This window comes from Coffea arabica, chromosome 8c (genome assembly GCF_036785885.1).
Source record: "Coffea arabica cultivar ET-39 chromosome 8c, Coffea Arabica ET-39 HiFi, whole genome shotgun sequence".
Classification (NCBI taxonomy): domain Eukaryota; kingdom Viridiplantae; phylum Streptophyta; class Magnoliopsida; order Gentianales; family Rubiaceae; genus Coffea; species Coffea arabica.
The window spans coordinates 20,645,557-20,789,735 of NC_092325.1; the positions used below are offsets into that span (position 1 = coordinate 20,645,557).

Here is a 144,179-nt window from a genome sequence, read left to right on the forward strand (position 1 = left end):
GTGGGCCGGAGTTTGCCCTAGTTTTAGCCTATAAAAAGGCACCTCTTGTATCAGTCCGCACAGAATATTTTACAACCAGAAATCGTGAGGAATTTTCCTTTCAAGTTCTTAATCGAACTTACTCTTGAATTCTTGAGTTCATTGCTTAGGATTCAAATCTGACTTTATCGATTAGTTTGTTCCCTAATCGTGGTGTCTCTTCATCCATCTTTATTTGCTTAAGGTTGCTGATTGCCTTTGTGTGTCAGAGGTCTTGAGTTCATGAGAACAATCGAGTTCAATTTCCATTGGGAGAAAAGGTCCAACTCTGATAATTACAAGGTTGGGAGGTTCTAGGAGGGTCTTCCCCTAGGGTTGCTCATCAGTTGGTAATCAGAGCATCAGGTTAATTCTCTTTCAATTGAAGTTGTTCATATCTTATTAGTTTGTGTCTTTTGTCAAAAAAAAAAAAAAAAAAACTGTAGCGATTACTGTTCATCGTTACTGTTCCGAAATACTGTTCATCGTTACTGTAGCGTACTGTTCACGTTACTGTTCATCCGAAAAAAAAACTGTTTGGGTATTGTCTTTTTGTGTTTTCTGTCCAACTTTTGTTCTTGAGTCTGTTATACTTTTGTTTGGATTGTTAGGGTTTAAAGACAAAAAAAAAAAAAAAAAAGAGTCACGTACCTTATATTGTTTTTAGTGTCCAAGTTGCTAGAGTATTGCTGGAATTTTTCTTTTGAGTATTGCTGAAATTCTGTTTTGCCTATTTCTTGAGTATTGGTTGTTGTTCTTGCAAACCCTAAACACCACAACGTAATTTGGGGAAGTTCTTGAGCTTCTTGAACAAATTCTTGAAGTTCTTGGACCACCAAGTCTTGTTTTGAAGATTCTTGAACAATAAATCAAGAACTAGGGTCTTCTTGAAATTTGCATAACCTTTCATCCATTTTTCTTGAACTTGTTGGTGTGATCTGAATTTGTGTTCCTTGAAGAGCCGAAAAAAAAAAGAAGAAAAAAAAAACGAAAAAAAAAAAAAAGGAAGAAGAGAAGGAATTGGCTCTCACACAAAGGAAATCAAGTTTCCCAAATCTTGAGTTTCCAATTCTTGATTGGTTTCCAATTCTTGAATAGTCTCCAAATCTTGGTTGATTTCCCAAAATTTGAGTTTCCTAATCTTGATTGGTTTCCAACTCTTGAGTTCCAATCTTGATTGAATTCCAAAGATCCCAAACGACCTAACCAGCCCCAAACACCCCAAATCAGTTTCCAAAACCAAACCTAAACCGCCACAAACACCATTTACCATCCAAATACTGACCAGAAACTCAGCAAAGCAACAGCTCAAAAAAAAAAAAAAAAAAACCAGTTCTAGCTTCAGGTAGAGTTTTTGTTTTCTAGGATTCGTAAAAAAAAAAAAAAAAAAATTCTGCTTTGTGTCTTATTACTTATAGGGTAATTAATTCTGGAAATTTTGAGAGTTGAGTTGTTTTAAGAACTTCGAAAAGGAAAATTGAGAGTGAGTGTGTTTTCTTGAGTGATACACGAGTGCTTTGCAAGGTAGACTAGGATACATTTGTTTTGCAGGTTTGACAACATGTCTCAAGAGGGGAACATGCCTGAGCCGTCTGAGACTGACATGTCACTCAAACTGGTGCTCCAAGCTCTTCAAAAACAAGCGGAGAGACAGGAAGTTGTGATGACACAAATATCCGACAGGCTGGCTGCCATTGAGATGCGAGGTACTGGAGATACATACAATAGGGCTTCGAGTGTTCAGAGTGCTGATCATGATGCGGATGATGAGGGATATCATTCTAACACCTCGATTCGATCAAGGAAAAGCCAAAGAGGAGCAAGGGAAGGTCGAGACCGACCTAGGAGAATCGATGACAATCTTGGGTCCATCAAGACCAAGATGCCTACCTTTCATGGGAAAAATGATCCTGAAACTTACTTGGATTGGGTTAGGCGAGTTGAGCAAGTGTTTGAGGTCCACAACTACTCTGAAGAGAAAAAGGTGAAACTTGCGGCTATTGAATTTGAAGATTATGCATCCATTTGGTGGGAGCAAGTATGTGCCATAAGGAGGAGAAATAGGGAACCATCAATTGACACTTGGGCTGAAATGAAGCAAGTGATGAGGAAACGATTTGTACCCTTCCATTATACCACGGACTTGTACAATCGGCTCCAACGACTCACTCAAGGTTCTAATTCGGTTGATGAGTACCACAAACAAATGGAGGTAGCGATGATAAGGGCCAATGTCCAAGAGGATCCGGAAGCAACCATGGCGAGGTTCCTTAATGGATTAAATCCTGAAATTAGGAAGAAGGTTGAGCTTCAAGACCACTTTGAACTTCAACAAATGGTGTCTTATGCAGAAAAGGTGGAAAAACAAGCCTTACCTCTAAAGAACTCTAGTGGCCGAACCACTACATCCTCTTCCACTCCTTGGAAAAGAAATCAATTGCCAACAACCAATGTTTGGCCAAGGCAAGGTAATAGAGAGAGGGAAAACAAGCGGATGGAACAACCGTCCCATCCGAGTGCAACTTCTTCTAAACCAACCCCGCGGCCAACTCTTCCAGGAGCAAATACATCTACCAACCAGCCAAAGGCATGTTTCAAATGCAAGGGAATTGGCCACCTCATGGCTCAATGCCCTAACCGAAGCATCATGTATATGAATGAAGAGGGAATGTGGCAAAGCGAAGGGGAGGAGGAATATGCGGACATGCCACCGCTTGAAGAAGAGGGGAAGGATGATGACCTGGTTGAAATAGAAGAGGACCCCGTGGCTCGAACTATGGTGACTATGAGAGTGCTAAATGCACAAGCTCAAGAAGATGATCTCCAACGGACCAACATTTTTCATACGAGATGCAAAATTGGAGATGAGGTATGTCTCATGATCATTGATAGTGGCTCTTGTACTAATTGCGTAGCTGCTGACTTTGTTGAGCAAAAACACCTTCCATGGACTTACCATCCTAAACCCTATAGACTATCTTGGTTAAATGATGGGGGGGAAGTCAAGGTGACCAAACAAGCTTTAATTGCTTTTTCTATTGGTCGATACAAGGACCACGTTTTATGTGATATAATTCCTATGCAAGCTAGTCATGTCTTGTTAGGGCGTCCTTGGGAGTATGATAGACAGGCTGATCATATTGGACTTACCAATAAGTATAAGTTCATTATGGACAACCTCAAAATCACTCTTTCACCATTGACACCTACACAAGTGTATGAAGAACAATTGCATTTAAGAAAAGAGAGAGAGAAAAGGCAATCGAAAGAAACAAAGAAAAAGCCGAATGAGAGAGAGAATGAGGGGAAAAAGAAAGTAGAGGCCGAGTTGAGTGAAAAAGGAAATTCGAGTGGAAAAAAACTCAGTGAAGCCGAGAGCTTGAAAGTGAAAAAAAGGAATTTCTATGCAAGTGTGCGTGAGGTAGATATGGCTTTGAATGCACAAAGTCTTCTCATAGTACTTCTGTACAGGGAAGCTGATTATTCTTCTTTTTACACACTAGGCATAACCGATTCTCTTCCTAGTGCAATCTACTCTCTTTTGCAGGAATTCAAGGATGTGTTTCCGGAGGAACTACCGAAAGGATTACCTCCAATTCGAGGTATTGAACATCAAATCGACTTTGTTCCTGGAGCAGTTCTACCAAATCGACCAGCCTATAGAGCAAATCCGGAGGAAACAAAGGAAATCCAAAGGCAAGTCGATTCCCTCCTTGAAAAGGACCAGGTTCGTGAATCTCTTAGTCCTTGTGCGGTTCCAGTCATTTTAGTACCTAAGAAAGAAGGGACTTGGAGAATGTGTACAGATTGTCGTGCAATTAATAAAATTACTGTTAAGTATCGTCATCCCATTCCTAGGTTAGACGATATGTTAGAAGAATTGCATGGGGCAATTATTTTCACTAAAATTGATTTAAGATCTGGGTATCATCAAATAAGGATAAAGGAAGGTGACGAATGGAAAACTGCTTTCAAAACAAAGTATGGTCTTTATGAGTGGCTTGTGATGCCTTTTGGCTTAACAAACGCTCCAAGTACTTTCATGAGATTAATGAACCATGTTTTAAGGCATTTTCTTGGGAAGTTCGTTGTTGTTTATTTTGATGATATACTGATCTTTAGCAAGTCTTTAGAAGAGCATGTTGAGCATTTGCGACTTGTTTTAAGTGCCTTGCGTGAAAATAGGCTATTTGCTAACATGGAAAAATGTGTCTTTTGCACTTCTGAGGTTAACTTTCTTGGTTATATTGTTGGAGTAAATGGCATAAGTGTTGATCCCGCCAAGGTAAAGGCCATCATGGAGTGGCCGACTCCAACCAATGTGTCTCAGGTAAGGTCCTTTCATGGTCTTGCAAGCTTCTATAGGAGATTTGTTAAAGACTTTAGCACTATTGCAGCACCTTTGAATGAGATAGTTAAAAAGAATGTGGGGTTTCAATGGGGAAAAGAGCAAGAAGAGTCGTTTAATAAGCTTAAAAATTTGTTAACTTCAGCACCTATTCTTGCTCTGCCTAATTTTGATTTGATGTTTGAAGTTGAATGTGATGCTAGTGGGATCGGCATAGGGGCTGTTTTACATCAAAATAATAGGCCCTTGGCATATTTCAGTGAGAAATTGAGTGGGGGAGCTCTTAATTACCCTACTTATGATAAAGAATTGTATGCTGTTGTGCGTGCTCTTGAAGTGTGGCAGCACTATCTTATGTCTAAGGAATTTGTGATACATACTGATCATGAATCAATTAAATTCCTTAAGGGGCAGGGTAAGTTGCATAAAAGACATGCAAAATGGATTGCATTTATTGATTCCTTTCCATATATCATTAAGTATAAGAAGGGAAAAGATAATGTCGTTGCGGATGCTTTGTCTAGAAGGTATATTTTGATCACTAACCTGAGCACTAAGTTACTTGGTTTTGAGCACATTAAAGACTTGTATGCACATGATGCTGATTTTTCTAATGTGTTTCAAGCTTGTGAACATGCTGCATTTCAAAAGTTTTATAGGCATGAAGGCTTCTTGTTCAAAGAAAATCGCCTATGTATTCCCAACTGTTCACTTAGGGAATTACTTGTTAGAGAAGCCCATGGCGGAGGGTTGATGGGGCATTTCGGTATTGATAAAACTCTTGACATTTTGCATGAGCATTTCTATTGGCCTAAAATGAGGCGTGACATTGCTAACATTTGTGATAAGTGTTTAAAGTGTAAGCAGGCAAAGTCAAGGAGTAACCCTCATGGATTGTATACTCCTCTACCCGTACCTCATGCTCCTTGGACAGACATATCCATGGATTTTGTGCTTGGTTTACCAAGATCTTCTACAGGTATGGATAGTATCTTTGTTGTAGTGGATAGATTTTCTAAAATGGCTCATTTTATCCCTTGTAGGAAAACAAATGATGCGCGCCATGTTGCTGATTTATTCTTCAAGGATGTGGTTAGATTGCATGGAGTACCGCGTACCATTGTAAGTGATAGAGATGTGAAATTCTTAAGCTATTTCTGGAAATCACTTTGGGGAAAGTTGGGAACTAAGTTGCTGTTTTCTACTTCTAGTCATCCCCAAACGGATGGTCAGACTGAGGTAACCAATCGAACCCTTGGTGCTCTACTTCGAGCCATTGTTCAAAAGAACTTGAAGAAGTGGGAAGAATGTTTGCCTATTGCCGAGTTTGCATATAACCGCACCACTCATTCTACTACCAATCATTCCCCTTTTGAAATTGTTTATGGGTTTCAGCCGCTAACCCCTCTAGATTTATCACCTATTCCTGTTAATGAGTGTTTAAGCGCAGATGGTGTCAAAAAGGCAGAAGCTGTTCGGACCTTGCATGAGAGAGTTCGAGCTCAAATTGAGAAGAAAAATGCGCAATATGCACAACATGCAAATAAGGGGAGAAAACATGTTGTATTCGAACCCGGTGATTGGGTTTGGGTACACATGAGGAAGGAAAGATTTCCAGCATCTCGACGGACCAAGTTACATCCAAGAGGCGACGGACCTTTTCGAGTACTAGAGAGGATCAACAACAATGCATACAAATTGGAACTTCCAAGTGAGTATGGCATAAGCGCATCTTTTAATGTGTCTGACCTATCTCCTTTTGACTTTGATACAGATTTTGAAGATTCGAGGACGAATCCTTTCGAGGAGGGAGGGAATGATACGGATACGGGTGCGCAACCACTTCAACCTTGGGTCAAGGACAACATTGACGGTCCGATGACAAGATCAAGATCCAAGAAGGTGAAGGAAGCTTTACAAGCCTTGATCATTCACCATACAAGCAAGGAGCAAGCTAGGTTTGAAGATTTGATGGACCATGACGTTACTTTGTTCACTTATACGTTTGAAGTGAAGGAATGATCTCATACTTGTTAGTTTAGTTGGTAGTTGTTTTAAGACTGTCTAGTTTAGTAGTTGTTAGGCGTTAAGTATTTTATTACTTATTGGGCCTTATCGGAAAGCCTTAAAGAGCTGACTCTTTAAGCTCTTTATGCGGACCGAATTTCTTTCAGGTTTATGTGGGCCGGAGTTTGCCCTAGTTTTAGCCTATAAAAAGGCACCTCTTGTATCAGTCCGCACAGAATTTTTTTACAACCAGAAATCGTGAGGAATTTTCCTTTCAAGTTCTTAATCGAACTTACTCTTGAATTCTTGAGTTCATTGCTTAGGATTCAAATCTGACTTTATCGATTAGTTTGTTCCCTAATCGTGGTGTCTCTTCATCCATCTTTATTTGCTTAAGGTTGCTGATTGCCTTTGTGTGTCAGAGGTCTTGAGTTCATGAAAACAATCGAGTTCAATTTCCATTGGGAGAAAAGGTCCAACTCTGATAATTACAAGGTTTGGAGGTTCTAGGAGGGTCTTCCCCTAGGGTTGCTCATCATATACTTGCTTTTTGAGTAAGTACTCAGATCGTTTGTTTGTATACGTTGCTTATGTGTTTTAAGATGAATGTAAGGGTGCTTAGGCGAGGGTGTATTTTATCACACTCGACCTAAACCCTAATTTGCATTTGTGCTCCTTTATGAAATGTGTATACATGAATTATTTTGGTGTTGAACCCCTTGAGCTTGTAGTTCGGGGTGACTTTTGTGGGTCCCGATCTTAAGACCTAGATGGACTATTCGAGTCAGCTGGGGCTTGGTCGAAACTAGTCCAACCTAGTTTTGAAGTCACCAAGTTTGTAGGTTGAAGTTGTGAACCAAGTTTGTGAACCGAGCTTGCAAAGCAAGTTCAATTTCGTTTCGTTCGCTCGAGCAAGTTTGTGAGGTGACTGGCCAGTGAGGGTGATAAGGTGTACAGTGGGAGTACAAGTGGAGTTCTATGGACCCTTATATGTGGTCGACGGAGTGTCGGCAGGAGGTCACACATGGCAAACGACTTGGCTTTGGAGCCAACCTGTATCCTTCACTGTGTTGTTACTTTTATACTTGTGATTTGACATCTTTGTGATGTACTTGTTCATTTTAATATGAAATTTATGTTTTTACCCCTGTTTACTTACTAAGCATATACCTTACCCCTTTCCCTTTGTTTTCCTTAACAGGGGCTGACGCGGGAAACTTTTGGCACTATCACTAGAATAGTTAGGCTTGGTTTGTAATTGCCAAACAACTAAGATGTTTCTTTTTTTTTTGTGGTTTGTATAAGGACCCTCCTTAGGGTCCACTTTCTGCTGATTGTTATCATGATGCAATATAGTGGTCTGAATAACTACTTTTGGGGATGTAAATAGAACTCTTTTGGAGTTGGATATATTGTGAATAGTATGCTTTTGGTTTATCAAGTTTTATTGTTTTGAAATTTCAAGTCCTGGCGCGAGCTAGGCAGGCGTCCCGCCGATACCCTAGGGTTCGCCCTTGGGAGAAGCGGGGGCGTCACATAGTAATTTAATTACACTTCAATTCAAGGATACGGGTACCTTACAAAAGCCAATAACCACTGGAGCTTGATCATAACTAGATCCATTGACTCTCCATCAACGTTTGTATTCATAGAATGTAAGTCCATAGAACACCGCTTCCACCAATCTCCGTCCACCAATCAACCTCATACTGGGCCCGCACACCACAAACAGTAGTTTGGCAATACTTGAGTATACCAAGAATCCAAGATTCCAAAGAAACAGGATCAAGTCGAGGATTTTACCACTGGTGGTGCTGGGCAACACAACAAGCAAGCTCAATGGTTATATTTCACCAGGGACCTCCAAACATCAGTCCCCAAGGTTTATCGGCCTTCTCGACCAAGCCCTTGTTGGCTCGATACAACCGACTCACCTAAGAGGTTGGGTTCCCAAATAGTAGCAATAGTTGATGGGATATCACCCAAACAACTCAAACACAGTCATGTATAGAGATATCACATCTCATAATAACAGTTTATAGAGCCTCAATGGAAACAAGGGAGGTCGAGTGTGATAAAGTACACGCTCGCCTCCATTTTTGTCAAAACAGTGTTTGGCTGAAACAGTCGCAAATCAAGTATTTCAAGTATTCAGATATTTCACATATCAGGTAGCAGGTAGTGGAACACTCACCTGTCAAGTAATGCAGTAGTCAAACGTCAAGTATCTCAGTTACGACCACCTTCGTTTCCCAATCCTAGGGCAACGAGTGAAATCGTTAACATATTAGGTTCGTTTCCCATTCAATTGTAGGCCCATTAAGTGACCAAGTGAGTGGTTAAAGTCACTCAATTCATCATGTAAATTAGGCCCAAAATGCAGTAAAAGTTCATGAGAAAACAAGTTTGAAAAGTGCAAGAAAGTCAGGCAAAATAAAAGTCTCATTGAAGCTCAAAATGTTCTTCGCGGGTAAAACAGTCGTGCCCGCGCAGTCTTGGGAAAATGGTCATATCTCACTGTAAGAAGGTCAAAATTAGGTGTCGTCAATGGCGTTGAAAACCAGACTCTAAGGGATTTCCAACGGTACCAACTACACACTCTAGTTCGTCTCCTAGCAGTACCAGTAACTCGGACAGTTTGGTTGTTTTTCCAACCCTGGATCAGCCCTAACCTCAAGCAAAACTACATTAGTTCTTGGTGCTATCTTAATTTATTTTGGTTCAAATTCACCCAAATCAGTCCTCAAATGTTCATATACAGGGCATTACATCACCTAGGGCCATTGGAGTTCAAAATATAATACATCAACGTGAATAAGAATAACCATAGTAGCCTAACCATCAAGAAAACCGAACCAGTCCACTATATAGACCAAACCACTACTTTACTTGCTCAAATTTCATTCAACTCACCCATGAGCTTAACCAATGTCTAGCCATGATTATTAGGCTTGAATAGAGTACACTTGAACCATAAAAATCAAGGGGAAACCCCTTCTTCCAATACCGGTCAGCCAAGGCAAGAAAATCAGTCCACAAGTTTACATGTTCATCTAACTTTCATTCCTTTCATGATTTCCATTTAAACAACACATCAAGTGGTAGATCTAACTCAAAAGAGGTTTCAAACATGTTAATACCTTCTAAACAAACATGAACAAAGGTTAGACATTTCATCAAACACATGGTAGGCATACTAACAAGCATAACTACTACTTGTTTAATTCAAGAGATTAACCCCAAATCTCAACCAAAACAACTTGTATTTCACCATGAAAACTTAAAATAGATGATATAACATCATAACCCCCAAATGAAAGGTCATTTACCTCTCTTACAAGTTGCTTAAGTCACCAAACAATCCACCAAGATGGAAGCTTCAAGCTTGGAACAACCACTAGGAATGAAGGGAAATTTCTCAACTCACTCAAAATCTTTCTCTTTTGATTTTTTTGCTCTTGATTTACTAGGGTTAGAAAGCAAGGAAAATGGAGTTTCTCCCTTCCTCTCTAAGCTTCAAGAAATTCGGCCAACCTAAGGAAAAGAAAGCTCCAAGATGGTTTAAATTATCTATCAAACTTTTGGTCAAACAAGATCCATGGCTAGGGTCTTGCTACTTGTCCCCATTCTTGTCCAATCCTCCCTTAATCTTTGACTAATGATATTTTAAACTTTCCAAATGTACCAATACATATTTAACACCTCTAATCCTTCATGTAAAGTCCCTACCACTAATAAAAGAATACTTGGTAAAATACAAGTGATGAATTATTTAAAACCAACTCAAGAAATTGTTTTAATTCAAATAAAAGGAAATGAAATGTAATGCATGGGAAATGTTATAAAACATAGGAAATATGATGCAAGGGCATCTTATAAGTGGTCTAAGTTTTAGAATAAGGCATGTAGATAAGAAAAATTGTGTTTTAAAGTGAGGGTCAATACAAGGGAATTATTGTAACACATGTAAAGTACAATACTAGGGCATACAATGAGTGGTTTAAATCTTAGGACAAGGCATGTAGTTTAGGAAAATTATATTTTAAAGTAAGGGTTCTCATAGTTTAATCTAGAAAGGTGAAGTTATTCCTTGAACTCCTTAAATTCCAGAAATGAAACTCTTCGCTGCCCTGTTCTGACCGGTTCTGTTTGACCATGAGGGAGGCCGAATTAGGCTTAGCACAAAACATAAACATTGTATATAATGATGTTTTATAGCTGCCTACAAAATTTCAGCTCAATCATACCACTGTAGCTTGTGAAAAGATAAAAATACCCCTGACTGCCATAGGTAGAGCTTCATGGACAGTTTTGACATTTCACCAATCTGACCGCATCTGTTCACCCTGATTCGTACTAAATTAGCATTTTGGCCAAAACACAGAAGTTGTAGTGGTATGTCTTAGCTTTCTAACGGCCCTAAAACTGCCTCAATCGGATTTCGGTAGCCTGAGTTATTGTCATTTATGCATAGTGTGGTTAACTATCCTGATTGTGAGATTCCGGTTTGTAATTTGAAATTTTGATCTGGATACACTACGAACTGAACTGAGTGGTCTTCATCAAAGTTGTATCCCTTTATCTTAGCTTTGAAACGGTATAAATTGTACACCAATTCAATAAGTGTAGCTGCGGTTGTGTCCGATACGCTAAGCGATGTCAAATCTGTCTTTTGTTTTAGGACTTAAACTTCATTTCCGGACATTTCCCTAGATTGATTTTGTACTTGTACGACATTGAGCCTATTGAACAGCTATTGAAATGAGATTATTTTGTGTGTGACTTTGGGACTGATTGAGGAAAAGAATGAAGCCATAAATGGCTGGAAAATAGGTAAATACAAAGGGCGTGCTGCCCAAATTTGCGCTCGAGGGCTAGGTAGAGATACTCGCAATTTGCGTAAGGATTTGAGAACGAATACCACTTGAATCATCTAGGATATCTGTGTCTTCTTTTATCGAGGTATATAAGTTAGAACTTGGCCGACCTTGTACCCTTGAAAAATGAAAGTAATAATCAATAGAAATACGTTTTCCTCGTTCTTTCGACTCCAATGGGAGTTCTAAAGTTTTAACCGCTTTCTTACCGAAACTAAACGAGCGAGCATAAATTTTCCGGGATTTGATAAGTATCTTGAATACTACTTAAACGAGTTGCATTTACTTGATTTTCTTGAAGCAAAACTCCTATGTTTCAAACTCTAGAGAGTTTTACATTCGTCAATGATATTTTATCGTAGATTTGGACTCCAACCAAGGAGTTGGACCTGAATGTGATTTTTGAAAAGCGCTACATTTTGGTGAGTGCTTCCACATATTTGATTGAATTTGACATTTGTGTTTAACACTTGTCCAATGTGATTACATAATACATAAGTGAACTGCTAGGGCAAGAGTGTACTTTATCGCACTTGCCCTAATGTGATTTGTCCTTGTTCATCGATTGCAATTGACTTGCTATACATGCATATGAATTGTATCTTGCCTGGAATTCCAGAAACCCTGTGGCTAGTTAGTCGAGTCGAGCCGGTAAGGGGCTGATCGATTAGACAACGAACCCTGGGTAGTTAGTGATGTCGAGTGGAGTGTTATCTGCTCGACTAATCGGTATATTCGAGTATTACCACCGGTGTTTAGTTGGTGTTTGGACCCGATAAGGGGTTGAATGGTGGACGGATTGGAGTTAAGCGAAGTACTACTGGATTGGTTACTTTACTTGAAAGTTGACGGAGTGTCAACTAATATTTGATCAAGCTCTGGTGAAGCAATGGGAACTTGGCTTCTGAGAGCCATCCGTATCCTTATACTTTGAAATGATTATTGCTTATTGGATTATTGTTTCTTTTGAAAAACAAAAGCACTTTACACTCATTCATTTTGAAATTTGCTACTTGAAGTGTATTGTTCACTTTTATGAACGTGTTATGCTCGTTCTTTTGCTACGTTGATACTTGTATTTTTAAATAATGGTCAACTTGCTATTTGGAACCTCATTGGGCTTTTAGCTCATTCCACTCCATTTGTTTTCCTTACAGGGGTACAAACGAGGCGTGAGACGTGTACAGACTAGCGTAGTCTAGTTGTTTTTGAATTTTGAATTGTACTCGCGCTAGCACCCGACTAAGGTTGATTGTACTTGAATTGTAAACGCTTTGAAGTATTTTGGTGTGTAGAAGCTTTGTATCTGGATTTGAACATCAATGTATATATTAAGTTGAAGGGGCTGTGTTATTTCTTTTATATGGATGTACGTTATTTTTTTTTCTTGAGCTCTGAGTGAGTGAGTCGTGGCGAGAGTTGGGTAGGTGACCCACCGAACCCTAGGGTACGCCCTAGGGGGAGATAGGGCCGTTACATTAAAGCCATAAATGACATCAAACGGTGAGTAGAGTGTGGTGCTATGAACTGTGCGGTTATAAGCAAATTCAACATATGGCAAACAATCTTTCCATGATTTTAGATTCTTTTTGATAATCGCACGCAACAAGGTAGAAAGTGTCCTATTAACTACTTCAGTTTGACCATTTGTTTAAGGGTGACTAGAAGTATAGAACAGGAGTTTAGTTCCTAGTTTACTCCATAAGGATTTCCAGAAATAACTAAGGAACCTGACATTTCTATCACTAACAATAGTGTGTGGCATTCCATGCAGTCTAACGATTTCCCTAAAGAACAAGTCAGCTACGTGCTTAGCATCGTCAGTTTTATGACATGGGATGAAGTATGCCATTTTAGAAAATCGATCAACAATTACGTAGATAGAGTCATAGCCATACCTAGTCCTAGGTAATCCAAGTACAAAGTCCATAGAAAGGTCGACCCATGGCATAGTAAGAATAGACAATGGGGTGTAGAGTCCATAGGGGTTTACCTTTGACAGAAACCAAGAAAGCTCTTCATTTTCTAACTTCAATTTCTACTCAAATCTTGAGTTTTAACCGGTGGATTTACAAACTACTCCGTACAAGTGCTAGCTACAAAGGGTTAAAGGTAATAGTGGAGTTGTTTTTGGAGGGGAAGCTTTAAGTTCCTACCTTTCTTGAGCTCATAAGGTGAGTGTTAAGAAATTCCCTTTTGTTCTAATATTGGTTAATTAGTGGCTTGTAAAAGTTAAAGATGCTATGTTGTGGATGATTTCATGGTTTTAAGTGAAGTTGGTCCAATTTCTGATTTATTGGGATTTTTTCTGATTTTATATAATAATCATGGGTTGGTCTTGGATTGATAGCTCTAAATTGTGTTAAGTGGAGCTTTTGTACGTTAATTGCAGTTGATTGCGGAAAATTTCCGCTTGTGGGTGTGAATTTCGAATCTAGGGTTTTGATTTAGGGTTTTGCTTTGATTGGTTGTAAAGTCCCTAATTGGCTTTGATTGAAGGGTATTGTGGGCCTCATTGAATGTGTTTTATTGTTTATGAGCCGTAAGTGTGATTGTGGTAAATTGCTATGCAAATTGGTTTTTGGATTATAGGGTGAAAATGAAGAATTTAGGGGGAAATGCCGTCCGTTTATTTTCTTGTACTGTGAGTGAATTAAAGTGGTTTTGGAAGTGTGTTTTATGTCAAGTTGGACGTATTTCATTGAGAACTACTTTGGTCCTCTTGAAGGAGGTTAGATGAGCTACATGTTATGTAAACTTTTATACTTTTGTATAATGAAGGTGGTGACCGTTTTAACCGTTTTCAAACGTGATGCATAGCCACAACTATCCAGTTTTCACCATCAACTGATTACTTATTTCTTGCCAAAATAAAGAGGAGTGGTTTAAGGTTTTCTTAGGTATTTTGTCCTCTTTTCACATGATTTTCATCAAGACCTTTGTTATATAATATCTACTTGAATATATATGGATTTTGAGCCACATAAACAATTCAAAAAAATATTTCTTTAGCCTACCTAGTTGGATTCTGATGTGTCTTTGGTCCAAGTGTTTTCCGTTGGGGATTTTCTTAAACCCTTTTGAGTTTAGTTTTGTGTTTGGTTTATGAAACCCTAGTTATTCCCGTCCATAGATCCAAATGCTCTCTTTTCACTTTAAAGTCATTTTTATACGATTTACTCGTAAATAGTCGGGTTTCTGTGATTTCACCTAATTGTTTTGCTAGATGAACTGTAATATTCTCTCTTGCTTAATCTTAGGTTTCATTGGTGACTGAGGGTAATATCCGGACAGATATTTTGGACATTATTTGGCATAACTAGGTGAGTGTTTCTTGTTTGTTATGTTTTCTTAATTATATGGCGTGTATGAATGATTGAAAACATGTTAAATGAGATCAATGATTGCCAAAATGAGTTTTCTAGGCGAGTGTGTACTTTATCGCACTCGACCTAAAGGAATGAAATTTTCAATGATTCAATGATTGAAACGTTACTTGTGCATGAATGTAAACCTTTTTGGCTGAACTGAGCCCTGCCCTTCGTTACCGATCGACTCGAGGCAGAAGCGGACTCGGTCGGGCGATATGGTGACCCTGGGTGAATGTTTGGTATACTCAAGTATTACCTTATTGTTGGGTGGAGCCTAGCTAACGTCCAGGAGGGGGTGAATGAAATGAATGAACGAATGTCAATGCAAATGAGGGGTTTTACTTACAAAAATGCATTTTCAAATGATTGGAGGAATAAGGGAATGAAAGGAGAATGAATGAATGGCTCCCTGTGAGCTCGTATCCTTTTAATAAATGTGTTATTATCTCTTTATATTGTAACTGTTTCTTGAATTATTGATACTCTATGTTTAATGTATTGGATTGATTGTTTGATTATATATTCAAAACATCACTGAGCTTTTAGCTCATCCCTTTAGTTTTGTTTTCCTTAATAGGGGAAGGCGAGTAAGGACGAGAGATCTGTATAGACTAGCCTAGACTAGTTCTTGATTTTTGTAATGGTTCTTGCCCTAGTGCTTGGCACGGGCTGGATGTATGAAGAATTGAGAACCTTTGAATATTCGATGTTTGTACTCCCTTTTGAGATAGAAATGTATATAAGTTTCACTTTAAGTTTTAGATTGTTGTTATACTTATTCCTATGGTTTTATTCCAGTTTTAATTGAGGACTGTAGTGAACGACTGAATCCTGGCGAGAGCTGGGCAGGCGGTCCGCCGAACCCTTTGGTTCGCCTTAGGGGGAGGTGGGGCTGTCACAGTTGACCAACCTCCCGGTTTTGAAAATAAGACATATCCAAATCATGTATTTAAACTTTCAAAAGCTTTGTATGGGTTAAAGCAAACTCGAAGAGTTTGGTATGAATGTTTGTGGTGCCCCCACTTCTCCCTAAGGCGAACCATAGGGTATCCGCGGAATGCCTGCCCAACTCTCGCCAGGACTCAAGACAATCCCTGTTCAAACTTAATGAAATACCAGCCATCACGAAGATATAAGTAAGAAAGGGAGGTCACTCCCATAAATAATATTCAAACTTATATCACGAGTTCCAAAATACAACCAGTATCCAATCCTTACATCAAGTTCACAAAGGTTACATCAAATCCCAAAATATGCAATAATCCAGAGTCTAGCCAAGTACATTGAAAACCCTAACACAAAAGTACATTCAAAAGGGTTTCTCCGAGATTCACTTCCAATTCTTTCCTGTTAAGGAAAACAAAGCTACAGGGTGAGCAAAACGCTCGTGAGACCAAGAACACACATGCAGGCACGTTGTTCAAGTAACAATCCTAATTTAACCGGTAGAGCAATAATATTGCAATAAATAATAATTCGAGCGAGAAAAGTAAACAGAAACAATTCAAGGATATTGTAGCTCTCAGGAGCTAATTTCCACTTGCTTTGCAAATTTCATTCGTATATCATCCCGTGATAACTCTTCGTCAACCGGGTCGATATTACCAATCCGTAGAACCCCACTTATTTCTCATGTCCATCCACCTTATAAACCCTCACCGGGCCCTAACGACGATAAAGCCGCTACTGCACGAGGAGGCCAAGCAAGATCTCTTCAATAGATCAATCTTATCATGTTATTCTCATGGCTCACCGAGGTTCCCGACCAAGCCCATGCCGGCTCGAGTCCCAAGGTCGACCTATGAGTTTGGGCTTCCCCCATGTACATTTGAGAGTCGAGGAGATTCACTCCAACGACGTATGCAGCCATAGCATATTATTTCCTGTTATTCAAGCATTTGATATATCCAAGCATTTCAAGCATGAGTTATTCATTTCAAATGAGAACGAGTACGATAAAGTACACACTCGATTCCATTTTCAAAATCTCAAGTCATGGATAACAAGTAAGCATGTATCAAGTTTACAGGAGTTTAAGTAATCACGCACTTGACACTCACCAAGTAAACAAGAAGGAATGTCACTCAAAGTTCAGGCGTTCACTGTGGGATCCTCTTGAAGGTCCTCGTGCGAGACTGAGCAATTAATAGTGAACTATCATATATAAACCCCGAATTATCATGAATGATTGTACACTTGTACAATCTAAGAAAATCTCATGAAAATGAGATACTCGTAAATCGAGGCTCAAAGGCGGAGTTTTAAAGCACAAGAGAAATCTGGTTTTCATCTATAAATTCAAGTGTAAAACAATCACATGATACTGAAGGGAAAAGGAGAATTCGAAAACTTCATTCCCTTAAGTTTCAAAAATTTCAGTTTAGATATAAGATCTTTGAAAAATCGTATCTCACTCATTACAAGTCCAAAATTGGAAAACTTAGTATCGTTGGAAACTTCTTCTAACGTACTAAAAGTTCCTAGAATACACTTTTCCATGATTCCAAATGGAAGACATTCAAAATTTGGCTCAAAGTTACTATTTTAGGCTATCAAGGCAGTTTCAAGGTTGGTTTTTGGCCAATTTTGGAAATTCGGCAAATTTCACAAAATTTGAACAAGCTTTTCAGATTTGAAACTCAATTAGAGTTGCAATCAAAGTTTAAAACAAACAAGTGGAACAAGAATTGGAGTTCTGAGCACCAAGATATGGTGGCTCAAAGTTGCTGCAAAAGAGACTGTTGGGCCGATTTTCCAGATTTAAATCACTAATTTTGGGACATTGGTTGAACATCGAAACGGACTCAGAATGGCACCGAATTTGGAAGTATTATCCTACCATTTAATGGCTATTCCTCTACCAAATTTAATAGGAAAATTCATTCAGGAAGTTGGTTAACAAAACCATCAAATTTTCCAAATCTCCAAGGCAAAGCTGCCTTGCACCTCTAGTTTTCTTTTCTCAAACCTTTGGCCAAATAAAATGCCTAAAACATATCTCATTTATGATAACCAGGTCTAATAAGGATCCAAGATATATTTGGTAGGTGATTACACCAAGAATTTAAAATAACAAGTCCCAAGTCAATATTGGTTACAAATCTGTCCAAAATGAGGGTTTTCTCCCACAAAATCAGTTTCGAAATCTGGTCATAAATCACTCAATTCAACTCAGAATTGAGTGTGGTTGATGGCGTTGAAAACTAGATTCATAAAGCTATAATTTCCTAGAAGAAATTATTTCCAAAATCTGTCCACTGCTAGCTCATATTTGGGCAACAGTTCGCAGCTCAAAACAGAGCCCCCAGTGTAGATGCGAAACAAGACAGTCATGTTCAAACGATTGGTATGAACTACTCGGGTGAAACCAGGACATACATTTTATACCGTTGGAAAGCTGGGAATGTCAAGTTTTTAGTGCCATAAACGGCACTTGATTTTGACATCGAAGCAAAAGGTTATAGCCAAAACAAAAACACTGCCAGAGCAGTTATGGGAAAATTTCTACTTTTTGTTGATTTCCAAAAACACATCATTTGGCCAACCAAATCATGAAATATTTTGATGAAACTTCGTACACAACCTATATTACTCATATACATCAGAAACAAGTCATTAGAACCTCAAAAATTTGCACTAAAGTGCACGAAATTCACAAGGGGAGAATCGGAAAAATTCTCCCTTTGACCTCCTTTGGGTTTTCATCTTTAACATCACTCATTTCTAGTATAACAAGCACTAAACCAACATTAATAACACCATAGTTCATCAAATCAATCCATCCAACCATAGTGGGAATTCGTAGAGCTCACACACCAAAATCCAACATAAATAAATCTACCCACATGCATGCATGAGCTCATAAGTGCACTACTACTTCCATAAGTCAAGATTTTCAAAGTTGATCATCACTTACTCTAGTTGATGAACCAAGCAGAAATTTCGGTCCTTCTTAGCCCAAGAAAAACCGTGAAACCAGCCCTTTTTCCTAGCTTGATGTGGTCTCCAAGTGATTAGCTAAGTGTGGTTAAATTTTGGTGTGATTTGGTGGAAGATTGATGAAGAAATGAAGAAGAAAATGGAAGAGCTTGGAGTTGTTTTTCTCTTCCTTGTGGCCAGCTAGAATGGAGCATGAGAGAGAGAGGTTTGATAAAAAATGAAGCTTTCAAGAAAAGCTAAAATGTGTGGCCCAAAATTAAGCAAAAGTCAAATCTCCCTCGCGCATGCAAGCGTGCGTTTTGTGCTCGATTTCTCTCGAGTTTGTTTTACTAGTGCAATAAACCTCTAACACACTTGTATTCATACTATTATTATTCACTCTTAATGGTCTAGAAATAATGGTTTTAAGTCCCTCAATTAAATCGCGCGTGTAAAAATGCATACCTCTAATTTTTGCGCGATAAAACGAAATTTTCAAGAAATTCTTATAACGATTGTATCACTAACTAATACTTGAATACTTAAGTATAAAAATACCTATTTTAAGACTAATGTACAAGTTTTCAATTTTCTAAGGTTATTGTTTTCTCGAATCGATTATTGACTCCAATCGCATATTCACTATTTTCACTTAACGAGCTTTCAAAATTAAATTTTGAAACAAGCTACTTTAAAAATATAACTAAACTATAGATCCATATAATTAGATCTAAAAAGGTTAGAAAATAATATTCTGGCAATTGGGCAAATAAATAATTAAATGAACTAGAATTAGGAGTTTGAAATAGATAAATTTTGTGAGTCTTCACACCCTCTCCCCCTTAAGAAAATTTCGTCCTCGAAATTTACCTTGATCTGCGAACAAGTCTAGATACTTTTCTCGAATTATTTCTTCAACTTCTCAGGTCGCTTCCTCCAACCCATGGTTCCTCCAAAGAACTTTTACCAACGGTATCCGTTTATTCCTCAATTCTCTCACCTTCCTATCCAGAAGTTTTACCGGTTTCTCCTCATAGGTCAAGGTCTCATCAATATCAATACATCCGGTCACAAAATATGTGAAGGGTCTGGATGATACTTCTTAAGCATGGACACGTGGAACACGTTGTGAATCCGAGACAGGTTCGATGGCAATTCCAACTTATATGCTACCTTCCCCAAGCGTTGAACAACCTTATAAGGCCCTATAAACGTCGATTGTAACTTTTTTCCTTTCCCAGACATTAAACTTGCTTTCAAAGGTGTAATCTTAAGAAATACGAGATCTCCAACTGCAAACTCTAAATCCTTTCTTCGGTTATCCGCATAGCTCTTTTGACGACTTTGTGCGGTTTGAATCCTCTGGCGTACCAACTTCACCTTTTCATTAGCTTTCTCAATCCAAAGCACTGTAGTCGGGTCTAAAATCTTTCGTTCTCCTACTTCATCCCAACAAATCGGAGATCTACACTTCCGACCTTAAAGTGCTTCATATGGAGCCATTTGAATAGAAGAGTGCAAGCTATTATTATAGGCAAATTCCACCAACGTCAAATACTTACTCCAACTTTCCTCAAAATCCAAAACACAGGTCCTCAATATGTCCTCAAAGGTTTGAATTGTCCTTTCAGATTGCCCATCGGTTTGAGGATGATAAGTGGTACTAAAGTTCAATTTAGTCCCTAACACTTCCTGCATCTTTTGCCAGAACCTCGAAACAAATTTTGGATCTCTATCGGACACTATACTTACAGGTATTCCATGTCACCTGATAATCTCATCCAAGTACAATTTAACTAACTTCTCCAATGAGTATTTTATATTGATCGGTAGAAAATGAGCCGATTTGGTCAGTCTATCCACTATCACCCAAATAGCATCGTGGCTTCTTTGTGTCATTGGTAATCCCGATACAAAATCCATAGTGACATTTTCCCACTTCCACTCAAGTATCAATAAAGGTTGCAAAAGTCCTGATGGTCTCTGATGTTCAGCTTTAACTTGTTGGTAGACTAAACAGGTCTGGACAAATTGAGCAATTTCCTTCTTCATGCTCTTTCACCAATACAAACTCTTCAAGTCTTGGTACATTTTATTCCCTCTCGGGTGTACCGTAAATTTCGATCGGTGTGCCTCTGCTAAAATTTTCTTTTTAAATCCCTCATCTTTTGGCACCACTATTCGATTCCGAAACTTCAAAATACCATTTGTTCCCAAGTTAAAATCCGACTTTTCTCCCTTTTTAACTTTTTTCACCCACTTTTGCACTTCAAAGCCCTTTTCTTGAGATTCCTTGATGTGACAGCCCCACCTTCCCCTAAGGCGAACCAAAGGGGTTAGCGGACTGCCTGCCCAGCTCTCGCCAGGACTAACGGTACGGTTTACGTCAATCTAAAACGTTCCGGAACATACCATTGCGTGCAAACAAGTCAAAACACAAAATAAAATAAAATAAAATAAAAACAAAAAAACAAACCGAAGCCGAAATTTATCTAAACCATAGCCAAGCATATATATACAACGGAAATCAACATTTACAACCATAATGGCATGCCAAAACCATTCATTAAGGAGTACACATTCGATTTGCCTATCAAAAGGAAATGAACCCGTTATACATTAGGGTTTCACTTCAAGAGCTATACAAAAGACATTTACAAGCTCAGTATGGCAATTGACTATCCAGTCCATTTTCAAAAGCAATTATATCCCTGTAAGGAAAACAAATAACACGGAATGAGCCAAAGCCCAGTGGTATACCACCCAATAAGCAATCAAAGTCATATAAGAATGAACCTTCATTTAAAGTGCACAAATAAGCAATGAAGCAAAACGGTAAAAGGATACGGTCGGCTCTCAAGAGCCCATTTCCACGCTTGCAATCTTGAACCAACCTCATTGACTCTCCGTCAATGTTAAAATACCAAACCGTAGACAACTCTTTACTTCCATTCCTTCCACCCAACATACCCCAACCAGGCCCGCACTCCATTTCAGTAGCTTTTGGTAATACTCGAGTTTACCGGAATCAAGGGTCTCATTACCACAAGGTTCCCCAGTACAGTCCCCGTGGCATGATAATTTTCACGACCAAGCCCTCGCTGGCTCGATCCAATTAACTACCATACGGGGTTGAGCTCATAAATGCAGTAAAGCCATTGGATACTCGTCCAACGACATCAAATCAGTTTCCATGAATGGAATGCAGTATCTCATATATCCAGTGCAGTATTTCAGTAAAACAGTCAATAGCCATGAATAAAATCACAAGGGGTGAGGGCGATCAAGTACACCCTCACCTCAATCATTTCCAATAACCAAGTAAGCCTTCAAGGCATCAAATACACATAGCACAAAGCCACATTATAACAAGTAAGTGAGTAGTATACTCACCAAGTAAGAAAATGGTGTTTCATACACCACGGTCACCAAGACGTCGTGAGCTACCGTCACGCCCTAGAATCACGCAACAAATGCAATGAGACTCGATAACGAGTCATATAGCAATGCTAAACACAACCCCAATAGGGTTTCATATGCATAATTAAGCATGATAACAAACCAGAAATTAGAAATAACATTGATCTTGGCCCCGAATAGAAAAACTGTTCTGCCCTTATTTTGCGGTAATGGCGTCAAATTCACTACGGTTATCGGATGGGGGTGTAAGAGCCACCGTTTCGAAGCTATGAAACAGGGCTACAACAATATAGAAGGTCACTCAATCCAGTTCCTAGCTTAACTAGGTCGAAAATGCCAAATACTAACCCAGAATTCCTAAAACAGGTTCGCAAAACACAAAAAACTGTAATCGGTATATCTCAGTCCATACAAGTCCAAATGCCGAAATTCCAAAGGCATAAGTTAGCTAAGTCATCCAACTACATTTCATCAGAAGACACCAACTTCAAAATCCAAACCAATTCCAGTCAAAATGCCCAATTACTATCGCAGTTTTCGCATTCTGATCAAAGCAGAACAGCTACAGTAAAAACGGCATAACTCACTCTACACTCATCCAAATGACCTGAAATTTTACAGGCACCTCAAACACATCAATACCTACAACTTTCATGTTTTGAGAAAAGTCTAATTCGGCCTCTAACCCAGTGATCTAAAACCGGACAGAATTGGGGTTCAAGAACCCTAACTTTTCAAATTTCACACCAAATCCAAAATTGATTGTATTTAACCACATTTCACATCCACTAGAGCCATTTTAGTCCATTGCAAATCATCATACAAGCCCCCAACATCAAGATCATATTAAACCAGAAAAAAATCCCAATAAAATAAAAACTTCACCAAAACTCTTCAAATCAAGAAATAAATCACATTTTCACACACTCATGCCACTTCTAAGCATCATATAACCATCATTAAAGGTAGTAGGGTGTTTCAAGCTTCACTTACCAAGACACAAGAGAGAGGAAGATGTGGAGCACCTTAGTCCTTCAAACAAAGTTCACCAAACAACTTGCTAGCACTAGAAGGAAAGTTTTTATGGAGTGAAATCTTGTTTATGGCCTTGATTGAGATGATTTGCTAGTAGAAACTTGAAGATTGGAGAAGTTTTCCTTCTTGCAAGAGTGAGAGAGAGAGCCGACCAAACAAGAGAGAAAAATGGTGATTTTTTGGTGAATTTTGGATATTTAATCCCTTGGTCAAATAAGTCAAGACAATGAATAGTAATTCTTAAAAGTTCAACCAATAAGAAAATGACACGTGGCACCTTATTAAATGCATTCCTATCCTTCTTTTCTCTCTCACATCAATCACTTCACACACTCTACTTATCCCTTAACGCCCGATAAATTTTACACAGTATCCGAAACTTAACCTTATTGGCCGAATTTTTCCGAACTTTTCGCACTAGTGGGTCCCACGTCCACTATTTATTCTTAATTTTCTAAAATTCACCAATACTAAAAAAAATCATCTTAAAACTATAATTGCTCATAAAATCCTCTCAGAAAATATTTCTAAGCCTGAAAATGCAAAATTACACAATTAAAGGGGAAATAACCCTAGGAAAAATATTAGGTTTTTTTTTTTTTTTTTCGGGCTCTCACACTCTTCCCCCCTTAAAAGAATTTCGTCCTCGAAATTTCTCACCTTAATTCCCGAAAAGGTTTGGGTATTTCTTTCGCATTTCCTCTTCCATCTCCCAAGTAGCTTCCTCCACTCCGTGGTTTCTCCATAGTACTTTCACTAGTGGAATCTTCTTGTTTCTGAGCTCTTTGACTTTTCGATCGAGTACTTGAACCGGTTTCTCTTCATAGGCCAGTGATTCATCTACTTCGATATCCTCCGGTTGTAAAACATGAGATGGGTCAGGATGGTACTTCTTTAGCATCGAGACGTGAAATACATCGTGGATTCGAGAGAGACTAGACGGTAGTTCCAATCGATACGCGACCGCTCCAACCCTCTGAAGGATCTTGTAGGGTCCGACGTACCGCGGTTGAAGCTTCTTTCCTTTCCCCGTTGTAAGACTTCGTAAGGGTGTGATCTTAAGAAATACTTGATCTCCAACTTCAAATTCCAAATCCTTCCTTCGGTTATCCGCGTAGCTCTTTTGGCGACTCTGGGCGGTTTGAAGCCGTTGCTTTATCAACTTGACCTTCTCGTGAGCCTCTTCCATCCATGGAATAGTTGTCAGGTCCAGTGCCTTCTTTTCACCAACTTCGTCCCAGTAAATCGGCGAGCGGCACTTGCGTCCGTAGAGAGCTTCGTACGGAGCCATTTGAATTGACGAATGGAAGCTATTGTTGTACGCGAACTCTACCAAGGTCATGTGCTGACCCCAACTGCCTCCAAAGTCCAGAATGCAAGTTCGTAGCATGTCCTCGAGAGTTTGAATCGTCCGTTCTGACTGGCCATCCGTCTGAGGGTGATAAGTTGTGCTTAAATTGAGTTTCGTCCCCAGGGTTTCTTGGAACTTCTGCCAAAACCGAGATACGAACCGTGGATCCCGATCAGAGACAATGCTCACAGGAACACCGTGTAGTCTTACAACTTCATCCATGTACAGTCGGGTCAATTTGTCCATTGAGTACTTCATATTCACCGGCAAGAAATGGGCCGATTTGGTTAATCGATCAACGATCACCCAAACGGCATCGTGTCCCCTTTGCGTCCTTGGTAAACCTGAAACGAAGTCCATAGTGATGTTTTCCCACTTCCACTCGGGTATCTCCAAGGGTTGTAACAAACCCGATGGTTTTTGATGCTCCGCCTTCACTTGCTGGCAAATGATACATTTCTGCACGTACTGCGCGATTTCCCTCTTCATATTATCCCACCAGTAAGTTCCCTTCAGGTCTTGATACATCTTGCTGCTACCCGGATGGATTGTATACTTAGACCTATGAGCTTCCTCCAGAATTTCTGCTTTCAGTGACTCGTCCTTTGGTACTACAATTCGGTTCCGATACTTCAGAAGACCCTCAGGACTCAAATTGAAGTCCGTTGTTTCTCCCTTTTCCACTTTCTCTCTCCACTTCCGTACCATCAAATCCTCGCCTTGCGCCTCTTTTATACGTTCCACTAGAGTGGAGGTCACCCTTACATTGCTAAATATCACCTTATGACTCCCAAGACAGGGTTTCCACTCACACACGGATTCTAGTAAATCCCACTCCTTAATCATTAGCCCTGCCACTTGCACTTTACGACTCAAGGCATCTGCTACCACATTTGCCTTTCCCGGATGGTAATTGATCGTACAGTCGTAATCTTCCAGGAATTCCATCCATCGCCGTTGTCTCATATTCAGTTCCTTCTGGGAGAAGAGATATCTCAGACTCTTGTGATCCGAATACACTTCGAAGGTCACCCCATATAGGTAATGCCTCCACTTTTTCAGAGCAAATACAACAGCGGCTAATTCCAGGTCGTGAGTCGGGTAGTTCTGCTCGTGAAGCTTCAATTTCCTAGAGGCGAAAGCTATCACATTCCGGTTCTGCATCAAAACACATCCCAATCCCTCTCGCGACGCGTCCGCATATACTGCAAACCCGTCCACTCCATTTGGCAAGACCAATACTGGAGCCATGGTCAATCTTTTCTTTAATTCCTGAAAACTTGTTTCGCATCGGCCGCTCCAGATAAACTGGCCATGCTTCTTCGTCAAGTCAGTTAATGGTCCGGCTAACTTGGAAAAATCTTTAATAAACCTTCGGTAATACCCAACTAGCCCTAGAAAGCTACGAATTTCCGTGGGGGTTTCTGGCCTCTTCCAATTGGTCACAGCTTCAACCTTCGCCGGGTCCACTGCAATACCTTCGTGGGAGATCACGTGCCCTAGAAACGCCACTTTCTCCAACCAAAACTCGCATTTACTGAACTTGGCGTATAGCTGATGTTCCCTCAATGTCTGCAACACCATTCTTAAATGCTCTTCATGCTCCTCGCGTGTCTTAGAGTAGACCAAAATGTCGTCAATAAACACCACGACAAATCGGTCCAGGTAGGGTTTAAAAACCCTATGCATTAAGTCCATGAAGGCGGCGGGAGCATTAGTCAGTCCAAAGGGCATAACGGCGAACTCGTAATGCCCGTATCTCGAGTTGAAAGCAGTTTTCGGAATGTCCTCCTTCCTAATCAACAACTGGTAGTATCCCTGTCGGAGGTCCAATTTCGAGAAGACCACTGCTCCTTGCAGCTGGTCAAATAACTCGTCTATGTGAGGCAGTGGATACTTGTTCTTGATCGTCACGTTGTTCAGCCCCCTATAGTCAATACACATCCTCAAAGTTTCATCCTTTTTCTTCACGAATAGGACCGGAGCTCCCCAAGGAGACTCACTCTCGTGGATGAATCCCCGCTCCAAAAGGTCTTGCAATTGCAACTTAAGCTCTTTAAGTTCTGCAGGCGCCATTCGGTAAGGGGTTTTCGAGATAGGTGCAATTCCAGGTAAAAGATCTATTCGAAATTCTATCTCTCTTTCCGGAGGTAAAGCCACTAACTCATCAGGAAACACATCCGGAAATTCCCTCACTATGGCCACGTCTTCCACTTTTAACTTATCCGTAGGGGTATTAACCAGAAAGGCCAAATATCCTTGCGCCCCTCTACTTATCAGTTTCCTAGCTCGAATGCCCGAAATGAGAGCAGATGAGGCTAACCTACCCCTTATATCCAACCTTAAGGTTGCCTCGCCAGGAATGCGAAATTCTACTATTTTTGTTTTACAATCCAGTTGGACGTTATATTTGGCTAACCAGTCCATTCCCAGAATCACGTCGTACCCCTTAATGGACAAGCTAATCAGGTCTCCTAAAAACCTCCGCTCACCTACCCAAACATCGCAATCTCTATAAACCATACTAGTCACCAAACGTTGGTTCCCCGTAGGTGTACTAACCTCTAAGTCATATGGTAAACTAGCAGGTTTTATATCGATGCCACACATGAAATCAGGGTTAACAAACGAATGAGTGGCACCAGGATCAATTAAAACTTTGGCAAAGCGGTGGAAAATAGGGATCGTACCTTCCACCACCTCGGAAGACTCTGGGATCTGGTGAGCCTCTAAGGAATATACCCTAGCCGGAACTTTTGGTTTGGATCCGTCTCCCTTGGCCGATCCAGTATTGGTTCTCGACGGTAGTTGGCTCCCCTTTCCGTCTTGTTTCAGGACCGGACATGTAGCCAGCTGATGGTCCGCACTTCCACACCGCAGACATTTCCCCAGTTTCCTCCAGCAATTGTCCTCGGTGTGGTTTGTCTTTCCGCAGTGCCCACAGGGACCACGAGGTGCCGAAGCCGAGCCACTCTGGGTGTTTCCCCTTTGCCCTCGCCCAGCTTGGCCGCCCCTGAACGGAGTCCCTCTGCCTGGTCCAGAATGACGACCACCTCCAGTTCCTCGTCCAAACTTGGAGGGAGTGCTTTTCTCACCTTGTCCAGACGTACTCCCAGGAAATCCACGTTTCTTAGCCTGGAAGTTTCGGACCTGAAGCCGTGCACTCTCAACTCGTTGGGCTTTTTCCATAGCCTCGCTAAACGTGGTAATTTGAGCCGCCGCGAGGTCCTTCTGGATCTCAACGTTCAAGCCCTGAATGAAGCGCCTCACTCGTCTTTGCTCAGTCATGATTAATTCAGGCGCAAATTTGGACAGGCGGGTAAACTGGCTCTCATACTCCGCCACAGTCTGAGCCCCTTGCCGGAGCCGGATAAACTCGTCTTCCTTCCTCTCCTGGACTAGAGGAGGGAAAAACTTGGCATTAAACTCTCGTATAAAGTTCACCCATGTCCTCGGTGTCTGCTCTCGCTCCCATTTCTGCCTAATTACGTTCCACCAGGAACGGGCAGCTCCCTCGAGTTGAAACACGGCAAATGTGACCTGCCGTTCGTCCGGGTAGTGTAGGGCCGCGAATATATCCACCATTTTCTCAAGCCATTTCTCAGCCACATCAGGGTCGGGTCCCCCAATAAACTTTGGTGGGGAAAACTTTTGAAAACGCTCAAGAGCTCTATCCTCGCTCTCAACGTGGTTACCAGGATTTCCGGGGTTAGGGTTTGGGTTTTGGCCCTGTTGTTGCACTACCTGTGCAAGTAGGTTGGTCATTTGCTGCATAGCAGCAGCTATTTGAACGTTGGGGTCTATCTGGGGTTCAGGATTTGGTCCAGTAGAAGCTTCCCCCGTTTCCCTAACTGGTGTGGGTTGCCTACCACGCCCACGTCCCCGTCCACTCCGTGTTCCTTCCATAAGGTATACTTGGTCTAGGCAAAAGTACTAAACCAAAGCAATAACAAAGCATATAAGTAACACTTAAGTTTTACACAAAAACACATTTATACAGTCCAAGCATAAACACAATCACACATATATACATGCCAAACACATATATACAAGCAGTCAGTCAGGTACGGCCAAAGCACGTACGTACACAAAAGATCCTCCTGAGGATAGGCCTATCAAAAGAGATTTACACATAGCTAACTCTACATCCAAAACGGTTAGCTAAGGCACTATCCCTATCCCTATATACATTCAAAAACCACCACTATCCAAAAGAGGCCTAATAGTCATGGCCTAGTCAGTCGCCGGGGTCTGGGACCCAGGCGATGGGGTAGACTCCTCCCCAGCCTCGGCCCCAGCGTACGAGGCCTCATCACTAGACTCTTCGAGTCCGTCGTCGCATAGGTTAAGGATCGCCTCAGCACGACCCCTGACCTTACGAGCTCGCTTAACCTCGCGCTCGCGTGCATCCCTCAGCTGATCACATAGATCATCAACTCTTTCCTCGACCTCTTGCACGTCATATTCTAGCTCTTTAATACGCGAGGCTTGCTTCTCATTGGTCGCCCTAACCTGAGTCACCTCAGCTTCCAACGCAGCAACCACAGCTTCAAGCTTAGTATTTTCCTTAGCAAACTCCTCGCGTTCCTTTGCCACCGACAAAACTAGTGTATTTGGGTAGGCAAAGTTGCTACGACACCCACACTGTCGAACGCGGCTGGCCGGGCTCCAACGGACCACGGCCCCCTTCTGCCTAAGTTGATACTTAATCGGCGGCAACGTGCTACGAGGACGATCTCCTGCCGGACGGTCACTCGGGTCACCACTGGCATCCATCCTATAGCAAAGGAATAAACAACATGAATAACCTTAAAAACCATAATCAATAAAACCCTCAAGTCGAGCACTTCTATTACACCCAGGCTAATTCAAACCTAGGCTCTGATACCACCTGTGACAGCCCCACCTTCCCCTAAGGCGAACCAAAGGGGTTAGCGGACTGCCTGCCCAGCTCTCGCCAGGACTAACGGTACGGTTTACGTCAATCTAAAACGTTCCGGAACATCCCATTGCGCGCAAACAAGTCAAAACACAAAATAAAATAAAAACAAAAAAACAAACCGAAGCCGAAATTTATCTAAACCATAGCCAAGCATATATATACAACGGAAATCAACATTTACAACCATAATGGCATGCCAAAACCATTCATTAAGGAGTACACATTCGATTTGCCTATCAAAAGGAAATGAACCCGTTATACATTAGGGTTTCACTTCAAGAGTTATACAAAAGACATTTACAAGCTCAGTATGGTAATTGACTATCCAGTCCATTTTCAAAAGCAATTATATCCCTGTAAGGAAAACAAATAACACGGAATGAGCCAAAGCCCAGTGGTATACCACCCAATAAGCAATCAAAGTCATATAAGAATGAACCTTCATTTAAAGTGCACAAATAAGCAATGAAGCAAAACGGTAAAAGGATACGGTCGGCTCTCAAGAGCCCATTTCCACGCTTGCAATCTTGAACCAACCTCATTGACTCTCCGTCAATGTTAAAATACCAAACCGTAGACAACTCTTTACTTCCATTCCTTCCACCCAACATACCCCAACCGGGCCCGCACTCCATTTCAGTAGCTTTTGGTAATACTCGAGTTTACCGGAATCAAGGGTCTCATTACCACAAGGTTCCCCAGTACAGTCCCCGTGGCATGATAATTTTCACGACCAAGCCCTCGCTGGCTCGATCCAATTAACTACCATACGGGGTTGAGCTCATAAATGCAGTAAAGCCATTGGATACTCGTCCAACGACATCAAATCAGTTTCCATGAATGGAATGCAGTATCTCATATATCCAGTGCAGTATTTCAGTAAAACAGTCAATAGCCATGAATAAAATCACAAGGGGTGAGGGCGATCAAGTACACCCTCACCTCAATCATTTCCAATAACCAAGTAAGCCTTCAAGGCATCAAATACACATAGCACAAAGCCACATTATAACAAGTAAGTGAGTAGTATACTCACCAAGTAAGAAAATGGTGTTTCATACACCACGGTCACCAAGACGTCGTGAGCTACCGTCACGCCCTAGAATCACGCAACAAATGCAATGAGACTCGATAACGAGTCATATAGCAATGCTAAACACAACCCCAATAGGGTTTCATATGCATAATTAAGCATGATAACAAACCAGAAATTAGAAATAACATTGATCTTGGCCCCGAATAGAAAAACTGTTCTGCCCTTATTTTGCGGTAATGGCGTCAAATTCACTACGGTTATCGGATGGGGGTGTAAGAGCCACCGTTTCGAAGCTATGAAACAGGGCTACAACAATGTAGAAGGTCACTCAATCCAGTTCCTAGCTTAACTAGGTCGAAATTGCCAAATACTAACCCAGAATTCCTAAAACAGGTTCGCAAAACACAAAAAACTGTAATCGGTATATCTCAGTCCATACAAGTCCAAATGCCGAAATTCCAAAGGCATAAGTTAGCTAAGTCATCCAACTACATTTCATCATAAGACACCAACTTCAAAATCCAAACCAATTCCAGTCAAAATGTCCAATTACTATCGCAGTTTTCGCATTCTGATCAAAGCAGAACAGCTACAGTAAAAACGGCATAACTCACTCTACACTCATCCAAATGACCTGAAATTTTACAGGCACCTCAAACACATCAATACCTACAACTGTCATGTTTTGAGCAAAGTCTAATTCGGCCTCTAACCCAGTGATCTAAAACCGGACAGAATTGGGGTTCAAGAACCCTAACTTTTCAAATTTCACACCAAATCCAAAATTAATTGTATTTAACCACATTTCACATCCACTAGAGCCATTTTAGTCCATTGCAAATCATCATACAAGCCCCCAACATCAAGATCATATTAAACCAGAAAAAAATCCCAATAAAATAAAAACTTCACCAAAACTCTTCAAATCAAGAAATAAATCACATTTTCACACACTCATGCCACTTCTAAGCATCATATAACCATCATTAAAGGTAGTAGGGTGTTTCAAGCTTCACTTACCAAGACACAAGAGAGAGGAAGATGTGGAGCACCTTAGTCCTTCAAACAAAGTTCACCAAACAACTTGCTAGCACTAGAAGGAAAGTTTTTATGGAGTGAAATCTTGTTTATGGCCTTGATTGAGATGATTTGCTAGTAGAAACTTGAAGATTGGAGAAGTTTTCCTTCTTGCAAGAGTGAGAGAGAGAGCCGGCCAAACAAGAGAGAAAAATGGTGATTTTTTGGTGAATTTTGGATATTTAATCCCTTGGTCAAATAAGTCAAGACAATGAATAGTAATTCTTAAAAGTTCAACTAATAAGAAAATGACACGTGGCACCTTATTAAATGCATTCCTATCCTTCTTTTCTCTCTCACATCAATCACTTCACACACTCTACTTATCCCTTAACACCCGATAAATTTTACACAGTATCCGAAACTTAACCTTATTGGCCGAATTTTTCCGAACTTTTCGCACTAGTGGGTCCCACGTCCACTATTTATTCTTAATTTTCTAAAATTCACCAATACTAAAAAAAATCATCTTAAAACTATAATTGCTCATAAAATCCTCTCAGAAAATATTTCTAAGCCTGAAAATGCAAAATTACGCAATTAAAGGTGAAATAACCCTAGGAAAAATATTAGGTTTTTTTTTTTTTTTCGGGCTCTCACACTTGATACGTTCCAACAGAGCGGAATTCACTACAATATTCTCCAAAATTACTTTTCTTGGCTCAGTTCTAGGATTTCAATAACTAATTTCTTTTAACAAGTATAATTCCTTAATAATCAATCTGGCCACCTGTACTTGACGACTCAAAATATTGGCCACTACATTGGCCTTCCCTGGATGGTACTTTATCGTACAATCATAGTCCTCCAAAAATTCCATCCATGTACGTTGCCTCAAATTCAGCTCTTTTTGAGAAAACAAACACTTAAGACTTTTGTGATCAGTAAAAACTTCAAATGTCACTCCAGACAAGTAATGTCTCCATTTCTTTAAAGCAAGCACTACCACCGCTAACTCTAAATCATGAATCGGGTAATTTCCTTCATGCAGTTTCAATTTCCTAGAGGCATATGCTATCACCTTGTCATTTTGCATTAAAACACATCCCAATCCTTCCTTGGAAGCATCTGTATAGACCACAAAGCTGTCTTTTCCATTTGGTAGAGCTGGTACAGGCGCTCGCATCAAGCGTCTCTTTAATTCTTGTCAACTCTCCTCACATTTGGAACTCCAAATAAACTTCCCACTTTTCTTGGTCAACTCAGTCATGGGTCCAGCAATTCTAGAAAAATCCTGGATAAATCTCCGGTAATACCCTGCTAGTCTTATGAAACTTTGAACTTCAATAGGGTTTTCCGGTCGTTTCCACTTTGAAACAGTTTCAACTTTACTTGGATCTACTTTAATCCCATCTTTAGAAATTATGTGTCCCAAAAAATCACTTCTTTTAATCAAAATTCACACTTGCTAAATTTAGCATACAATTGATGTTCTCTCAAAGTCTGCAAAATAATTCTTAAGTGTTTCTCGTGATCTTTCACATTCTTTGAGTACACCAAAATATCATCAATAAACACTACCACAAATTGGTCCAAATAAGGCTTAAAGACCCTATGCATCAAATCCATAAAAGCAGCAAGTGCATTTGTTAATCCAAACGGCATTACAGCAAACTCAAAATGCTCATACCTCGAGTTAAAAGCAGTCTTGGGTATATTATTCTCCAAAATCCTCAATTGATAATAACCGTCTCAAATCTAACTTCGAGAATACTACCGCCCCTTGCAATTGATCAAACAATTCATCGATGTGGGGCAACGGGTACCTATGCTTCATAGTAACATCATTCAAGCCTCGGTAGTCTATACACAACATTAAACTCCCATCTTTCTTCTTAACGAATAAGACTGGAGCTCCCCACGGTGAATCACTCTCTTTTATAAAACTCCGTTCCAACAAGTCCTGCAGTTACAATTTCAATTCCTACAATTTGGTTGGAGCCATCCGGTATGATGTCCTAAAGATAGGTGCTACTCCCGGAGTCACATCAATCTTAAAAGTTATGTCCTTTTCCGGAGGTAAAGATTCTAACTCTACAGGAAAAGCATCCGAAAACTCTTTTACTACAGGCATATCATTCAATCCCATTTTATCACTAGAAGTGTTGATTTGAAAAGTCAAATATCCCTGAACTCCCTTACTTAATATTTTTCCTAACTCGGATTCCTGAAATAAGTGCAGATGAGGCTAATCTACTCCTTACATCCAATTTCAAGGTTGCCTCTCCCGGAATGCACAATTCTACTATTTTTTTCTTACAGTTCAACTGGGCATTATAACAGGCTAACCAGTCCATTCCTAGAATCACATCATACCCCTTAATTGTTAAGCCTATCAAATCGGCCATTAATTTACATTCTCTAACCCAGATCTCACAATTTCTCACAATTTACGTCCAAATTGGCAACAAAAGTGACACATGATAGAAGTATTTTGCACATAAGTGGATTTAATGCAATTAATTTTCTTAGCAAACTTATTTGTGCCTTGAAAAGATTTGCTTTCTTTTGTTTGAGAAAACTTTTGTTTTTCATTTTGGAGAAACTCGTTCAAGTCATTAATTCTTTTCTTTAACAAATTTTGTTCCTCCAACATTTTTTCATAATACTTTGTTTTCTCTTCCAACTTCCTTTTCAAATTATTTTTGCAATCAAAAACACTTTTTGATTTTTTTGAATCATCATTTTCCATTCTCAAACATTTGTTTTCTTGAAAAAGTTTGGAGTTTTCTTCCAACAAATCATTTATTTTTGTTTTCAAATCTTTATTTTTAGCATAAGATTCTCTCAAACTTTTATGCTTTTTAATCATAAGAATTTGCACATCATCATCTTCATTATCTTCATCACTAGAAGAGTGATAAGAATTTACCTCATCTTCTCCAAAGGCCATTAATGCCATTTGGGCCAACTCTTCTTTTTCTCTTTTTGAATTGCATTCATCCCATGTAATTTTGCAATCTCCTCTTGAACTTCTCTTGTTGAAGATCTTCTTGAATCTTTTGATGTGAGGAGTTATATCATTGTCCACTTCCATGTTTTCATTACCCATGAAGGATGGGTTATCCCCCACTTGAGATTCTTTAAAAGCTATGCCTCTCTTATACATTCTTGCATTTTCTTCCTCTTGCACTTTGAATTTCAGCTTTAATTCATAAGAGGTTAGAGAATTCACAAGAGATTTAATGGACATAGAATTTAAATCCTTTGCCTCTTCTATAGCATTTATTTTGTTTTCCCATTCTTTTGGCAAGACATTCAAAATCTTTCTATTTTTCTCACCCAAAGAATATTCTTTTCCAAGCAATTTAAGATCTTGAATAATGTCACAAAATCTACTACACATCTTATCAACATTTTCAAGAGGATGCATTTTGAAAAATTCATATTGAGAAACAAGCAAAGATTTCTTTTGTTCTTTAATATCTTGGTTACCTTCATGAAATACACACAATTTATCCCAAATATCTTTAGCTGATTTACAACCTTTAATTCTACTAGATTCATTTACATCTAATGCATTGCACAATATATACATGGTCTTGGCATTCAAAGAAATGTATCTCTTGTCTTTTTCATTCAATTCTTGTCTAGTCTTTAATCTACTCAAATTAGTGGTAGAGTCAACTATTCTAGCTTCATAAGGACCATCTTCTACCACATACCATAATTCAATATAAACGGATTGTAAGAAAATCATCATTCTTTGTTTTCACATGCTAAAATGAGAACCATTAAACATAGGTGGTCTATCAATAGATTGCCCTTCTAAAAAGGAAACTTTTATGGTTGCCATCATCTTTACTCTAAGCGGTTAAGCTTGATCTCTAGGAGACCAAGCTCTGATACCAATTGTAAGCCCCGATGCAACCAAATACAACCAAAATACTCAACCAGACAAGTAGTCAAGTAAATACAATGACAAAGAATATAAGCAATTTTAAAGCACAAAAATAGAGTAACAATAAAGTAAGAGAAATTCAAACCAATCAAACTCCCAAGCTTCTTCCAAACTTGGAGTTGAATCCACCAAATAGCTTCTTCAATTGATGGTAGTGCTAACCAACTTGAACAAGTGAAGGCTCACTCCTTCCTCACCCCAAACATACTTTGGTTGAGCAAAGGAATTTTACTACTCTCCAAGTAAACCCTCAACTAGCTACAATTGAAAGCTTACCCACTCAATTAAGAACTACTTTATACAAGTGAGGCAACCTTTATCAAGGTTTTACCACTCCAAGTGATAGGTTCACCTTCACCAAGGTTTTACTCCTCCTAGAGAGTAACCTTCACTTGAGCAACCTCACAACCCAACTTTCCCAATCCCTTATACAACCAACAAAGAATATTTCTACTCAAAGATCTCACTTGTAAGCTTGTATATAGTGTTGGCAAAAAGTCTGTGTCTTCTTGTGCTTTGGGGTATTTATAGAAGGTGAGAAATGGCTCCAAAAGGCTCTCCAACGGTCAAATATTAAATGCTGTCGAAACTAGCCGTTGGCCTGTCGGACGTCCGAACTATTTGCTCTGCGTCCGAACCACCTATCGGACGTCCGAACCATTTGCTTTGCATCCGAACCCTGCGTCCGATAGAAGTCAGAATGCTCAACTTTAATTCTTTTTGTGTCGGACGGCCGAAGCAATGAATGAGTGTCCGATCCAAGCGTCCGAAGAGTATCGTCGTTTGTCGGACGTCCGATCCTCTATCGAGCGTCCGATCCTCTACGTCCGAACCTTCAAAATTCTTAACTTCTCTTTGATTCAAATCTTTTCGATTCACTTTTAGATCAATGACCTGTTCTAACAAATTTCTCACATAAAAACATTAGTCCAAATCTACATTTTGGTTTGTTAATCATCAAAACCAAGGACTGATCAACCAAGGTCAACAGAACCACTAGAAGGCACTCCCCTAGCTTGAACCGGTCCACTACGACCTCCTCTGGATAAAGCTCCCCTAAAAACTCCAGTAGTCCTTATTCCTCCCATTCCTCTCCTAATTTTGGAAAGCTGTGGACCCTTACTAGTCTGTCCTAAAGTACGACTAGAAAAGTTCCTCTTCCTATTCTGAAAGTCCTTAACTTGCATTCTCGCACTTTCAACCATTTGCGCTTTCTCTAAAGCCTCAGTAAATGTAGAGATTTGGGCTGCAACCAAGCCCTCCTGGATTTCCACATTAAGCTCTTGTACAAATCGCCTTATCTTTTTCCGCTCATTGGTCACCAATTCAGGGGCATACTTAGACAGCTTAGTAAATTTCCCTTCATACTCTGCTACACTAAAGGTCCCTTGTTTCAACTTGATAAATTCATCCTCCCTCTTTTCTTGGATCAAAGGTGGAAGAAATTTTTCATTAAACTCCCTCGTAAAATTCTCCCAAGTCCAAGGGGTTTGAACTGTGAGAACCCTGAAAATGCTTATATAAATAACATTTCGTATGTCAATTTCATTCCTTTTATTCTTTAATAAGTCCTAGTACTACTTTTACTTGTTTGCAATTAAGTACGTAAAAACACGTTTATGTGAAAACTTATATAATTTTTCTAAGTTATGAATTCCTTGGTTCCGCTAAACTAAGTTAAGATTTTTAGAGCTAGATTAAATTTTTCGTATTAACATAAAATGTTAGATTTATATATATTGGTCAAACTTGATTTTAATAGTTTAATTAATCAAACAAGAATGTTAAGCATTAAAGGAAGCTTAATACTAATTCGTAATCAATAAATTTTAGATAGAAATAATACAAGTACTCTAACTATATTTAGGACCTAAAATTTCGATAACCAAAGTCTTGCAAGATTAGCGATTCAATTAGGCGTTCAAATCACTTTTGGGGACAAATTTTGGAACTAAGCTAGGACCAAGGACTTAAGTGGCTAATTGGAGAAGTAGTGAAAAGTCTAAATTACCCTCACAGCTTCACAACATCACCCACGGCCATGACCATTTTCTGCAAAGCCAAACAGCTCCCCGGACACCATGATCACAACACCACCCAGCCGGCCAACCACAACTTTCACCACTTCCACACACCACCGCCCAAGCCTGACCAACCGGCACCTTCACCACTGCAATACACCATCCCTGCCGACACTCAACCACCCTCAAAACCGCAACACCATTCCACAATCTCACCTCATAACCTCTGCACACTCCCTACAACAGATAACATCCCACCATTTCCTTGTTATCATCGACCGAGAGGAAGCGAGAGGGCGAGCTACACATCTACCATTTCTGTTCGTGACTCAGAGGAAAGAAAGGGGAGAGCTAGTGGAGGGCGTAGGAGCTGCTGACCATCACCATCTTTGTTAAACCAACAACCACCAGCTGCAACCATATTGTGCTTCGTGTGTGAGAGCCGAGAGGAAGGAAACTTTTCTAACTTTCTGTCCGACAACTTAGCTTGCTGTGAGGTGATTTCTGAACTCCAATGAAACTGGTTAAGAGGTTGATTAAGCTTTGCAGTTGTCGAATGAGCAGGGATTAGCTAGAAAAAAATTTTAATGGACTTAACATCTGGTCACATTTAAGCTACCGTGGATGATCGACTAAGTTCTGGAAATCTTGGCTGAAAGATGTTGTTATTGAAATCGATTTCTAAACTAAAAATGTTAATCAGAGGCTAAGCTATTGCATGTTAATCTTGAGCATCTAAATCCACGTATAATCCAAGGAAAAATCCGGAAAAACTAAGATCAAGGCTGCTGGAATTTTGATTATGCAGACTGCCGAGTAGCCGAACTAGAATTGCAGCTTTAAAATTTTTCCCTGAGGTAATCAGAGCTCATGTATGCGGTTACTTAACACTAAACATGATATTCAAGGTCATGCATGTTAATCTAAGTGTTCGGATGTCGCATTGAGAAGCTTAGGAAAAATTCTGTTTTGAGGAAATTGATTGCTGCCGAGCTGATTTCTGGACTGACTTGTTAACTAATTAACCCAGAAATTGTGCATGTGTGTTTTAAGGGCAAAATAAAAAAAAGGCCTCAACTGAAGATATTGTCAGATAAGGAACTAATGAGATTAGAAAATTCTGTTTTGGTTGTGCATGATTCTGCCGAGAAGAATGGTATGGTAATGCAACTGAAATTCTGTTTGCTTGTGATCACTTGAGCTCTCAAGTGTAAGTAGCCGAGTGAAACTCAATGTTCATGATGTCTAAGACCCTGCATGTTAATTCTATGAAGTTAATTGATGAATTAAAGAACCTAAGAAATTCTGGTTTGATGTCAATCTTCTGCCGAGCATGACTAAGGACTGATTTGTTTAATTAGACTAATTTTGATTGTAACACTTGAAAAGCTGGTGTATTGGAACATGAACTAAAGCAAATTTTGAAGGAAAATATTTTCCAACATGGCTGAATTGGTTGGGACTTTTAGTGAGTTTATTTGTTGGATTTGTGTATTATTTATTTTAGCTTGGTTTGGACAGATTATAAGCTATACGTTTAGTGTTTCTAGCAAGTAAAAGTTGGAGATCTAATGGACATCTTGGATTGAAATTTGCTGGAATTCTCTTGACTATCGAAACAAGAAAAGAAAATCTGAATCTTAGAATTATTTGGGAGTCATGATTGGTTGTGGTTTTCTTCTTGTTTTAGATTGAAATCCTGGTTGAATTGTGATTGAAAGAAATTGTTTGATGTCAAGAGCTAATAATTGAAGAAGCTCTTGGCCACTTGAGTAATTTGTCCAAGAATATTAAATTTTGGTGAATTTGTTCAAGTGGTAGGCTGAAATGTGCTTGGAAGGTCTATGGTTTGTGATTTGGAATTTGTTGTGATACCTTGGACTTCCTTTGCTGAATTTTGTTTGGAATAAAATCTGTTGAGACCTAGGGCTAATGATTGATGAAGCCTTAGCGAGATTTATATTTGAGTTGCGTTTTAGCTATATTGGCAACTTGGAATACAATGTGCATATGAATTGGAATCGTAAAGTCCATTTTAATCTCTTGAATTCAAATACCTTTAAATCAAGCCTTGTAGGTATATTTTGTCTTAATAGCAAGCTGTAAATATATATATATATAGTATGGTACATTAATATTAAAATTTAGATATCGGGACTTTTACACCCTTGCCGACTAGTTAATTCTTTTATTTTGCTTAAACTAGTTTTATTACCTTTAGAGAGTATTTGTATCCAACTCTTAAACTTTAAATTTTCTTAAAACTATTCTTGACCAGCTGTTTTAAAGGAAATTTGGAAAAAAATACTAGATTTAAGTAATTTCAAATAAAAGGCATAGAAAACTTATTCGGCAAGGAAAAACCCGTCTGAACCACTTTGGTTCTAGTTTGCACCCTTGAAATGAAATATCTTTAAAGAAACCACATGAAACACTTTATACCTTACTAGTATTGATATTTAAGAAATTTATTGATTTGTTTCAAGGAAATAAACTAGTTTAATACAAGATAATCTTTTATATGTTTGAAGTCAAGAGTTTGCTTAGTAAAACTTATAGTTCTTAAAACTTGGATTTCTAGGATTTAGCTGTCGCGCCCCATTTTTTGATAAGAAAAATAAATGGTTTGAGAAAGATGTTTTTGATTCAATTTTGATTAGAAAATGATTTTTGTGAGTTGAAAAAGATATGGGTCTAATATGGGACTTGAAGAAAGCGACGATTTGACCCAAAAAATAGTTTTTTTAAAAAGGGTTTTTGAATGAGAAATTGGAGTCGCTACTTGGTAATGATTAAGGTGTACCAAGTCACCTAAAATAAATTTTTTAAAGACAAAGTAGTAAAACCCTTTTAAAAACAACTCCTAGTCCACGTAAGCCAAAGAAAAAGGTTCGGGAGTCACGTTTGACAAAGGGGAAGGCAAGGATAGAATCCAAGGCACCCCTTTGACCTAGCCAAGGCTAGTTGCGCGACTTAACCTTACCTTTCCTAATCTTCTACCCAATGTATGTATTGCACGTTGGATATGACTATATGAATGCAAAACGGAAAGGAAAATGCAATCCTAAATTCTACGATGTCTCTTGTGAGGCTTTTGGTCCCAAACCACATGGATTGTGGCGGCCAACAAAGGAAAACCTCATAGAGGTCGATTAATGCAAATGAGAGTTCAAATTCAAGTGCGCAAGTGTGAAAGTGTATGAAAGATGCAAGAAATGTAAGTGCAAGTGTGCGAATGTATAGAAAGGTGCATGTGTGAAATTGTATAAAATTCAAGTGTTTTTTGTGTGCAAGTGTGTGAAAATAGAATAATAGATATATAAGGTAAAGTGGAATTTCATTTGTGAGGTGAAAATGAGCACGTGATAGGAAAAATGTAGTGAGAAAGTATGGTTTGAGAAATGTGAAAAATGTGGTTAAAAGAGTATGTAGGTGATAAAAATGAAAGTATGACCCTAGGGGAATGCAACAAGTCGGGTACGGGGGTTGACTCCTAACTTTTCGACTTCTATTTTTCCTTTGATTAGAAGGCAAAACTAGCGTGCTAAGGCTATCGAGTAGCCACACTCACTCGTTTTCCTTATCGGAAGGGGACACTCAAGCAAAATGAACCCTATAGCTAGCATGAGATGCAAAACCTAAAGTGAGGGGGAAAGGGATTCGAGGAACATGCCCAATAATAAAACTAAAGAAAGTTGCATGATATGTGGTGAACAAGCAAATGATGCACTAATGAAAAAAAAGAAAGGAAAAAGTCTATTGGGTCTAGCGTTGGACTAGCCCTTTCTGTGAATTCCGACTAGCGTTGGACTAGTGGAAACGTACATTCATCCATCACATTCATTCAGGCTATGAAAAGCGAGTAGACATGCCAAACACTCATAAACATATAGCACATAACACTTAGCATGCTCGACTAGATGCAAAAACCTAATAAAGCAAGTTAACACTTAACACGTAGGCATGCAACCAAGCTAATGAACCTATTACATTCACTAACTAAAACAAAAGGGGAAAGGGAAAATGGACCAAATTGCTTGCCACAGCCCTATCTATTACAAGCCAAGAGGTGTACACATACCCCATTAAAAGAATAACTTAATGAAAATAAAAAGTAAATGACATAAAGAAAAGCTAGGAAAGCAAAGTAGACATGCAATTCACTTAGCACGTTGAGTCACATAGGAGAGACACAAAAAGGGATAAAAGAAATTATACCTCCCCCGTTGGTGATATTAACGAAATGAATAAGACCTAAATGGGGCTAAAGTCACCAAATATCGGGACAACTTGGGCTAAAGTCATCCAAAGCAAAAGATTAATGCACCAATTTAATGATAAAAATGTAAATAAATCAAATGACATCCATCAAACCGTCAAAAAGAAATTTCCTCAATCACCACTTAAGCGTAGTCAAAGGTACTTAAAGATCAAGGAGAAGGCATGACCTATTCAATTTCCAAGTAAAGCATCTACTAAGGACTCAAACATAACCCTTATCCAAACATTCGAGTAAATCGAACATTTAAGAACTTTAAAGGTCCAAAACAAAGCAAGGGTCAAGCAATCAAACACATAAACATGGAATTGAACAATTAGAAGCATTTAAATGCCTAAAATTTCCATATTCATGAAATAAAGCCCCCAACTATTGATTGAATCATCAAAACATCTAAAATCCACACAAAGCCCAAATTATCCCATAAAGTTCTTGAAACCCTTTGATCTCATCCTAAAAAAAACTTGCAAGAGTCTAACCAAAACATACCAGCAGCAATGAAGACTATAGAGTAACAAGATTGATCAAATAAGTCAAGTAATTGGGCCATAGTACATTGCTGCGAGATCCAAGGGACCCAATTGATTAAATTTTCAAAGTTTCTGGGCCTTAGTGGCTTAAGGGGAGACTTGGGGGGTCAAAAATGTAATTTTTCTTTGGCTTTTCATGCATGCATACGTGAATTTCAGTTTCTGCAATGCTTTCCTTTGCTGCAAAATTTGCAGCTTATCAAATTGCTTTCTTTAAACTCCAGATAACCAAATTTAAACAGCAAAAACTACCCTACAGATTCTTCTAACATGAACATCCAAACAAGAAAAAAAAATGGAATCAGATTCTCAAAGTGCAAATCTGGCTTAACACAAAGATTCAATGAAAAAGCTTTGCTGCAATTTCAAACTCCAAACACAAAGTTCAATCCACAGGCTCAATTTTAAGGAGAACTTCACCCACCAAACATCAAAACTCTAGACTAAACAACCGAGTATAGAATCTTAACACCTAAACAAGCAAAACATAAAGGAACCTCACGCAAAAGATGCAAAGAAACTCATGCGTTCTGCAATTTTTCCAGCCGCAGCTTTTCTTTCCATTTCAATCATGCAAACCAGATTTATTCAACACCAATATTCTACCTATCCATCATCCACTAAACATGCAGTTTCATTTACATGATTGAATCAAGAAAGGGAGCTGATCATCAAGGGTGGAATGAAGACCAAAACAGCAAAAGAAGAAAGAGTGCAGCAAGCTTTTTCAATTTGCTTCCTAAGCTTTGAAGTCTCGGCAACCAAGAATAGATTAGAAAATTTCTTAATCAATCTTCCTAGCTTTGAACTAACTAACAACTGCACAACTACCATAATCCAAGCAAACAAAATCATATAAGGAAACTATTTTAATTCATAAAGGAGTTCATGCAAGGCAACAAAGAAACATTCTGCAATTAAAGCTTGCTGCAATTTTCCAGATTTGGTTCACTACTATGGCAGAAAATGCAATTCTCAACAGAGAAAATGTAACTTGCAGCCGACATGTCCAAGATACACTTAGCCAAAAATCCAAATGAAATCATAAACTCCAAAATTCAAACCAGCGAAAAAAAAAACAACAAAAATTTGACCCATGTTGCTGCAACAAACCAAAGGACTTCAACTTGTTGCAGCCAACTTCATGCAAGTTAAGAAGTAAATTTTCTACACTCAAATTTGCTAGCAAAGTCCAGAAATTTCTGTAATTTCCATCCTTCAAACAGGCCAGAAAACGGACGTGAACATGAATTCAGATGGAGATGCAATTATACCCACTACTTCCGCAAGACTCCAGTTAACACAAACCACGCAACAAACACATTCAGCAGATAAAAAAAAATCCATTTTTTCAGCCACCATTTTTCTTTTCATAATCTAACAATGGAATTCAGGACATATGCAGCCTACAAAAACCCAAAAAAAACCATCCACCTCTTCAAAACAAAACAACTTTACACGATCTGTCCTCAAAACTCAGCCATAAATTACACATTTCCCATAAAAATCAAACCAGATTCATAGGTAGAACTTGTATGGAGGACACAATCAAGCGTAAAGATCAAGACTTTCAGCATTCGCACATGATTCAGCAACTTATAAACCAGTCCAAAGTAAAAAAATGTTACCTTTAATCTTTGACCGAAGCTTGATGGATTCCAAAAGATGAAATCTTTGTTTCTCTGGCTTTCTTGCAACTGCACCGCCTGATTCTTTTCCCTTTTTCAGTCGAACCAGAAACCTTTTCTTCCTTCCTTGCTATTCAGATTCTTCCTGGAGCCCTCAGCCGTCAGCTCCCTCTCCCTCTGTTGTTCCTTCCCTTTTCCCTCACCAACAGTCTACCCTTCTTTCTCCCCAGAAACTCTCTCGGCTCTCTCTAGTTTTAGCCGTTCCCTTTCTTTTCCTTAGCCGTCTGACTTTGTGCACCACTACTCTCCTCTCCTCGTATGCTCCTCTCTCGATTTCTCCTTTTTCACTCTCTCAGCCTTTCTTTCACTCCACCTCCAACTCCAGTTCTCTCTAGTTTTCTCTTAGCCGTCAGCTCCAAATTTTCTTCCTCTTTCTTTTCTTTCCACGGCTGAGCCTTCTCTTCCCTTTTATATGGAACTCCAAGGTTCCTAAACCCTCACCCCAATGGTGAGGATGAAGGCTTGTCCTTCCCTTTCCATCCAGCCATCCGATGTCTATTGAGGTTGTGCCTTGCACGCTGCAAAAAATTGCAGCGTGCATGCTGCGGTAAAAAAAAATTTTTTTTTTAACTAATTAATTAATTAAACAACAAAAAATGATAACACTAATAATTAATAACGAAAACAACTTAATTAACATTAGATAAAAAATAAACTAGAAACAACAAAAACGCAACTTTCCATTTTTTTCATTTTTCTCATTTTTTCACTTTTTTCAAAATAACTTAATAAAATAAAATGCCAAAAAGTTGAATTTAAAAGAAATAAACATACTTTGTGAGCAAATTTCTTTTTTCTTTCTTTTTCTTTCTTTTCCATTGTTTTTCCCAAAAAAACTAAAACCTATTTTTTGAATGTTTTTTTCTTTTTTTTTCCATGATTTTCATCATCATTTTTTATCAAGAAAGCATTAAATAAAAACAAAAATGACTAAAACATATATTTTTTGAATGTTTTCCTTTTTTCTCTAGCAACTCTATGCTAATCTTAAAATTTAAAAACTAAAACTAAAAGTAAATAAAACTAAAATGACAAATGAAATAGATCAACTAAAAGGGCCAAAAATGAACTAAAATAAAATAACCACTAAAAATGAGAAACAAACAATAACGAACTAGAATGCAAACAATCTGCAACAAAAATCATGAATTAGATGCAACATACAAAATTATTTAAAATTTGGTGTCTACAGTTTGCCCCTCTTTGTCTGAGTTTTGAAAAAACTTGAGACAAAGAAGTAGACACCAAATACTTACCAGTGTTATTCGGTTGCAAAAATGATCCGAACGGACAGGAATTCTAAAACGGGACTGACCCGAACAGGAATTTAAACGGGACTGACCCGAACATGAATTTAAAACGGGACTGACCCGAGCAGGAATTTAAAACGGGACTGGCCCGAAAGGAATTTAAAACGGGACTGACCCGAACAGGAATTAAACGGGACTGACCCGAACAGGAATTTAAAACGGGACTGGCCCGAACAGGAATTTAAACGGGACTGGCCCGAACAGAAATTTAAACGGGACTGGCCCGAACAGGAATTTTAAAACGGGACTGACCCGAACAGGAATTTAAAATGGGACTGGCCCGAACAGGAATTTAAAACGGGACTGGCCCGAACAGGAATTTAAAACGGGACTGACCCGAACAGGAAATTTAAACGGGACTGACCCGAACAGAATTTAAAAAGGGACTTCACTGGGAAAGTTTAAACAATAAATTGAGTTTTTTTTTTTTCGTTTTACCTGAGAATAGTTCGACTTTTGTACCAAGAGGGAAATTTGGATCTTTGTGATTGAAGCGAGAGCTGATGTTGTTCCTTATGATCGAGTTTTGCAAATAACATCGATCCCTGCTTACTGGGAAGCTTTGCCTATCATTGATTTAGGCGCCAAAAAGAGAGCGGCTGCTTTTGTTTGTAAATGCAACATTCCTGTAAGAAAAGAAGAAATAATGGACTTGCCACCATTATTTGATCCGGTTTGCCTTGAGAATCGTGTAAACATGAGTCTTGTGATGCTTTTACTTCTGCTCTGCGACGTTTGCCTTAATCGAACTTGAAACCTTTCAATTTCTGAGACTGATGAAATACGGATTTAACACGTCACCCAACCTAGGTGGCAGCTTTGTTGCATGTTACTCACTGTAGCTGATGATTGAATCCCTTATCTTTGCACAAACCTTAGGGTTTATCATTCATTTGAATTTAATGGTGAAAGAATGATGCGTGAAAATTTATCATATAAAAATCAATGTATATGCAAGATGATTTCCTATGTCAGGCAAAGATGAGCAGGCAAAAGAATATAGACAATCATAAGCAGTCATACACAAATAATTGAGAACAACCAAGAGGTTCATAAAGGTACATTTTGCAAAAGAATATTTGTAAAGAACAATACAAGTTTAGCCAACGAATATCATATTCGAGACTTCAGATATTTTCGCTTCGGAATCCGACACTGGCAAAAGTATCACAAATATGAGGAACATCCTAAATGAACCAGGTCACCAGCTGTTCCTTCTTGAGCTCGACTGTTGAGAAAACCTACTTTGGCGCCCTTTCGGGTTTTCACCAAAGTTGCCCCCACCTTTTTTTGTTTTTGTGTTGTTTTTTTTTTGTTTTTTTTTGTTTTGTTTTTTTTTCTCTTTTTTTTTTCTTTTTTTCGAGGCACCCTTTCGGATTTTCACCTAAAGAACAATGAAATATCGCGACCATGATCGACTCAGAAATATGAGTTAAAGATTTCTGGCATCAGTAAAATGCACTTCCCTTGTGAGATTAGGCGAAAATATTATAGACATCACCTGCCAGTTGATTAACAGATTTTCTACTAGAAATGCAGTAAGTGACGAAAGCCAGGACTTTGAGCTTTTGTAATGAGGTCCGGTGGGGTGCTTTGAAAAAGGTTGAGGCTTGAAAGCAGGTTTGATACGAGGGGTGAAATAACTTGAGATTGCACCCTTTTGAAAACAACTCCGAAACTGAGGAAAATTTGCCCCAATTTAATCGGACTTTCTCTCTTTGCATTTTCCGTTGTATTTCCTTACTTTTGCATTTTTCTTTGAAAACTAAATTTGCCCCAGTTTAGGGTTTTTTTTTTTTTTATTCAAAACTAAATTTGCCCCAGTGTGAGGTTTGCAATTCTCAAGGGTTATCAAACGAAATTTGTCAATTCTGATGGCTCAAAAGGGACAAGTAGAGATAAAATATTTTTAAGTGTAAAAGAAGATGGCCTGACTTGCATTTCGCCGTTTGCATGAATTTCTAAAGAAAATTTGCATGATCAAATGAAAAACTTTTTGCACATATCTGAGTTGATGGGTTGAGGGAATGTCCGTCCATCCATTTCCGCCAAGATAAGAGCTCCGCCAGGTAATACCTTTTGGACAATGAACGGCCCTTGCCAATTTGGAGCAAATTTGCCTTTAGCTTCATCTTGCATTGACAAAATCCGCTTCAGTACCTTATCACCTTCTTCAAATGCCCGCCGATGGACTTTTTTGTTGTAAGCCCGGGCCACACGTTTCTGATAGCACTGACCATGACAAATAGCATTGAATCGCTTTTCATCTATCAAAGTCAATTGCTCATGGCGCTGCTTGATCCAATCGGCCTCCTCCAATTTAGCTTCCATAAGGATTCGTAACGACGGAATTTCAACCTCAGCTGGTAATACAGCTTCCATTCCATACATAAGTGAATATGGCGTTGGCCCAGTCGATGTCCGAATAGAAGTCCGGTACGCCATCAATGCATAAGGCAACTTTTCATGCCAATCGCGATGCTTTTCTGTCATTTTGCGGATAATCTTCTTCAAATTCTTGTTTGCGGCTTCTACAGCTCCATTCATTTGAGGCCTATAAATGGCAGAATTACGGTCTCTGATTTTGAACTGCTCACATAGTCCATCTACCATGTCATTGTTCAGATTCTTGGCATTATCCGTAATAAGGGTTTCGAGTACTCCAAAGCGACAGATGATGTGATCTCTCAAGAAATTGGCAACTACTTTCTTCGTGACATGTTTGAATGACTCCGCTTCAACCCATTTGGTAAAGTACTCGATTGCCACCAATATAAATCGATGTCCATTTGAAGCAGGAGGATCGATTGTACCAATCACGTCCATACCCCACATTGAACAGGGCCACGGGGCGGTCATGCCATGCAACTCAGTGGGTGGAGCGCGTATAATGTCACCGTGCATTTGGCATTTTATACATCTCCGGACAAAGTCTATACAATCATGCTCCATAGTAAGCCAGAAGTATCCGGTTCTCATGATTTTCTTCGCTAGCAAATGGCCATTCATATGAGGTCCACAAACGCCACTATGCACCTCTTTCATCATGTATTGAGCTTCGCCTTCATCAATGCACCTTAAAAGGTTCAAATCCGAGATTCTTTTGTACAACACTTCACCATTTAAGAAAAATTTGGAAGCCATTCTACGCAGAAAATTCTTGTCTTTTGTACCAGCATGCAGAGGGTAAGACCCAGTTTTGAGAAACTCCTTAAGATCATTATACCACGGAACATTGTCGGAGGACTTGTCTACGACCCAACAGTGAGCAGGTTTATCTTGAAGTTGAATCTGGATTGGTTCAATCTTCAATTCATCTGGATACTGGATCATGGAGGCTAAGGTGGCCAAAGCATCAGCAAATGCGTTTCGGGCTCGAGGGAGATGTCTGAATTCCAAATTCTGAAATTGCTTGGCCAGAGTGAGCAGACTACAATGGTAGGGGAGAATTTTTGAATCTTTGGTTATCCACTGCTTCAAGGTTTGATGCACGAGCAAATCTGAATCACTGAAAGCTATCAACTCTTTGATTTCCATTTCTAAAGCCATTTTGAGACCAAAAATGCAGGCTTCATATTCAGCCATGTTATTCGTGCAAGCGAATTGCAATTTGGCAGCGGCAGGGTAGTGCTTCCCTTCGGGTGACACCAAAACAGCTCCAATTCCAGCTCTAAGAGAATTCGAAGCTCCATCGAAGAAAAGCCTCCATTCAGGACTTTGTTCACTTATATCATCTGCAGCGCCTACAAATAAAACTTTCTCATCAGGGAAATAGGTATGAAGTGGCTGATAATCATCATCCCTTGGATTTTCCGCCAAATGATCAGCTATAGCTTGCCCCTTGACCGCCTTTTGTGAGGTGAAAACAATGTCAAACTCTGATAGAATTATCTGCCATTTGGCCAGACGCCCAGTCAACATTGGCTTCTCCAAAAGATACTTCAAAGGATCAGATCGGGAAATAAGATAAGTGGTATGGCTCAACAGATAGTGTCTCAACTTTTGAGCCGCCCAGGCCAATGCACAACAGCTTTTCTCAATGAATGAATAATTAGCCTCGTACTGCGTGAACTTCTTGCTTAGATAGTAGATGGCTTGTTCATTCCTTCCAGAGTCATCGTGCTGACCTAGAACACACCCTACTGCTCCATCGAGTACAGATAAATACATAATCAAAGGTCGGCCCGGTTTGGGCGGCACTAAGACTGGTGGTTGCAACAAATAATCTTTAATCTTATCAAAAGCCTGTTGGCACTCCTCACTCCAATACAACGGCACATTCTTTCTCAATAATTTGAACAACGGCTCGCATGTGGCAGTTAGTTGGCCGATGAACCTCCCAATGAAATTGATCCTCCCTAAGAAGCTTTTCACGTCCTTCTGAGTTTTCGGCACTGGCATATCTCGAATTGCTTTGATTTTCGCCGGATCTATTTCTATGCCCTTCTTGCTAACAATGAATCCCAACAGCTTACCTGCAGGTGCTCCAAAGGCGCATTTCGCAGGATTTAACTTCAAATTGTACTTCCGCAATCTTTCGAATAACTTCTTCAAATCAACCAAATGGTCTTCTGCCCTTTTAGACTTGATTATGATATCATCCACGTAGACCTCCATCTCCCGGTGGATCATATCATGAAATAGGGTTGTCATGGTCCTCTGATACGTTGCTCCAGCATTCTTTAAACCGAAGGGCATGACTCGGTAGCAAAAGGTACCCCAAGGGGTAATGAAAGCAGTCTTCTCCCTATCCTCTTCTGCCATCAAAATTTGGTGGTAGCCAGCAAAACAATCGCAAAAGGATTCAATCTCATGTCCGGCAGTATTGTCTAAGAGAATGTGAATATTTGGTAGAGGGAAATCATCTTTAGGACTGGCTTTATTAAGGTCTCTATAGTCAATACAAACTCGCACCTCTCCACTCTTTTTTGGAACAGGGACTGGATTTGAAAGCCAAATTGGGTAATGGAAAACAATGATAATGTTGGTTTTGAGTTGTTTTTCAATTTGCTCTTTTATTTTGAGGCTCATATCTGGTTTGAATTTTCTGGGTTTTTGCTTTACGGGTGGAAAAGAAGGGTCTGTGGGTAACCTATGCACTACCACGTCAGTTGAGATGCCAGTCATATCATCATAGGACCATGCAAATACATCTTGGAATATAGTCAAAAATTCAAGCATTTCCTTCTTCTGCCTCTCATTCAAATGAATACTAATTTGCACCTCCTTAACCTCATCTTCCGTGCCAATGTTAACCTTTTCTGTTTCTTCCAGGTTCGGTTTTGGTTTTTCCCCATATTGTTCAAGGTCCTTTGCAAAAGAATCAAATACCTCCTCATTATCACTCTCGCTTTGGAGTTCGGATTCACAGACCTCCAAGTCGTGAGTGATATAGAAATTGCCATTATCGTATTCCAGAATTGTGATATCCAAAGGATCAAATAGTTTTATTTTTGGCCATCTGAAAGAATTAACGAATATGGGATAATAAGCAAATAAGCATACAGCAAACGAATAGTCAAGCAATATGCCAAGAATATAAACAAATGAATAAATCAAACAATCATGACAAGAAACAACTTGTGCATTTTCATAAAGTCTTTGATTGAAAGCAAATGGAAATGAAATGAAAGCTTAACAATATTTACATGCGCAAAATGTTAGTCAAAAGTAAAATTGTCTTCATTGGCTATTTACAGAGGCAAAAGTGTTTTTCATGAATTCATATGAATGATAAACCCCTTTTAGTTTACCGAAACTCCTTTCGAATGGGCAGAAATTCAGCTGTCCAATTGGAAATCGATCCTTCAGGGATGTCAGGAAATTCAGCTCCGTCTGGAGAACTATCTTCGAATGTTGCCCCAACAAACATTTGGGCCAAACTAGCTTCAACTTCGTCAACGGGGTTAATTTCTGACATGATCACCTCGGCTGGTCGTGGGAAAGTATAATGCAGCGGTGGAATATCAAGAGCCCTTTGTCTTCCTTCTTTCTCCGCTCTCTTACGTTCCTTCATTTCTCTGATATCCTTAGTAGTCGGTCGGAAACCCAAACCAAATGAATCTTTCTTCTCCACAATCTCCACTGGCTTCAAAACTCCTTGCAGATTTCGTCCTAGTCCCTTGTCAAATTCATAACCTCCTCGGATCATTTCCTTAGCCATCATAACACTGGCCTTTGGTAGAACTTGCTCCTCCTTTGTTATCCAACTTACAGAAACGATATCAGCTGTGCTATGAGGAGTCATGGTGACGTTTTGACTTCCATCATCTTTGGACCCGGAATCAGTTATTACAAGACAGTCCTCCTCGGCGAAAATAGTTATCAGCTTATCATTCACTACGAACTTCAGCAGTTGATGTAATGAAGATGGAACCGCCCCGGACTTATGAATCCATGGCCTCCCAAGCAGAACATTGTAAACACTAGGAAAGTTCATGACTTGGCAGGTTATTTGAAATTGTGCGGGTCCCATCTCGACGACTAAATCCACTTCTCCTATTGGCTCCCTTTGTGCTCCGTCAAAACCTCAGACTATGGTCCCAGAAGGCCTTAGCTTGACCTCTTGCAATCCTAGCTTTTCTAAGGTACTCCAAGGACAAATATTAAGCGCAGATCCGTTGTCAATCAACACCTTCGGCAGCATTTTTCCGTTGCACCTCATGACTATGTACAAAGCTTTGTTATGACCAATGCCTTCCGCCGGCAATTCATCATCTGAAAAAGTGATTTGCTTGGTGAAGAGTACATTCCCAACCACGTGTGAGAAATTATCAACTGAAATGTCCCTAGGAATTTGAGCTTTAGTCAGTACTTCGAGCAATGCATCCCTATGCACATCTGATGAAAAAAGTAGATCCAACATGGATATTTGAGCGGGCGACTTGCTAAGCTTCTCGATCACATTGTATTCGCTTCTTTGGAGCCTTTTAAGAAAATCAAAGGCTTCTTTCTCGGTGACTGTTGATTTGGCGGGCAGCTCAGAGTTATTTGTTTGAATCGGAATGGTATTTTCAAATGGACTCGCAGCCCTCCCCGATCTAGTAACCACTGACACTTCCTTCTTTGCAATTGACCTTTCCCCAATCTGTACGTCAGGTTCATCATAGTTCCATGGCACTTGTTGTAGACTTAGAACAGGCTCCTGCTTCGGGAATTCGATAACTACAGGCTTCAACGCTTCACTCTCAGCTGACGTAAGATCCAAAATAAAAGGGCTTTCATCCTCTTCGAATGGCAACTCTATGATGAATGGTTGGTCTGTGACCCCAAATACCTCAGCTTCCCTTGCCAAATCTTTGACTTGTTCCATATACTCCGTGTCATCCATAATGACCCCAATGGTATTAACATGGTCCGGCAAAGGGTTCCTATTCACGTTCGGCCCTTGTGTCTCTCTCCTTCTGACTATAATTTCCCCAGATTCAACCATATCTTGAATTTTATGCTTAAGAGTTTTACAATCCAAAGTTGAGTGTCCAGGTGCCCCCGAATGATAAGTACAGACAGCTTGTGGGTTATACCATGCGGGCATGCCATATGGATAGGTAGGAGGGGGTACCGTACCAATTTTCCCGCGCGGCCTTTAACTGGTCATACAATTGGTCTAAAGGCCTACCTAAATTGGTAAATGTACGGCTAGGGGGTCGATTGTAAGGTTCAGAAGGTTGAGAATGGTTGTAAACAGGTCTATTTGGAGGCGGAAATCTTGGGTTATATGGAGGGCGTGGTCGGTTTTGGAGTGGATTTGGTTGAGAAATTTGAAAAGGGGCTGAATGTGGGTTTGGATAGCTTGGGCGAGGTCGAGGGTGGTGGATGTTGGTAGTATATACAGGGTACGGGTTCGAATAGTAATGATAAGGTGGTTGGTAAGTTGGATTGTGTTGATACCGGGGTCTAGGCGAAGGGTTTTGGTTCCACATAAAGGTTGCGTCCCCCTCCTTCTTTTTGAACGGCGGCTTTTTCGCATTGCTTCCTTGCCCTTGTAAAGCATCCAACTGAGATTTGAGGGTAGAGACATTGACAATCTTCCCAGCTCTCATCAAACTCCTCAAGTTTGTTTACAATTGCAGCAAACGAACATCCGGTCATACGGAAAATCTCTTCGAAGTACGGCGGATCATGAGCTTTTATGAAAGTACGTATGATTTCATCCTCGGTCATTGGTGGCTCGACCTTTGCAGCTACTTTTCGCCATCTCTTGGCATAGGTCTTATGGTCCTCGGAAGGCTTCCTTTTCGTTCCTTCTAACGTAGTTCGGGTCGGAGCCAACTCGCAGTTGTACTCGTACTGTCTCACAAATGCATTAGATAAATCAATCCAGGTTTTCACGTCTTCAAGTTTCAGGTTGGAATACCAGTCAAGCGCATCCCCTTCCAAACTCTCGGGGAACAACCTTAAAGGCAAATTCTCATCGTCCACGGGCTTTCCCAATTTGTTGGCAAATAGTCGGAGATGTGTCTTGGGATTACCCGTCCCATCATATTTGTTAAATTTAGGGGTTTTGAACCCCTCAGGCAACTGCACGTTCGGAAAAAGGCACAATTCATCATAATCCAGGACCCCCTGCTTATTCAACCCTTGGCTCTTCCTTATAAATTCATCGAAACGATCTAGACGTTTGAGCAACTTCATATCAATTGGAGCAGAAGATTCCCCCATTTCAGGCTTATTTTGGAAAGTGTGCTCCGGTATCACGGGTTCTGCGGTGGTTTGATAAAAAGCTGGTGGGTTCTGGTGCATGTTTGGGTCGATTTGAGGCTGAAACCCTTGCCCATAAGGAGGATAGAACGGAGGATTTTGAGTATAAGCATATTGCGGGTTGACAATTCCCTCAAACGTGGTTTGCATTGAAGGAATAACAAATGGTAACGTGGTCTGGCTGGGAGGAATAACAAATGGTTCAGATTGTGGTTGTGTGGCGGGCACAGGCTCAGGTTGCACTCCGCTACTAACGAGTTCGTCGATTAACCTCTTTTGAGCGGCCATTTCGGATGCCATTTCTCCAAATTTTGTGAGTAATTCAGTCAACTGAACCCCAGGACTTGCGGCCTCCGGCTGGGTAGTTGCAACGGCCTTATCGGATGATTCTGGTTGAGTACTCATGTCTACACGATTCCTTTGGGCTTTACTTCGGGATCGCGTAATAATGGGGCTTTTCCGAAAAGCTATTTTGGAATTTTTACCTGTGAATGCAAAAGACTGCTTTAGATAAACCAATCGCTACTGAATTTCTGTAATTTATTCAAAAGAGAAAAAGAAAAGGAAAAAGACATGAGTTAGTAACTATTTGAACAATTCGGATGCATGTCCTATTTGGGGAACCCTTTTTGTGCCAAGGGTAGGCCTAGCATGATGCAACGCCTTCGAAATGGGACCCGTAATACAAACCTGTTTTTGACAATAATCCAAAATGAGAGCGAAAGAAAAATCATTTTCATTGATAAACTTGCCAATATTTACATCATGTCACGAAGACGATTCCGTACAAGATTGCCAAAACTTCTGAACCTATCTAATACAGAGTCCTTTGTTTCCCTTGCATATGGAATTCTAACACATTCAGTTTGGTCATATAATTCTGCACATTTCCTTTTCAGCTCTTGACGCCTTCCTCGTTCATTTTCATACAATTGCTTGTTTTGCTCAGCCATCCCTTTGTATGCTTCGACAGACTTACTTAACTGCAGAATTTCCTTATCCTTTGCTTCGATAATGGCTTTCAACTTTTTCACCTCTTCAGATGGCTCATCTTGTGTTTCTTGTGCAACGGATCCTCTTACCCAGTCTTCGTATTGCGGAGTGGTCAATCCCCTTTGTTTGAGTTTCGGAACGTACTTGACGCGTTCGTCGTCGGACAACGTCTCCCAGGCCTCATTAAGAAGGATCTTCATCGGAATTTCTCTCGGACATATCCCTTTGTCGAAAATGATGGTAAATGTATTCAGATCAACTGCAGACGGCACATCTTGAACTCGTCCTAATTGTCGGAGGAACCTTCTTGGATTGTATGCCATGATACCCTGAGTACCCAATAAAGGAACAAGCTCGGATGCCTTGGTGCGAAGAATAGGCTTGACACAATTAGTCCAATCCAATACCCATCTCACATTTTGATTGGTCACATTCGTCAAAAAGTTCACAAACTCGGATGCATTACACGGCAAACTACTGCTATTGATCCTCTTGTGATGTGTGATTACCCAGTTATATCCGGCCATGGGTAGACTCTCGGGAATAGACGGTCGTCTCATGAAGTGCTCCATCCCCCACACATGTAAAATCAAATTTGAACCACAAAAGAACTTTTCCCCTCTCTGACAGGTAGTGCAAGCTACGAAGATGTCGGCCAAAATAGTTGGAACAATAGAACACTGTCTATCTTTTATTCCTAGAAACAAGTCATACAAGATTTTAGTGAGCTTGAAGGCTATCTTTTTGTCTTTCCTAGGGAAAAAGTAGGTTCCAGCCATGACCAATCCATATACCCAAACTCTCTTTCGTTCCCATATTTCCTTGGAAGTAAACGAGAAATCTCCCTGGTGCCTTTCAAAACCATCCCTTAAGGCGAATCGATCAAATAAGAACTTTGCCTCTATATTTTGGTCCGACCCTTGAATTACTGATTCCTTTAATCCGGTGAAACGACAAAATTCGGCCTTGTTAGATACTAGTGGAAATATCACGGCAGCTCCCTGAATTGGCAAATTAAGAAATCCGGCAACCTCTTCAATGGTTATGGTCATTTCCTTTTCACCAAGTCTAAATGCGGAACAAGTGGAATCCCACAAATGCACCAAGGCTTCCACCAAGTAGCCATCGGATTTAATGTCTTTGAAATCCCCAACGGGTCCTAATCGATCGGCTATTTGGTTAAGCTCACTGGGTGAAAGTAACGTGGGCCATCTTTGTACCTCCGGCGGCGCTACTAACATCTGTTGCACTCGGCGAGGATTTTCCATCTAGAAACCAAAACCGGGGTCAAATACCTTACCTACAGGTCCCATTTCTCAGGTTAACAGGAAATTAAACATGCAAATCCCAAAAATTGGGTTAAATACCCATGGGATTAAGGCTGGCTTGTTCCTAATATGGGATTCCCTAAGTGGCATTCCCTTTCTAGGGTTTATGCGTGATGCCAGTTTATTAAAGCAGTAAAATATGCAGTTTGAAACGAAACATAACCTAATGGACCCTTCATTTGCTAGGGTAGGCCTAAAATGATATGACATTATTAACTTATGAATGAATTATACCAAAACTTTTAAACGTGTAATATCCTATCTACACGGGTAGGCCATAAAAGAAGGTCATGCCAGACCTCTTATTTGCTAATGTTTGTGAATGCAATGGGGCACAAAACCAAGAAAAGTTAGCCCAGTCAGATAAATACATATAACACATTGTAGCAACGAAATCAACACAAGGAAATAAAACAATAAAAAGGAGAAAGGGGTTGGACCCCTCCCCTCGTGAATAGTGTCCCTAGTTCAGGATAAGGCCGACTCTACCCTAAGCAATTCTATCATGGATGCATGAGGTTAGGGCTCACTAATGCATCTAGACTCGATAGGTCATAGGTCCCCGAGCCTTCAGACTTAGAAACCAAGGGTCATCAATCGCAAGGTTCTTTGTCGGTGGCTCGAGCGATTCCCCAGACATTGCTACGCACACGTCGTGTCACGGCCACATGTCTGAGCGAATCTATCACACATCCTCAATCTTCGACTAAAAGCTAAAAACTATTAACCCAAAGCTTAAAGCGGAAGATTAAGTGACCCCTCGGATCGTGCTACGCACTCGTCGTGTCACGATCACATGTCCAAGTGGGTCGCCTAAAATCCTAACAGGGCGGAGTGGCGTGACAAGCCAGTAAAAGAAAATAAATGGGTGAAAAAGTTAAAGCGTATGCACGTATGCTAGTGCTCGTTTGGAGGGGAGGGATCAAGAACCAACGCGAGGCTCTAGGGTGATGTCCCCTACCCAAAATGCAATGCAAGCGCGAGATAAATAAGTAAACATACATCCAATCAACCAATCATACATTCGTGAGCGAGGGAGTAGTTGGACACGCGTGAAAATGCAAAATCCTAAAAAAATGCAACCCTAAAACACCCAAATGTGATATATGAAAAGGTTAAAAGAAGGAAAAGATTGATTAAATCAAATTTGCTTGGACTCTCGAAAGTCCCCAGTGGAGTCGCCAACTGTCGCGCCCCATTTTTTGATAAGAAAAATAAATGGTTTGAGAAAGATGTTTTTGATTCAATTTTGATTAGAAAATGATTTTTGTGAGTTGAAAAAGATATGGGTCTAATATGGGACTTGAAGAAAGCGACGATTTGACCCAAAAAATAGTTTTTTTAAAAAGGGTTTTTGAATGAGAAATTGGAGTCGCCACTTGGTAATGATTAAGGTGTACCAAGTCACCTAAAATAAATTTTTTAAAGACAAAGTAGTAAAACCCTTTTAAAAACAACTCCTAGTCCACGTAAGCCAAAGAAAAAGGTTCGGGAGTCACGTTTGACAAAGGGGAAGGCAAGGATAGAATCCAAGGCACCCCTTTGACCTAGCCAAGGCTAGTTGCGCGACTTAACCTTACCTTTCCTAATCTTCTACCCAATGTATGTATTGCACGTTGGATATGACTATATGAATGCAAAACGGAAAGGAAAATGCAATCCTAAATTCTACGGTGTCTCTTGTGAGGCTTTTGGTCCCAAACCACATGGATTGTGGCGGCCAACAAAGGAAAACCTCATAGAGGTCGATTAATGCAAATGAGAGTTCAAATTCAAGTGCGCAAGTGTGAAAGTGTATGAAAGATGCAAGAAATGTAAGTGCAAGTGTGCGAATGTATAGAAAGGTGCATGTGTGAAATTGTATAAAATTCAAGTGTTTTTTGTGTGCAAGTGTGTGAAAATAGAATAATAGATATATAAGGTAAAGTGGAATTTCATTTGTGAGGTGAAAATGAGCACGTGATAGGAAAAATGTAGTGAGAAAGTATGGTTTGAGAAATGTGAAAAATGTGGTTAAAAGAGTATGTAGGTGATAAAAATGAAAGTATGACCCTAGGGGAATGCAACAAGTCGGGTACGGGGGTTGACTCCTAACTTTTCGACTTCTATTTTTCCTTTGATTAGAAGGCAAAACTAGCGTGCTAAGGCTATCGAGTAGCCACACTCACTCGTTTTCCTTATCGGAAGGGGACACTCAAGCAAAATGAACCCTATAGCTAGCATGAGATGCAAAACCTAAAGTGAGGGGGAAAGGGATTCGAGGAACATGCCCAATAATAAAACTAAAGAAAGTTGCATGATATGTGGTGAACAAGCAAATGATGCACTAATGAAAAAAAAGAAAGGAAAAAGTCTATTGGGTCTAGCGTTGGACTAGCCCTTTCTGTGAATTCCGACTAGCGTTGGACTAGTGGAAACGTACATTCATCCATCACATTCATTCAGGCTATGAAAAGCGAGTAGACATGCCAAACACTCATAAACATATAGCACATAACACTTAGCATGCTCGACTAGATGCAAAAACCTAATAAAGCAAGTTAACACTTAACACGTAGGCATGCAACCAAGCTAATGAACCTATTACATTCACTAACTAAAACAAAAGGGGAAAGGGAAAATGGACCAAATTGCTTGCCACAGCCCTATCTATTACAAGCCAAGAGGTGTACACATACCCCATTAAAAGAATAACTTAATGAAAATAAAAAGTAAATGACATAAAGAAAAGCTAGGAAAGCAAAGTAGACATGCAATTCACTTAGCACGTTGAGTCACATAGGAGAGACACAAAAAGGGATAAAAGAAATTATACCTCCCCCGTTGGTGATATTAACGAAATGAATAAGACCTAAATGGGGCTAAAGTCACCAAATATCGGGACAACTTGGGCTAAAGTCATCCAAAGCAAAAGATTAATGCACCAATTTAATGATAAAAATGTAAATAAATCAAATGACATCCATCAAACCGTCAAAAAGAAATTTCCTCAATCACCACTTAAGCGTAGTCAAAGGTACTTAAAGATCAAGGAGAAGGCATGACCTATTCAATTTCCAAGTAAAGCATCTACTAAGGACTCAAACATAACCCTTATCCAAACATTCGAGTAAATCGAACATTTAAGAACTTTAAAGGTCCAAAACAAAGCAAGGGTCAAGCAATCAAACACATAAACATGGAATTGAACAATTAGAAGCATTTAAATGCCTAAAATTTCCATATTCATGAAATAAAGCCCCCAACTATTGATTGAATCATCAAAACATCTAAAATCCACACAAAGCCCAAATTATCCCATAAAGTTCTTGAAACCCTTTGATCTCATCCTAAAAAAAACTTGCAAGAGTCTAACCAAAACATACCAGCAGCAATGAAGACTATAGAGTAACAAGATTGATCAAATAAGTCAAGTAATTGGGCCATAGTACATTGCTGCGAGATCCAAGGGACCCAATTGATTAAATTTTCAAAGTTTCTGGGCCTTAGTGGCTTAAGGGGAGACTTGGGGGGTCAAAAATGTAATTTTTCTTTGGCTTTTCATGCATGCATACGTGAATTTCAGTTTCTGCAATGCTTTCCTTTGCTGCAAAATTTGCAGCTTATCAAATTGCTTTCTTTAAACTCCAGATAACCAAATTTAAACAGCAAAAACTACCCTACAGATTCTTCTAACATGAACATCCAAACAAGAAAAAAAAATGGAATCAGATTCTCAAAGTGCAAATCTGGCTTAACACAAAGATTCAATGAAAAAGCTTTGCTGCAATTTCAAACTCCAAACACAAAGTTCAATCCACAGGCTCAATTTTAAGGAGAACTTCACCCACCAAACATCAAAACTCTAGACTAAACAACCGAGTATAGAATCTTAACACCTAAACAAGCAAAACATAAAGGAACCTCACGCAAAAGATGCAAAGAAACTCATGCGTTCTGCAATTTTTCCAGCCGCAGCTTTTCTTTCCATTTCAATCATGCAAACCAGATTTATTCAACACCAATATTCTACCTATCCATCATCCACTAAACATGCAGTTTCATTTACATGATTGAATCAAGAAAGGGAGCTGATCATCAAGGGTGGAATGAAGACCAAAACAGCAAAAGAAGAAAGAGTGCAGCAAGCTTTTTCAATTTGCTTCCTAAGCTTTGAAGTCTCGGCAACCAAGAATAGATTAGAAAATTTCTTAATCAATCTTCCTAGCTTTGAACTAACTAACAACTGCACAACTACCATAATCCAAGCAAACAAAATCATATAAGGAAACTATTTTAATTCATAAAGGAGTTCATGCAAGGCAACAAAGAAACATTCTGCAATTAAAGCTTGCTGCAATTTTCCAGATTTGGTTCACTACTATGGCAGAAAATGCAATTCTCAACAGAGAAAATGTAACTTGCAGCCGACATGTCCAAGATACACTTAGCCAAAAATCCAAATGAAATCATAAACTCCAAAATTCAAACCAGCGAAAAAAAAAACAACAAAAATTTGACCCATGTTGCTGCAACAAACCAAAGGACTTCAACTTGTTGCAGCCAACTTCATGCAAGTTAAGAAGTAAATTTTCTACACTCAAATTTGCTAGCAAAGTCCAGAAATTTCTGTAATTTCCATCCTTCAAACAGGCCAGAAAACGGACGTGAACATGAATTCAGATGGAGATGCAATTATACCCACTACTTCCGCAAGACTCCAGTTAACACAAACCACGCAACAAACACATTCAGCAGATAAAAAAAAATCCATTTTTTCAGCCACCATTTTTCTTTTCATAATCTAACAATGGAATTCAGGACATATGCAGCCTACAAAAACCCAAAAAAAACCATCCACCTCTTCAAAACAAAACAACTTTACACGATCTGTCCTCAAAACTCAGCCATAAATTACACATTTCCCATAAAAATCAAACCAGATTCATAGGTAGAACTTGTATGGAGGACACAATCAAGCGTAAAGATCAAGACTTTCAGCATTCGCACATGATTCAGCAACTTATAAACCAGTCCAAAGTAAAAAAATGTTACCTTTAATCTTTGACCGAAGCTTGATGGATTCCAAAAGATGAAATCTTTGTTTCTCTGGCTTTCTTGCAACTGCACCGCCTGATTCTTTTCCCTTTTTCAGTCGAACCAGAAACCTTTTCTTCCTTCCTTGCTATTCAGATTCTTCCTGGAGCCCTCAGCCGTCAGCTCCCTCTCCCTCTGTTGTTCCTTCCCTTTTCCCTCACCAACAGTCTACCCTTCTTTCTCCCCAGAAACTCTCTCGGCTCTCTCTAGTTTTAGCCGTTCCCTTTCTTTTCCTTAGCCGTCTGACTTTGTGCACCACTACTCTCCTCTCCTCGTATGCTCCTCTCTCGATTTCTCCTTTTTCACTCTCTCAGCCTTTCTTTCACTCCACCTCCAACTCCAGTTCTCTCTAGTTTTCTCTTAGCCGTCAGCTCCAAATTTTCTTCCTCTTTCTTTTCTTTCCACGGCTGAGCCTTCTCTTCCCTTTTATATGGAACTCCAAGGTTCCTAAACCCTCACCCCAATGGTGAGGATGAAGGCTTGTCCTTCCCTTTCCATCCAGCCATCCGATGTCTATTGAGGTTGTGCCTTGCACGCTGCAAAAAATTGCAGCGTGCATGCTGCGGTAAAAAAAAATTTTTTTTTTTAACTAATTAATTAATTAAACAACAAAAAATGATAACACTAATAATTAATAACGAAAACAACTTAATTAACATTAGATAAAAAATAAACTAGAAACAACAAAAACGCAACTTTCCATTTTTTTCATTTTTCTCATTTTTTCACTTTTTTCAAAATAACTTAATAAAATAAAATGCCAAAAAGTTGAATTTAAAAGAAATAAACATACTTTGTGAGCAAATTTCTTTTTTCTTTCTTTTTCTTTCTTTTCCATTGTTTTTCCCAAAAAAACTAAAACCTATTTTTTGAATGTTTTTTTCTTTTTTTTTCCATGATTTTCATCATCATTTTTTATCAAGAAAGCATTAAATAAAAACAAAAATGACTAAAACATATATTTTTTGAATGTTTTCCTTTTTTCTCTAGCAACTCTATGCTAATCTTAAAATTTAAAAACTAAAACTAAAAGTAAATAAAACTAAAATGACAAATGAAATAGATCAACTAAAAGGGCCAAAAATGAACTAAAATAAAATAACCACTAAAAATGAGAAACAAACAATAACGAACTAGAATGCAAACAATCTGCAACAAAAATCATGAATTAGATGCAACATACAAAATTATTTAAAATTTGGTGTCTACAGTTTGCCCCTCTTTGTCTGAGTTTTGAAAAAACTTGAGACAAAGAAGTAGACACCAAATACTTACCAGTGTTATTCGGTTGCAAAAATGATCCGAACGGACAGGAATTCTAAAACGGGACTGACCCGAACAGGAATTTAAACGGGACTGACCCGAACATGAATTTAAAACGGGACTGACCCGAGCAGGAATTTAAAACGGGACTGGCCCGAAAGGAATTTAAAACGGGACTGACCCGAACAGGAATTAAACGGGACTGACCCGAACAGGAATTTAAAACGGGACTGGCCCGAACAGGAATTTAAACGGGACTGGCCCGAACAGAAATTTAAACGGGACTGGCCCGAACAGGAATTTTAAAACGGGACTGACCCGAACAGGAATTTAAAATGGGACTGGCCCGAACAGGAATTTAAAACGGGACTGGCCCGAACAGGAATTTAAAACGGGACTGACCCGAACAGGAAATTTAAACGGGACTGACCCGAACAGAATTTAAAAAGGGACTTCACTGGGAAAGTTTAAACAATAAATTGAGTTTTTTTTTTTTCGTTTTACCTGAGAATAGTTCGACTTTTGTACCAAGAGGGAAATTTGGATCTTTGTGATTGAAGCGAGAGCTGATGTTGTTCCTTATGATCGAGTTTTGCAAATAACATCGATCCCTGCTTACTGGGAAGCTTTGCCTATCATTGATTTAGGCGCCAAAAAGAGAGCGGCTGCTTTTGTTTGTAAATGCAACATTCCTGTAAGAAAAGAAGAAATAATGGACTTGCCACCATTATTTGATCCGGTTTGCCTTGAGAATCGTGTAAACATGAGTCTTGTGATGCTTTTACTTCTGCTCTGCGACGTTTGCCTTAATCGAACTTGAAACCTTTCAATTTCTGAGACTGATGAAATACGGATTTAACACGTCACCCAACCTAGGTGGCAGCTTTGTTGCATGTTACTCACTGTAGCTGATGATTGAATCCCTTATCTTTGCACAAACCTTAGGGTTTATCATTCATTTGAATTTAATGGTGAAAGAATGATGCGTGAAAATTTATCATATAAAAATCAATGTATATGCAAGATGATTTCCTATGTCAGGCAAAGATGAGCAGGCAAAAGAATATAGACAATCATAAGCAGTCATACACAAATAATTGAGAACAACCAAGAGGTTCATAAAGGTACATTTTGCAAAAGAATATTTGTAAAGAACAATACAAGTTTAGCCAACGAATATCATATTCGAGACTTCAGATATTTTCGCTTCGGAATCCGACACTGGCAAAAGTATCACAAATATGAGGAACATCCTAAATGAACCAGGTCACCAGCTGTTCCTTCTTGAGCTCGACTGTTGAGAAAACCTACTTTGGCGCCCTTTCGGGTTTTCACCAAAGTTGCCCCCACCTTTTTTTGTTTTTGTGTTGTTTTTTTTTTGTTTTTTTTTGTTTTGTTTTTTTTTCTCTTTTTTTTTTCTTTTTTTCGAGGCACCCTTTCGGATTTTCACCTAAAGAACAATGAAATATCGCGACCATGATCGACTCAGAAATATGAGTTAAAGATTTCTGGCATCAGTAAAATGCACTTCCCTTGTGAGATTAGGCGAAAATATTATAGACATCACCTGCCAGTTGATTAACAGATTTTCTACTAGAAATGCAGTAAGTGACGAAAGCCAGGACTTTGAGCTTTTGTAATGAGGTCCGGTGGGGTGCTTTGAAAAAGGTTGAGGCTTGAAAGCAGGTTTGATACGAGGGGTGAAATAACTTGAGATTGCACCCTTTTGAAAACAACTCCGAAACTGAGGAAAATTTGCCCCAATTTAATCGGACTTTCTCTCTTTGCATTTTCCGTTGTATTTCCTTACTTTTGCATTTTTCTTTGAAAACTAAATTTGCCCCAGTTTAGGGTTTTTTTTTTTTTTATTCAAAACTAAATTTGCCCCAGTGTGAGGTTTGCAATTCTCAAGGGTTATCAAACGAAATTTGTCAATTCTGATGGCTCAAAAGGGACAAGTAGAGATAAAATATTTTTAAGTGTAAAAGAAGATGGCCTGACTTGCATTTCGCCGTTTGCATGAATTTCTAAAGAAAATTTGCATGATCAAATGAAAAACTTTTTGCACATATCTGAGTTGATGGGTTGAGGGAATGTCCGTCCATCCATTTCCGCCAAGATAAGAGCTCCGCCAGGTAATACCTTTTGGACAATGAACGGCCCTTGCCAATTTGGAGCAAATTTGCCTTTAGCTTCATCTTGCATTGACAAAATCCGCTTCAGTACCTTATCACCTTCTTCAAATGCCCGCCGATGGACTTTTTTGTTGTAAGCCCGGGCCACACGTTTCTGATAGCACTGACCATGACAAATAGCATTGAATCGCTTTTCATCTATCAAAGTCAATTGCTCATGGCGCTGCTTGATCCAATCGGCCTCCTCCAATTTAGCTTCCATAAGGATTCGTAACGACGGAATTTCAACCTCAGCTGGTAATACAGCTTCCATTCCATACATAAGTGAATATGGCGTTGGCCCAGTCGATGTCCGAATAGAAGTCCGGTACGCCATCAATGCATAAGGCAACTTTTCATGCCAATCGCGATGCTTTTCTGTCATTTTGCGGATAATCTTCTTCAAATTCTTGTTTGCGGCTTCTACAGCTCCATTCATTTGAGGCCTATAAATGGCAGAATTACGGTCTCTGATTTTGAACTGCTCACATAGTCCATCTACCATGTCATTGTTCAGATTCTTGGCATTATCCGTAATAAGGGTTTCGAGTACTCCAAAGCGACAGATGATGTGATCTCTCAAGAAATTGGCAACTACTTTCTTCGTGACATGTTTGAATGACTCCGCTTCAACCCATTTGGTAAAGTACTCGATTGCCACCAATATAAATCGATGTCCATTTGAAGCAGGAGGATCGATTGTACCAATCACGTCCATACCCCACATTGAACAGGGCCACGGGGCGGTCATGCCATGCAACTCAGTGGGTGGAGCGCGTATAATGTCACCGTGCATTTGGCATTTTATACATCTCCGGACAAAGTCTATACAATCATGCTCCATAGTAAGCCAGAAGTATCCGGTTCTCATGATTTTCTTCGCTAGCAAATGGCCATTCATATGAGGTCCACAAACGCCACTATGCACCTCTTTCATCATGTATTGAGCTTCGCCTTCATCAATGCACCTTAAAAGGTTCAAATCCGAGATTCTTTTGTACAACACTTCACCATTTAAGAAAAATTTGGAAGCCATTCTACGCAGAAAATTCTTGTCTTTTGTACCAGCATGCAGAGGGTAAGACCCAGTTTTGAGAAACTCCTTAAGATCATTATACCACGGAACATTGTCGGAGGACTTGTCTACGACCCAACAGTGAGCAGGTTTATCTTGAAGTTGAATCTGGATTGGTTCAATCTTCAATTCATCTGGATACTGGATCATGGAGGCTAAGGTGGCCAAAGCATCAGCAAATGCGTTTCGGGCTCGAGGGAGATGTCTGAATTCCAAATTCTGAAATTGCTTGGCCAGAGTGAGCAGACTACAATGGTAGGGGAGAATTTTTGAATCTTTGGTTATCCACTGCTTCAAGGTTTGATGCACGAGCAAATCTGAATCACTGAAAGCTATCAACTCTTCACTTATATCATCTGCAGCGCCTACAAATAAAACTTTCTCATCAGGGAAATAGGTATGAAGTGGCTGATAATCATCATCCCTTGGATTTTCCGCCAAATGATCAGCTATAGCTTGCCCCTTGACCGCCTTTTGTGAGGTGAAAACAATGTCAAACTCTGATAGAATTATCTGCCATTTGGCCAGACGCCCAGTCAACATTGGCTTCTCCAAAAGATACTTCAAAGGATCAGATCGGGAAATAAGATAAGTGGTATGGCTCAACAGATAGTGTCTCAACTTTTGAGCCGCCCAGGCCAATGCACAACAGCTTTTCTCAATGAATGAATAATTAGCCTCGTACTGCGTGAACTTCTTGCTTAGATAGTAGATGGCTTGTTCATTCCTTCCAGAGTCATCGTGCTGACCTAGAACACACCCTACTGCTCCATCGAGTACAGATAAATACATAATCAAAGGTCGGCCCGGTTTGGGCGGCACTAAGACTGGTGGTTGCAACAAATAATCTTTAATCTTATCAAAAGCCTGTTGGCACTCCTCACTCCAATACAACGGCACATTCTTTCTCAATAATTTGAACAACGGCTCGCATGTGGCAGTTAGTTGGCCGATGAACCTCCCAATGAAATTGATCCTCCCTAAGAAGCTTTTCACGTCCTTCTGAGTTTTCGGCACTGGCATATCTCGAATTGCTTTGATTTTCGCCGGATCTATTTCTATGCCCTTCTTGCTAACAATGAATCCCAACAGCTTACCTGCAGGTGCTCCAAAGGCGCATTTCGCAGGATTTAACTTCAAATTGTACTTCCGCAATCTTTCGAATAACTTCTTCAAATCAACCAAATGGTCTTCTGCCCTTTTAGACTTGATTATGATATCATCCACGTAGACCTCCATCTCCCGGTGGATCATATCATGAAATAGGGTTGTCATGGTCCTCTGATACGTTGCTCCAGCATTCTTTAAACCGAAGGGCATGACTCGGTAGCAAAAGGTACCCCAAGGGGTAATGAAAGCAGTCTTCTCCCTATCCTCTTCTGCCATCAAAATTTGGTGGTAGCCAGCAAAACAATCGCAAAAGGATTCAATCTCATGTCCGGCAGTATTGTCTAAGAGAATGTGAATATTTGGTAGAGGGAAATCATCTTTAGGACTGGCTTTATTAAGGTCTCTATAGTCAATACAAACTCGCACCTCTCCACTCTTTTTTGGAACAGGGACTGGATTTGAAAGCCAAATTGGGTAATGGAAAACAATGATAATGTTGGTTTTGAGTTGTTTTTCAATTTGCTCTTTTATTTTGAGGCTCATATCTGGTTTGAATTTTCTGGGTTTTTGCTTTACGGGTGGAAAAGAAGGGTCTGTGGGTAACCTATGCACTACCACGTCAGTTGAGATGCCAGTCATATCATCATAGGACCATGCAAATACATCTTGGAATATAGTCAAAAATTCAAGCATTTCCTTCTTCTGCCTCTCATTCAAATGAATACTAATTTGCACCTCCTTAACCTCATCTTCCGTGCCAATGTTAACCTTTTCTGTTTCTTCCAGGTTCGGTTTTGGTTTTTCCCCATATTGTTCAAGGTCCTTTGCAAAAGAATCAAATACCTCCTCATTATCACTCTCGCTTTGGAGTTCGGATTCACAGACCTCCAAGTCGTGAGTGATATAGAAATTGCCATTATCGTATTCCAGAATTGTGATATCCAAAGGATCAAATAGTTTTATTTTTGGCCATCTGAAAGAATTAACGAATATGGGATAATAAGCAAATAAGCATACAGCAAACAAATGAACAAGCAATATGAATTTAAACAAGCGAATAAACAACACAACATAACACGAACACACTTGCATTTTCATAAAACCTTTGATTGAAAGCAAAACAAAAGAAAGCAAGCGGAAACAATATCTACATGTGCAAATTTTAGTCAAAAGTAAAGATGCTTTCATTAACTATTTACAGATGCAAAAGTATTTTTCCCATGAATATGAATGATAAACCCCTTTCATTTTACCGAAACTCCTTCCGGACGGGCAGGGACTCGGCTGTCCAATTGGGAATTGATCCTTCGAGGATATCAGCTTCCTCTGGAGCCCCCATAGCAGCAGTGCTTTGTGCCATTGCTAAAGTCTCCTCGGAAATCCCTTCGTATTCCCTTTTTAGCTCTAAGTTCTGGTGTAAGAGCTCAATCTTTTCGGAATACTCGTGCCTCCATCGCCCTTCCCAGTATTCGGCTAGTCTTCTTTGAACCTCTATTTCGTCACGTAGTACCACGATTTCCTGATACATATCAACCCAATGTGCCATTTCACGGAGTCGCTGGAACTCAAATAATAGCCTGCCAGGCAAATCAATAGGTCATAATAAATTCTTAAGTAGGTGTGGTACTGTCGGTCCTGGTCTTTGTTCAACGGTTGTTTCCCTTTCTGCTCTTAATTCTTGACCTCGCTCAGTTCCACGGCCACCACCATGACCACGACTACATCTTCCTTTCATATGATATATATATATTTTTTTTCTCTCTTTTCTTTTCTTTTCCCCTAAAAGGTCATTTAATGAATGAATACCATAAAGTGACTAAAATAACAAAATTTAGGGCACCAAATACCTAAATAAGCATATACACACATAATACACCACATACATATCAGGGAAACAAATGATCAACGACACAAATACGTATCAAAGCAGGCAATGATTCATATACACCAATACATTAACCGACGGCATGTAGTAACAATATGCGAGCGAATCAAAAGAAAAGGGATATCTCGTCCCAAACCTTGCTAAAATAACCCCGTCCGGTCTCTCACATCACCTATTTTCCAAATGAAATATCCATTAACCTCTTGTACTTATTCCAGTCGAACAAAGCCTATTCGTGTTCCCAAAATGCAACTCTCACCTACGTAACACCGCCTCATCTCTGAAGTACTCAGGCACAAGAATCCGAAATAAGACAATTCACCTCTCGAGCTGGCCAGTCCCAAGAGGGACTAACGATGCAGACTAGAACTATCTATAGCGATCCGGAACTTACAAACGAGCGTAAACCGGTCAAAATGGTAAAATAACCCAAAATAAAATAAAATGAAATCCGGAGTCGGTCATGAATAGTAACCGACCCGTCAAAACTCAACCGAAAGAGCACGCAAACATTCATATCTGAACTTTAGCGATTACAATCCAAAAGGACATCCAAAAGCCTTCAAAAGTTGATACATATACACGGTTTGCCAAATCAAAAGAGAAAACGCCCAAAAGTACACTTAGGGTTTTAATACAAGAGCTATACGAAAGATATGTTCAACTAGCTCAATTTGGCAGCCATTTGTCAAATCCAGACCAAAAGGGTTTATTTTCCTGTAAGGAAAACAAAAGGAACCGAAAGGGGTGAGCTTGCGCTCAATGAGGTACCAAACAGATAGCATTAAAATCATGGCATTTCACATTTAACAAATCAGACACCCAAGTCAGATGTAAAGCAAAGGAACCAATGATTCAAATCAGAAGGATACAGGTGGCTCTCAGGAGCCAAATTTCCAGCGCAGTACTTGATCCAAACCGGTTGACTCTCCGTCAACGTGCATAGAACCAACGCGTCCGTAGACCCCTCTTATCACCGAATTCCGTCCACCAAACACCCCTTTACCGGGCCCGCTCACCTCAAACGAACAAAATGGTAATACTCGAGTATACCCGGAATCAAGGGTCTCAATACCCAAAATCCCCGAACAGACAACCGTGGTTCGTTATCTAATCGTCCAGGCCCTTGCCGGCCCGACTCGAATAACTTAGCCACAGGATTGAGCTCATAGGTCATAGAAATCCGAACAGATGCAGACACAGATAACAGATTCAAATTTTGCATAGTAAATTGGCATATGAACAGACTAGAGAACGAGTGTGATAAAGTACACCCTCGTCTCGAACAAATAAATAGATTGCAGAGCAGAAATCAAGTTAAACAGCAATGGAGGGGAGTGGTACACTCACCGGCTCAACTTCAAAAGTTTTTACTTCAGATTGGCCTTAATCGCCAAGAAACCCTAAAATAACCAAAATAAAACCAATTGAAGGTTTCACATCCATAATCGAGTAAACACAATGCACATGAGGCTCGACTACTAGTCGTATGCCTTGCCAAAATAATACTAATGCAAGGGTACAAAACATGATTTTCTTGGAAACGAAAAGGTAACATGAAGACTTAGGCGCAAACAACCCAAAAGCCTTTCATTTCCACCAAAAGGCAAATTCAACTTAAAGGAACCAAACGGCCTAGAAAATCGGGCAGCACCTCCCCTAAAATTCTTACTTTTCCAGCCATTAAGGCTTCATTATTTCCTCAAATCAGTCCCAACATTTCACACAAAAGTCATCTCATTTACCAAAAGCCGTTCACTAGGCTCAAAATAGTACAAGTACAAAAGTTAGCTAGGAAATGACCGGAATGAGAGCGAGCCCTAAAACATGCAAACAAGTACATGGAGACTCGATAACGAGTCATAAAGCCATGCCAACCACAACCCCAATAAGGTTTCATATGCATATATAAGCATTATAGCAAACCAGAAAATCAGGAAATGTAACTCATTTGTTCCAACAACAAAAACAGTTTTGACCTCCTAATGCGGTAATGGCACAAAATTCGCTACGCTTATCGGATTAGGGTGTAAGACCCACCATCTCGAAGTTAAAAGACAGGGCTACAACAATGTAGAAGGCCACTCAGTCCAAATCCTAGTACAACTAGATCAAAAATGCAGAATACCACAACCTGAACCGTAATTGCAGGTTTACAAATCACACAAAACTGTAATCAGTATAACTCGGTCTATACAGGTCCAAATGCATTGATTCCAAAGGCATATGGTAGCTAAGACATCCCTCTACATTTCATCAGAAGACACCAACATCCAAATCCAAAGCAATTCCAGCCAAAAAGGCCAATTACAAGTGCAGTTTTCGCATTCTGATCAACCCAGAACAGCAACAGAAAAATCGACATATCTCACTCTACACTAGTCCAAATGACCTGAAATTTTACAGGTACTTCACACTCATCAATACCTACAACTTTCATGTTTTGAGAAAAGTCCAATTCGGCCTCTAACTAGGTGCTAAAAATTCGGACAGATTGTGCAACCCAAAAACCCTAACTTGCTGAAATTTTTCCCAAACCAGAAATTGGTTGCAATTGTTCACTTTTCCCACCTCCTTAAGTCATTATATACCATTTCTAATCATCCTAGATAGCCACACAATCATGCTTATATTAAAACAGAAAAATCCCCAAAAATAATCAAACTTCATCATTTCAACCACAAATCAAGAATTAATCCATAAAATTGCCTCTTATGCCACTACTAAACATAAATTAAACATCATTAGAGGGAGGAAAGGGGTTCATCATGACTTACCTTAGAAACAAGAGAGAGAGAGCTGTTGATCACCTTAACTTTCCAAAAAAACTCCACCAAACAACTCACAAACACTAAGTGAAGAGGTTTTATGGAGTAATTGCAAGATCAAATGGTTGGATGGTTCACCTTGAGCAAGATTGGAGCTAAAACTTGAAGAGTTTCTTGCTTCCTTTTGGAGAGAGAGGGCCGGCCACATTAGGAGAGAAAATGGAGATATTTTGGTGATTTTTGGATCATTTTTGGTTTATTTAAGTCAATGGTAAGAAAGTCTTAAAGTAAGCCCAATCAAATGGTGACACTTGTCACCTAATTTAATGCAAGTCTATCACTTTGTTTCCTCTCACATCAATCCAAATTTGCAACCTCTAAATATCTCATAACACCCGATAAATTAATTTCAGTATCCAAAACTTAATTTAGTTGGCCGAATTTTTCCGAACTTTTCGCACTAGTGGGTCCCACGTCCGGTATTCACTCTTAATTTCTCAAAATCTATTTGATACTAGAAAAATCATCTGAAAATTATATTTACTCATAAAATTTATCTAGAAAATTTTCCAGATACAGAAAGTGCAGAAAACAAGCCATGAAAAATGCGAAAACCTAGAAAATGCAAATTACGGGTTCTCACACTCTCTCCCCCTTAAAGAAATTTCGCCCTCGAAATTTTCTCACCAACGAACTATTATTTTATTTTTTTAAATCTAGGGTACCTAACGGATTGTACCTTCTTCGTCGTCAGAGTCAGAAGAAACGAGGTTCTTCATTCCAGTCCCTTCTCCACTTGACGGTCCAGGGTCAGTCTTGGTTGGCTGCTGGGTTCCCTTCTTTTCACGCGCTTTACTCGGGCAATTAGCAATTCGATGCTCGGCGCTCCCACAGCACAGACATCTCCCTCCTCTTTTCCAACAATTCTCTTCAAAATGATTGGATTTTCTACAATAGCCACAATATGGGAGAGAAATTGGGGTCTGATCTCCTTGTGAGATATCCCTCAGTGATCTTTTTCCACTTGAGTTTCCTCCCGGCGTATCCTCCTTAAGTGTCTCCAAAATTGTCACACCCCTCGCTCCACGACCCTTCTTCGCCAAGGGCCTACCTTGCTCACCCTGTTCTGGCAATTTACCCCTTTTCTTGCATCTTTTCTTGGCATGGAAGATCGTCCCCTGTGGCCTTGCAATTCCTGTCCTTTGAGCTTCCTCTGGAGCCCCCATAGCAGCAGTGCTTTGTGCCATTGCTAAAGTCTCCTCGGAAATCCCTTCGTATTCCCTTTTTAGCTCTAAGTTCTGGTGTAAGAGCTCAATCTTTTCGGAATACTCGTGCCTCCATCGCCCTTCCCAGTATTCGGCTAGTCTTCTTTGAACCTCTATTTCGTCACGTAGTACCACGATTTCCTGATACATATCAACCCAATGTGCCATTTCACGGAGTCGCTGGAACTCAAATAATAGCCTGCCAGGCAAATCAATAGGTCATAATAAATTCTTAAGTAGGTGTGGTACTGTCGGTCCTGGTCTTTGTTCAACGGTTGTTTCCCTTTCTGCTCTTAATTCTTGACCTCGCTCAGTTCCACGGCCACCACCATGACCACGACTACATCTTCCTTTCATATGATATATATATATTTTTTTTCTCTCTTTTCTTTTCTTTTCCCCTAAAAGGTCATTTAATGAATGAATACCATAAAGTGACTAAAATAACAAAATTTAGGGCACCAAATACCTAAATAAGCATATACACACATAATACACCACATACATATCAGGGAAACAAATGATCAACGACACAAATACGTATCAAAGCAGGCAATGATTCATATACACCAATACATTAACCGACGGCATGTAGTAACAATATGCGAGCGAATCAAAAGAAAAGGGATATCTCGTCCCAAACCTTGCTAAAATAACCCCGTCCGGTCTCTCACATCACCTATTTTCCAAATGAAATATCCATTAACCTCTTGTACTTATTCCAGTCGAACAAAGCCTATTCGTGTTCCCAAAATGCAACTCTCACCTACGTAACACCGCCTCATCTCTGAAGTACTCAGGCACAAGAATCCGAAATAAGACAATTCACCTCTCGAGCTGGCCAGTCCCAAGAGAAAACTATCTACAATCGAAATTCCTACCAGACGTACCTATCTATGGTCCTCAATTACCACGGAAAAGATTTAAGGCCTATAACGTTCACAATTCAAAGCTTAGGCTCAAACGAGCACTTATTCCTTCATACCTATTCACCACATAGTCCAGGCTCACTCCGCGCAGAGACCACGCGAAGCAGGCTCTGATACCACTTGTAACAGCCCCACTTTCCCCTAAGGTGAACCAAAGGGGTTAGCGGACTGCCTGCCCAACTCTCGCCAGGACTAACGATGCAGACTAGAACTATCTATAGCGATCCGGAACTTACAAACGAGCGTAAACCGGTCAAAATGGTAAAATAACCCAAAATAAAATAAAATGAAATCCGGAGTCGGTCATGAATAGTAACCGACCCGTCAAAACTCAACCGAAAGAGCACGCAAACATTCATATCTGAACTTTAGCGATTACAATCCAAAAGGACATCCAAAAGCCTTCAAAAGTTGATACATATACACGGTTTGCCAAATCAAAAGAGAAAACGCCCAAAAGTACACTTAGGGTTTTAATACAAGAGCTATACGAAAGATATGTTCAACTAGCTCAATTTGGCAGCCATTTGTCAAATCCAGACCAAAAGGGTTTATTTTCCTGTAAGGAAAACAAAAGGAACCGAAAGGGGTGAGCTTGCGCTCAATGAGGTACCAAACAGATAGCATTAAAATCATGGCATTTCACATTTAACAAATCAGACACCCAAGTCAGATGTAAAGCAAAGGAACCAATGATTCAAATCAGAAGGATACAGGTGGCTCTCAGGAGCCAAATTTCCAGCGCAGTACTTGATCCAAACCGGTTGACTCTCCGTCAACGTGCATAGAACCAACGCGTCCGTAGACCCCTCTTATCACCGAATTCCGTCCACCAAACACCCCTTTACCGGGCCCGCTCACCTCAAACGAACAAAATGGTAATACTCGAGTATACCCGGAATCAAGGGTCTCAATACCCAAAATCCCCGAACAGACAACCGTGGTTCGTTATCTAATCGTCCAGGCCCTTGCCGGCCCGACTCGAATAACTTAGCCACAGGATTGAGCTCATAGGTCATAGAAATCCGAACAGATGCAGACACAGATAACAGATTCAAATTTTGCATAGTAAATTGGCATATGAACAGACTAGAGAACGAGTGTGATAAAGTACACCCTCGTCTCGAACAAATAAATAGATTGCAGAGCAGAAATCAAGTTAAACAGCAATGGAGGGGAGTGGTACACTCACCGGCTCAACTTCAAAAGTTTTTACTTCAGATTGGCCTTAATCGCCAAGAAACCCTAAAATAACCAAAATAAAACCAATTGAAGGTTTCACATCCATAATCGAGTAAACACAATGCACATGAGGCTCGACTACTAGTCGTATGCCTTGCCAAAATAATACTAATGCAAGGGTACAAAACATGATTTTCTTGGAAACGAAAAGGTAACATGAAGACTTAGGCGCAAACAACCCAAAAGCCTTTCATTTCCACCAAAAGGCAAATTCAACTTAAAGGAACCAAACGGCCTAGAAAATCGGGCAGCACCTCCCCTAAAATTCTTACTTTTCCAGCCATTAAGGCTTCATTATTTCCTCAAATCAGTCCCAACATTTCACACAAAAGTCATCTCATTTACCAAAAGCCGTTCACTAGGCTCAAAATAGTACAAGTACAAAAGTTAGCTAGGAAATGACCGGAATGAGAGCGAGCCCTAAAACATGCAAACAAGTACATGGAGACTCGATAACGAGTCATAAAGCCATGCCAACCACAACCCCAATAAGGTTTCATATGCATATATAAGCATTATAGCAAACCAGAAAATCAGGAAATGTAACTCATTTGTTCCAACAACAAAAACAGTTTTGACCTCCTAATGCGGTAATGGCACAAAATTCGCTACGCTTATCGGATTAGGGTGTAAGACCCACCATCTCGAAGTTAAAAGACAGGGCTACAACAATGTAGAAGGCCACTCAGTCCAAATCCTAGTACAACTAGATCAAAAATGCAGAATACCACAACCTGAACCGTAATTGCAGGTTTACAAATCACACAAAACTGTAATCAGTATAACTCGGTCTATACAGGTCCAAATGCATTGATTCCAAAGGCATATGGTAGCTAAGACATCCCTCTACATTTCATCAGAAGACACCAACATCCAAATCCAAAGCAATTCCAGCCAAAAAGGCCAATTACAAGTGCAGTTTTCGCATTCTGATCAACCCAGAACAGCAACAGAAAAATCGACATATCTCACTCTACACTAGTCCAAATGACCTGAAATTTTACAGGTACTTCACACTCATCAATACCTACAACTTTCATGTTTTGAGAAAAGTCCAATTCGGCCTCTAACTAGGTGCTAAAAATTCGGACAGATTGTGCAACCCAAAAACCCTAACTTGCTGAAATTTTTCCCAAACCAGAAATTGGTTGCAATTGTTCACTTTTCCCACCTCCTTAAGTCATTATATACCATTTCTAATCATCCTAGATAGCCACACAATCATGCTTATATTAAAACAGAAAAATCCCCAAAAATAATCAAACTTCATCATTTCAACCACAAATCAAGAATTAATCCATAAAATTGCCTCTTATGCCACTACTAAACATAAATTAAACATCATTAGAGGGAGGAAAGGGGTTCATCATGACTTACCTTAGAAACAAGAGAGAGAGAGCTGTTGATCACCTTAACTTTCCAAAAAAACTCCACCAAACAACTCACAAACACTAAGTGAAGAGGTTTTATGGAGTAATTGCAAGATCAAATGGTTGGATGGTTCACCTTGAGCAAGATTGGAGCTAAAACTTGAAGAGTTTCTTGCTTCCTTTTGGAGAGAGAGGGCCGGCCACATTAGGAGAGAAAATGGAGATATTTTGGTGATTTTTGGATCATTTTTGGTTTATTTAAGTCAATGGTAAGAAAGTCTTAAAGTAAGCCCAATCAAATGGTGACACTTGTCACCTAATTTAATGCAAGTCTATCACTTTGTTTCCTCTCACATCAATCCAAATTTGCAACCTCTAAATATCTCATAACACCCGATAAATTAATTTCAGTATCCAAAACTTAATTTAGTTGGCCGAATTTTTCCGAACTTTTCGCACTAGTGGGTCCCACGTCCGGTATTCACTCTTAATTTCTCAAAATCTATTTGATACTAGAAAAATCATCTGAAAATTATATTTACTCATAAAATTTATCTAGAAAATTTTCCAGATACAGAAAGTGCAGAAAACAAGCCATGAAAAATGCGAAAACCTAGAAAATGCAAATTACGGGTTCTCACACTCTCTCCCCCTTAAAGAAATTTCGCCCTCGAAATTTTCTCACCAACGAACTATTATTTTATTTTTTTAAATCTAGGGTACCTAACGGATTGTACCTTCTTCGTCGTCAGAGTCAGAAGAAACGAGGTTCTTCATTCCAGTCCCTTCTCCACTTGACGGTCCAGGGTCAGTCTTGGTTGGCTGCTGGGTTCCCTTCTTTTCACGCGCTTTACTCGGGCAATTAGCAATTCGATGCTCGGCGCTCCCACAGCACAGACATCTCCCTCCTCTTTTCCAACAATTCTCTTCAAAATGATTGGATTTTCTACAATAGCCACAATATGGGAGAGAAATTGGGGTCTGATCTCCTTGTGAGATATCCCTCAGTGATCTTTTTCCACTTGAGTTTCCTCCCGGCGTATCCTCCTTAAGTGTCTCCAAAATTGTCACACCCCTCGCTCCACGACCCTTCTTCGCCAAGGGCCTACCTTGCTCACCCTGTTCTGGCAATTTACCCCTTTTCTTGCATCTTTTCTTGGCATGGAAGATCGTCCCCTGTGGCCTTGCAATTCCTGTCCTTTGAGCTTCCTCTGGAGCCCCCATAGCAGCAGTGCTTTGTGCCATTGCTAAAGTCTCCTCGGAAATCCCTTCGTATTCCCTTTTTAGCTCTAAGTTCTGGTGTAAGAGCTCAATCTTTTCGGAATACTCGTGCCTCCATCGCCCTTCCCAGTATTCGGCTAGTCTTCTTTGAACCTCTATTTCGTCACGTAGTACCACGATTTCCTGATACATATCAACCCAATGTGCCATTTCACGGAGTCGCTGGAACTCAAATAATAGCCTGCCAGGCAAATCAATAGGTCATAATAAATTCTTAAGTAGGTGTGGTACTGTCGGTCCTGGTCTTTGTTCAACGGTTGTTTCCCTTTCTGCTCTTAATTCTTGACCTCGCTCAGTTCCACGGCCACCACCATGACCACGACTACATCTTCCTTTCATATGATATATATATATTTTTTTTCTCTCTTTTCTTTTCTTTTCCCCTAAAAGGTCATTTAATGAATGAATACCATAAAGTGACTAAAATAACAAAATTTAGGGCACCAAATACCTAAATAAGCATATACACACATAATACACCACATACATATCAGGGAAACAAATGATCAACGACACAAATACGTATCAAAGCAGGCAATGATTCATATACACCAATACATTAACCGACGGCATGTAGTAACAATATGCGAGCGAATCAAAAGAAAAGGGATATCTCGTCCCAAACCTTGCTAAAATAACCCCGTCCGGTCTCTCACATCACCTATTTTCCAAATGAAATATCCATTAACCTCTTGTACTTATTCCAGTCGAACAAAGCCTATTCGTGTTCCCAAAATGCAACTCTCACCTACGTAACACCGCCTCATCTCTGAAGTACTCAGGCACAAGAATCCGAAATAAGACAATTCACCTCTCGAGCTGGCCAGTCCCAAGAGAAAACTATCTACAATCGAAATTCCTACCAGACGTACCTATCTATGGTCCTCAATTACCACGGAAAAGATTTAAGGCCTATAACGTTCACAATTCAAAGCTTAGGCTCAAACGAGCACTTATTCCTTCATACCTATTCACCACATAGTCCAGGCTCACTCCGCGCAGAGACCACGCGAAGCAGGCTCTGATACCACTTGTAACAGCCCCACTTTCCCCTAAGGTGAACCAAAGGGGTTAGCGGACTGCCTGCCCAACTCTCGCCAGGACTAACGATGCAGACTAGAACTATCTATAGCGATCCGGAACTTACAAACGAGCGTAAACCGGTCAAAATGGTAAAATAACCCAAAATAAAATAAAATGAAATCCGGAGTCGGTCATGAATAGTAACCGACCCGTCAAAACTCAACCGAAAGAGCACGCAAACATTCATATCTGAACTTTAGCGATTACAATCCAAAAGGACATCCAAAAGCCTTCAAAAGTTGATACATATACACGGTTTGCCAAATCAAAAGAGAAAACGCCCAAAAGTACACTTAGGGTTTTAATACAAGAGCTATACGAAAGATATGTTCAACTAGCTCAATTTGGCAGCCATTTGTCAAATCCAGACCAAAAGGGTTTATTTTCCTGTAAGGAAAACAAAAGGAACCGAAAGGGGTGAGCTTGCGCTCAATGAGGTACCAAACAGATAGCATTAAAATCATGGCATTTCACATTTAACAAATCAGACACCCAAGTCAGATGTAAAGCAAAGGAACCAATGATTCAAATCAGAAGGATACAGGTGGCTCTCAGGAGCCAAATTTCCAGCGCAGTACTTGATCCAAACCGGTTGACTCTCCGTCAACGTGCATAGAACCAACGCGTCCGTAGACCCCTCTTATCACCGAATTCCGTCCACCAAACACCCCTTTACCGGGCCCGCTCACCTCAAACGAACAAAATGGTAATACTCGAGTATACCCGGAATCAAGGGTCTCAATACCCAAAATCCCCGAACAGACAACCGTGGTTCGTTATCTAATCGTCCAGGCCCTTGCCGGCCCGACTCGAATAACTTAGCCACAGGATTGAGCTCATAGGTCATAGAAATCCGAACAGATGCAGACACAGATAACAGATTCAAATTTTGCATAGTAAATTGGCATATGAACAGACTAGAGAACGAGTGTGATAAAGTACACCCTCGTCTCGAACAAATAAATAGATTGCAGAGCAGAAATCAAGTTAAACAGCAATGGAGGGGAGTGGTACACTCACCGGCTCAACTTCAAAAGTTTTTACTTCAGATTGGCCTTAATCGCCAAGAAACCCTAAAATAACCAAAATAAAACCAATTGAAGGTTTCACATCCATAATCGAGTAAACACAATGCACATGAGGCTCGACTACTAGTCGTATGCCTTGCCAAAATAATACTAATGCAAGGGTACAAAACATGATTTTCTTGGAAACGAAAAGGTAACATGAAGACTTAGGCGCAAACAACCCAAAAGCCTTTCATTTCCACCAAAAGGCAAATTCAACTTAAAGGAACCAAACGGCCTAGAAAATCGGGCAGCACCTCCCCTAAAATTCTTACTTTTCCAGCCATTAAGGCTTCATTATTTCCTCAAATCAGTCCCAACATTTCACACAAAAGTCATCTCATTTACCAAAAGCCGTTCACTAGGCTCAAAATAGTACAAGTACAAAAGTTAGCTAGGAAATGACCGGAATGAGAGCGAGCCCTAAAACATGCAAACAAGTACATGGAGACTCGATAACGAGTCATAAAGCCATGCCAACCACAACCCCAATAAGGTTTCATATGCATATATAAGCATTATAGCAAACCAGAAAATCAGGAAATGTAACTCATTTGTTCCAACAACAAAAACAGTTTTGACCTCCTAATGCGGTAATGGCACAAAATTCGCTACGCTTATCGGATTAGGGTGTAAGACCCACCATCTCGAAGTTAAAAGACAGGGCTACAACAATGTAGAAGGCCACTCAGTCCAAATCCTAGTACAACTAGATCAAAAATGCAGAATACCACAACCTGAACCGTAATTGCAGGTTTACAAATCACACAAAACTGTAATCAGTATAACTCGGTCTATACAGGTCCAAATGCATTGATTCCAAAGGCATATGGTAGCTAAGACATCCCTCTACATTTCATCAGAAGACACCAACATCCAAATCCAAAGCAATTCCAGCCAAAAAGGCCAATTACAAGTGCAGTTTTCGCATTCTGATCAACCCAGAACAGCAACAGAAAAATCGACATATCTCACTCTACACTAGTCCAAATGACCTGAAATTTTACAGGTACTTCACACTCATCAATACCTACAACTTTCATGTTTTGAGAAAAGTCCAATTCGGCCTCTAACTAGGTGCTAAAAATTCGGACAGATTGTGCAACCCAAAAACCCTAACTTGCTGAAATTTTTCCCAAACCAGAAATTGGTTGCAATTGTTCACTTTTCCCACCTCCTTAAGTCATTATATACCATTTCTAATCATCCTAGATAGCCACACAATCATGCTTATATTAAAACAGAAAAATCCCCAAAAATAATCAAACTTCATCATTTCAACCACAAATCAAGAATTAATCCATAAAATTGCCTCTTATGCCACTACTAAACATAAATTAAACATCATTAGAGGGAGGAAAGGGGTTCATCATGACTTACCTTAGAAACAAGAGAGAGAGAGCTGTTGATCACCTTAACTTTCCAAAAAAACTCCACCAAACAACTCACAAACACTAAGTGAAGAGGTTTTATGGAGTAATTGCAAGATCAAATGGTTGGATGGTTCACCTTGAGCAAGATTGGAGCTAAAACTTGAAGAGTTTCTTGCTTCCTTTTGGAGAGAGAGGGCCGGCCACATTAGGAGAGAAAATGGAGATATTTTGGTGATTTTTGGATCATTTTTGGTTTATTTAAGTCAATGGTAAGAAAGTCTTAAAGTAAGCCCAATCAAATGGTGACACTTGTCACCTAATTTAATGCAAGTCTATCACTTTGTTTCCTCTCACATCAATCCAAATTTGCAACCTCTAAATATCTCATAACACCCGATAAATTAATTTCAGTATCCAAAACTTAATTTAGTTGGCCGAATTTTTCCGAACTTTTCGCACTAGTGGGTCCCACGTCCGGTATTCACTCTTAATTTCTCAAAATCTATTTGATACTAGAAAAATCATCTGAAAATTATATTTACTCATAAAATTTATCTAGAAAATTTTCCAGATACAGAAAGTGCAGAAAACAAGCCATGAAAAATGCGAAAACCTAGAAAATGCAAATTACGGGTTCTCACACTCTCTCCCCCTTAAAGAAATTTCGCCCTCGAAATTTTCTCACCAACGAACTATTATTTTATTTTTTTAAATCTAGGGTACCTAACGGATTGTACCTTCTTCGTCGTCAGAGTCAGAAGAAACGAGGTTCTTCATTCCAGTCCCTTCTCCACTTGACGGTCCAGGGTCAGTCTTGGTTGGCTGCTGGGTTCCCTTCTTTTCACGCGCTTTACTCGGGCAATTAGCAATTCGATGCTCGGCGCTCCCACAGCACAGACATCTCCCTCCTCTTTTCCAACAATTCTCTTCAAAATGATTGGATTTTCTACAATAGCCACAATATGGGAGAGAAATTGGGGTCTGATCTCCTTGTGAGATATCCCTCAGTGATCTTTTTCCACTTGAGTTTCCTCCCGGCGTATCCTCCTTAAGTGTCTCCAAAATTGTCACACCCCTCGCTCCACGACCCTTCTTCGCCAAGGGCCTACCTTGCTCACCCTGTTCTGGCAATTTACCCCTTTTCTTGCATCTTTTCTTGGCATGGAAGATCGTCCCCTGTGGCCTTGCAATTCCTGTCCTTTGAGCTTCCTCTGGAGCCCCCATAGCAGCAGTGCTTTGTGCCATTGCTAAAGTCTCCTCGGAAATCCCTTCGTATTCCCTTTTTAGCTCTAAGTTCTGGTGTAAGAGCTCAATCTTTTCGGAATACTCGTGCCTCCATCGCCCTTCCCAGTATTCGGCTAGTCTTCTTTGAACCTCTATTTCGTCACGTAGTACCACGATTTCCTGATACATATCAACCCAATGTGCCATTTCACGGAGTCGCTGGAACTCAAATAATAGCCTGCCAGGCAAATCAATAGGTCATAATAAATTCTTAAGTAGGTGTGGTACTGTCGGTCCTGGTCTTTGTTCAACGGTTGTTTCCCTTTCTGCTCTTAATTCTTGACCTCGCTCAGTTCCACGGCCACCACCATGACCACGACTACATCTTCCTTTCATATGATATATATATATTTTTTTTCTCTCTTTTCTTTTCTTTTCCCCTAAAAGGTCATTTAATGAATGAATACCATAAAGTGACTAAAATAACAAAATTTAGGGCACCAAATACCTAAATAAGCATATACACACATAATACACCACATACATATCAGGGAAACAAATGATCAACGACACAAATACGTATCAAAGCAGGCAATGATTCATATACACCAATACATTAACCGACGGCATGTAGTAACAATATGCGAGCGAATCAAAAGAAAAGGGATATCTCGTCCCAAACCTTGCTAAAATAACCCCGTCCGGTCTCTCACATCACCTATTTTCCAAATGAAATATCCATTAACCTCTTGTACTTATTCCAGTCGAACAAAGCCTATTCGTGTTCCCAAAATGCAACTCTCACCTACGTAACACCGCCTCATCTCTGAAGTACTCAGGCACAAGAATCCGAAATAAGACAATTCACCTCTCGAGCTGGCCAGTCCCAAGAGAAAACTATCTACAATCGAAATTCCTACCAGACGTACCTATCTATGGTCCTCAATTACCACGGAAAAGATTTAAGGCCTATAACGTTCACAATTCAAAGCTTAGGCTCAAACGAGCACTTATTCCTTCATACCTATTCACCACATAGTCCAGGCTCACTCCGCGCAGAGACCACGCGAAGCAGGCTCTGATACCACTTGTAACAGCCCCACTTTCCCCTAAGGTGAACCAAAGGGGTTAGCGGACTGCCTGCCCAACTCTCGCCAGGACTAACGATGCAGACTAGAACTATCTATAGCGATCCGGAACTTACAAACGAGCGTAAACCGGTCAAAATGGTAAAATAACCCAAAATAAAATAAAATGAAATCCGGAGTCGGTCATGAATAGTAACCGACCCGTCAAAACTCAACCGAAAGAGCACGCAAACATTCATATCTGAACTTTAGCGATTACAATCCAAAAGGACATCCAAAAGCCTTCAAAAGTTGATACATATACACGGTTTGCCAAATCAAAAGAGAAAACGCCCAAAAGTACACTTAGGGTTTTAATACAAGAGCTATACGAAAGATATGTTCAACTAGCTCAATTTGGCAGCCATTTGTCAAATCCAGACCAAAAGGGTTTATTTTCCTGTAAGGAAAACAAAAGGAACCGAAAGGGGTGAGCTTGCGCTCAATGAGGTACCAAACAGATAGCATTAAAATCATGGCATTTCACATTTAACAAATCAGACACCCAAGTCAGATGTAAAGCAAAGGAACCAATGATTCAAATCAGAAGGATACAGGTGGCTCTCAGGAGCCAAATTTCCAGCGCAGTACTTGATCCAAACCGGTTGACTCTCCGTCAACGTGCATAGAACCAACGCGTCCGTAGACCCCTCTTATCACCGAATTCCGTCCACCAAACACCCCTTTACCGGGCCCGCTCACCTCAAACGAACAAAATGGTAATACTCGAGTATACCCGGAATCAAGGGTCTCAATACCCAAAATCCCCGAACAGACAACCGTGGTTCGTTATCTAATCGTCCAGGCCCTTGCCGGCCCGACTCGAATAACTTAGCCACAGGATTGAGCTCATAGGTCATAGAAATCCGAACAGATGCAGACACAGATAACAGATTCAAATTTTGCATAGTAAATTGGCATATGAACAGACTAGAGAACGAGTGTGATAAAGTACACCCTCGTCTCGAACAAATAAATAGATTGCAGAGCAGAAATCAAGTTAAACAGCAATGGAGGGGAGTGGTACACTCACCGGCTCAACTTCAAAAGTTTTTACTTCAGATTGGCCTTAATCGCCAAGAAACCCTAAAATAACCAAAATAAAACCAATTGAAGGTTTCACATCCATAATCGAGTAAACACAATGCACATGAGGCTCGACTACTAGTCGTATGCCTTGCCAAAATAATACTAATGCAAGGGTACAAAACATGATTTTCTTGGAAACGAAAAGGTAACATGAAGACTTAGGCGCAAACAACCCAAAAGCCTTTCATTTCCACCAAAAGGCAAATTCAACTTAAAGGAACCAAACGGCCTAGAAAATCGGGCAGCACCTCCCCTAAAATTCTTACTTTTCCAGCCATTAAGGCTTCATTATTTCCTCAAATCAGTCCCAACATTTCACACAAAAGTCATCTCATTTACCAAAAGCCGTTCACTAGGCTCAAAATAGTACAAGTACAAAAGTTAGCTAGGAAATGACCGGAATGAGAGCGAGCCCTAAAACATGCAAACAAGTACATGGAGACTCGATAACGAGTCATAAAGCCATGCCAACCACAACCCCAATAAGGTTTCATATGCATATATAAGCATTATAGCAAACCAGAAAATCAGGAAATGTAACTCATTTGTTCCAACAACAAAAACAGTTTTGACCTCCTAATGCGGTAATGGCACAAAATTCGCTACGCTTATCGGATTAGGGTGTAAGACCCACCATCTCGAAGTTAAAAGACAGGGCTACAACAATGTAGAAGGCCACTCAGTCCAAATCCTAGTACAACTAGATCAAAAATGCAGAATACCACAACCTGAACCGTAATTGCAGGTTTACAAATCACACAAAACTGTAATCAGTATAACTCGGTCTATACAGGTCCAAATGCATTGATTCCAAAGGCATATGGTAGCTAAGACATCCCTCTACATTTCATCAGAAGACACCAACATCCAAATCCAAAGCAATTCCAGCCAAAAAGGCCAATTACAAGTGCAGTTTTCGCATTCTGATCAACCCAGAACAGCAACAGAAAAATCGACATATCTCACTCTACACTAGTCCAAATGACCTGAAATTTTACAGGTACTTCACACTCATCAATACCTACAACTTTCATGTTTTGAGAAAAGTCCAATTCGGCCTCTAACTAGGTGCTAAAAATTCGGACAGATTGTGCAACCCAAAAACCCTAACTTGCTGAAATTTTTCCCAAACCAGAAATTGGTTGCAATTGTTCACTTTTCCCACCTCCTTAAGTCATTATATACCATTTCTAATCATCCTAGATAGCCACACAATCATGCTTATATTAAAACAGAAAAATCCCCAAAAATAATCAAACTTCATCATTTCAACCACAAATCAAGAATTAATCCATAAAATTGCCTCTTATGCCACTACTAAACATAAATTAAACATCATTAGAGGGAGGAAAGGGGTTCATCATGACTTACCTTAGAAACAAGAGAGAGAGAGCTGTTGATCACCTTAACTTTCCAAAAAAACTCCACCAAACAACTCACAAACACTAAGTGAAGAGGTTTTATGGAGTAATTGCAAGATCAAATGGTTGGATGGTTCACCTTGAGCAAGATTGGAGCTAAAACTTGAAGAGTTTCTTGCTTCCTTTTGGAGAGAGAGGGCCGGCCACATTAGGAGAGAAAATGGAGATATTTTGGTGATTTTTGGATCATTTTTGGTTTATTTAAGTCAATGGTAAGAAAGTCTTAAAGTAAGCCCAATCAAATGGTGACACTTGTCACCTAATTTAATGCAAGTCTATCACTTTGTTTCCTCTCACATCAATCCAAATTTGCAACCTCTAAATATCTCATAACACCCGATAAATTAATTCCAGTATCCAAAACTTAATTTAGTTGGCCGAATTTTTCCGAACTTTTCGCACTAGTGGGTCCCACGTCCGGTATTCACTCTTAATTTCTCAAAATCTATTTGATACTAGAAAAATCATCTGAAAATTATATTTACTCATAAAATTTATCTAGAAAATTTTCCAGATACAGAAAGTGCAGAAAACAAGCCATGAAAAATGCGAAAACCTAGAAAATGCAAATTACGGGTTCTCACACTCTCTCCCCCTTAAAGAAATTTCGCCCTCGAAATTTTCTCACCAACGAACTATTATTTTATTTTTTTAAATCTAGGGTACCTAACGGATTGTACCTTCTTCGTCGTCAGAGTCAGAAGAAACGAGGTTCTTCATTCCAGTCCCTTCTCCACTTGACGGTCCAGGGTCAGTCTTGGTTGGCTGCTGGGTTCCCTTCTTTTCACGCGCTTTACTCGGGCAATTAGCAATTCGATGCTCGGCGCTCCCACAGCACAGACATCTCCCTCCTCTTTTCCAACAATTCTCTTCAAAATGATTGGATTTTCTACAATAGCCACAATATGGGAGAGAAATTGGGGTCTGATCTCCTTGTGAGATATCCCTCAGTGATCTTTTTCCACTTGAGTTTCCTCCCGGCGTATCCTCCTTAAGTGTCTCCAAAATTGTCACACCCCTCGCTCCACGACCCTTCTTCGCCAAGGGCCTACCTTGCTCACCCTGTTCTGGCAATTTACCCCTTTTCTTGCATCTTTTCTTGGCATGGAAGATCGTCCCCTGTGGCCTTGCAATTCCTGTCCTTTGAGCTTCCTCTGGAGCCCCCATAGCAGCAGTGCTTTGTGCCATTGCTAAAGTCTCCTCGGAAATCCCTTCGTATTCCCTTTTTAGCTCTAAGTTCTGGTGTAAGAGCTCAATCTTTTCGGAATACTCGTGCCTCCATCGCCCTTCCCAGTATTCGGCTAGTCTTCTTTGAACCTCTATTTCGTCACGTAGTACCACGATTTCCTGATACATATCAACCCAATGTGCCATTTCACGGAGTCGCTGGAACTCAAATAATAGCCTGCCAGGCAAATCAATAGGTCATAATAAATTCTTAAGTAGGTGTGGTACTGTCGGTCCTGGTCTTTGTTCAACGGTTGTTTCCCTTTCTGCTCTTAATTCTTGACCTCGCTCAGTTCCACGGCCACCACCATGACCACGACTACATCTTCCTTTCATATGATATATATATATTTTTTTTTCTCTCTTTTCTTTTCTTTTCCCCTAAAAGGTCATTTAATGAATGAATACCATAAAGTGACTAAAATAACAAAATTTAGGGCACCAAATACCTAAATAAGCATATACACACATAATACACCACATACATATCAGGGAAACAAATGATCAACGACACAAATACGTATCAAAGCAGGCAATGATTCATATACACCAATACATTAACCGACGGCATGTAGTAACAATATGCGAGCGAATCAAAAGAAAAGGGATATCTCGTCCCAAACCTTGCTAAAATAACCCCGTCCGGTCTCTCACATCACCTATTTTCCAAATGAAATATCCATTAACCTCTTGTACTTATTCCAGTCGAACAAAGCCTATTCATGTTCCCAAAATGCAACTCTCACCTACGTAACACCGCCTCATCTCTGAAGTACTCAGGCACAAGAATCCGAAATAAGACAATTCACCTCTCGAGCTGGCCAGTCCCAAGAGAAAACTATCTACAATCGAAATTCCTACCAGACGTACCTATCTATGGTCCTCAATTACCACGGAAAAGATTTAAGGCCTATAACGTTCACAATTCAAAGCTTAGGCTCAAACGAGCACTTATTCCTTCATACCTATTCACCACTTAGTCCAGGCTCACTCCGCGCAGAGACCACGCGAAGCAGGCTCTGATACCACTTGTAACAGCCCCACTTTCCCCTAAGGCGAACCAAAGGGGTTAGCGGACTGCTTGCCCAACTCTCGCCAGGACTAACGATGCAGACTAGAACTATCTATAGCGATCCGGAACTTACAAACGAGCGTAAACAGGTCAAAATGGTAAAATAACCCAAAATAAAATAAAATGAAATCCGGAGTCGGTCATGAATAGTAACCGACCCGTCAAAACTCAACCGAAAGAGCACGCAAACATTCATATCTGAACTTTAGCGATTACAATCCAAAAGGACATCCAAAAGCCTTCAAAAGTTGATACATATACACGGTTTGCCAAATCAAAAGAGAAAACGCCCAAAAGTACACTTAGGGTTTTAATACAAGAGCTATACGAAAGATATGTTCAACTAGCTCAATTTGGCAGCCATTTGTCAAATCCAGACCAAAAGGGTTTATTTTCCTGTAAGGAAAACAAAAGGAACCGAAAGGGGTGAGCTTGCGCTCAATGAGGTACCAAACAGATAGCATTAAAATCATGGCATTTCACATTTAACAAATCAGACACCCAAGTCAGATGTAAAGCAAAGGAACCAATGATTCAAATCAGAAGGATACAGGTGGCTCTCAGGAGCCAAATTTCCAGCGCAGTACTTGATCCAAACCGGTTGACTCTCCGTCAACGTATATAGAACCAACGCGTCCGTAGACCCCTCTTATCACCGAATTCCGTCCACCAAACACCCCTTTACCGGGCCCGCTCACCTCAAACGAACAAAATGGTAATACTCGAGTATACCCGGAATCAAGGGTCTCAATACCCAAAATCCCCGAACAGACAACCGTGGTTCGTTATCTAATCGTCCAGGCCCTTGCCGGCCCGACTCGAATAACTTAGCCACAGGATTGAGCTCATAGGTCATAGAAATCCGAACAGATGCAGACACAGATAACAGATTCAAATTTTGCATAGTAAATTGGCATATGAACAGACTAGAGAACGAGTGTGATAAAGTACACCCTCGTCTCGAACAAATAAATAGATTGCAGAGCAGAAATCAAGTTAAACAGCAATGGAGGGGAGTGGTACACTCACCGGCTCAACTTCAAAAGTTTTTACTTCAGATTGGCCTTAATCGCCAAGAAACCCTAAAATAACCAAAATAAAACCAATTGAAGGTTTCACATCCATAATCGAGTAAACACAATGCACATGAGGCTCGACTACTAGTCGTATGCCTTGCCAAAATAATACTAATGCAAGGGTACAAAACATGATTTTCTTGGAAACGAAAAGGTAACATGAAGACTTAGGCGCAAACAACCCAAAAGCCTTTCATTTCCACCAAAAGGCAAATTCAACTTAAAGGAACCAAACGGCCTAGAAAATCGGGCAGCACCTCCCCTAAAATTCTTACTTTTCCAGCCATTAAGGCTTCATTATTTCCTCAAATCAGTCCCAACATTTCACACAAAAGTCATCTCATTTACCAAAAGCCGTTCACTAGGCTCAAAATAGTACAAGTACAAAAGTTAGCTAGGAAATGACCGGAATGAGAGCGAGCCCTAAAACATGCAAACAAGTACATGGAGACTCGATAACGAGTCATAAAGCCATGCCAACCAAAACCCCAATAAGGTTTCATATGCATATATAAGCATTATAGCAAACCAGAAAATCAGGAAATGTAACTCATTTGTTTCAACAACAAAAACAGTTTTGACCTCCTAATGCGGTAATGGCACAAAATTCGCTACGCTTATCGGATTAGGGTGTAAGACCCACCATCTCGAAGTTAAAAGACAGGGCTACAACAATGTAGAAGGCCACTCAGTCCAAATCCTAGCACAACTAGATCAAAAATGCAGAATACCACAACCTGAACCGTAATTGCAGGTTTACAAATCACACAAAACTGTAATCAGTATAACTCGGTCTATACAGGTCCAAATACATTGATTCAAAAGGCATATGGTAGCTAAGACATCCCTCTACATTTCATCAGAAGACACCAACATCCAAATCCAAAGCAATTCCAGCCAAAAAGGCCAATTACAAGTGCAGTTTTCGCATTCTGATCAACCCAGAACAGCAACAGAAAAATCGACATATCTCACTCTACTCTAGTCCAAATGACCTGAAATTTTACAGGCACTTCAAACTCATCAATACCTACAACTTTCATGTTTTGAGAAAAGTCCAATTCGGCCTCTAACTAGGTGCTAAAAATTCGGACAGATTGTGCAACCCAAAAACCCTAACTTGCTGAAATTTTTCCCAAACCAGAAATTGGTTGCAATTGTTCACTTTTCCCACCTCCTTAAGTCATTATATACCATTTCTAATCATCCTAGATAGCCACACAATCATGCTTATATTAAAACAGAAAAATCCCCAAAAATAATCAAACTTCATCATTTCAACCACAAATCAAGAATTAATCCATAAAATTGCCTCTTATGCCACTACTAAACATAAATTAAACATCATTAGAGGGAGGAAAGGGGTTCATCATGACTTACCTTAGAAACAAGAGAGAGAGAGCTGTTGATCACCTTAACTTTCCAAAAAAACTCCACCAAACAACTCACAAACACTAAGTGAAGAGGTTTTATGGAGTAATTGCAAGATCAAATGGTTGGATGGTTCACCTTGAGCAAGATTGGAGCTAAAACTTGAAGAGTTTCTTGCTTCCTTTTGGAGAGAGAGGGCCGGCCACATTAGGAGAGAAAATGGAGATATTTTGGTGGTTTTTGGATCATTTTTGGTTTATTTAAGTCAATGGTAAGAAAGTCTTAAAGTAAGCCCAATCAAATGGTGACACTTGTCACCTAATTTAATGCAAGTCTATCACTTTGTTTCCTCTCACATCAATCCAAATTTGCAACCTCTAAATATCTCATAACACCCGATAAATTAATTCCAGTATCCAAAACTTAATTTAGTTGGCCGAATTTTTCCGAACTTTTCGCACTAGTGGGTCCCACGTCCGGTATTCACTCTTAATTTCTCAAAATCTATTTGATACTAGAAAAATCATCTGAAAATTATATTTACTCATAAAATTTATCTAGAAAATTTTCCAGATACAGAAAGTGCAGAAAACAAGCCATGAAAAATGCGAAAACCTAGAAAATGCAAATTACGGGTTCTCACATTTAATGTTGGAGAGACAAAAGGATAGCTTTGAACCAAAAAGGTGACAAGTGTCACCATGTGATTCCATCTTGGACTTTGACCACTATTCACCAACTTTACTAAAACCTCAATTTGACCCAAAAATTACCTTCATTTCACCTCTCTTGGCTGACTCCCTCTTAAGAGAAAAGAAAAGAAAGCTTCAACCTTTCATCTTCCATTCTTGCACAAATCTTGAATTCTAAGCAGAATTTTTGCAAAACCCTCCATCAAAGTTGTTTATTAAGGTGGATTAAAGGATTGAGTGGAGTGATTTTGAAGGGACAAGCTCCAAGCTACTACCTTTCTTGTGGTTTTAAGGTATTTTGCCTAGAACATCATTTTTACTTCAATTAATTGCTTATTAGTGGTTTTTAGTTGCTTTAGATGTTGTTTTGTGAAAGATTAGCACTTGAATGCATGAATTTCAGCTTGGATGATAACCTGCCCTGCTTCTTCCCGGTTCTATTTTACCTTGTTAGAGGTTGAACTAGCCTTAGCACAAAACATAAAAGTTGTATAGAATGATGTTTTATAGCTTCCTGCAAACTTTCAGCTCAATCGGAGCAACGTAGCCTCTAAAAAGACTAAAATACCCCTGCTGCCCTGTTTCTATTCGAAAATGAAAATCAGCCTCTGTAAGTGGTTAGTTTGACCAGGAATATTACCGAATTGGTTGATGATGTCTTCTTAAGAATTATAGCCTTGTATCTTATCTTTCAAATGGCTTTAGAATTACCTGAATTGGAGTTGTGTGTACTGAGATATGAGTGAATAAAGCAGGACTGCTAGTTGATTTCTGCAGTGAATTTCGAACTGGAAAATCAGGAGTTGTTTTGGTAAATTTGACCTAGTTAGGGTGAGAACTAGACTAAGTGATCTCCATGAAAGTTGTAGGCCTTTGTCTTATCTTTTCAACGCCTCCAAGAACGCCTTAAACGGACTTTGTTATCCTGCGATATGGCCATTTAAAGGTAGTACGGTTAATTAGCCAATTAGTTGGAACTTGGTTCTGGGAATTGGGAATTTGACTAGGTTACACTGGAATTTGGACTAAATGGTCTTCATCAAAATTGTAGCCCTCTGTCTTAGCTTTGAAATGGTATAAATTAAATCCCAATCCGATAAGCGTAGCTTCGGATGTGTCCGTTACGCAAAACCCGTCAAATCTGTCTTTTGTTAAACTTCATTTCCGCACATGTTGTTAGCTTGATTTTTGTACTTATATGACTTTGAATCTATGGAATGGCTATTGAAATGAGATGATATTGTGTGTGACTTTGGGATTGATTGAGGAAAATAATGAAGCCATAAACGGCTGGAAAAATAGGTAAATACAAAGGGCGTGCTGCCCAAATTTTCGCTCGAGGGCTAAGTTTCTATTTGAATTTGTATATTTTCGTTTGGCAAATACTATGACCGTTTTCCATCTTAAAACATGATCCTTCTTCAATTGAAAACTCCAAATGTTTACTTACGCTTACCAAATGAAAAGGAGTGGTTTAGGGTTTTCTTGGGTATTTTGTCCTCCCTTTTACATGAATTTCATTAAGACATTTAGTCTATAATATCTAGTTGAATATGAGATGATTTTGAACCATATAAACGATCCCGAAAACAGTATTTCTTAGCCTATCTAGTTGGATTCCGACTTGTCTTTTGTCCAAGTGTTTCCATTGGAAAATTTTATAACCCTTTTCAGTTGGGTTTTACGTTTCGACTATGAAACCCTAATTATTTTTGTCCACGGGTCCAAATGTCCTCGTTTCACTTTAAAGTCTTTTATACGTTCTACTCATCAATTGTCGAGTTCTTTGATTTCACCTAATTGTTTGAGTTAGATGAGCTGTAATATTCTTTCTTGTTTAATCTTAGGTTTTCTTGGTGACTAAAGATAATATCCGGAAGGATATTTTGCACGTTGTTTTGCGTATATAGGTGAGTGTTCCTTGTTTGTTATATTTCCTTGACTTATTGGCTTGTTATTATTGATTGATAATGTGTTAAGTGCTTTCAATGATTGTTAAAACGAGTTTTCTAGGCGAGTGTGTACTTTATCGCACTCGATCTAAATAAATGTGAAATTTTCAATGATTAAATGATTAAATGCTAGTTGCGCATGAATGTAAGCCGTTTGGCTGAATTGGACCCTACCCTTCGTTACCGATCGACTCGAGCCAGAAGCGGACTCGATCGGGCGATATGGTGACCCTGGGTGTGAACGTTGGTATACTCGAGTATTACCTTGTAGGTTGGTGGAACCTGGCCAACGTCCAGGAGGGGGTGAATGAAATGAAACGAACGAATTAACGAGGGTTTTATTTACAAAAAATGCATTTTCAAACGATTGGAGGAATAAGGGGAAATGTCAGGAGAACGAATGAACGAATGAAAGCATGGCTCCCTGTGAGCCCGTATCCTTTTAATGAATGTGTTATTATCGCTTTCCATTGTAAATGTTTCTTGAATTATTGATACTCTATGTTTAACGTATTGGATTGATTGTTTGGTTATGTGTTCGGAACCTCACTGAGCTTTTAGCTCATCCCTTTAGTTTTGTTTTCCTTAACAGGGGAAGGCGGGCAAGGACGAGAACTCGGTACAGACTAGCTTGGTCTAGTTCTTTCATTTCTTTTGTAATGGTTCTCGCCCTAGTGCTTGGCATGGGTTGGATGTATGAGGAATTGAGAACCTTTGTATATTCAATGGTTGAACTCCCTTTTGAGATAGAAATGTAAATAAGTTTTGGATTTTGTTACACAAATTCTTGTGGTTTTATTCCGATTTTGATTGAGGTATGACTGAGTCCCGGCGAGAGCTGGGCAGGCGGTCCGCTGAACCCTTTGGTTTGCCTTAGGGTAAGGTGGGGCTGTCACACTCCGTACCGAATAATCACACTACGAAAAGGCGTAAAAACCCTAATTTACGATAACTTAAAAACGAAAGGAAACACCCTCGATTCTATGTTTATTTGTACTTATTGTAGGGTAAATGAGTAGTAAGGCTATTCTAAAGTAATAAATTTCAAATAGAAGGAAATTTTAAAGAAAATATAAGGGATTTTACAAGTCCTCACACGTTGGCTCTTTGTAAATGGAATATAAGAAATTTTCACTAATTAAATACATTAATATAAATGTATTGGTAAATTTAGTATAACTAATTAATAATTTCTATTAGTGAACATGTATAACTATTAGTATAATTAATAATATCAATTAGTCTCGCAACAGTTGGATATGGGACTGCTTTAGGTGTGATTCATGCACTTCATCCTGAAGGAGTGTTAGAAAGAGCATACTGCTTTAGCACAATTCGATTATAATTCCACTTAAAAGAGAACGAGTGCGATAAAGTACACACTCGACTCAACAATTCCAAAATGCTCAACTAACGATTAAAGCATTTAGCAACAATTCATGCACTTGACATTCACCAGTCAAAATAGGAATAAGTGCTCAAGCAAGTGTTTAGGCATCCGCTTTGAGTTCCTCTTGAAAGTCCCCTTGAGCGTCTGAGCAAATAATATTGGCTATAACAAACTATTGTTTATAAACCCCTCATTAACAAGGAAGGTTGTATACTTGTACAATACTAAGAAAATATCATGAAAGAGAGCCTTAATTACTCGTAAATCAAGACTCAAAAGTGGGGTTTAATAATACAAGAAAAACTGATTTCTTTCATGAAATCAAGATTAAAACAGTCAATCTACTTCGAAGGATGGAGAAGAGTTTCTAAAAACTCATTTCCCATCAAGTCGGAAAATTTCAGTTTTGCACGTCAAACTTAAAAAAATCAGAACCTGTACTCAGTAGGTCCAAAATTGGAAAACTTTATACAGTTGGAATCTTAGTTCAAAGTACTAAAAGTTCCTAGAATACACTTTTCCAAGATTCTAAACGAAAGACATTCAAATTTCAGTTCAAAGTGGCTGATTTGAACCTATAAGACAGTTTCAGTCTTAGTTTTCGGCAAACTTTGGAAATTTGGAAAAATTCACAGAAAGTGAACTAGCCTCCGAAATTTGTAACACAATAAGAAGTTGAATCAAGGTTTCAAACACAACAAATGGTACAAAGATTGGAGTTTCGAGTGTCAAGTTATAGCAGCTCAAAATTGGCCCCAAAAAAATGAGGACTGTTTGATCAATTTTCCAGATTTGAAGAACAACTTTGGCACATCATTTGTAAATCGAAATAGTCTTAGAATGACACCAAAATTGGTACAATTTAACTTCCATAAGAGGACTACTCCTCTTTCAAATTTCATTTGAAAACTCGTACGGAAAGATAGTTTACAAAACTACCAAAGTTCAAGGAATTTTCAAGACAAATTTGTCTTCTTGCTTTCTTTTCCTTTTTCAAACATTTTGCCCAATGAAATCAACTCCAATTTGGTTCATTTGTGAAATCAAGGTCCAAGAAACATTGCATAAGCAGTTCATTGTTGGTTGACATCAAAATTTTCAAAGCAAGGCATCTAACAAACAACCAAATCAGTTGGCTAGCAAAAAGGAGGGTTTTCTAGCTCTACTGCAGTTTACAAATTGCACCATATCTTACTCGATACAACTTGGAATTGAGAATGGTTAGTGGTATTAAAAAATAGATTCAAAAGGCTACATTTCATCAGAAGAAGTCATTTTGAAAATCAGTTCATAGGCAGTTCGAATTCAGGCGACAAGTTGCAGCTTCCCACTGCTATTTGAACAGAACAGCAGAACAGAACAGACAACTTTGGTGAGCCACAACTGATCATTCAGTTTGAACTACATGGTGAATTTTATACTATTGGAAAGCTACAAATGTCTAGTTTCAAATTCCGCAAACGGTACTCGATTTTGACTTTTGTACAGAGAGATATGTTCAATTAAAGAGACACTATTCATCAGCCCAGAACACGTTTTCCAGTTTTCTGAAATTTTTGAAATCTTATGTTTTGCTCAACCAATTCAAATGATTTTTGGTAGAATCTTTCTACACACCATATACAACATATGTATATCAGTTTCACAACCATTTGAGCCCCAAAATTTTGAAATATAAACAAGGCAAAACAGGATAGATTTCGGCCAGCATTCCTGCGTAATTTCCTTCAATCTTTCCTTCGATTCTCTATCCATAATCATTTTAAACAACACTTAAACAACTCAAACCAAGCATTATACCATCATATCAGCCCATACAACCAAGGTGAGAATTCATAGAGCCCACTTCAACTAATCCAATCCAAGTAACAACAACAATAATGAAGCTACAAGCTTCAAAGCCAAGAATAAACCCACTAAAGCCAAGAATAAAAGATTGGACGGTGTTGGATGATTACCTCCTAACCTTGAGAGAAACCAGAAATTTTTGCACCACTAAAACTCCAAGAAACCGCAAGGATGATGCCTTTCTTCTAGCTTAAGTGAATCTCCAAGCAATTTATGAGTTGGATGCAAAGTTTGAGATGAAATGGAGGAAGATTTGAAGTAAAAATGGAGTGAGCTTATTCCTTTCTTTTTCTTGATATTCGGCCGGCACTAGTGGAGTGAGGAGAAGGGTTTTGATGTTATGCGAAGCTTCCTTGAGAAGCTTAAGGGTTTTGGGCAAAATTTCTAACAAAAGTCAACTCGCAATAGTGCTCGCGCGCCCGCGTTTCGTATCCAATTTCTCTCGGGTTTATTTCAATTGTGCACTAAACCTCTATTATAATTCCTTTAATACTATAATTATTCACTCTTAGTAGTCTAGTATCAGTTTCTTAAATCTCCACTTAGCCGTTTCGGCTCGATTTATGCAAACTTCCAATTTGCGCGCGTTAAAACGAAATTGAAAAGAAATTCTTATAACGATAATATAATTAACTAATACTAGGGTAAATAATTATAAAAATAACTATTTTTAAAAATAAAATATGAGTCCTCACATAATCTATTATGGATCATTCTTAATTCTCCAAGATTATTACACTCCCGGACTGAATATTGCCTCGAAAAAAAGTATGCTCGTTATTCCTTACTAAACGAGTCTTTGAAAATTAAAGTTACTAACGGGACGTTTTTAAAATATAAGTAAAAACTTTTTCCATGTAAATGAATTTAAAATGGTTGAAATAAATTATTCGAAGAAAACGGGTAAATAAAATTTTAAATAAACCAGTGAAATAAGATAAAAATAAGAAAATTTTTGGGTCCTCACAATATATATAATATATATAAATATTAATTATACTAAATATTATGTAATTATAAGATTTGGGAATCGCACTTGGGTTTTGGACAAAACCCACCAACTTACTAAGGAATGGTGGAATGCTAAATTTTTAGACATCATTCCAAAATTTCAATTCCGATAGTAGTGAACCAAACATGAATCATGATATTTATTCCAATTTCCCATTCCAAAACCCTTTTACCAAACACCACCTAAAACTCTCTAGAAGACACTTTTCTCAGATTCAAATCCGAAATCACTCAAATTTTAGCTCCAACTCACTGCTCCAGCAAGAACAGAGCAAAACAGTCTTGCATTTTCAGTAAACTTTGGAAATTTGGAAAAATCCATAGAAATAGAATCAACCCTTGAAATTTATACCACTGATAGAAATCCAAATCTAGTTTCAAATGCAACAAATGGAACTCAATTCAGACCTTTTTACACCAACATACAACAGTTCTTGGAAAGCTGATTTTTGGGACCTGGGTCACGGAATTTCCAGTTTTGGAGTACCTGACACAGTTTCAAAATCTGGCCATAACAAAAGCTACACAACTCAAAATTTCACGTGGTTTGCGGTGTTGAAAACTAGACTCAAAATTCCAAAATTCACTAGAAGAAACTGTTTTAAAATTCGTTTTATAAGATGGGTGAAAATGAGCTACAAACTGCAGCTATGCTTGTTTCTCGGATGAAAATAGTGAGGAAAATTAGTCAACTTTGCCGGCTCACTATGGCTCATAGAAATGAACTAGAAGGTGCATTTTATACCGTTCAAAAGCCCTCGGAGTCTAGTTTCAAATGCCACAAACGGCACTTGATTTCAACTCCTAAACGAAAAGTTATGGGCTGATACGTACACACTGGCCTGGTATCCTGATCAAAAATTTTCCACATTTGCATTCTCACTTTAACCCAACTTTAATTCAACCAAATGAAATGCTTTTTGAGAGATAATTGACACACATAAACATCAACATATAACAAGAATTTTGGCACCTAAATAGCCATAAAATTCGAAATTAACATGAGGGGATCAACCAACAAAATTTCGGACAGCATGCTTCTTCCTTTCTTCAAGTTTTCTTTTCAACTTTTCCAACCAAAACTAAGCCATAATTCATCAAAACAAGCATCAAACAAACAAATAAACAAGCAACAATTTCTTAAGGCCACTACCTAAAAAGCCACCTCAAGACATCTACCTAGAGTCAAGGTTCATTGAACCCATCAACAACCCAATGCTTAACTAGTTAAAACTAACTAAACTAACCATAAGTTGGAAGGAAAAATGAGAGCTTTGGGGTGTTACCTTACTTCCAAGATATGAAGACCAAACCACTAGAGTTTAAGTTCTAAACCACCAAGGCTCCTTCCTCCTTCTAGTCTCCTTCAAGCTTGAGTGATGTTCTAAGAAAAGAAGCAACTTTGGAGTGTGTTTTTGGAGCAAAAATGGAAGAAAAGGAAGCTGAAATTTTTTTGGCCAGAAATGGTGAAGGGTGGCCGGCCAAGAGAGGAGGAGAAGGAAAGGGTTTGAGTGAGTTGTTGATGAAGTGATGGAATGAAAGGAAGAAATGACATAAAGGTGCTTTGGTACAAAAAGTTAACAAATGAATAGTGGGCAATTAGTGCTCCTAATTGAGCTTAATTTAACTCAGTCACCTCTAATCTCTCAATTAACTTTTCTTAGTCTACTATTGATCATCCTTAATTCTCCAAGACCACTGCACTTTCGAACCGAATTTTGCCTCAAAAAACGTGTATTCACTATTTCTCACTAATCGAACCATAGAAAAATTAAATTTACTAGCAAATGTTTTTTTAAAAATATAAAATGAGATAGTGTTCCATGCAAATGCAATTAAAAAGGATGAAATAATTTAATTGGAGCAAATGAATAAATAAATAATTAATTAAGCCAGTAAAATAAAATAAAAGTAAGTAAAATAAAATTCGGGTCCTCACATCCTTCCTCCCTTAAAAGAATTTTGTTCTCGAAATTCATACCTTGATTTATGAATAACTCTGGATACTTCTTTCGGATCTCCTCTTCAACTTTCCAAGTTACTTCCTAGATTCCATGATTTCTCCATAAAACCTTTACTAGAGGAATTTGCTTGCATCTTAACTCCTTCACTACTGGCACCTTTTCCAACTTCACTTTATCCCCAAGTGTTTTTATGAGAAAGGCTAGATATCTTTTAACCCTACTACTCATCAATTTCCTAGCTCGAATCTCCAAAATTAAAACAGACGTTGCTAGTCTATCCCTCACATCTAACTTCAAAGTTGCTTTCCCCGTGATGCACAATTCTACTTATTTCATCTTACAATCCAATTGAATATGGTATCGAACTAACCAATCCATTCCAAGTGTCACATCATGTCCCTTAATTGTTAGGCTCATTAAATCTATCAACTATTTACTTTCACCAACCCAAATCTCACAATTTTAATACATCAAGTTGGCAATCAAACATTGGCTTCCAGTTTCAACCATAAGTTCCCGATTTTGGTCCACCGCCGATCCCTGGTCACCCCCCAAGACCTTGGCATTGCCTACGCCCTCAAGCACGATCTCGGCCACGTCTTCTACCATCCACGCCTTATCACAGGTTTATAGGTGTGGGACAAAAGTTAAATATACATATAAGCCATAAAATCAATTAAAAGTAAGGTAAATTTTCATATGTTATAAAAGATCATAATAGTTACATCAAGTTAGAATAAATTTATCAAATCATTTCAAAAGAAAGGGAAGACAAACAAGATCATAGCAAAACGTGCTAAGTCGCAAATGCACAAAACAACAAAAGGATTTCATCCCCTACATAAAAGATTACAACCTCTAAAAGTGTCAATTTAGACTAGGGTATAACCACAACTCCTATCTTCCAAGTGAAGTCAGATCCATCCCCACTCGTAGAACTCCCACTACTTTGATCCCTCTCACAACCATTAGTATTAACCACTCCCTCTGGCACTCGACTACTTTGCAGCGGACCTAGCAGGCTGTTGAGTATTTCCTCCTTCCTTAGAGACGTTAGGGCAACTTGAAATTTGATACTCGGCACTACCGCAGATCAGACATTTTTCTTGTTTTCTTCAGCACTCGGCCTCAGTGTGGTTAGACTTGTCACAGTATCCACAAGTCACACGAGGAGTCACGGCCTAACCAACTTGAGAATTCCCTTTTTGCTGATCTCGCCCACTCTGATTTCCTTTTGGCGAGGCTCCCTTTAATGGAGTTCCTCCGAGTTTTTCGGGCATTCTCACTCCTCCAGGCCCTTTTTCCATTTTAAGGGATTGGGTAGACTTCTCGGACTGTCCAGGGGTATTGTTTGGGTTACCCCTCTTTCCAACATAAAAAGTTTTGGATTGAGACTTAGCATTTTCTACTCTCAGTGCCTTATCCAAGGCATCCGTGAAAGTTGTGATCTGGGCAGCCGTTAGAAATTCTTGAATTTCTACATTTAACCCTTGAAAAAACCTCCTTATCCTTTTTCGCTCTGTGACCACAAGTTTAGAGGCAAATTTGAAAAGTTTAGTGAACCGCTCTTCATACTCGGCCATACTTAGTAACCCTTGTTTCAACTTAATAAAGTCATCATCCCTCTTTTCTTGTATCATAGGCGGAAGGAATTTGGCATTAAACTCCCTCTCAAAGTTTGCCCAAGTTCAGGGGGTTTGTTCTCTTTCCCACTTCACCCTCACGAGCGTGCCGCTCCCTCAAACTGGAAAACAGCGAAATTCACTTACCTTTCCTCGACATAATCTTGAGCAGCAAAAATCTCCACCATCCTTTCAAACCAATTTTTCGCTACCTCGGGATCAAACCCTCCGTAAAACTTAGGTGGAGCGAACTTCAAGAATCGCTCTAAAACTCTATCCTCACCCCTCTCTTGGTTCCTAGGTTGGCTGATTGGCTCAGTGTGAGAACCCGTAAAACCCTAATTATTTTCCTAGGGTTTATTTCCCCTTAATTGCATGTTTTCTGCATTTTCTGGCTTAGAAATATTTTCTTAGTGGATTTTATGAGCAATTATAGTTTTAAGATGATTTTCCTAGCATTGGAGAAATTTTAGAAAATTAAGAGTAAATAGTGGACGTGGGACCCACTAGTGCGAAAAGTTCGAAAAAATTCGGCCAATAAGGTTAAGTTTCGGATACTGTGTGAAATTTATCGGGTGTTAAGAGATAAGTAGAATGTGTGAAGTGATTGATGTGAGAGGGAAAAAGAAAGATAAGAATGCATTAATGAGTGTGACAAGTGTCACAATATGGTTGGTTGTGACTTAAGAAACACTATTCACCTTTTGACAATTTTTTTTGACTTTTACCACTTGAGTTAAATATCTCAAAAATTACAAAAAAATTCACTCTTCTCCCTTCCCTCTTGGCCGGCCACCTTGAAGCTCAAAAGAAGGAAAACTCTTCCAAATTCTAGCCTCCATATAGCTCAAATCTTCCAAGAAAATTACTTAAACTAGTTTCTACTCCATAAAATCCTATCTTCTAGTGCTAGTAGGGGTTGTAGTGAAGTTTGTTTGAAGAGCTAAGTGTCCAACACCTCTCTACATCTCTTGTTTCTTGGTAAGTTATGCTTGAACACCCTACTACCTCTAATAATGGTTATATGATGCTTAGAAGTGGCTTGAGTGTTTGAAAATGTGATTTATCTCTTGATTTGGCTTGTTTTGGTGAAGTTTTTATTTTATTGGGAATTTTTCTGGTTTAATATGATCTTGATGTTGGGGGCTTGTATGATGAATTGTAATGGTTGGAAATGACTCTAGTGAGTGTGAATTGTGGTTAAATGCAATCAATTTTGGATTTGGTGTGAAAAATGGAAAGTTAGGGTTCATAAAATCCCAATTCTGTCCAGTTTTATATCACTGGGTTAGAGGCCGAATTAGACTTTGCTCAAAACATGAAAGTTGTAGGTATTGATGTGTTTGAGGTTCCTGTAAAATTTCAGGTCATTTGAATGAGTGTAGAGTGAGTTATGCCGTTTTTACTGTAGCTGTTCTGTTTTGATCAGAATGCGAAAACTGCGATAGTAATTGGCCCTTTTGACTGGAATTGGTTTGGATTTTGAAGTTGGTGTCTTCTGATGAAATGTAGCTGGATGTCTTAGCTAACTTATGCCTTTAGAATTTCGTCATTTGGACTTGTATAGACTGAGATATACCGATTACAGTTTTCTGTGTTTTGCAAACCTGTTTTGGTGATTCTGGTTTAGTGTTTGGCATTTTTGACCTAGTTGGGCCAGGAACTGGATTGAGTGACCTTCTACGTTGTTGTAGCCCTGTTTCATAGCTTCGAAATGGTGGGTCTTGCACTCCCATCCGATAACCGTAGTGAAAGTGGTGTCATTACCGCATTATGAGGTCAAATACGTTTTTTTGTTAAGGCCTAAGTTAAAGCCATTTCTTAATTTCTGGTTACCTATGATGCTTATATATGCATATGAAACCTTATTGGGGTTGTGGTTGGCATTGGTTTATGACTCGTTATCGAGTCTCTTTTAGGGCTTGCTTTCATTTCAGTTGTTTCCTAGTTAACTTTTGTACTTGTACCACTTTGAGCCTAGTGAACGGTTTTTGGGAAATGAGATGAATTTTGTGTGAGATGTTGGGACTGATTTGAGGATAGAATGAAGCCTTAATGGCTGGAAAAGTAAGAAATTTAGGGGAAGTGCTACCCGATTTTCTAGGCCGTTTGGTTCCTTTAAGTTGGGTTTGCCTTTTGGTAGAATGAAAGGCTTTTGGGTTGTTTGCGCCTAGGTCTTCATGCTACCTTTTCGTTTCCAAGAAAATCATGTTTTGCACCCTTGCATTAGTAATTATTTGGCAAGGCATACGACTAGTAGTCGAGCCTCACATGTGCATTCTGTTTACTCGATTCTGGAAGTAAAACCTTCAATTGGTTTATTTTGATTATTTTAGGGTTTCTTGGCGATTAAGGCCAATCTGAAGTGAAAACTTTTGAAGTTGAGCCGGTGAGTGTACCACTCCCCTCCATTGCTGTTTAACTTGATTTTTGCTCTGCAATCTGTTTAATTGTTGGAGACGAGGGTGTACTTTATCACACTCGTTCTCTTGTCTGTCCATATGCCAATTTTGAGTGCCTATCTGAATCTGCTATCTGAATCTGCTATTCTGTATCTGTATCTGAATCTGTTATCTGTGTCCGCATCTGTTCGGATTTCTATGACCTATGAGCTCAATCCTGTGGCTAAGTTATTCGAGTCGGGCCGGCAAGGGCCTGGACGATTAGATAACGAACCACGGTAGTCTGTTCGGGGATTTTGGGTATTGAGACCCTTGATTCCGGGTATACTCGAGTATTACCATTTCTGTTCGGTTACGGTGAGCGGGCCCGGTAAAGGGGTGTTTGGTGGACGGAATTCGGTATAAAGAGGGGTCTACGGACGCATTGGTTCTATATACGTTGACGGAGAGTCAACCGATTTGGATCAAGTACGGCGCTGGAAATTTGGCTCCTGAGAGCCACCCGTATCCTTCTGATTTGAATCCTTGATTCCTTTGCTTTACATCTAGCATGTGTATCTGATTTTGTAAAATGTGAAATGCCATGATTTTTCTGCTATATGTTTGGTACCTCGTTGAGCGCAAGCTCACCCCTTTCTGTTCCTTTTGTTTTCCTTACAGGAAAATAAACCCCTTTTGGTTGGATTTGACAAATGGCTGCCAAATTGAGCTAGTCGAACATATCTTTTGTATAGCTCATGTATTAAAACCCTAAGTGTACTTTTGGGGGCGTTTTCTCTTTTGATTTGGCAAACCATGTGTATATTGTCGCGCCCCATTTTTTGATAAATAAATAAAATGGTTTAAAAAAATGTATTTTGTGATTGGAAAATGAATCATGATTTAAAAGAAAAATGGGTCTAAATGGGGTTTTGAGAATGCGACGATTTGACCCAAAATTATAGTTTAAAAAGGGTTTTTAAAACTAAATACGGAGTTGCCACTTGGTAATGAGTTAAGGTGTACCCAAGCCACCTAAAAAAATGTATTTTTTAAGAAAAATAGGAAAAAGTAGTGAGAAACCCTTTTTAAACGACTCCTAGTCTACGTAAACCAAAGAAAAAGGTTCGGGAGTCACATTTGACAAAGGGGAAGGCAAGGATAAAATCCAAGGCACCCCTTTGACCTAGCCAAGGCTAGTTGCGTTGATTTAATCAAAGATTTTCTTGTTTTAACCAAAGAATTTATTACATTTGGATGCACTACATGAATGCAAACCCTAGACCTAGGGGGAAATTTCTCTTCAAAGGTTAAGTGGTGCCAATCACATTAATTGTGAAGCCCAATAACGATCTTTCGAAGAAGTCACGAATAATGCAAGTGGAATGCTCAAACAAGGAAAGAAAATATGAGAGGTGTGCAAATGAAGGCAAAAGTGCTCGTGTGCAAGTAAAGGGATAAAAAATGCATATGTGCAAATGAGACAAAGTGTTCGTGTGCAAGTGAAGGGATAAAAAGGTGTACGTGTGCAAATGAGAGGAGAAGTGTTCGTGTGCAAGTGAAGGGATAAAAAGGTGTATGTGTGCAAATGAGAGGAGAAGTGAAAGTATAAAATGATAAAGTGGATTAAAAAATGCATGAGCCTAGGGAATTCATGCATATTGGGTACGGGGAGACCTAAATCGTGACTTAATTTGCCCTTTTATAGAGGGAACACAAGCGTGCTAAGGCTTAGAAAAAGCCACACTCGTCTATATCCCATATTTAAGGGGACTCTCAATCAAATGAACCCTATAGCTAGCATGAAATGCAAAAATCCTGAAATGGAGGGAAAAGGGGTTCGAGGGGCATGCAAAATGATAAAACTAAAAAGAATGCATGACATGTAATGAACATGCAAATATGTGCTAACGAGGGGAAATCCCTAAGGGTCTAGCTTTGGACTAGCCCATTCTATGAATTCCGACTAGCGTTGGACTAGTGGAAACGTCCATTCATCCATCACATTCATTCAGGCTATGGAAAGCGAGTAGACATGCCAAACACTCATAAACACATAGCACATAACACTTAGCATGCTCGACTAGATGCAAGGTCCTAACAAAGCAAATTAACACGTAGCAACTAAGCATGCAAGACACATAAGACAATTAAACCCCTAACTATTACATTTGCTAGCTAGGCACACGTCTTCGATAGGTCTTCATTGAATGCTCCTCCAAGCCCTATCTATTACATTCACTAACTAAAACAAAAGGGGGAAAGGGAAAATGGACCAAATTGCTCGCCAAAGCCCTATCTATTACAAGCCAAGAGGTGTACACATACCCCATTAAAAGAACTTAATGAAAACAAAAAGTAAATGACATGAGTAAAAGGAATTAAAGAAAAACTAGGAAAGCAAAGTAGACATGTAATTCACTTAGCACATTGGATCACATAGGAGAGACAAAAAGATAAAAGAGATTATACCGCCCCCTTGGAATGGTGTCCAAATGAAAGAAAAATGGCTTCAAAATAATAAAAAGGTCAAGGTACCTCAAATAGTAAAGTATAACAAAGTCACCGAATCTCTCCTAATTGCAATTTGTATGAGCTCAAAAAATGCTTAAAGACCAAGAAAACGGAATAACCCGTTCAATTTCCAAATATAGCATCTACTAAAGATCCAAAACAAGCATTACTCAAACATTCAAGTCCAAATAAATCGTTTAAGCACTTCAAAGATTCCAAAAATAAAGAAAGAGCCAAACAATGATTGAAGTTGCAATGATTTTAGGACTTAATTACAAGATACTAAAACATGCTTGGGCTATTGTGGCACAAAGAGAAACTTAGAGGGATCAAATCGATTAAATGTTTCAATTACTTGGGCCATAGTGGCATAAGTGGAAACTTGAGGGGTTGGGATGCAATTTCTGAAATAAATCCATGCATGCATACGAGGAAAATTTCTGCATTTTTCTGTTTCTGGGTTTCTGCCAAAGCTTCTTATCAATTACCCCAAACAGCTCAAACAAAACTCCAAACTCACATTGATTAGCTTACATAAGACCCACATCTCATACAACAATTAATCATACAGAACTAAAAGAATCAAAACAAAAGACAACAAAAAAAACACAAGCTCAAATCCTAGCTGCAACTCCGCAGCTCATCTCGTGCAAATGTGTCCATGGCAACCCAGTTATGCAGCAAACAAAAACAAGGACATCAAACAAGTCACAACTTCAGCAACTTTGCCCAAACAAATTCACACAACCATCTCACCAAAACCCAACCTCACACTCCTACCGAATTTATCATGCATGCAAGGTAGAAGATTTCTGCATTTTTCTGTCAAGGTTGCTTCTGCAACAACAAGAGGACTTCGGCAGCCAAGCTAGTGAAACTCGTTGCAGATTCATTTTTCAAATGCAGCTTTCAAACCCAAAACACAGCTTTAAACTAGACAGCAAACCATCATCCAAACAAAATAGAAAACTTAGCAAGATCCCGTGCGAAAAATGAAATGCATTCGGCAAGTCGAAAAATCTGGAAACATATAAAACTGGTTTGGCAAGTTGAAATGCGTTTTCCAGCAAGCATTTGGGTATGATTCAAATGTCTTTTAAACCCAAATACACAAACTCTGCACCAAGCGAGCAAAAGACAGCCATTTTCTAACTTCTTAAGCAAATGTTATAAGGAGAGCAACAGAAAGGAATGCTTGCTGCAAACTTTCGCAATGTAGACCAGATTTTCGACTCAAATGCACGGCTTTGATTAGATTTTCTTCAATCCGAAATCATAACTCTAAACTGAGCAACAAAACTGCATAATACCTACAATCCAAATGACCAAAAACTTGGAGAGATATCATACGAAATTTCTAAAAAAAATGCAGCAAAAGAAAGAGTGAAACTTGTGACAATTTCTGGCCATGCCTTTCGGCAAATTCCTGAGATTTTCTGCAATCTTTCTAAAGCTTGCAACAAGAATATTCTAAGACAGCTTTGATAGCAAACAAGTTCATGGCATCCTCAGTCAAGCAACAAACAGAAACAAGGACGTCAAACCAACCATGACTTCAGCAACTAAAGAAAGAAAATATATTCTGCCCGTACTGCTGCAAAACGCACCCCAACAACTCTAACAGACCCAAACACAGAAAAAGAAAGCAAGCTAGACAAGAACTTCAACCAAATCAAAACTTCAGCTTTAACTAAATCGGACGCAAGATGGATGCATATTGGTTTAGCCGAAACCCAGCAAAAGAATCAAAGGACCAGATTTCAGCTTAGCGGATTGGGTTCCATGTGAAGATTAGAACGACAAGAAAAAGAGTTGAATATTACCTGTTTCACGGAATTGAAATCTCAGCAAGAAACCGCGAGGAGGCGTACCTCCCCAGAAATCAAAAGAAACACTCTTTCAGCAGGCTTCGCTGGCGGTGACCGCTGATACTGGTGATGGAGGCGGCTCCAGTCCTTGGCAATGAGCTGGGTGTTGACAGTCTCGCAGTCGATGTCCCAGATGGTGCAGGGGGTGTCGATGCTGGAGGCGCCGATGCGCTTGGGCTCGGCCTCGTTCCAGTCGAAGGAGGTGAGGGGGTTGGAGAACTCGCTGTTGCAGTTGTTGTTGAGGAGGCTCTTCATGTCGACGCGGGTTCCATCGTCGGCGACCCTTCAGACACGGAGGTAGTCACTGGAGGTGACGAGGAGGTCGGGCTTCCGGCACTCCTCGTCAGGGATGAAGATAACCTTCGCTGCTGTTCGCCAGACCCATCTTCGGTGGGATCGCTGCTAGCCCCCCAAACTCTCCCTGCTCTCTCCAGTTTTAGCCGTTCTCTCCTCTCAGTTTTCTTTCTTTTTTTTTGCCGTCCCCGAAACTCTCCCGCACACCTCTCTCCTTGCTCTCCCCTTTGCGGCTACTCTCCCTTTTTTGCTTATATATCAGACCCCCCAACCCTAAAAACCTCTAGTCCTTTTCCTGTATTTGCAGCTTTAGGAGCCGTCCCAGATTTCCTTTGCAAGCTGCGTAAATACCGCAGCTTGCCTGCGCGATACCATTTTTTTTTCAACTTAATAAATACAGAATATAAATAATAATAATAATAATAATAACAAAATGACAAAACCATGTAATAATAATAAGAATGAAAACAAATAAATAAAAAACAAACTAAATAAATAAAAATAACAAAAATGTCCATTTTTCAAATTTTCCTTTCATTTTTTATTTTTCATCATTTTTTTCATTTTTCCTTCCTTTTCTTCTTTTTTCCAAAAATAAACCAAAAAATTGCCAGAAGATTGAATTTGAACGTATTTTTGTAAACAATTTTCCTTTTTCTCTTTTTTTTATGATTTTTCCTTTTCCATGATTTTCCTACGCTAAAACTTAAAAATAAAATAAAAACTAAAAGCAACCACGACAAATGAGAATAAAAAAGTAAAAGGAATTACACCAAAAATTTGGTGTCTACAGTTTGCCCCTATTTGTCTGAGTTTTGGAAAAACTTGAGACAAAGAAGTAGACACCAAATACTTACCTGCGTTATTCGGCTGCGAATTACTCAAATGATGGGGACTGACCCTGACAGGAAATTTTAAAATCGGGACTGACCCGAAACAGAAATTTAAACGGGACTGGCCCGAACATGAATTTAAACGGGACTGACCCGAACAGAATTTAAACGGGACTGACCCGAACAGAATTTAAACGGGACTGACCCGAACAGAATTTTTAAACGGGACTGACCCGAACAGAATTTAAATGGGACTGACCCGAACAGAATTTAAACGGGACTGACCCGAACAGAATTTTTAAACGGGACTGACCCGAACAGGAATTTAAACGGGACTGACCCGAACAGAATTTAAACGGGACTGACCCGAAAAGAATTTTTAAACGGGACTGACCCGAACAGGAATTTAAACGGGACTGACCCGAACAAGAATTTAAACGGGACTGACCCGAACAGAATTTAAAACGGGACTGACCCGAACAGAATTTAAACGGGACTGACCCGAACAAGAATTTAAACGGGACTGACCCGAACAGAATTTAAAACGGGACTGACCCGAAAATGCTTTTGATCGTGGGACTGACCCGAAAATGCTTTTGATCATGGGACTGACCCGAAAATGAATTTAAACGGGACTGACCCGAACAGAATTTAAACGGGACTGACCCGAACAAGAATTTAAACGGGACTGACCCAAACAGAATTTAAAACGGGACTGACCCGAACAGAATTTAAACGGGGCTGACCCGAACAAGAATTTAAACGGGACTGACCCGAACAGAATTTAAAACGGGACTGACCCGAAAATGCTTTTGATCGTGGGACTGACCCGAAGATGCTTTTGATCGTGGGACTGACCCGAAAATGCTTTGAATCATGGGACTGACCCGAAAATGCCTTGATAATCGGTCAGTGGGATTAAGCCCAAACCTGCCGTGATGAAACTTGATTTGATTTTGATTTTGATTCTTTTCTTTTCTTTTCTTTCTGATTTTTCTGATTTTTTTGGATTTTTAATTTTTGAATTTTTTTTTATTGACTTTTTTTTTATTTGATTTTTTTTTATTTTTGAAAAACTTCCCAAAATAATTTGCTCCAGTATGATGAATTGATTAGTGGGATTACACCCAAGCCTGCCTTGGTTGCACTGGCGGCACAAATTTCAGACTCAATAGGATGTCGGCGGCACAAAATCCAGGCCCGACGTGATTTGTGATGTTGGCGGCATGAAATCCCGGCCCAACGTGATTTTTGGAGGGTTGGCGGCACGAAATCCAGGCCCAACTTGATTTTTGGAAGGTTGGCGGCACGAAATCCAGGCCCAATGTGATATTTGTGAATGGCCAGTGGGATAAGACCCAATCCTGCCTCCAATTGGTCAAGAAATTAAGTGTGATTGTCAAGAAACAAGAAATTTGATTTTCCAAGAAACAAGAATTTGAACTTGATTTTTTTATTTTTTGAATTTTGAATTTTTTCAGATTTTTCGAGAGAATCTTTTTCAAAATAATTTGCCCTCAGTGTAGGGTCCTTTTTCCCTTCTTTCTTTTCTTTCTTCGGCGTCGGCTTTCCACATCGCCAGATGCTCCTTCGTCGATTTCAACTATAAATACCTGCACAGGGGCTTACCAAAATATGACATGCACTTGAATTTCATGAAAAGAAACAGCGTGATTGATTTGAAAAATGCATTATTTGATTCTTGGACGAAATCCTCAAATGAACTATAAAAATTTTGCCCCAGTGTGGGCTTATTCTGTGAAATCCCATGAATAAAAATTTTTCCCCAGTGTGGGCCCATTTGATTGTAAAAATTGGTTTGGATGCTTCTCCATTTATTTGCACAGGGTAAGCAATTGCTTTTCCTAACATGAAGAAAATTGAATGTCTTGCTTAAACTGATATAGCACATTCCATGATGAATTTCTCAAAATAATGCCAAATTACGAAAGATTTCTTCCCCACTTTAGCATCAATGCTTTAGGTAATGGGTCACTATTTCTTGTTGGTTCATCTGTCAGGACCAATCAAGTGATCTGATTTTTGAGGGGGTTAAGGGAAATGAGAAGATGAGATTTGTTTGGTTCTTGTGCCCAAAATTGTAATTCCTTCAATACCACATCTTAGTGAAAACAAAGAGTTTGTCACCCTTATTTTCAAGAAAACTTAGTCAACATACAAGCTTTCTAGGCATGCAACGTATGGGCAGAAGTGATAGCTAAACATGTGGAAACGGGTTATACCCTTATGATCACAAATGATTTGATGAATTTCTTATGAGCATGATCCTCACTTTGGATTGTCATGAAGGAATAAGTCAACGATGGACTTTGTTAGCTTGTAATGTGGCTTGAAAACGATAGCTAAAGAATAAAACTTTCAAGGACATAGCGCTGAAGATCGCATTTTCCCAAAATTGCCCCTATTTTGAACTTGAAGATCCTGAATTTTGTTTGATCACTCAATAGTGACTTCACCATCGAATCTTTTGTATTTCATTTTTCCTTTTTGCTTTTCCGTTTTCTTTTCTTTGATCTGGTGGGTTTTCACATGGTGAGTAGCGTCAACCCCATACCCAAGCAATTCAGAAATACAGCTAAACTTTTCCGGCATCAGAAATTTTCTTGACAGGGCCATCGCAAAGAACAGAAGTCAGGACTTTCGGCTTTTGTAATGGGGTCAGGTGGGGTGTTTAGAAAAGTTAAGGGTTGAAGGCAGATTTTAAGAGTGGTTTGAAGAATCTGAAATCGCATTGTTGCGTCAACCCTATTTTAGGGTTAAATCAAAATTTGCCCCAGTTTATGCTCAATTGAGGCTTTTTCTCTTTCATTTTCTTTCTTCTTTTGATTTTTCAGCTTTCTGCCATTTTTTGAAATTTTCACAAAATTTGCCCCAGTTTATTTTTGAACTGAGGTTCTCTTTTTCCTCTTGTTTTTGATTTTGTGGCTTTGTCACTTTTCACTTCTTGAAAACTTTTCTTTTCAACTCAAACTTGCCCCAGTGTGGGGTTGGCGATTCTCAGGGGTTGCCAAACGAAATAATTTATTCTGATGGCTCAAAAGGGATAACTAGAGATAGAATGCTTGATTGGAAAAGAAGAGGGTCTGACCTTTGTTCCGTCCCTTACAATAACTCTGAAAGGAAACTTTCGTCAATGCGAAAATTTTTTACATGTATCTGAATTAATTGACTGAGGGAGACCCTTGTTCATCCATATTTGTGAAACATAGGCGGTCCGTGCGGACAAAACTCTTCCTTTTCTTTTCTTCTTTTTTTTTTTCTCAAAAATTGAAACCCAAGTGGAAATTTCTCCAATTCGTGATTCCCTCTTTATTTTTGCTTTTCCCCTTTTTTTTTTCTTTTTTTTCAAAATTCCCCAATCTCCTTCCCCAATGTGGGGTGCGATCATATGTGCACTCGAAAAGAACCACCAATTTTTTTGGCTCAAATGAGGATGCAAGGGATAAATGGTGTTTAGGTCGTAAAAATGATGGCCAAAGTATCATTCTTACACCTCATGACAATCAGAGTAACGCAATGCTCATTGAAAATCCACTCCCTTTTGATATGTGAAAATTTTCCAATGTAGGGTAGTGAGCTTTAAGACTCTTATTTGAAACGAAATTATTCTTTTAAAGGCTCAAATGGGAGAGTAAATGATAAAAACTGTATGGATAGAGAAACGAATACTTAAAGTATCATTCCAAATTTTCAAAACAAACAAGAATAATGCACATTTTTGCTTTCATTGAGATGTGAATTGAATCTAATTAGACGCTATGGACATTTTTCCAAGCAAAGATTGCCCCAATTTGCAATTTATCAATCAATGTGACTGATTTTATTTTGGGGTCAATAGGAGTGGGCAAAATATGAATTGTATAGTAAAGGAAAAAAAGGTATCCCATTGGGTCTTTTGAGTGACTTCTTTTAACTTTGAGCACTCTTATTGGATAGCTCGGATCACCAATCTAGTGTACGCAAGAATTTTAGAAAGCATACACTTGTGAATTTTCAGACTGGAGGTTGAGGAAATCTCAATTTAGTCTTATTTTCTTAAAATTCATCATGAAATTTCCAATGAGCAAAAAGAATGAAATGTACATAAATATACACAAAACAATAATTGTTCAAAAACTTTATTGCTGAAAAACAATTTGAAACAAAATTTCTCGTTCAATTATGATACAAATGAGAAGAGAATTTATTGTTTCCTTTTCTTTTGGAACAAAATTTAACAAATCAAATAAACAGAATTTCCCTTTGGAAAACAATTACGACATCTCTCAGAGGCTTTAGCGTAGAGCTTCCAGATGGATCATTTATGTTTTAATCGTAGGATCTGCCCAAGAATCAAATAACACTTGTAATCTTCAAACTTTATGGGATTAAAATTAGCATCAGATATAGAAGAATATTTTCGTCTTATTGAAACATTTTTATGAATGCAGGGGAGGGGGAAAACAAAAGAAAAATACCCGGAGTTAGTAGGCAAAACTGCAAAATCGGTATGCATGTCCTATGGGGGAACCCTTTTTGTGCCAAGGGTAGGCCTAGCATGAAAATGCAATCCACTAGAGTAGGCACTATACAATACCTGATGGATCTGATCAATTCATTGAGTGAAAAATAATTTTGAAGAATTTGGTCAATTGGAGAGACGAAAGACACTTTGTCAAAAAGAGGACCTCGTCCGAAGGGATTGATCACTTTTGATCGATATTTGCAAAAACGCACGGGTTTGACCTTGACGAACTTCCTATCGAAGAGATTGGAATTCCTTGATAAAATTTTCTCAGTGAAGCACGGGTCAAAATTCCAACTGATCAAATGTCTGGATGCAATGAATGGTTTTCTCAAAACCGACTAGGTTTCCAAATTGAAATTCGTCATTGAAACCCTACTTGGTCAAATGGGTTGAACGAAATTGACAATTTTATTTAAAATCGACCGCATTACCCTAAAAAGGGAATCGGGTCAAATGAATTGAGTGAAATTTAAAAACTTACTCAAAATTGACCGAATCATTCTAAAAAAGGGATTTGGTCAAATGAAATCGAGAATTTATTCAAAATTGACCGGATCGCCCTAAAAGGGTAAACTGGTCAAACGAATCGGACGAAATTAATGATTTACTCGAAATCGATAAGATCGCCCTAAGAATGGAAAAATTGGTGATTTATTCAGAAAATCGACTAGATTGCCCTAAAAATGGGTGAATTGGCCAAATGAAATGAAATGAAGATTTATTCATAAATCGACCAGATGACCCTAAAAAGGGTAAATTGGTCAAATGAATTAATGAATTTGATTTATTCCAAAATCGACCCAATGACCTTAGAAGGGTAAATTGGTCAAACGAAATGAATGAAATTGATTTATTCAAAAAATTGACCAAACGACCCTAAAAAGGGTAAATTGGTCAAATGAAATTGATTTATTCAAAAATTTGACCAAACGACCCTAAAAAGGGTAAATTGGTCAAATGAAATTGATTTATTCAAAAATTGACCGAATGACCCTAAAAAAGGGTAAATTGGTCAAATGACTTAATGATTTATCGAATGAATCGGCCAAATGGATTGGTTGAATTGTCCGGCCATTGGTTATTTCAAAATTATTGAAGTGCATTAGTCTATGACCTTCTAAAAATCAAATTTTGGCCTCAATTTATTTATCGTCTCAATAGGAGGAATCATTTGTGAATTTTCTTCAAATTAATGTCCTTTATGCCAGGGAATTTTACCAAGTTTGATAAAATGGCCAAAAAAGTGATTATTAGACGTTCATATTCCAAAAATCACTCTATGAAAATGATTGGATCCTACCTTACCTTGTGCACTACCCCTTTGGATGGTACAAAATGTAAACGTGCAAGTCTCGTTGGATTAAGTATCCGAGACACAAGGTGGCTTATTCCTGACACGGGATCCCCTAAATGGCATTCCCTTTCTAAGGTTTAATGCATGATGCCATTTATTAAAGCGATGTAAATATGTGACAAATACGGCCTAAAGGACATGAATAATGCATCGGGGGGAAAAAAGTCTAAAATGAAATGTATTTATTGAAAATTAAGTGTAATGACTGAAATTTAAACATGTGAGTTATCTAATGGGGTAGGTCACTAAAAGAGTGCCAAAGTGGCCTCTTATTGCTAAGGCACATGAATGCAAGCCAAGAAAACAAAAGAATGGTTAGTGCAATTGATAGTACACATAACACATTGGGAGCAATTTAGAAAAGAAATATAATAAAGCAAGTAAAAGGGGTAGAACCCCTTCCCTCGTGCCTAATGTGCTTAAAAGAGGGTGAGGCCGACTCTAACCTAGGCAAATGCTAACATGGATGCATGAGGCTGGGGTTCACTAATGCAACTAGACTCGATAAGGCTTCGGCTCCCAAGCCTTCAGACCCAAAGGCAAAGGGTCATCACTCTCAAGGCCTTCGATCGGTGGCTCGAGTGATCCCTTAGGTAGCGCTATGGGCGCAGCGCACACCAGCCGCCTACCCAAGGCGATCGATCCTAATCCTACAAGGCGGTGTGGGAAACGCCCACGAAAAAAATAAAATAAAATAAAGTGGGATAACAATAAGTAAACGTGCACGTATGAAGTGTTCCCTATTTTGAGGGAAGGGGTCGAGAACCAATCGCAAGGCTCTAAGGGTGACACACACCCCCCCAAATGCAATGCATAGCGCGAAATCATACATAAATAAATCATCCATCCATCCAAACAATCGTAGGCGAATGTGTGAGGAAGTGAGTTGATAAGCGAAATGCAAAAATCCTAAAAAAGGGAAAAATGCAATCCTAAACACCAATGTGATAAATGAAAAGGTTAAAAGAAGAAAAGAATTGACTAAATCGATTGCTCGGACTCTCAAGTCCCCAGTGGAGTCGCCAACTGTCACGCCCCATTTTTTGATAAATAAATAAATTGGTTTAAAAAATGTATTTTGTGATTGGAAAATGAATCATGATTTAAAAGAAAAATGGGTCTAAATGGGGTTTTGAGAATGCGACGATTTGACCCAAAATTATAGTTTAAAAAGGGTTTTTAAAACTAAATACGGAGTCGCCACTTGGTAATGAGTTAAGGTGTACCCAAGCCACCTAAAAAAATGTATTTTTTAAGAAAAATAGGAAAAAGTAGTGAGAAACCCTTTTTAAACGACTCCTAGTCTACGTAAACCAAAGAAAAAGGTTCGGGAGTCACATTTGACAAAGGGGAAGGCAAGGATAAAATCCAAGGCACCCCTTTGACCTAGCCAAGGTTAGTTGCGTTGATTTAATCAAAGATTTTCTTGTTTTAACCAAAGAATTTATTACATTTGGATGCACTACATGAATGCAAACCCTAGACCTAGGGGGAAATTTCTCTTCAAAGGTTAAGTGGTGCCAATCACATTAATTGTGAAGCCCAATAACGATCCTTCGAAGAAGTCACGAATAATGCAAGTGGAATGCTCAAACAAGGAAAGAAAATATGAGAGGTGTGCAAATGAAGGCAAAAGTGCTCGTGTGCAAGTAAAGGGATAAAAAATGCATATGTGCAAATGAGACAAAGTGTTCGTGTGCAAGTGAAGGGATAAAAAGGTGTACGTGTGCAAATGAGAGGAGAAGTGTTCGTGTGCAAGTGAAGGGATAAAAAGGTGTATGTGTGCAAATGAGAGGAGAAGTGAAAGTATAAAATGATAAAGTGGATTAAAAAATGCATGAGCCTAGGGAATTCATGCATATTGGGTACGGGGAGTGTAACGCCCCCACTTCTCCCTAAGGCGAACCAAAGGGTATCCGCGGGACGCCTGCCCAGCTCTCGCCAGGACTCACTACAATCCATCATTCAAAAGCTCGAAATACTTTAAGTAACTTCAATACATAATTAAAGTACTCCAAATATCTCACACTTACAATTATGCAGCTTCCAAGCTTAAATACAACCCAACGGAAAAGGGTACAATAGCCATCCGTTATAATATAATTTAAAGTTTTCAAAAGAAAACAATCTAGTACTACTCACGAGCACCCTTGGTCTCGAACCCTGTAAAAGAAAACCACAACGTGGGATGAGCTACACAGCCCAGTGAGGTTCCAATACACTCTAACAGTTCAAATAAATCAAGTAAGTTGGGCATATCATATGCATGGTTCAATGTTACACAATGGCGTGTTATCATGAGGTGATAATCATTGTACGAGTAATTTGAGACATTTATCATGAGACAGGTATCATGATATAAGTACATTGGTCAGGTAACAGGTATGGAGCATATCACAGGCATAGTTCAGGATTTCATGTTGACATTTTAGCATGAAACAATTATCATGATACAAGGTAAACATATACGGTAGGATACGGTGTTCCAGTGGAACTCTGTCGGTCATCTGCACCTTATGACTTCTGATCCCCACGGTACGGTCTGGCCATCGCCTTATCCCTCCAGTGGTAATACTCGAGTATACCGAAACGGTGGCCCAGGGTTCCAACCTATCCGACCGAGCCCAGTCCTGGCTCGAGTAGGTCAGTAACCAAGGGCAGGGCCCAAGTTCAGCTTAGAGCTTACAACATGCACAGGTAACCAAGTAATTCGACAAAAGGTAAAATTCATCATTTGAGTAGGTCGAGTGAGGTAAAGTACACACTCGCCTAATAATGATGGACAGCTTCATATAACATGTGATTCATGATAATCAAGTAATCAGGTGGTCAAGTAACCAAGTAAGTTGGTGATCACGTAAGCAGATAACCAAGTAAGCAAGTAACCAAATAGATTAGAAAACGGTAAGTAAACACGGTTAACGGTAAACGGTAAACGGTTAACGGTAGTAATTACGGTTAATTGGTAGACATATGTCATTTCAATAGGCCGCCATTGGCCGTTTTTCACTTTCACCACGTAAGAGTCGAGGAGATTTACTCCAACCGACTTATGCTTCCATAGCATAATTAATCATTTAAACACATCATGTAAATATGCTCTCCAAACATTTCATAGCTAGTATTTCAAGTAATCACATAAGTATGCTCTTTAAGCATTTCATATCGAATAGTTCAAATATACCTACTTCAGGTGTTTCATGTCGAGTAATTCAAGTATACATTATTCAAATGTGCATGAGTGTGGTAAATACTTAATGACCATGGGTTAAGCATGTCATAGACTTATTCCAATTACGTATTCCTATATGGAACACTCACCTAGTCAAAACAAGCGAGTAGTTCTTAAACAAGCGTCTTAGGTGTCCGCTCCGAGTTCCTCTGGGAGATTCCCTCGAGTGCCTGAGCAAACAATAATCAACTACCACTCAAAATCATTCTAATTATCGAGAAAAATTGTACACTAGTACAATCTAAGAAATTAACGCAGAGACGAGTCTAAGAGTTCGTGTAACTCGAGGTTCAAAAGTGGGTTTTAAAATACAAGACAAATCTGATTTCCATCTTTGAAATCAAATGTAAAACGATCAAATGATATTGAAGGAAAATGGAGGGTTTGAAACCCTTAGTTTCCTTTAAGTTAGAAAATTCCAGATTTAACAAGCAATATTTGAAAAATCATATTTCACTCTCCACAAGTCCAAAATTGGAAAACTTGGTACTGTTGGAATCCTCTTTCAAAGTACTAAAAGTTCTTAGAAGACACTTTTCCACGAATGTAAGTGAAAGGCACTCAAATTTTGGCTCAAAGTTGGTAACTTGAATTACCAAGACAGATTTAAGTTGGTTTTTGGCCAACTTTAGAAATTCGGAAAAATTCACTTGTTTTGAACTAACCTTTGAAATTTGGAAATCAATTAGTGTTGCAATCCAAGAGTATAACAAAACAAGCGGAACGAGAAACGGAGTTTCGAGCACCAAGATATAGTACCTCCAAGTTGCTGAAAAAGTTAAGACTGTTGGGCTATTTTCCAGGTTTAAAACTAGATTCGAAATATCATTTGGTCATCAAGTTGGCATTAGAAATACATCAAACTTGGTACACTAAATCTTCCATGTGTGAACAACATTTCTACTAAGTTTCGTACAAAAACTCTCACGGTAAGGTAGTCATTAAAACAACCAAAGTTTATGAAGAGTTTCAAGGCTAAACTACCTTCTCACTTTTCTTTCGTTTACAAACTTTTTGTACCATGAAATCAGTTCCAAATCTCTCCATTATTGAAACCAAGAGTTCATAAACATCCACTGAGCAATTTAAAGACCATTGACATCCAAATTCTAGAAATAAAACTCTCCAAATCAGATTTGACCATTTGGCTAAGAGAAAACGAAAAGTTTTCCAGATTCGATGAGCGAATTTTGTGACATCATTTGCATATCAAAATGGTCTTAGAATATTACCAAATTTTGTACAATTAAACCTCCATATGAGGATTACTCTTCTATCAAATTTCATTTGAAAATTCACACGGGAAGGTAGTTAACTAAACCATCAAAGTTCAGGAAATTTCCCAAGGTAAAACTGTCTTCTAGCTCTTCTTTCCTTTTTAAACATTTTGTCCAAAGCAACCAACCCAAATCTGGTTTATTTGTGAAACAAAGTCCAAGGAACATCTAATCTAAAGTTTGGTAGATGTCGGACATCAAAGTTTCCAAAACAACAAGTCCCAAATCATTGTTAGTTACAAATCTGTCCAAGTGGAAAATTCTATCACTGTAGCAGTTTCAAACTTTGGCCACAAATCACTCCATTCAACTTGGAATTGGGCGTGGTTGATGGCGTTGGAAAGCTCTCTTCTAAAGCTGAATTTTCTCAGAAGAAACCATTTTCAAATTCCATTCACAAATAGCTCGTTTTTGAGCATCAAGAAGCAATTTCTGTCCTGTCTCCTGGAGAGCAACGAAACAGGACAGTGATATTCAATCGAATGGTGTGGCTCACTCAAGTGGAACCAGAATGTGAAATTGGTACCGATGGAAAGCTAGGAATGTCTAGTTTCCAATGCCGCAAACGGCACTTGATTTCGACATCGGAACAAAGAGTTATGGCCGTTACAAAATGACTGCCTGGGCAATACGGGATTCATTTTCCAGTTTTGCTAACTTTGGAAATCAACTCATTTGACCAACCAAATCATGTTATTTTTCAATGAAATTTTGTACACACTTACAATAATAGATAAACAACATAATCAATTCATTAGAATCTCAAAATCTGGCACGAAAACGGTCGGACAAGGCAGGGGTAAAACGGTCACTTTTGCTCCAAGCACCTCCTTTGATTTTCTACCAACAATACAACATTAATCTACTAATATAAGCACTAAACCACCATTAATTTCATCATCCAACATCAAATCAGCAACAACCCAAGAGTGGGAGTTCATAGAGCCCACTTTCGCATTTTATACCATAAACAAGACTACCCACATGATTATATAACCTTATATGTGCAATAAATCTTACAAAAACTAAGATCTATGGGTTGGATGATTTGCTACCTTCTTGGATGATTAGATCAGAAATTTTGGTCACTCTTTGCTCCAGAAAATCGTGGCTTTTCAGCTCCCTTTTGCAGCTCAAAATACTCCTCAAGTGTTAAGCTAAGTGTAGTTCGAATTTGGAGTGAATTGGAAGAGGTTTGGTGAAGATTTGATGGAGGAATTGGAAGAACTCTTGAGCTGTTTTTCTTGCTTTGTTGTTCGGCCAGATGAGGGAGCAAGAGAGAGAAATTGTGGTCTGAAATGAGGCTTCCAAAGGAAGCTTAATGACTAAGGATTGGGTGCACAAAAGTCAACCGCAAAAAGTGCGCGCACGCGCGCGTTTTGTGCTCGATTCCTCTCGCGTTTGTTTCACTAGTGTACTAAACTTCTAATGCATTTATATTCATATAAATATTATTCACTCTTAATTGTCCCAAAATAAGGGTCTAAAGTTCCTCAATTTAAATTGCGCGTGTGAAAACGCGTATCTCCAATTTAAGCGCAATAACGCGAAACTTCCGAGAAATTCTTATAACGATAGTACTAATAACTATCACTTGAGTATTTAAACATTAAAATGCCTAATTTAGGTCCATTGTACATGTCTCCAATATTTCAAACCTATTGTACTCTCAATCGATCAAGATTTCCAAAGACGTGTTCACTATTTTTACAAAAAACACAAGCTCAAATCCTAGCTGCAACTCCGCAGCTCATCTCGTGCAAATGTGTCCATGGCAACCCAGTTATGCAGCAAACAAAAACAAGGACATCAAACAAGTCACAACTTCAGCAACTTTGCCCAAACAAATTCACACAACCATCTCACCAAAACCCAACCTCACACTCCTACCGAATTTATCATGCATGCAAGGTAGAAGATTTCTGCATTTTTCTGTCAAGGTTGCTTCTGCAACAACAAGAGGACTTCGGCAGCCAAGCTAGTGAAACTCGTTGCAGATTCATTTTTCAAATGCAGGTTTCAAACCCAAAACACAGCTTTAAACTAGACAGCAAACCATCATCCAAACAAAATAGAAAACTTAGCAAGATCCCGTGCGAAAAATGAAATGCATTCGGCAAGTCGAAAAATCTGGAAACATATAAAACTGGTTTGGCAAGTTGAAATGCGTTTTCCAGCAAGCATTTGGGTATGATTCAAATGTCTTTTAAACCCAAATACACAAACTCAGCACCAAGCGAGCAAAAGACAGCCATTTTCTAACTTCTTAAGCAAATGTTATAAGGAGAGCAACAGAAAGGAATGCTTGTTGCAAACTTTCGCAATGTAGACCAGATTTTCGACTCAAATGCACGGCTTTGATTAGATTTTCTTCAATCCGAAATCATAACTCTAAACTGAGCAACAAAACTGCATAATACCTACAATCCAAATGACCAAAAACTTGGAGAGATATCATACGAAATTTCTAAAAAAAATGCAGCAAAAGAAAGAGTGAAACTTGTGACAATTTCTGGCCATGCCTTTCGGCAAATTCCTGAGATTTTCTGCAATCTTTCTAAAGCTTGCAACAAGAATATTCTAAGACAGCTTTGATAGCAAACAAGTTCATGGCATCCTCAGTCAAGCAGCAAACAGAAACAAGGACGTCAAACCAACCATGACTTCAGCAACTAAAGAAAGAAAATATATTCTGCCCGTACTGCTGCAAAACGCACCCCAACAACTCTAACAGACCCAAACACAGAAAAAGAAAGCAAGCTAGACAAGAACTTCAACCAAATCAAAACTTCAGCTTTAACTAAATCGGACGCAAGATGGATGCATATTGGTTTAGCCGAAACCCAGCAAAAGAATCAAAGGACCAGATTTCAGCTTAGCGGATTGGGTTCCATGTGAAGATTAGAACGACAAGAAAAAGAGTTGAATATTACCTGTTTCACGGAATTGAAATCTCAGCAAGAAACCGCGAGGAGGCGTACCTCCCCAGAAATCAAAAGAAACACTCTTTCAGCAGGCTTCGCTGGCGGTGACCGCTGATACTGGTGATGGAGGCGGCTCCAGTCCTTGGCAATGAGCTGGGTGTTGACAGTCTCGCAGTCGATGTCCCAGATGGTGCAGGTGGTGTCGATGCTGGAGGCGCCGATGCGCTTGGGCTCGGCCTCGTTCCAGTCGAAGGAGGTGAGGGGGTTGGAGAACTCGCTGTTGCAGTTGTTGTTGAGGAGGCTCTTCATGTCGACGCGGGTTCCATCGTCGGCGACCCTTCAGACACGGAGGTAGTCACTGGAGGTGACGAGGAGGTCGGGCTTCCGGCACTCCTCGTCAGGGATGAAGATAACCTTCGCTGCTGTTCGCCAGACCCATCTTCGGTGGGATCGCTGCTAGCCCCCCAAACTCTCCCTGCTCTCTCCAGTTTTAGCCGTTCTCTCCTCTCAGTTTTCTTTCTTTTTTTTTGCCGTCCCCGAAACTCTCCCGCACACCTCTCTCCTTGCTCTCCCCTTTGCGGCTACTCTCCCTTTTTTGCTTATATATCAGACCCCCCAACCCTAAAAACCTCTAGTCCTTTTCCTGTATTTGCAGCTTTAGGAGCCGTCCCAGATTTCCTTTGCAAGCTGCGTAAATCCGCAGCTTGCCTGCGCGATACCATTTTTTTTTCAACTTAATAAATACAGAATATAAATAATAATAATAATAATAACAAAATGACAAAACCATGTAATAATAATAAGAATGAAAACAAATAAATAAAAAACAAACTAAATAAATAAAAATAACAAAAATGTCCATTTTTCAAATTTTCCTTTCATTTTTTATTTTTCATCATTTTTTTCATTTTTCCTTCCTTTTCTTCTTTTTTCCAAAAATAAACCAAAAAATTGCCAAAAGATTGAATTTGAACGTATTTTTGTAAACAATTTTCCTTTTTCTCTTTTTTTTATGATTTTTCCTTTTCCATGATTTTCCTACGCTAAAACTTAAAAATAAAATAAAAACTAAAAGCAACCACGACAAATGAGAATAAAAAAGTAAAAGGAATTACACCAAAAATTTGGTGTCTACATATATATTAACTTTTGAAAACTTTTGTATGTCAGTTTGATTTGTAAACGCTAAAGTTCAGATGTGAATGTTTGTTAGCTATTTCGGTTGGGTTCTGACGGGTCGGTTACTATTCATGGCCGACTCCGGATTTCATTTTTTTTATTTTGGGTTATTTTACCATTTTGACTTGTTTACGCTCGTTTGTAAGTTCCGGATCGCTATAGATAGTTCTGGTCTGCATCGTTAGTCCTGGCGAGAGCTGGGCAGGCAGTCCGCTCACCCCTTTGGTTCGCCTTAGGGGAAAGTGGGGCTGTCACAAGTGGTATCAGAGCCACTTCGCGTGGTCTCTGCGCGGAGTGAGACTGGGCCAAGTGGTGTTGTGGTCCTAATTTCATGAATATGTCTAAGTGCTCGTTTGAGCGTAAGTTATGAACCGGGCATGTGATAAGTGTACGAATCATTATCATGGGACTCGAGGAAGCTAGGTATGTATGTCGGGTAGGAATCCTTAATAAAGATGGTTTACTCTTGGGACCGGCCGGCTCGAGTTGTGAATTATCTTAGATGGGATTCTTGCGCCCGGATACGAAAGATGTGAGGGCCTAGGTTAGAAAGGATTTGGTGAACTAGAAAGGCCTTTCCTCGGTGGATCGTCTATGTTTGTACTTGACTTAACTAGCTGTATGTATGTGTGCGGCCTAATTTTGACTGGCTTGTATATATATGCTTTGATCTTGTTTGGAATGTATAAATGTGTGTTATCATAAAAGTTTTGAGTGTTACTTACATGCATCGTGCTTATTTTGGTTTAGTATTATTGCCTAGATCAAGTAAAACTCATGGAAGGTACACGGAGTGGACGGGGCCGTGGGCGTGGAAATAGGCAACCTACACCTGAAAGGGGTACTGGGGAAACCTCATCTGGACCAAACCCTGAACTTAGGGTTGATCCCAATGTCCAAATAGCTGCTGCCATGCAGCAAATGACTACTTTGCTAGCCCAAGTGGTGCACCAACAAGGTCAAAACCCTAACCCTAACCCTGGGAATCCTGGTAATCACATGGAGGGCGAGGATAGAGCCCTTGAGAGATTTCAGAAGTTCTCCCCACCCAAATTTCTTGGAGGCCCTGATCCTGACGTAGCTGAGAAGTGGCTGGAGAAGATGATCGATATTTTCGCTGCCTTACACTATACCGAGGAGAGAAAGGTGACATTTGCTGTCTTTCAACTAGAGGGAGCCGCCCGTTCCTGGTGGAATGTCATTCGAATGAAATGGGAAAGAGAACAAACCCCGAGGACGTGGGCGAACTTTATGAGAGAATTTAATGCCAAGTTTTTCCCTCCTCTCATCCAAGAAAAGAAGGAACATGAATTTATTCGGCTTCGCCAGGGAACACAAACCGTAGCCGAATATGAGAGTCAATTCACTCGGTTGTCTAAGTTTGCGCCTGAACTGATCATAACCGAATAAAGACGGATAAGGCGTTTTATTCAGGGGCTAAATGTTGAGATTCAAAAGGATTTGGCTGTAGCTCAACTTAGTACCTTTAGTGACGCTGTGGAGAAAGCTCAACGGGTTGAAGATGCGAGGCTACAAGTTAGAAACTTCCAAACCAAGAAAAGGGGCTTTCCTGGGAGTAGCTCTGAACAAGAAGGTACAAATACACCCCCTAAGATTGGAAAGGGAAACGGAGGAGTACGACAACCAGGGGTGTCGCGTGATGTTCCTCAGGGAGGAACGGTCTCTGCTACTCGTGGTCCCTGTGGATATTGCGGAGGGCCAAGTCATACGGAAACAAATTGCTGGAAGAAAGAAGGAAAATTCTTGCGCTGTGGAAGCGCTGAACATCGGATTGCTAACTGTCCAGCTCGCCTGCGCGAGCGGAGAGGGACTCTGCCACCAACCAAGCCCAATTCTCAGCAACCCGCCAAGAGCAACCCTGGACAGACGAAAGGAGAAGGGACGGGATCGAAGGCACCAGCTCGAGTATATTCTCTAGAGCAGCATCAGGTCCCTGACTCGTCTGAGGACGCAGAAGGTACGATCCGTTGGGTACCTTAGATTTGATGGATTCCGCTGATAAGGAATTTCGAGGACGAAATTCTTTTAAGGGGGGGAGAGTGTGAGAACCCGTAAAACCCTAATTATTTTCCTAGGGTTTATTTCCCCTTAATTGCATGTTTTCTGCATTTTCTGGCTTAGAAATATTTTCTTAGTGAATTTTATGAGCAATTATAGTTTTAAGATGATTTTCCTAGCATTGGAGAAATTTTAGAAAATTAAGAGTAAATAGTGGACGTGGGACCCACTAGTGCGAAAAGTTCGGAAAAATTCGGCCAATAAGGTTAAGTTTCGGATACTGTGTGAAATTTATCGGGTGTTAAGAGATAAGTAGAATGTGTGAAGTGATTGATGTGAGAGGGAAAAAGAAAGATAAGAATGCATTAATGAGTGTGACAAGTGTCACAATATGGTTGGTTGTGACTTAAGAAACACTATTCACCTTTTGACAATTTTTTTTGACTTTTACCACTTGAGTTAAATATCTCAAAAATTACAAAAAAATTCACTCTTCTCCCTTCCCTCTTGGCCGGCCACCTTGAAGCTCAAAAGAAGGAAAACTCTTCCAAATTCTAGCCTCCATATAGCTCAAATCTTCCAAGAAAATTACTTAAACTAGTTTCTACTCCATAAAATCCTATCTTCTAGTGCTAGTAAGGGTTGTAGTGAAGTTTGTTTGAAGAGCTAAGTGTCCAACACCTCTCTACATCTCTTGTTTCTTGGTAAGTTATGCTTGAACACCCTACTACCTCTAATAATGGTTATATGATGCTTAGAAGTGGCTTGAGTGTTTGAAAATGTGATTTATCTCTTGATTTGGCTTGTTTCGGTGAAGTTTTTATTTTATAGAGAATTTTTCTGGTTTAATATGATCTTGATGTTGGGGGCTTGTATGATGAATTGTAATGGTTGGAAATGACTCTAGTGAGTGTGAATTGTGGTTAAATGCAATCAATTTTGGATTTGGTGTGAAAAATGGAAAGTTAGGGTTCATAAAATCCCAATTCTGTCCGGTTTTATATCACTCGGTTAGAGCCCGAATTAGACTTTGCTCAAAACATGAAAGTTGTAGGTATTGATGTGTTTGAGGTGCCTGTAAAATTTCAGGTCATTTGGATGAGTGTAGAGTGAGTTATGCCGTTTTTACTGTAGCTGTTCTGTTTTGATCAGAATGCGAAAACTGCGATAGTAATTGGCCCTTTTGACTGGAATTGGTTTGGATTTTGAAGTTGGTGTCTTCTGATGAAATGTAGCTGGATGTCTTAGCTAACTTATGCCTTTGGAATTTCGGCATTTGGACTTGTATAGACTGAGATATACCGATTACAGTTTTCTGTGTTTTGCAAACCTGTTTTGGTGATTCTGGTTTACTGTTTGGCATTTTTGACCTAGTTGGGCCAGGAACTGGATTGAGTGATCTTCTACGTTGTTGTAGCCCTATTTCATAGCTTCGAAATGGTGGGTCTTGCACCCCCATCCGATAACCGTAGTGAAAGTGGTGTCATTACCGCATTATGAGGTCAAATACGTTTTTTTGTTAAGGCCTAAGTTAAAGCCATTTCTTAATTTCTGGTTACCTATGATGCTTATATATGCATATGAAACCTTATTGGGGTTGTGGTTGGCATTGGTTTATGACTCGTTATCGAGTCTCTTTTAGGGCTTGCTTTCATTTCGGTTGTTTCCTAGTTAACTTTTGTACTTGTACCACTTTGAGCCTAGTGAAACGGTTTTTGGGAAATGAGATGAATTTTGTGTGAGATGTTGGGACTGATTTGAGGATAGAATGAAGCCTTAATGGCTGGAAAAGTAAGAAATTTAGGGGAAGTGCTGCCCGATTTTCTAGGCCGTTTGGTTCCTTTAAGTTGGGTTTGCCTTTTGGTAGAATGAAAGGCTTTTGGGTTGTTTGCGCCTAGGTCTTCATGCTACCTTTTCGTTTCCAAGAAAATCATGTTTTGCACCCTTGCATTAGTAATTATTTGGCGAGGCATACGACTAGTAGTCGAGCCTCACATGTGCATTCTGTTTACTCGATTCTGGAAGTAAAACCTTCAATTGGTTTATTTTGATTATTTTAGGGTTTCTTGGCGATTAAGGCCAATCTGAAGTGAAAACTTTTGAAGTTGAGCCGGTGAGTGTACCACTCCCCTCCATTGCTGTTTAACTTGATTTTTGCTCTGCAATCTGTTTAATTGTTGGAGACGAGGGTGTACTTTATCACACTCGTTCTCTTGTCTGTCCATATGCCAATTTTGAGTGCCTATCTGAATCTGCTATCTGAATCTGCTATTCTGTATCTGTATCTGAATCTGTTATCTGTGTCTGCATCTGTTCGGATTTCTATGACCTATGAGCTCAATCCTGTGGCTAAGTTATTCGAGTCGGGCCGGCAAGGGCCTGGACGATTAGATAACGAACCACGGTAGTCTGTTCGGGGATTTTGGGTATTGAGACCCTTGATTCGGGGTATACTCGAGTATTACCATTTCTGTTCGGTTACGGTGAGCGGGCCCGGTAAAGGGGTGTTTGGTGGACGGAATTCGGTGTAAAGAGGGGTCTACAGACGCATTGGTTCTATATACGTTGACGGAGAGTCAACCGATTTGGATCAAGTACGGCGCTGGAAATTTGGCTCCTGAGAGCCACCCGTATCCTTCTGATTTGAATCCTTGATTCCTTTGCTTTACATCTAGCATGTGTATCTGATTTTGTAAAATGTGAAATGCCATGATTTTTCTGCTATATGTTTGGTACCTCGTTGAGCGCAAGCTCACCCCTTTCTGTTCCTTTTGTTTTCCTTACAGGAAAATAAACCCCTTTTGGTTGGATTTGACAAATGGCTGCCAAATTGAGCTAGTCGAACATATCTTTTGTATAGCTCATGTATTAAAACCCTAAGTGTACTTTTGGGGGCGTTTTCTCTTTTGATTTGGCAAACCATGTGTATATATTAACTTTTGAAAACTTTTGTATGTCAGTTTGATTTGTAAACGCTAAAGTTCAGATGTGAATGTTTGTTAGCTATTTCGGTTGGGTTCTGACGGGTCGGTTACTATTCATGGCCGACTCCGGATTTCATTTTTTTTATTTTGGGTTATTTTACCATTTTGACTTGTTTACGCTCGTTTGTAAGTTCCGGATCGCTATAGATAGTTCTGGTCTGCATCGTTAGTCCTGGCGAGAGTTGGGCAGGCAGTCCGCTCACCCCTTTGGTTCGCCTTAGGGGAAAGTGGGGCTGTCACAAGTGGTATCAGAGCCACTTCGCGTGGTCTCTGCGCGGAGTGAGACTGGGCCAAGTGGTGTTGTGGTCCTAATTTCATGAATATGTCTAAGTGCTCGTTTGAGCGTAAGTTATGAACCGGGCATGTGATAAATGTACGAATCATTATCATGGGACTCGAGGAAGCTAGGTATGTATGTCGGGTAGGAATCCTTAATAAAGATGGTTTACTCTTGGGACCGGCCGGCTCGAGTTGTGAATTATCTTAGATGGGATTCTTGCGCCCGGATACGAAAGATGTGAGGGCCTAGGTTAGAAAGGATTTGGTGAACTAGAAAGGCCTTTCCTCGGTGGATCGTCTATGTTTGTACTTGACTTAACTAGCTGTATGTATGTGTGCGGCCTAATTTTGACTGGCTTGTATATATATGCTTTGATCTTGTTTGGAATGTATAAATGTGTGTTATCATAAAAGTTTTGAGTGTTACTTACATGCATCGTGCTTATTTTGGTTTAGTATTATTGCCTAGATCAAGTAAAACTCATGGAAGGTACACGGAGTGGACGGGGCCGTGGGCGTGGAAATAGGCAACCTACACCTGAAAGGGGTACTGGGGAAACCTCATCTGGACCAAACCCTGAACTTAGGGTTGATCCCAATGTCCAAATAGCTGCTGCCATGCAGCAAATGACTACTTTGCTAGCCCAAGTGGTGCACCAACAAGGTCAAAACCCTAACCCTAACCCTGGGAATCCTGGTAATCACATGGAGGGCGAGGATAGAGCCCTTGAGAGATTTCAGAAGTTCTCCCCACCCAAATTTCTTGGAGGCCCTGATCCTGACGTAGCTGAGAAGTGGCTGGAGAAGATGATCGATATTTTCGCTGCCTTACACTATACCGAGGAGAGAAAGGTGACATTTGCTGTCTTTCAACTAGAGGGAGCCGCCCGTTCCTGGTGGAATGTCATTCGAATGAAATGGGAAAGAGAACAAACCCCGAGGACGTGGGCGAACTTTATGAGAGAATTTAATGCCAAGTTTTTCCCTCCTCTCATCCAAGAAAAGAAGGAACATGAATTTATTCGGCTTCGCCAGGGAACACAAACCGTAGCCGAATATGAGAGTCAATTCACTCGGTTGTCTAAGTTTGCGCCTGAACTGATCATAACCGAATAAAGACGGATAAGGCGTTTTATTCAGGGGCTAAATGTTGAGATTCAAAAGGATTTGGCTGTAGCTCAACTTAGTACCTTTAGTGACGCTGTGGAGAAAGCTCAACGGGTTGAAGATGCGAGGCTACAAGTTAGAAACTTCCAAACCAAGAAAAGGGGCTTTCCTGGGAGTAGCTCTGAACAAGAAGGTACAAATACACCCCCTAAGATTGGAAAGGGAAACGGAGGAGTACGACAACCAGGGGTGTCGCGTGATGTTCCTCAGGGAGGAACGGTCTCTGCTACTCGTGGTCCCTGTGGATATTGCGGAGGGCCAAGTCATACGGAAACAAATTGCTGGAAGAAAGAAGGAAAATGCTTGCGCTGTGGAAGCGCTGAACATCGGATTGCTAACTGTCCAGCTCGCCTGCGCGAGCGGAGAGGGACTCTGCCACCAACCAAGCCCAATTCTCAGCAACCCGCCAAGAGCAACCCTGGACAGACGAAAGGAGAAGGGACGGGATCGAAGGCACCAGCTCGAGTATATTCTCTAGAGCAGCATCAGGTCCCTGACTCGTCTGAGGACGCAGAAGGTACGATCCGTTGGGTACCTTAGATTTGATGGATTCCGCTGATAAGGAATTTCGAGGACGAAATTCTTTTAAGGGGGGGAGAGTGTGAGAACCCGTAAAACCCTAATTATTTTCCTAGGGTTTATTTCCCCTTAATTGCATGTTTTCTGCATTTTCTGGCTTAGAAATATTTTCTTAGTGAATTTTATGAGCAATTATAGTTTTAAGATGATTTTCCTAGCATTGGAGAAATTTTAGAAAATTAAGAGTAAATAGTGGACGTGGGACCCACTAGTGCGAAAAGTTCGGAAAAATTCGGCCAATAAGGTTAAGTTTCGGATACTGTGTGAAATTTATCGGGTGTTAAGAGATAAGTAGAATGTGTGAAGTGATTGATGTGAGAGGGAAAAAGAAAGATAAGAATGCATTAATGAGTGTGACAAGTGTCACAATATGGTTGGTTGTGACTTAAGAAACACTATTCACCTTTTGACAATTTTTTTTGACTTTTACCACTTGAGTTAAATATCTCAAAAATTACAAAAAAATTCACTCTTCTCCCTTCCCTCTTGGCCGGCCACCTTGAAGCTCAAAAGAAGGAAAACTCTTCCAAATTCTAGCCTCCATATAGCTCAAATCTTCCAAGAAAATTACTTAAACTAGTTTCTACTCCATAAAATCCTATCTTCTAGTGCTAGTAAGGGTTGTAGTGAAGTTTGTTTGAAGAGCTAAGTGTCCAACACCTCTCTACATCTCTTGTTTCTTGGTAAGTTATGCTTGAACACCCTACTACCTCTAATAATGGTTATATGATGCTTAGAAGTGGCTTGAGTGTTTGAAAATGTGATTTATCTCTTGATTTGGCTTGTTTCGGTGAAGTTTTTATTTTATAGAGAATTTTTCTGGTTTAATATGATCTTGATGTTGGGGGCTTGTATGATGAATTGTAATGGTTGGAAATGACTCTAGTGAGTGTGAATTGTGGTTAAATGCAATCAATTTTGGATTTGGTGTGAAAAATGGAAAGTTAGGGTTCATAAAATCCCAATTCTGTCCGGTTTTATATCACTGGGTTAGAGGCCGAATTAGACTTTGCTCAAAACATGAAAGTTGTAGGTATTGATGTGTTTGAGGTGCCTGTAAAATTTCAGGTCATTTGGATGAGTGTAGAGTGAGTTATGCCGTTTTTACTGTAGCTGTTCTGTTTTGATCAGAATGCGAAAACTGCGATAGTAATTGGCCCTTTTGACTGGAATTGGTTTGGATTTTGAAGTTGGTGTCTTCTGATGCAATGTAGCTGGATGTCTTAGCTAACTTATGCCTTTGGAATTTCGGCATTTGGACTTGTATAGACTGAGATATACCGATTACAGTTTTCTGTGTTTTGCAAACCTGTTTTGGTGATTCTGGTTTAGTGTTTGGCATTTTTGACCTAGTTGGGCCAGGAACTGGATTGAGTGACCTTCTACGTTGTTGTAGCCCTATTTCATAGCTTCAAAATGGTGGGTCTTGCACCCCCATCCGATAACCGTAGTGAAAGTGGTGTCATTACCGCATTATGAGGTCAAATACGTTTTTTTGTTAAGGCCTAAGTTAAAGCCATTTCTTAATTTCTGGTTACCTATGATGCTTATATATGCATATGAAACCTTATTGGGGTTGTGGTTGGCATTGGTTTATGACTCGTTATCGAGTCTCTTTTAGGGCTTGCTTTCATTTCGGTTGTTTCCTAGTTAACTTTTGTACTTGTGCCACTTTGAGCCTAGTGAAACGGTTTTTGGGAAATGAGATGAATTTTGTGTGAGATGTTGGGACTGATTTGAGGATAGAATGAAGCCTTAATGGCTGGAAAAGTAAGAAATTTAGGGGAAGTGCTGCCCGATTTTCTAGGCCGTTTGGTTCCTTTAAGTTGGGTTTGCCTTTTGGTAGAATGAAAGGCTTTTGGGTTGTTTGCGCCTAGGTCTTCATGCTACCTTTTCGTTTCCAAGAAAATCATGTTTTGCACCCTTGCATTAGTAATTATTTGGCGAGGCATACGACTAGTAGTCGAGCCTCACATGTGCATTCTGTTTACTCGATTCTGGAAGTAAAACCTTCAATTGGTTTATTTTGATTATTTTAGGGTTTCTTGGCGATTAAGGCCAATCTGAAGTGAAAACTTTTGAAGTTGAGCCGGTGAGTGTACCACTCCCCTCCATTGCTGTTTAACTTGATTTTTGCTCTGCAATCTGTTTAATTGTTGGAGACGAGGGTGTACTTTATCACACTCGTTCTCTTGTCTGTCCATATGCCAATTTTGAGTGCCTATCTGAATCTGCTATCTGAATCTGCTATTCTGTATCTGTATCTGAATCTGTTATCTGTGTCTGCATCTGTTCGGATTTCTATGACCTATGAGCTCAATCCTGTGGCTAAGTTATTCGAGTCGGGCCGGCAAGGGCCTGGACGATTAGATAACGAACCACGGTAGTCTGTTCGGGGATTTTGGGTATTGAGACCCTTGATTCGGGGTATACTCGAGTATTACCATTTCTGTTCGGTTACGGTGAGCGGGCCCGGTAAAGGGGTGTTTGGCGGACGGAATTCGGTGTAAAGAGGGGTCTACAGACGCATTGGTTCTATATACGTTGACGGAGAGTCAACCGATTTGGATCAAGTACGGCGCTGGAAATTTGGCTCCTGAGAGCCACCCGTATCCTTCTGATTTGAATCCTTGATTCCTTTGCTTTACATCTAGCATGTGTATCTGATTTTGTAAAATGTGAAATGCCATGATTTTTCTGCTATATGTTTGGTACCTCGTTGAGCGCAAGCTCACCCCTTTCTGTTCCTTTTGTTTTCCTTACAGGAAAATAAACCCCTTTTGGTTGGATTTGACAAATGGCTGCCAAATTGAGCTAGTCGAACATATCTTTTGTATAGCTCATGTATTAAAACCCTAAGTGTACTTTTGGGGGCGTTTTCTCTTTTGATTTGGCAAACCATGTGTATATATTAACTTTTGAAAACTTTTGTATGTCAGTTTGATTTGTAAACGCTAAAGTTCAGATGTGAATGTTTGTTAGCTATTTCGGTTGGGTTCTGACGGGTCGGTTACTATTCATGGCCGACTCCGGATTTCATTTTTTTTATTTTGGGTTATTTTACCATTTTGACTTGTTTACGCTCGTTTGTAAGTTCCGGATCGCTATAGATAGTTCTGGTCTGCATCGTTAGTCCTGGCGAGAGTTGGGCAGGCAGTCCGCTCACCCCTTTGGTTCGCCTTAGGGGAAAGTGGGGCTGTCACAAGTGGTATCAGAGCCACTTCGCGTGGTCTCTGCGCGGAGTGAGACTGGGCCAAGTGGTGTTGTGGTCCTAATTTCATGAATATGTCTAAGTGCTCGTTTGAGCGTAAGTTATGAACCGGGCATGTGATAAATGTACGAATCATTATCATGGGACTCGAGGAAGCTAGGTATGTATGTCGGGTAGGAATCCTTAATAAAGATGGTTTACTCTTGGGACCGGCCGGCTCGAGTTGTGAATTATCTTAGATGGGATTCTTGCGCCCGGATACGAAAGATGTGAGGGCCTAGGTTAGAAAGGATTTGGTGAACTAGAAAGGCCTTTCCTCGGTGGATCGTCTATGTTTGTACTTGACTTAACTAGCTGTATGTATGTGTGCGGCCTAATTTTGACTGGCTTGTATATATATGCTTTGATCTTGTTTGGAATGTATAAATGTGTGTTATCATAAAAGTTTTGAGTGTTACTTACATGCATCGTGCTTATTTTGGTTTAGTATTATTGCCTAGATCAAGTAAAACTCATGGAAGGTACACGGAGTGGACGGGGCCGTGGGCGTGGAAATAGGCAACCTACACCTGAAAGGGGTACTGGGGAAACCTCATCTGGACCAAACCCTGAACTTAGGGTTGATCCCAATGTCCAAATAGCTGCTGCCATGCAGCAAATGACTACTTTGCTAGCCCAAGTGGTGCACCAACAAGGTCAAAACCCTAACCCTAACCCTGGGAATCCTGGTAATCACATGGAGGGCGAGGATAGAGCCCTTGAGAGATTTCAGAAGTTCTCCCCACCCAAATTTCTTGGAGGCCCTGATCCTGACGTAGCTGAGAAGTGGCTGGAGAAGATGATCGATATTTTCGCTGCCTTACACTATACCGAGGAGAGAAAGGTGACATTTGCTGTCTTTCAACTAGAGGGAGCCGCCCGTTCCTGGTGGAATGTCATTCGAATGAAATGGGAAAGAGAACAAACCCCGAGGACGTGGGCGAACTTTATGAGAGAATTTAATGCCAAGTTTTTCCCTCCTCTCATCCAAGAAAAGAAGGAACATGAATTTATTCGGCTTCGCCAGGGAACACAAACCGTAGCCGAATATGAGAGTCAATTCACTCGGTTGTCTAAGTTTGCGCCTGAACTGATCATAACCGAATAAAGACGGATAAGGCGTTTTATTCAGGGGCTAAATGTTGAGATTCAAAAGGATTTGGCTGTAGCTCAACTTAGTACCTTTAGTGACGCTGTGGAGAAAGCTCAACGGGTTGAAGATGCGAGGCTACAAGTTAGAAACTTCCAAACCAAGAAAAGGGGCTTTCCTGGGAGTAGCTCTGAACAAGAAGGTACAAATACACCCCCTAAGATTGGAAAGGGAAACGGAGGAGTACGACAACCAGGGGTGTCGCGTGATGTTTCTCAGGGAGGAACGGTCTCTGCTACTCGTGGTCCCTGTGGATATTGCGGAGGGCCAAGTCATACGGAAACAAATTGCTGGAAGAAAGAAGGAAAATGCTTGCGCTGTGGAAGCGCTGAACATCGGATTGCTAACTGTCCAGCTCACCTGCGCGAGCGGAGAGGGACTCTGCCACCAACCAAGCCCAATTCTCAGCAACCCGCCAAGAGCAACCCTGGACAGACGAAAGGAGAAGGGACGGGATCGAAGGCACCAGCTCGAGTATATTCTCTAGAGCAGCATCAGGTCCCTGACTCGTCTGAGGACGCAGAAGGTACGATCCGTTGGGTACCTTAGATTTGATGGATTCCGCTGATAAGGAATTTCGAGGACGAAATTCTTTTAAGGGGGGGAGAGTGTGAGAACCCGTAAAACCCTAATTATTTTCCTAGGGTTTATTTCCCCTTAATTGCATGTTTTCTGCATTTTCTGGCTTAGAAATATTTTCTTAGTGAATTTTATGAGCAATTATAGTTTTAAGATGATTTTCCTAGCATTGGAGAAATTTTAGAAAATTAAGAGTAAATAGTGGACGTGGGACCCACTAGTGCGAAAAGTTCGGAAAAATTCGGCCAATAAGGTTAAGTTTCGGATACTGTGTGAAATTTATCGGGTGTTAAGAGATAAGTAGAATGTGTGAAGTGATTGATGTGAGAGGGAAAAAGAAAGATAAGAATGCATTAATGAGTGTGACAAGTGTCACAATATGGTTGGTTGTGACTTAAGAAACACTATTCACCTTTTGACAATTTTTTTTGACTTTTACCACTTGAGTTAAATATCTCAAAAATTACAAAAAAATTCACTCTTCTCCCTTCCCTCTTGGCCGGCCACCTTGAAGCTCAAAAGAAGGAAAACTCTTCCAAATTCTAGCCTCCATATAGCTCAAATCTTCCAAGAAAATTACTTAAACTAGTTTCTACTCCATAAAATCCTATCTTCTAGTGCTAGTAAGGGTTGTAGTGAAGTTTGTTTGAAGAGCTAAGTGTCCAACACCTCTCTACATCTCTTGTTTCTTGGTAAGTTATGCTTGAACACCCTACTACCTCTAATAATGGTTATATGATGCTTAGAAGTGGCTTGAGTGTTTGAAAATGTGATTTATCTCTTGATTTGGCTTGTTTCGGTGAAGTTTTTATTTTATAGAGAATTTTTCTGGTTTAATATGATCTTGATGTTGGGGGCTTGTATGATGAATTGTAATGGTTGGAAATGACTCTAGTGAGTGTGAATTGTGGTTAAATGCAATCAATTTTGGATTTGGTGTGAAAAATGGAAAGTTAGGGTTCATAAAATCCCAATTCTGTCCGGTTTTATATCACTGGGTTAGAGGCCGAATTAGACTTTGCTCAAAACATGAAAGTTGTAGGTATTGATGTGTTTGAGGTGCCTGTAAAATTTCAGGTCATTTGGATGAGTGTAGAGTGAGTTATGCCGTTTTTACTGTAGCTGTTCTGTTTTGATCAGAATGCGAAAACTGCGATAGTAATTGGCCCTTTTGACTGGAATTGGTTTGGATTTTGAAGTTGGTGTCTTCTGATGAAATGTAGCTGGATGTCTTAGCTAACTTATGCCTTTGGAATTTCGGCATTTGGACTTGTATAGACTGAGATATACCGATTACAGTTTTCTGTGTTTTGCAAACCTGTTTTGGTGATTCTGGTTTACTGTTTGGCATTTTTGACCTAGTTGGGCCGGGAACTGGATTGAGTGATCTTCTACGTTGTTGTAGCCCTATTTCATAGCTTCGAAATGGTGGGTCTTGCACCCCCATCCGATAACCGTAGTGAAAGTGGTGTCATTACCGCATTATGAGGTCAAATACGTTTTTTTGTTAAGGCCTAAGTTAAAGCCATTTCTTAATTTCTGGTTACCTATGATGCTTATATATGCATATGAAACCTTATTGGGGTTGTGGTTGGCATTGGTTTATGACTCGTTATCGAGTCTCTTTTAGGGCTTGCTTTCATTTCGGTTGTTTCCTAGTTAACTTTTGTACTTGTACCACTTTGAGCCTAGTGAAACGGTTTTTGGGAAATGAGATGAATTTTGTGTGAGATGTTGGGACTGATTTGAGGATAGAATGAAGCCTTAATGGCTGGAAAAGTAAGAAATTTAGGGGAAGTGCTGCCCGATTTTCTAGGCCGTTTGGTTCCTTTAAGTTGGGTTTGCCTTTTGGTAGAATGAAAGGCTTTTGGGTTGTTTGCGCCTAGGTCTTCATGCTACCTTTTCGTTTCCAAGAAAATCATGTTTTGCACCCTTGCATTAGTAATTATTTGGCGAGGCATACGACTAGTAGTCGAGCCTCACATGTGCATTCTGTTTACTCGATTCTGGAAGTAAAACCTTCAATTGGTTTATTTTGATTATTTTAGGGTTTCTTGGCGATTAAGGCCAATCTGAAGTGAAAACTTTTGAAGTTGAGCCGGTGAGTGTACCACTCCCCTCCATTGCTGTTTAACTTGATTTTTGCTCTGCAATCTGTTTAATTGTTGGAGACGAGGGTGTACTTTATCACACTCGTTCTCTTGTCTGTCCATATGCCAATTTTGAGTGCCTATCTGAATCTGCTATCTGAATCTGCTATTCTGTATCTGTATCTGAATCTGTTATCTGTGTCTGCATCTGTTCGGATTTCTATGACCTATGAGCTCAATCCTGTGGCTAAGTTATTCGAGTCGGGCCGGCAAGGGCCTGGACGATTAGATAACGAACCACGGTAGTCTGTTCGGGGATTTTGGGTATTGAGACCCTTGATTCCGGGTATACTCGAGTATTACCATTTCTGTTCGGTTACGGTGAGCGGGCCCGGTAAAGGGGTGTTTGGTGGACGGAATTCGGTGTAAAGAGGGGTCTACAGACGCATTGGTTCTATATACGTTGACGGAGAGTCAACCGATTTGGATCAAGTACGGCGCTGGAAATTTGGCTCCTGAGAGCCACCCGTATCCTTCTGATTTGAATCCTTGATTCCTTTGCTTTACATCTAGCATGTGTATCTGATTTTGTAAAATGTGAAATGCCATGATTTTTCTGCTATATGTTTGGTACCTCGTTGAGCGCAAGCTCACCCCTTTCTGTTCCTTTTGTTTTCCTTACAGGAAAATAAACCCCTTTTGGTCTGGATTTGACAAATGGCTGCCAAATTGAGCTAGTCGAACATATCTTTTGTATAGCTCATGTATTAAAACCCTAAGTGTACTTTTGGGGGCGTTTTCTCTTTTGATTTGGCAAACCATGTGTATATATTAACTTTTGAAAACTTTTGTATGTCATTTTGATTTGTAAACGCTAAAGTTCAGATGTGAATATTTGTTAGCTATTTCGGTTGGGTTCTGACGGGTCGGTTACTATTCATGGCCGACTCCGGATTTCATTTTTTTTATTTTGGGTTATTTTACCATTTTGACTTGTTTACGCTCGTTTGTAAGTTCCGGATCGCTATAGATAGTTCTGGTCTGCATCGTTAGTCCTGGCGAGAGTTGGGCAGGCAGTCCGCTCACCCCTTTGGTTCGCCTTAGGGGAAAGTGGGGCTGTCACACTCAGGGCCCTGGCGCTCAGCTAAATGCTCAAGAACATCAGTTATACGATTAAGGGCCGTAGCCATTTGGTCACTCTCTTCATTCCTAGGGTTTTGGTTCGAGCCAGTCGCAGATCCCTCACCTCTCTCGGGAGTGCAGGGTTGCCGAAACCCACGCCCACGACCCCATCCACGTCCTCGCCAATTCATATAGCAAGATTCTAAATGCATAATTAAAAGAGGGGAAAAAATAAGTATAGAAATTTAAAAACATAAGCAAGTTGCAAAAATACTTTAAATTAAAAGCATAATTCTTCACATAAACTAAAAGTCATGATACAAGTCAGGAGTTCACAAAACAGGTCAAGAATATCAAGTACAGTACATAGGTATCCAAGTGCTTCAAAATATAAGAGTACATGCAATAAAATACAAAAGGACTCAAGGCGAGGATCACCCCTTCTAATTGCTTAGCAAAAGTCAAAAGCTCGAAAGATCACTAGTCTAAGTGAACTGAACTAGTAGACCCTACATCCTCAGAAGGCTCCTCCTCGGGGTCTTCCTCGGGATCCTCCTCCACAGGCTCTATCTCCACCTTAACAACAGGGGCAGCATTCCCAGATCCTCCATCACCCATGGCCTCCTCTAAGTGCTTGGCCATGGTCACACACTCAGCCATAATGCCATCCACATGATTCCCCACCTCCTCGACCATCCGAATGAAACGCCCATTCGAATGAAACCGAGCATGGGAGGCGTCAACCCTCTGATGTCCCTCGAGTACCCTAGCCTCCAACTCCTGAATCCTGGTAGCCTTGGCCTCTATAGTGGTCCTCATCTCCCTCATCTCTGCTCGAACTACCCTGAGGTCATGAGTCAACTGTCTCCTCTCCTCAACCACTCCTAACACCACGCTGTTAAAGTAAGTGAATCTTTCTTGGCAAGGGCACGTCCTAACCCGCTTGGCAGGTGAGTACCAAAGAGCGGGTCCATCTCCAACCATCCGGAATCAAATCATAGGGGGAGGTCCCTCGATCCTATAACTGTCGCTGCCACTGTCCATTTCCTACAAATAATCCACAACTAAAGGTTAGGCCCTTATAATCACTAGTGCCATTCGAAAATTTAACTTAATGTTTATCACGGATTTCCTATAACCAAAGGTTCATGACTAAGAACTCTCTAACACTGTTCCAGGTATTTCAAACCTAGCGCTCTGATACCAACTGTGACGCCCCCATCTCTCCCTAGGGCTTACCCTAGGGTATTAGCGAGACGCCTGCCTAACTCTCATTAGGACTCAGGCACTCATTCAAGCTTAATAAAGAACCACAAGTCAACCATCGAGTTAATTTAAAAATACTTCGAATATACAAGTCCCAAAACTTCCAAGTATACCATTTACAATTACAATCCAAAATACCCAAGTATAACAAAATTTACACTTTAATGGTCTCCAATAACATACAAAAGTATACTAGTTTCAACCAAAAGTCGCTAGTCTAGAATTACCAATTTCCACCTCCAAATCCTGTTAAGGAAAACAAACTTAAAAGGATGAGCTAACCCTCAGTGAGGCCAAGAAAGTCAAGCAAGTAGCACCAACCAATCAAATAATATACTTGAAAGCAACGTTCACATAAAATTTCATTTGAGTGCACATGTAGGAATTAAACACACATAGAAAGATACAGGAGCTCTCAGGAGTTATTTCCATGTCTCAACTGATTCAAACCATCTGTGGTTGACTCTCCGTCAACTCAAGTAGTAACATGACCGTAGCACTCCACTTACTTCCTCCATCCAACATAACACCCACTCGGATCTGGAACCAAACATTTATGAAGTGGCAATACTATTCGAGTATGCCAAACAAGATCTTAAAAGATCATTAAATTTCATGAAGGTGCATTTTATACCTTTCAAAAGCCCTCAGAGTCTAGTTTCAGATGCCACAAACGGCATTTGATTTCGACTCCTAGATGAAAAGTTATGGGCTAATACGTACACACTGGTCTGGTATCCTGATAAAAAAATTTCCAGATTTGCATTCTCACTTTAACCCAACTTTAATTCAACCAAATGAAATGATTTTTGAGAGATAATTGACACACATAAACACCAACATATAACAAGCATTTTGGCACCAAAATAACCACAAAATTCGAAATTAACATGAGGGGATCAACCAGCAAAATTTCGGACAGCATACTTCTTCCTTTCTTCAAGCTTTCTTTTCGATTTTCCTAACCAAAACTAAGCCATAATTCATCAAAACAAGCATCAAACAAACAACTAAACACACAATAATTCCTCAAGGCCACTACCTAAGAAGCCACTTCAGGACATCTACCTAGAGTCAAGGTTCATTGAACCCATTAACAACCCAATGCTTAACTAGTTAAAACTAACTAAACTAACCATAAGTTGAAAGGAAAAATGAGAGCTTTGGGGTGTTACCTTACTTCCAAGAGATGAAGGCCAAACCACTAGAGTTTAAGCTCTAAACCACCAAGGTTTCTTCCTCCTTCAAGTCTTCCTTCAACTTTAAGTCATGTTCCAAGAAAAGGAGCAAGTTTGAAGTGTGTTTTTGGAGCAAAAATGGAAGAAAAGGAAGCTGAAATTTTTTTGGCAAGAAATGGTGAAGGGTGGCCGGCTAAGAGAGAAGGGGAAAGAAAGGGTTTGAGTGAGTTGTTGGTAAAGTGATGGAATGAAAGGAAGAAATGACATAAAGGTGATTTGGTACAAAAAGTCAACAAATGAATAGTGGATAATTAGTGCTCCTAATTGAGTTTAATTTAACTCACCACCTCTAATCTCTCAATTAACTTTTCTTAGTCTACTATTGATCATCCTTAATTATCCAAGACCACTGTACTTTCGAACTGAATTTTACCTCGAAAAACGTGTATTCACTATTTCTCACTAATTGAACCGTAGAAAAATTAAATTTACTGACAGACGTTTTTTTTAAAAAAAATGAGACAGTGTTCCATGCAAATGCAATTAAAAAGGATGAAATAATTTAATTGGAGCAAATGAATAAATAAATAATTAATTAAGCCAGTAAAATAAAATAAAAGTAAGTAAAATAAAATTCGAGTCCTTACATTGAGAGGCTTTGATTCTATACAAAGGTAGTTTCTCCTTCTTTTTTCTTAAATTGAGGCTTCTTTCCACGATATTTTGGCTCTGCTGGGCTTCCAATTGCATTTTCAACATCGATACGTTAATAATTTTTCCTGCCTTCACAAACTCATTAAATTTTTTTATTTTATTGACGATAGCCGCAAATGAACACCTAGTTATACGAAAAATCTCTTCGAAATACGGTGGGTCATGGATTTTAATGAACGTGCATACAATACAATCTCCTTCTTAGTCATAGGGGGCTCTACCTTTGTGGCCAAGTTCCTCCAACGTTTAGCATATGTCTTATGATCTTTTGATGGTTTTCTCTTGGTTCCTTCCAGTGTTATTCTTATCAGTGCAAGCTCACAATTGTACTCATACTGCCTCACAAAAGCTGTAGACAGATCCAACCAAGTTTTCATCTCCTCAGACTTCTAATTAGAATACCAGTTTAGAGCATCGCCCTTCAAGCTCTCAGAAAACAAGTGTACTGGTAGGTTCTCATCATCCACTGGCTTCCCTAACTTGTTTGTTAACATTCGGAGATGCGTCTTGGGATTTTTTATTCCATCATACTTACTAAATTTAGGAGCCTTAAAACCCAGAGGCAACTGCATATTCGGAAAGAGACACAACTCATCATAGTCCAAACCTCTTTACTTGTTCAATACCTGATTTTCTTCATGAATTCATCAAATTCGTCCAACCTCTTTAGCAAATTCTTGTTAATCGGAGTAGAGGGTTCGTTTATTTCTGCCTTCCATTGAAAGGCGGTGACTAACATGAACGACTCTGTGGTAGGGTGATGGGGTCTTTGAAAATTAGATGGAATGTTCAGGTTGGTTTGTGGGTAACTTTAGGGAATTTGGTTGCTAGTCAAATTGACAAAGATACTGTTCGGATATGTACGTGGTAAACTATGGATGGGGTAAATAAAGGCGCCCCAAGGTGGACTTGTAAAATGTGGGACAAAAGTGGTTTGACTGTGTGACATGTGAGGTGATGGGTTTTCTAACTCATGTTGATTATCGTTAACGGGTATATGGTCATTTTGGACACCGCCAATGTTGTTTGAGATCAGTTGATCGATCATGCGTCTTTGCTCCGCCATTTCTGTGTTTAATTCATTGAACCTGTTCAACATCTCACTTAATTGGGCCCGCAGATTTACAGCGTCTAACAATGAAATTATTGCAAATCTCTCCGAAGGCTCTGGATGGAAACTTATATTTTCACGATTTCTAAAGACTCGATTACGGGACCATGTAATAATAGGATTTCTATGAATAATTATGTTTGAAAGTACTTGAAGATGAGGAAAAGAAATTGACTCAGGAGTGCATTTTCTATCAAGTTGTTGTAGTTTATTCAAAAGAAAAAAGAAAAAGACATGAATTAGTAAATATCTGAGTAAATTTTGGATGCATGTCCTATGGGGTGCCCTTTTTATGCCAGGGTTGGCCTCATATGATGCAACACCTTCAAAGTGCGATCCATTCATCAAACTTGTCTTTTAATAATAATCTTGCACGAAAGAGAAAAGTCATTTCATTGCCAATTTTGCAGAATGCCAGTACATCATCTGTATCATTTCTCGAAGGCAGTTTCGTACAAAATCAATAAATCTCTTCAACTTATCTATTACAGCATCTTTTGATTCTCTAGAATAAGGATTGCTCATACGCTCTGCTTGATCATATAATTCTCCATATTTTCTCTTCACCTCTTGGCGCTTTTCTCGCATTTCTTCGCATGCCCTCTTACTTTTCTCTGCTAACTCCTTATTAGGTTCAACGGACTTTTTAGTTGTCGATTCCCCCTATCCTTTGCCTCGATAATAGCTGTCAACCTCTTGATCTCATCGAATTGACCTTCTTGCGGTTCTTTTGTACCAAAGTCGCTAAGCCAATCCTTGTATTGCTAGTGATCAAAGCTCTTTTGCTTGAGTTTCAGAATGTAGGTAATGCACTCATCGTCGGACAACGTTCTCCAAGCTTCAATAACCAGTATCTTTGGTGGAATTTGACTTGAACGAGCTCCCTTATCGAAACTAATAATGAATTCGGCTAAATCCGGTATAGGTGGCAACTCTTGAACATGTCCTAACTGTCTAAGAAATATTTTTGGCGTGTAAGCCATGATGCCTTGAGTTCCTAGCAATGGGATAAATTTTGATGACTTGGCATGCATAGCAGGTTTGAAGCAATCGGTCCAATCTAAAACCCATCTAATCTCTTGGTCTGACAACATTTTCAAGAAATTCATG

General features: G+C 39.6%; 1 protein-coding gene across 1 annotated transcript; it reads right to left on the reverse strand.

Annotated features, from left to right (window-relative positions):
- Positions 1-53,025: 53,025 nt before the first annotated feature.
- Positions 53,026-53,790, reverse strand: LOC113720305 (uncharacterized). Its single transcript, XM_027245212.1, has 2 exons — positions 53,692-53,790; positions 53,026-53,589 (listed from the first exon to the last, which is right to left on the reverse strand). The coding sequence occupies exons 1-2, from the start codon at positions 53,788-53,790 to the stop codon at positions 53,026-53,028; spliced, it is 663 nt and encodes a 220-aa protein (XP_027101013.1).
- Positions 53,791-144,179: the final 90,389 nt, after the last annotated feature.

Bases quoted from the DNA above. Each gene is read 5' to 3' on its own strand.
- LOC113720305 (XM_027245212.1), bottom strand. From the start codon at position 53,790: ATGGGGGAATCTTCTGCTCCAATTGATATGAAGTTGCTCAAACGTCTA. The intron at 53,590-53,691 runs GTCCTGGATTAT...GGTAATCCCAAG, and splicing joins AAGGGTTGAATAAGCAGGGG to ACACATCTCCGACTATTTGC.